The sequence below is a fragment of the Grampus griseus genome (genome assembly GCF_964374135.1).
Source record: "Grampus griseus genome assembly, chromosome: Y".
NCBI lineage: Eukaryota > Metazoa > Chordata > Mammalia > Artiodactyla > Delphinidae > Grampus > Grampus griseus.
This window is the reverse complement of record NC_139016.1, coordinates 2,015,995-2,160,173: the sequence shown is the minus strand read 5'-3', so window position 1 is coordinate 2,160,173 and position 144,179 is coordinate 2,015,995. Positions and strand designations below refer to the sequence as shown.

The window sequence follows — 144,179 nt, the reverse complement described above, 5'->3', positions numbered from 1 at the left end:
AAAGAAGAGCTACCATATGATCCAGCAATCCCACTCCTGGGCATGTATCCAGAGAAAACTCTGATTCGAAAAGATGCATGCACCCCAGTGTTCATAGCAGCATCATTTACAATAGCCAGGACATGGAAGCAACCTAAGCGTCCATCGACAGATGAATGGATAAAGGAGATGTGGTAGAAATACACAATAGGATACTGCTCAGCCCTCAAAAAGAAGGAAATAACGCCATCTGCAGCAGCATGGATGCACTAGAGATGATCATACTAAGTGAAGTCAGTCAGACAAGGAAAGACAAATACCATATGGTATCACTTATATGTGGAATCTAAAATATGACACAAATGAACTTATCTACGAAACAGAAACAGACTCACAAAGAGAACTGACTTGTGATTGCCAAGGGGGAGGGCGTGGGGGAGGGATAGAGTGGGACTTTGGGGTTAGCAGATGCAAACTAGTATATACAGGATGGATAGACAACAAGGTCCTACTGTAGAGCACAGGGAACTGTATTCACTCTCCTGCGATAAACCATATGGAAAGGAATATGATAAAGAATGCATATGTATGTATAAGGGAATCACTTTGCTGTGCAGCAGAAATTAACACGACATTGTAAATCAACTCTACTTCAATAAAAAAGAACGTATTGGATTATGACAAGAGAAAAATGGTAGCTCTGTGTAGTGATGACAGAAGTTAACTACAGTTATTGTGGGGCCATTTCTCAGGCTATACGTACACCAAGTCATTATGCTGGACACCTGAAACCAACATAATGTTACATGTCAATTATACCTCAGTAAAGGGAAAAAAAATATTGGCTGCTCAGAAGTTTGACGGCAACGTCGAAATGAACTGACATCCTAAAAGGAGACATCTCATAGCAAATACATAAATGTGCTTAGCACACAATTGTCCTTCCATTTCATTAGGGCACACTGCACGCTGTTTTCTATATATGTTTTTAGAGATCTGTTTTTAAAATTATTTTTTCTAAGAATGACAAAATCTTTTGATAAACCAGAGTACTTATCTAAAATGATTGGAAACTCCTTAGCCAGTGTCCTTTATTGCCACAAACAAGCCAAATGTGGGTCTTAGTGCTATGAAAGGGACTGATAAATATTGGGAAAACGGATGACAGCTTAATGACAAATAACATCCCAGGTTGCATAACCCGAAGTAGGTTTACTTAGTTAGATGCTGAATTTTTTAAAAACAGAAAATCACCAAGCAGCTCACAGGATCCGAGTCATGGTGTCTCAGTCAGCTGGGGCATGATCACGGATGGTAACATTTAACATTTTCATGACTCTTCATGCAAATGGAGAAATCATTTTTTTTCAGTATTCTTTTCCCATACCTACCAAAAATGATGCCATGTTCTGCAACACCCAGCAAAACAGGATCGGTTTCTGTTAGGCACACAGAACTATTACAAATATATAAAATAGTAATAAATGTTATCATTAAATTTATTTATAAATCTGAATTAAACTACTATCAATTATTTACTAACGGCCAAACATACGAAGTTTTCCTTATTATTATTAAGCAGTGTACCAAACATTAAATTTATTATTATTCAGTATACAAAACATAAGATGATCTATTACCATTGTTATTGTTAAGCAGTGCTTATTATTGGTTCCTCACTAAATGGCAAACATTATAATAAGCTCTTTACGTGAAATATTTTGTGCTGGTTTCACAACAGTCACATGAGTTTGTTACGTAGGCATAGCCAGAAGCCAACTCCAGGGTGGTTGGATCTGAAGGCCAGTTTTCCTAACCTTGACAGTCCGATGAAAACATAAACATTCAAGTTTTAAAATGCTGCTATTTATAACCACAGCCACCTTTGAAGGAGAGGGACGCTCCTTAAATAGAAATCTTGGCGTTCTTCTGGGTCTTAGGAGGGCCTGGATATGTGCCTTGGGGAGAGCAGGATGGATTTTCAGAATCAGTGGAGAAGCAGTTCAGGAAGCCAAAAGCTATTTACAAATGGGATGCTTCAGCTGAGAGGAAAAGTGTGTGCATTTCTCCATTGTAAACTATCTCCACCTTCCCTGGAAGGCAGAAGAAAAGGAGTATTAAATTCAATTTTGGCCTCAAAATACACAAATAAAGAGAAACAGAATAAAAGATGTGTGGGTGGATGGATGGGTGGGTGGATGGATGGTTGGGTAGATGGATGGGTGGATGGATGGATGGGTGGATGGATGGTTGGGTAGATGGATGGGTGGATGGATCGATGGGTGGGTGGATGGTTGGGTAGATGGATGGGTGGATGGATAGATAGATGGGTGGATGGGTGAATGGATGGATAGATGGATGGATGGATGGTTGGGTAGATGGATGGGTGGGTGGATGGATGGGTGGATGGGTAGATGGATGAATGGATAGATGGATTGACGGTGGGTGGATGGATGGATGGATGGTTGGGTAGATGGATGGGTGGATGGACGGAGTGTGTGTGTGTGTGTGTGTGTGTGTGTGTGTAAAACAATGTGAATTTGTAGGAACAAAATTTACAGGAAATCTAAAATTCCCACTCTATTCCCTTATTTCTGTTTCCCTTCCATTCCTCAGCATACATTTGGTTGAATCTCTTTTCATCGAGTCTCGTGTCTAAGTCATAAAACGTAACCAACGGGAAACAGATCAAAACGCAGAGCATTAGCAGGAAGGCCCAGAAGACGAAGCGCACGCATCAGGCCCCAGGGAATCCAGAGCTGAGGCTACACAGGCATCCAGAGGGAATGGGGGGGGGGGTCCCTGCGGGCTGGATGCACCTGCTCCCAGTAGCTGTGCAGAGCCCGGGAGCAGACAGCTGCCTCCTGGGCAGGTCTGGGTGCTCGGCGGGCGGGCATCTGGGCTGTGCCCGGGATGAGCTCGGGGATGCGCCCTCCTGCACGGGGTACCTGCGGGGAAAGTCTGTACCTCCCTGTCTTGCAACCTGCCCTTCCAGGGCGGCGTCCACCACACGGGGACAGAGGCAGTCGCTGGAACACAATTCTTTGAACAGGAAACTGGCGTTTAAGATCATCCACTTGGACTTCCACCCACAGTCCTTAACTCACCCCAAAGAAGGGGAATGTCTAAGCCTGGATGACTCCTCCGTACATCTGGCCGCACTCAGTAAGGCAGGGAGTCGTGGCTACCTTTCTGAGGCTTGGGGCTGTCCCATTTTTGTGCTCATTACCTTGAAGTATTTCGTTCCCCCACCCCTTCTGGGGATATAGGAAAAATGGAGTATGTAGGCCTTGCTCTGTTTTCTCAGTGTCTCCGTCAGCCTCCCAGGCAAAGGCCCCCAGTGACCTTCACTCAAAAGCAAAGGAATAAAATCATCTGATTGTTCCATACGTTCTTAGCCTGTTTATCCCTGAGAAAAAGGAAGTGAGACATGTAGAACCATTGACCACGAGAAGCATGCTAACCACGAATCAGCGTGAAAACCACGTGTATCACAAATTTACAAGCCAAGACCAATTCGTTACGTTTGGCGACAAGATGAGAAGAAAATAAGTGACTTACTAGTTATCTTCATAGAGTCGTGGTAATTTTCTCCCATAGCGTCCATTATTAGTAATAATGAGTGATGTAATATATATTTGAATTTTTCTTCAGGAAGGAAGAAAGGAACTGCTAGGTCCCATGCAATCAGCATGCAATTCTGAGTAAGGCTGTTATGAACTGAACTGTGTCTTCCCGTAACCCCTCTGAGGACATATTTGGAGCCAGGAACTTTAGGGAAGTAATTAAGGTTCAATGAGGGCATCAGGGTGGCACCCTAACCCCACAGGGCTGTGCCCTTGTCAGGAGAGGAAGAGACACCACAGTTCTCTGTCTCTCTCTGTATGTCTCTCTCCCTGTCTGTCTACTGGCATGTGCAGAGAATTGGCAACCTGAGGACACAGGGAGAAGACAGCCGTCCACACGCCAAGGCAAGGGGCCCCGGGAGAAACCAGCCCTGCCCACACCTTGATTTGGGATGTCCAGCCTCCAGGGCTGGGAAACAGTGATTTCTGTTACTGGAGCCCCCAACCAATGGTATTCTGTTATTGCAGCCCTACCTGACAAATACAAAGCACCTCACCTGTTTGCATCTTTAAGACCAACCCCGACCCTTATACCCCTCACACATCATAAGCCCTTAGTAACGTTTTACCGAATTGAGATTTTTTTAAAAATTCCATTCTCTGAAGTGCACGCAAATCATTTGACGAAAAAAAAGGTTTAGAAAAAGTGAGAAAAAGACAAAACTCAGGGACTTCCCTGGGGGCACAGGGGTTAAGAATCCGCCTGCCAATGCGGGGGACACGGGTTCGAGCCATCGTCCGGGAAGATCCCACATGCCGCGGATCAACTAAGCCTGTGCGCCACAACTACTGAGCCCGCGTACCACAACTACTGAAGCCCGTGCTCCACAAGAGAAGCCACCGCAATGAGAAGCCCGCGCACCACAACAAAGAGTAGCCCCCGCTCGCTGCAACTAGAGAAAGCCTGCGCACAGCAACGGAGACCCAACGCAGCCAAAAAAAATTAAATTAATTAAAAAAAAACCAAAAAAGACAAAAACTCCAACCGGAGGTATTCAAGGGGGAATGAACGATTGGGATCACGTATTGGAGTTCTTTGTAGTGTCTGAAGTGTGTGGTGCACTTATTCATGCCAGGGTCGTTGAGCGGTTGAGGTCCCACCCATCACATCCTGTATCAGATTTCATTCCAGAAGTCTCTGAATGCAACACTATTACTCTGCTCTGCCCTCACCTAGTAGGTATCACAATAGGTTATAATCATGCATTCATCTCTCTCCATCCTCACGTGGTGACCTCTCTGAGGACAAGAACGGGGTTTGTCCACACCGACTGTTGACACACTCTTCCTGTAAAGGGCCAGGTGGTAAATATGGGCCGCCACGGCATGGGGGAACATGTACCTTGGTCTGGAAGGGTCTAGAAATGGATGCCCCATGGACGGGTTTCCTCCTGCAGAACAAGAAAACTTTTGTGAGTTGTTGCATGAGCATATCCTACTATCTAAGAAAAATAATTCCGTCTGCCACAGTCAGGGCGTGTGACGGTCCAAACAGAAACCCAGAGGAAGGCTGTGGTGAGCACACAGGTAACAAGCCCCGTGCAGTCCTGGATGGGAGATTGATGAGGGAGATAAGGAGAGAAAGGTTCCAGTTTGAAGGACCTGATAAGTGCACAGTCAACAGGATGTGGTGACAGACCGCATTTGGAAAAAAGAAAAGAAAGGCAGAGATAACGTCCAAATTAGGACTCAGCAGGATTGAACAGAAATGTGTATATATATATTTTTTAATATTGAGAAAGGGAACCACCAGCTTGGGTGATGGGGGCAAAATGTGGTAGCAATGAATTCACTTGTTACTATTTTTACTCTAGAAAATCAATTTTCGACCCTGAGCCTTTACAAGGAAGGAATAAGAATGAACAGATCTTTCAATTATCACTTTAAAATCATGTTCATATTCATATTCAAAGCACATGTACTTGCTTTAATAGTCAAGACGCTCACGTTTCATCAAAACCAGATAAGATGCCTTCTGTTGGTGATTGGTTCAATTGGGGGTTATTTTATAAATACATAAAAAGAATGAGAACGTACACTTCTAAAATGAACAAATAATAATTTTCATTTTAAAGAGGGCAAGATACTTTTAGACTAGCTTTGCATACATGAAGTCTAGTTGACGTCTTTCCTAGAGAAAGATTAAGGTCAACATATTGGAACTATGTCCTGTCATATATGGGATATATTGCTTAGTAAAACGAGAGAGAAGGAGAGAAAAAAAGCTGGTTGTCAACCTATTCTACCACTAATTGCGACTTTGAGGGTTTTTTCCTCCATGCATATTTCTGTATTTCTGGTCTCTTCTGGGTCTTAAATTCTGATTGACGTGCTGCAGTTACAGAATCACCGATAAATTCTCACCACAGAGTGTAAATAAACCAGTCGATAGAATTATTTTCTTTTCCTTTCACGCATGCATGAGTATATAATATCTTGTAGAGTTAAAAAATAATAATATGAATACGCATGTACAATGTAGTATAAAGCAAGACACACATCCCATATGTTATAAGCTTCTTGTCTGTCCCTCCAAAGCCCTCGCGGTTAAAATATCCTGAACGTATGATCCTCATTAATTTGTTCTTGTTTGTTTGGGCCACACCATGCGGTTTGCGAGATCTTAGTTCCCCAACCAGGGATTGAACCCAGGCCCTCAGCAGTGAAAGCACCAAGTCCTGACTGCTGGACAGCCAGGAAATTCCCGCTCGTTATTTTGTTTTATAAGTAGTTTTGTCATGGGTCTCATCTCTAAACTGTAAAGTATGTTGTTTGCCTGTTTTTGATCTTTATATAAATGGCATTGGGTTACACGTCTTCTCCTCCAACATGCCTATTTCCTTCAACACTGTTTCTGAGAATTACGTTGTTGATGTACTTAGCTGTGTTTTATTCATTTTCTTTGCTGTGTATTATTCCACCATCTGAATATCACGTGGTTTACTTACTATATTTTCCCTCTCGATAACCATTTGGAGGGTTCCCGTCTTTTTTTCCTAGTACACGTTTGTAAAAGTCTTGCCAGGGTAAGTAATTTGTGGAATTACTGAGTCATATGCATTTCCTCATCTTTATTTAGTCATGCCACATGGTTTTTCCAAGTAGCCATAGCACATCTACAGGCAGAGTATGCGTGTTCCCATGTTTCCATGTCTGTGCTCAGCTCTTGCTACTATTGTTACCAAACCACAGTTGGGTCCCCTCACCCACGTGAAGTAAAACCAATCTACTGACACGGGATTGTGGTGAAGGAAAGGCACCAAGCAAGGAGTCCGGGCAGTTAGTACTCAGAAGACCCGAACTCCCTGATGGATTTCGGGGGAGGGTTTTTCAAGACAGAGTGAGGGAGGGGGTCTGTGGGTGTGTGGTCAGCTCATGGACCTTCTGATTGGTTGGTGGTGAGGTCATCGGCAGTCCACATCATCAACCTTCTGGTTCCAAGCGGTCTGGGGTCTCCATGCTGGTGGGCAGCATGCAGGTGACTTCTCCCACCTGGTGGAGGTTTCAGTATCTGCAAAACAGCTCACAGGACATGGCTCAGAATATGATCTATAGCCCTTGAGGAGGAACTAAAGGTCCTTGACTTTGTTTAATGGCCAAACTATTCTTATTTTGTCTTGCTTGACTGTTTTCTTTCTGCATCTTCTCACTTCTCTGATTAAATGTAATCTTTGCCTAAGTTTTTCTACAGACAAAAGGCAGGTGGAGGACATGGGGTGGGAGGAGGTGGGGGAGACCTGTCTGGGAAGTCCCCATAGGGTCCCGCTTGGTTACACTATGAGATACCAGTGCTGGTTTTAATTTTATATCCCTGATGACCACTGAGTGAGCTGCTTCCCTTTGTTTAATTTATAACTTAGGTTTCCTTTTCTTTGAAATGCCTGTTGGAGTCTTTCACCCTTTTTTCTATAATCATGTGGTCTTCTCAAGTGGACGTGTAGGAGTTCTTTATGTATTATGAATACTAATCTTCTGTGGATTATGTATAGCAAATAAGTTCCCCCAGTGTGTGTCTTGCCTGGCCGTGAGGCAGGCAAGGAGTCGTGAGGCAAAGAAGTCCTTCGTTTTCATGTCATCGAATGCAGCAGTCTTCTCCTTTCAGAGTTTCTGCCGATTGTCTCTTGGTTAAAAAATTCTTTCTTCCACAAGGTCATCAATATATTTTGCTTGTATTTTCTTCTAAAGCGTGTTAAGGTTTCACCTTTTAAACCTAACTGCTTAATCTTAAAACCTTTGATTTTTTTTTTTTTTTGAAGCATTGTTGATTTACTTGAAACTTTTGATTTTGAAGTATCGCTTGGTCCTTATGGAGAACGAGCGGTCCCAGCGCCATATTGATTACGTCATGGTTTACCCATGGATTTGTCACGCACTACCATGCCTTCCATCGACTGTTTTCAGTCCCAGCACCCAGTTGCCACTGCATTCCTACCATTGCATCCTTAAAGATAACTTGACATCTGCAAGAATCATCTCCCCCTTGTTTTTCTTCTTCACAGTTATTTTAGCAATACTGGCTATCGGTGTATCAGTTTTAAAGTCAGGTAGTCAGGCTTTTGAAAAAAATGTTGCTATAACTATGAGAAAGAGAGAGAGAGAGAGACTGCTTGCATCTTTATGCTACCCAATTTTTCAAACTTTCAACATGGTACATTTCTCAAATTATATTCTTCAGCTATGTCTGTCAACAGGACACTAAATCTGTACAATTTTCTTCATTTGTTCTTGTGTTTCTTTTGGTAGAACAATCCAAAAGACTTTATTTTTTCTTGTTATTATAAATGGGATTTTTTTCATATTATGAAATATTCTTGTTCCAGTGTATTGAAAGGAGACTGACTTTGCTTCACGATTTTATAAGTGGTAATTTGCTAAACTCATTAATTCTATGTTTTATCTAGAAACTTGTTTGTCTTCTTCTGTATACATGTAGAAAATGCCCTCTGCCAATGATATGATCCTCCTTCTTTCCAGTTCTTGTACTTTATTTTTTTCTTGTTCTGGTCTGGTTGTACTGGCTAGAACCTGCAAGACAGTGTTGAATAGAAATGATGTTATCCCTGAATTGTTCCTGATTTTAAGGAGACCACTTTCAAAGTTTCGCTCTTTGGTATTATGTACAATCAGTTGTTTTGTAGAAAGCCTTTATTCAATTAAGGAAGTTTTTATTTATTCCTGTTTTGTTAAATCAAGAATGGATGTTCAGTTTTACCCAAGTTATTTTCTGCATCAGGTGGTATAAGAAGGGCTTGTTTTTACTTCATTTTATTCTTTCCTTTAATCTGTTCACATTTAACGTGCAACATAAAACAAACTCACTTAATGGCTTACCTAGCTTGTTTTGCCAACACTTTGCTTTGAAATTTGCAGTTTTTTTTCACAAAGAGTGAGATTGATCTGTGATTTTCTTTCCCATGCTTTCTTAAGTTTTGGCATAGAAATATTACTGGTTTCATAAAATGCATTGAAGATGTTGCTTGTTTTTCTGTTGTCTGGAGTAGTTTAGATAATACTGGAATTTTCGACTACTTCATAAAACTACCTGAGCCGAGTATTTTCTCAGTGCGAAGCTTTTAGAGTACTGATTCGATTTATTAAACGTCTATAATACTTTTCAGCTCTTACATAGGTAGTTGAGTCAGTTTTGGTAAAAAAAAAAAACCCAAATTCATAGTACAGTGTGAATGCATCTGTTGTGTCCAAGTTCTTAAATGTACGGGGAAAAGCGTTATTAAAAATGTTATCTTCTTGGGCTTCCCTGGTGGCGCAGTGGTTGAGAGTCTGCCTGCCGATGCAGGGGACACGGGTTCGTGCCCCGGTCCGGGAAGATCCCACGTGCCGCGGAGCGGCTGGGCCCGTGAGCCATGGCCGCTGAGCCTGCGCGTCCGGAGCCTGTGCTCCGCAACGGGAGAGGCCACAGCAGTGAGAGGCCCACGTACCGAAAAAAAAAAAAGATATCTTCTTGGATTTTTTTTTGTTGTTGTTATAAACACTGCTGCATCTTAAGTTATATCTGCTTTTTATTCATTGCCACATTCTATTTTCTTTTTATGTTCAATCTTACCAGAATTTTGCTGATTCTACTATTTCTATTTCAGTGTGCTTGTAGCTATATTACAAATTAAAATTTAAATTAAAATAATTGAATGTGTTAAATGTAAATTTTTATTTGGAATTGAGAGATGGGGATTGACATATATACACTAATATGTATAAAATAGATAACCAATAAGAACCTGCTGTATGAAAAATAAAATTAAATTTAAAAAAAAATTTTTTTTTTTTTTGGCCACGTGTCCTGGCTTGCAGGATCTTAGATTCCCGACCACGGATCGAACCTGTGCCCCCTGCCGTGGAAGCACGGGGCGCTAACCCCTGGACTGCCAGGGAATTCCAAATGTAAATTTTTAAATAACACTAATTTTACTAAAATTCAATTTTAACTTAAAATGGATTTTATTTAAAAGTTTTAAATGCTTTTAATTTTGACTACGTGGATCTTCTGTTTCTTTTCTTTCTTTCTTTTTTTATGTAACGAACCCTGCTGTTTCCCTTTTCTTTCTTCCTCTTTCCTTTGTGTGTGTTCAACTGCTGTACTCTTTCTAACCTCCCAGGTCGGACACTGTGCGCTTTTAATCTGGTGCCGTCTCTCCTTTCCTGGCACAAACACTGTACCTTTCAATGTAACCTCTCTGCATCCCACAGCCTCTGAACTGTTGAAGAGAGTACCAAGTAGCCCCAAATGGAACTCGCCAATGTTTTCTCAGGACATGGAGACTGTCTATGTAAATATAAGGGCGCAGTCGCGTTTCAAAGATAAACATTTGCCCCATGTGAAGGTCACTCTGTGCTACCTACTCCTCCGTGAATTTGCAAAGAACGGACACTTTGTTGCGTTTTTAGCAAAGCTCCCTGTCGGGGAGCTGGAAGCAGCTACAAGATTCCCGGAGCCCCTTCGGGGAGACTTTTGTCCTTGCAACAAAAGAAGTAGGCAGATGGATTCCCCGTGCCTTTAGCCTGTGCTCAAAGCATCCGTGACCGCATGACTGGGTGACCCAAAATAGCACAAACGAGACCCGTGTGGGAAAGCACAAAAGGGAATTAGCCTTCGTGCCTGTGTCTTTGCACGTAGATTAGATGATTCGTGGCCGATGCTATATGTGCCCCACCATCTTCTGGGTGGAGGAGATGGGTACTTGCTTTGTGCTGGTTTTGAAGAGGGAGGGTCACGTAGGTGGCCCCTCCCAAGCTCCCTGCATCTTTCCTTTTCTTTAAAAAAATTTTTTTTAATTGAGATATATTTGATGTACCATGTTATGTTTCAGGTGTACAGTATAATGATTCATAATTTTTACAGATTATACTTCATTTATTATTATTATAGAATATTGACTATATTCTCTGTGCTGTACAATATACCCTTTTACCTTATTTATTTTATTTTATTTTTGGCTGTGCCGCGCGGCATGTGGGATCTTAGTTCCCTCACCAGGGATAGAACCTGCGTCCCCTGTAGCGGAAGCACAGAGTCTTAACCACTGGCCCGCCGGGGAAGTCCCAGGGCTTATTTATTTTGTACACAGCAGTTTGTATCTCTTACTCCCCTCCCCCTATCTTGCCCCTCCCCCTATCTTGCCCCTCCCCCTTCCCTCTCCCCACTGGGAAGTTCTCTAGGTCTGTGAGTGCGTTTCTGTTTTTGTTATAGCCACTGCTTTGTTGTATTTTGTAAGTTCGACATGTAAGTGACATCCTACAGTATTTGTGTCTCTCTGGCTTATTTCATTAGGCATCGTACCATCCAGGTCCATCCCTGGTGCTGTATCCCTTGCGCCTTTTCGACGATGCTGAGGGAAGGGTGTCCTCTTACCTGGTGCGCTTCCCCAGGCGGGACGCAGGGGGAGGATTAACTGGCCTGGCTGCGTGTCATCTTTGTCAGCTCCTGAGGTGTCCGTGGGAGCTGACTGCTGCCGCATCACGCAGAATCGTGCCAGGAATCGGGTTTTCTTTTCGTTTAGAACGTGCACCATGTGTTGTATTTTTCATGACCCTTGAACCCAGCCTTACATCCCTAATTGCCACTTGGCCAACACTGGCTGAAGTCTTGCTAACCCTAATATCACATTTACACACGCATACCCAGGCCTGATTCATGACATAGCATATACACGTCCATCTGTACTTTCTTCTCGGGTATTTTCTTTAAGCTTCTTGTCCCTTTTTTAAAACAATTAATATTGTTACCTTTTTTATCTTTTGGCCGCTCTGCACGGCACGTGGGATCTTAATTCCCCCACCAGGGATCAAACCCTCACCCCCTGCCTTGGCAGTGTGGAGTCTTAACCACTGGACCGCCAGGGAAGTCCCTTCTTTTCCCTTTGAGTTCAGTTAAAACAAAAGAAACCATCTGTAAGTGATGAACTGTAAACTGTTCTGACCTGCTGGAAGAGTTTAATTTCAATAAGTACACCAAATATAAATAAAAGTTTAATATTATTTCCCTTTTAAAAAATGCATGGATCGTCATTACTGAGTTTTGAGCACTCCGGTGGGCTCAATTATACCCCCAACCTCCCCCAAAGATACCCTGAAATCCTAACCCCAGTATCTCAGAACGGGACCGTCCTTGGAAATAGGGTCTTGGCAGGTAGAACCAAGTTAACGTCAGGTCCTAGTGGAGTGGGCGGGGCCCCCCTCTTCATAGAGCTGGTGTTTTGATGACAGGATGGTCCAGTGGAGACACAGGGAAAAAAAACATGGGACGATGGACGCAGATCCTCAGGGGCTGCAGGAGGGGAACGGAGAGTGATCGCTTGATGGGTACGAGGTCTCTTTTTGGGGTGAAATGGGGGGTGCACAGCATTGTGCGTGTGCTGACTGCCCCTGAGTTGTATGCTCTATGATTGTTAAAACAGCAAGTGGGAAACCTTGTGGGTGCTATCACAGTCTCTCTCTGTGTCTCTGTGTCTCTCTCTCCCTGTCCCTCTTTCCCCCCTCCACAAATTGTGACAACCAAATGTGTCTCCGGACACGTTGCCAAGTGTCCCCTGGGGGTGGAGGGAAAAGGTCAGCCCCAGGTGAGAATCACTGATCTCAAGTCTAGTAACCACGACAGGGAATTCTGCCCTCTCACCAGCCGCAGTCACCCACCTGTCTGCCTCGTCCATCCTTTCACTGATTTTTCACATCGATTACGTTATAACGGCTGGTTTTTTCTTTTCTCTTCTGTTATTCTTTCCCTACCGCCCGAGCACTGCGTCTTTCAAGCTTCAACTGTTCCCGCACTCGTCTAGTTTCTGCAACATAACTTCTTTTTTTCTATTCGCCCAAAACACACATACAAGGGACCAAAATGCAGCCCCTGCCGTGGGACGGCCGCCTGGGGGCGCTTGCAGTATTCACTCCACTCTCCTTCCGCCACGAAGAGTCTGGAACCCGGCACAAGGCCTCTCGGATTCAGGACAACGACCCCAGGCTTCCTTGCCGCTGGAGGGGCGTAGGATGACGGTTGGGCATAATGAAAGCAAGAAGCCCCCGGGGGCAGCTCCCATGAGCCTCTTCGGAAGAGCTGGGTGTCTGTCACCTTCTTCTCTGACGTCTCCAGCCTCCCTCTGAGAAGCCAGATGCCACCGTCCTGGGCTATCCGGATACAGACCAGCCTGCAAGCGGGCAGAGCACCCCACGGGCGTTGGGCTGCATCCGGGTGGACTTTCTCCTTCCTAGGAAGAGAAAATATCCATCTCTTCTGCATCACTGTGCACTGGGCTTTCTGTTCCCTGCAGAGGAAATGAATCCTACCCAACGTGGTACCCACATGTATTTTACACTTGCTGGCGTTGCTGAGACCGCGTGGCCTGTTCAGGGTCAGGTGGTGAAAAAGCAGGTGACCATGAAGACACCATCAAATCTATGAAGGCAACAGTGGTGACGGGTGGATAATAAATGTCCCTGCTCTTTGGCAAGTCACCTGACGCCCCGGGCTGACCCCCCAGCCCACCCTGCTGCCCTCTCAGACTTTATCTGAACCACGGTGGGTCTCAGCGGGGAGAGCCTCTATACACGTGGCACCATCTGTTTTGAAAGATGCTTGCACGCACTTGCTTGACGTAAGTGGCAGGGTGAGAAATGAAAACATCTGTACACACACGTTCACAGCACTGTTCACAACCACCAGAAGGTGGAGACCACCCAAGTGTCCGTGGATGCTTGGATGGACAGATGGATGGAGGGAAGGAGGGACTGATGGATAAACAGAATGGGATCCACCCATGCGTGGAATATGACTCAGCCATGAAAAGGAGTGAAGCCCTGACACAGGCTATAACGCGGCTGGACCTTGAACACATGATGCTCAGTGAGAGAAGCCAGACGCGGAAGGACACACAGAGTGATTCCATTGATAGGAAACATCCAGAACAGGTAGATCCAGACAGACAGAAAGTGGGTTCGTGTTTACCAGGGAGGGGGTGAGGACTGAATGTTCATGGGGACGGGCTTTCTATTTGGGGTGATGAAAATGTTCTGGAATTAAATACAGGTGCTGGTTGCACAACTCTGTGCATGGACTGAAGGCATCCCATTGTACACCTTGGGTGAATTGAAAGCTATGTGAATAGTATCTCCAAAAGCTGTGAAAACGGAAAAGCACTAGAATTTTCTTCTTCCCATCTGCAGACCGTAGCTAAAATTAAAATGATACAAAATAATAAAATAAAAATAGTGAATTCTGCTGGTTTCACTTATCTCCTTTCTCAGTTTTGTTTGTATTTCAACTGGGACCTTCTGGAAGATGATGGAATCCCAAGGGTCTCCACAAAGAAGGTCATTTCAGGCACCATGCAAGGGCAATCTTTTTTTTTTCCTAGCACCTCAGCCCAATTCAAGCCTGACGCCATCATGAGACATTTGCCCAGCTGGATTAGATCTCCTGGTTTTTACTTATTGCAACACTTCATACTCTAATAACAATTCCACCTGATCATTGGTTGACAAAATGTTTTCACACAGGTTGTTTAAGCCTCAAAACATTTCTGTGAAAGACATCTCACTCCTGATGTTTCCAAGGATTAAACAATGTAAACCCTTGAACTTGGAAAATGTAATTATTTTCCAATTTAGGATTCTCATCCTACAACTTGGCTCACAGCAAATAATATTCATGTAATCATAAAAAAACAAGTTGGGATGACTCTTCACTTCTCTTTGTGACATACACACCTCAGACTTTATTTAATGAAGGGTACCTAGAGTGAAACAAAGCAAAGCCAAAGCCACTTTTCTTTTTCAAAGCACTGCGACAGCACTATAATTACTAATGCAAACACACACACACACACACACACACACACACACACACACTCCTTTCCTTGCAAAGAATGTGCTCCTATTAGCTGGAAAACTCCAGAAGCTCCAGAAGCTCCAGAAGAAGGGTCCCATCCTCCCTAGGGATTCAGGTGGTGAAGCTTGGGCGTCTCTGGGAAGAAGCAGCCTTCTCCTCTTAGCCTGGTGCGTGCTTGGGAATTTCCCAGAAGGCTCGTTCAACACAGCCACACCCCCAGAGCTTTCTGTTCATCCCGTCTGGGAGGGACCCCAGATTCTGCATGTCCAGAAAATCCCCAGATGATGCAGCACTGCTGGTGCAGGCTGGCTTTGAGGACCACTGATTATCGGAAGAGGGAAGTTCTGTGTGGGATTCATCACTGAAAGGAATGTGCAGTCTTTCACCGAGAAACCAAAGCTGAAGCCAGGATATGGAAGCAACCTAAGTGTCCATCGAGAGATGAGTGGATAAAGAAGGTGTGCTACATGTATACAATGGGATATTACTCAGCCATAAAAAGAAACGAAATTGAGTTATTTGTAGTGAGGTGGAAGGACCTAGAGTCTGTCATACAGAGTGAAGTAAGTCAGAAAGAAAAACAAATACCGTATGCTAACACATATGTATGGAATCTTTAAAAAAAAAAAGGTTCTGAAGAACCTAGGGGCAGAACAGGAATAAAGACGCAGACGTAGAGAATGGACTTGAGGACACGGGGAGGGGGAAGGGTAAGCTGGGACGAAGTGAGAGAGTGGCATGGACATATATACACTCCCAAATGTAAAATAGATAGCTAGTGGGAAGCAGCCGCATAGCACAGGGAGATCGGCTCGGTGCTCTGTGACCACCTAGAGGGGTGGGATAGGGAGGGTGGGAGGGAGATGCAAGAGGGAGGGGATATGGGGATATATGTACACATATAGCTGATTCACTTTGTTATACAGCAGAAACTAACACCATTGTAAAGCAATTATACTCCAATAAAGATGTGGAAAAAAAAAAAAGCCAAAGGCAGCATCCTGTAATTTTAGCACTAGGCTGCCCAGGTATTAAGGAAGATGGTAAAAGGCAGAAACAAGAGACTCAGAGACTCGGGGAGTTTGTAGAGTCTCCCACAAAAGTAGATGTGATATTGTGATTTATAAGAAATATGTCTTTGGTCCTCACCCCCCTTTGTGGCATGGAGCTCCCCAAACCTTTGGAATTTCGTGAGGAGAGAGACCAAGGTGTCTTTTGTTATGCTAATGAGGCGACTTTTGTTAACTTGCCTAAGGATGGGGGCCCGGGGAACCAACCCTGTGATTAGAGGTTGGAATTTTCAGTCCCACCCCCCTGATTTCCAGGGAGAGGAGAGGGGCTGGAGGTTGAATCAGTCATCCATGGCCAATGAGTGAATCTGTCGTGCTTAAGTAATGAAGCTTCCCTACAGACCCAGAAGGGTGGAATTCAGAGAGCTTCCAAGTTGGGGAGCGAGGTCAGTTCCACGTGACATGATGCCAGACCCCACACTCCACAGGGACAGAAGCTCCTTTGTTTGGGACCTTTCCGTCTGGCTGTGAATTCGTACCTTTTAATATCCTTTGTCACAAACCGGTAATCTAGAGAATAAACAGGTTTCCTGAATTCTGTGAACCACTCTAGCAAATTAATAGAATCCCACCCAGAATAGGTGGTCGCTCAGAAACACAGGCGTCACCCTGGATTTTGGATTGGCATCTGAAGTGGAGGACGTCTTGCAGGACTTGAGCCCTTCACCTGTGGGGTCCGACCTTTTCTCCAGGTAGATGTGTCAGAATTGAGTTGAACTGTAGGACACCCAACTGGTGTGCAAGCATTGATGCGGGGAACCCTCCCCCCACACACACACACATACACCTTGGAATTGGTACTAGAATCATTTTTATAGCACAGGAACTATTCCTGCACCATTGTATTGGGTTCAAACATGTGACTGGCCAATGCATCAGTAACAGGTGACCAAAGTGTGGGCTCTAAATGAGGCAGCCTCGTCTGTTTAATCTTCTTAGCTCCCATTCTCTGCCAGAAGAGTGGGACACCCCAAGTACCCGCTGACCCTTGGCCTGCACCCCAGCATGAAGACCCATGGGGAAGATAGTCACCCAACCAGAAACTTGGGGTCCAGCCGAGCAGATCCCAAGTCAGTCCCGCTAAGGTTAGTGTTCACGATTTCCAGTTCGTTTGTGTATCGTCCTCATGTCTCTTGAGTCGTGATTCACAACCTGGGGGTTATTTTGCCTCCCCAGGGACACTTGGCAGTGTCTGGAGACATTTTGGCTGTGACAGCTATAGGGGAGGGGATGCTGCTGGCACGTGGTGGGTGGAGACCAGGGACACTGCTCCACAGCCCACAGTGCCCAGCACGCCCCGCATCACAGAGTCACGCAGCCCCAAAAGTCAGTGGCACTGAGGCTAGAAGACAGTGATTTCCCACACAGTAAAATGAGCGTCCTTTGCGGGGAAGTGAACCACGTGCCATTTCTCTGTGCTCACGTCTCGTCTCTTGAGTAACTGCTGTGTTTTAGATCTTCTTGTCCAGAGATAAAATGTTTGTGCAATTTTCTCGATCGCTTGCCAGAGGACAAGGACAACATTTGAATCATAAAACGCCTTTCGAAGGGACCGTACAAAAAAATACTTAAAATTTTAATTCTTAAGGATGTACACTTTAGACTTTTTTTTTTTTTTGGCTTGATTCGTTTGAAGCATTTTATTCCACTCCAATATCCAAACCGTATTTTAGGAAAGGCATTTGGGTTTGCAAATATGTTTTTGTAATACGGATAAGTGCCTCTGGAATAGAGCTCACGATTGTATTTCTCTAGGTAAAAAAACAGAAGATCAGACTTCTTATTAGAATCAGTGGGTGTTTCAGAAGCGATTGAAGGAACACCGCGGTCCCAGAAATCTCGGGAAAACTGGGGATGAAAGCTAAACTCAGCATTAAAACTACAACGTGTTTCAATTCCATCTTAAATCAAGGAAGGAGTATTCATTCTAGCTGCTAATTCTATGCTTAGGAAAACACCCACCTCCCCCATGTCTTCATAAAAGTCTACTTAAATAGTACAGACGTAACGATAGATTGTTTTATATTTTTAAAATCCTTTATTAAAATAATCAACATAACTTATGTCTGCATCTTCTTCCTTTTAAAAACTATGTTTAAACAAAACGTTAAATGAATATAGGCGGCGACATCTCTTTGTTCATAGAAGTTGGGGGTGCTTTTTTCATTTGGTTTTTTTTTTTTTTTTTTTTTTTGGTCCGGGTGTTAAAAGGACCTCCAGGTCAATAAAAGACAGATGAGTGAGATTCCTGACCCCAGATTTTCCCGTCTGAGGCACTGAGATAAGCAATAACGTCTGGAAGAGTGAGGTCTGCTGACGTAAACCCTCTCAACCCCCAGGAACTGCACAGACTCTCCCAGTGATATCTGATTAGACAGACAAGATCAAAATTCCACGGGATGAACACAGTTTCTCCCCTCGAAGCCCAGATTGCTCAATTTAAAACAAACACCCACGAGGAAAAGAATATGGATGTGTCCACAGATGCCTTAGGGGTGATCAGCTCAAACATTTAAAAATACCTAAAATGTCAGCATCAGCGTCTAACTATTTTCTTAAGAGTAATCATTACCTGGCTTCAACCTAATTTTAAGCTGTTCTTTTATACAAAGTAATTTCACCACTGAGGCAAGATTCGTTTGGAAGGAGTTATGTCGGAAAGAGGACTTTTTACATTTGGAAGCTGCAGTTTCCAGAGAAAAGCTGCATTTGGTGATGTTTTCTCAAAGTTGCGTTCTAGTGTTTGCACTAGCCCAGGGACAGTTTAAGGAATTAATGAAATGAGCTGGAGAGAGCTTTAGAAGTATCAAGTTAATGTGTCTTCAGATTCTCTGAGAAAGCTTTGCAAATGCGAATAATTCCCGCATATGCTGTGTTGGGATTACGCTACCCACGTAGGTGCAAACAAAAATAGGTCTAAAAAAAGCTCTTTATGCTTATAGACCTTTACTTAAGAAAAACTTAAAAAAATACAAACGCAACAATTTGTTTGTTTCTTTTGGTCACTGTGATTTCCGCATTGGATTTCTTACTGCACTGTTTTCTATACAAATATCATTTCAGCTTCCCTGAATGGAGTTTCTTTCAAACTGGAGAGTTTCACAAAGCATGTGAAACTTGCTTCCCCCTACGCTGTCATGATAAATTGGTTGAGTAGTATTGTCATGGAACAGATACCAGGAAAGTAGCTAAGTTTGTAGAAGTATTATTTAAGATTAAACGGAGACTGGGCTTCCCTGGTGGTGCAGTGGTTAAGAATCTGCCTTTCAAGGCAGGGGACACAGGTTCGAGCCCTGGTCCGGGAAGATCCCACATGCCGCGGAGCAGCTGAGCTTGTGCGCCACAACTACCGGGCCTGTACTCTAGAGCCCGCGAGCCACAACTACTGAGCCCGTGTGCCGCAACTACTGAAGCCTGCGCGCCTAGAGCCCACGCTCCGCAAAAAGAGAAGCCACCACAATGAGAAACCCATGCACCGCAACGAAGACCCAACACCACCAAAAATAAGAACAAATAAATTAATTAAAAAAAAAGATTAAATGGAGACAAATCAATTTTTGGGGATGTTTTCTTTAAATGAAAATTGTAGCCAAATTTAAAAAGACAGATGTGGGCCTATCTATCTATCTAAGTTGTCTATTATACAATACATGTCTGGTACATAGTTTCTATCTATCTGTCCACCTATCCATCTAGCATCTACCTACCTACCTATCTATCTAAACGTATATATACACACCCACGTACAAAAATTATATCTATCATCTGTGTGGAATAGCAGCTATACATGGTGCTAAGACAGTGATTCTCTACCACAGACAATGCCCTCCTTCTGCAGAGAGGCAATGTCTGCAGACATTTTTGGTTGTCAGCACTGGGGAAAAGGACATGGTCCTGGCATGGGGTGAGCGGAGACCAGGGATGCTACTCCACAGCCCGCAGTGCCCAGGACAGCTCCCCTACAGCAAAGAATTATCTGGTCTAAATACCCACAGTGCCAGGGAAGAAGAACCCTGGGCTATAGATGAGGAACTATTCAGCGGGACCCGTGAAATGTGCACACCAGGGAAGGGTGCCCACGGAGTGATGGACAGAACAACACAAACGCTGTAGAACGATCTGATTAGTGTCATTCTCACCTGACATCTCTGGTCTTTGCACCCGGTGGCGTGCCCTATACATGGAGTTGAACATAACTCCAGGTACCACCTATTCTAGAAGAGAAATAAATTAGAAAGTCCCTAAACAATTTTTAATGCATTTTCCAATAAATTATGTATTTTCTTTTACAGTGTCTTTTTTTTGGGGGGGGTGGATGAGCCAGGGCTTTTGGGGGTTTGTTTTTAAATTGAAATAGAGTTGATATACATATACAATATTATATGTCTCAGGGGTACAACATGGTGATTCACAATTTTTCCAGATTAAACTCCATTATAGGTTATTACAAGATACAATGGCTCTATTCCCTGTGCTGTACAATATACCCTTGTATCTTATTTATTTTATACGTAATACTTTGTGTCTTTTAATCCCCTCCCCCTATCTTGTCCCTCCCCCCTTCCCTCTCCCCACTGGTAACCGCTAGTTTCTTCTCTGTACCTGTGAGTCTGCTTTTTTTGCTATATTCACTAGTTTGGTTTGTTTTTTAGATTCCACATATAAGTGAGATCCTACAGTATCTGTCTTTCTCTGCCTGACTTGTCTTGCTGAGCGTAATATCTTCCGGGTCCATCCACGTTGTTGCAAATGGCAAAAGTTTGTTGTTTTTTTATGGCGGCATAAAAATGTTAAGGAACCTCTCCGGAACCCCTCCAACGTCAGAGCATGAATTGTTTACGCCCCAAGGTTTAGTAAAACACTCAGATGGCTTTTGACTGCAAACTGAAGCAGGAAGTGTTAAGGGTGGGGCCCCGGCTCGGTGGCCAAAGTGGTTTGAGAAGTCAAGAAGATGGTATTAAGAAAAGGGTATTAAAAAAAAAAGGGGGGGGTATCAGTTGAAGATTCTTGCTTCACTGCTCTGCGGCAGCTGATCCGGTGCGTGTCAGAGTGCAGTCACGGTACTTCAAACGAATGACATCACCTTTTCCCACCGTCCCCGTAAAACAAGCACCTTAAAGATGGCGCAGCCCCGGAGGTGACCTGACATCTCCCTTGCACAGGTTCTTATCTTGCCTTTCCCCCAAGAAGTGGAGCCTAAATTCCTCCCCCTTGCATCCGAGATAAACTTACTATGTCTCACATGTCTTAGTTCCCTAGAGCTGCCAAAACAATGCACCACTGATTGGGTGACGCACTGGGGCTGCACCCAATCGCCATGCGACTGGGGCTTAAACATCAGACATGTATCTCTCCCAGTCCTGGAGGTTGGAATCTGAGATCCAGGTGTGGGCAGGGCTGGTCCCTCCCGAGGCCTCTCTCCTGGGCGTGTAGACGGCCATCTCCTCCCTGTGTCCTCACAGGGTTGTCCCTCTCTGCGCGTCTCTGTCTTGATCGCCTCTTCTTATAAGGGATCAGGACCCACCCTAGTGATCTCACTGTACCCTCATCCCGTCTTTAAAGACCCCATGTCCAAACACAGCCCCATCCTGAGGTGCTGGGGGTTGGGACTTCAACATATGGATTTTAAAGGCACGCAGTTCAGTCCATGTCACCACAGAATGGGGGTGGAAGGGGCACTTGTAAGAGGTTAGGAAAGCCCCTGTACCTTCCTCCCATTTCTCCAGGGATGCTCCCAGGGCTGGGAGGAAACCGAAGCCCCATGGACGGGGTCCTGCGGACAGCCCCAGCGCAAGCCAGCTTCAGGTCACCGCTCCTCAGCTCTCGATTTGATGACCGCTGCGTGCTCATTCCAGAATAGCACCCCATCCATCTAAATATGCAACCGACCTCATCCCATTTAATGAAAACCATGAAGAAACCTGCAGATTGGGAAGAGAGAGGGCAGAAGTTGTGCTATTTCATTCGTATTCATTATGCAGGAGGGAGCCAGAAATCCAGTCTGTTTCTGAAATAACTGCATTCACCTCCTTCCGAGATTCCATTTCCCGGCAGCCTTTACTTTACTTTTGACAAGCTGGAGTTGCACCAGGTGTAGCCTTGAGACAGACGGCTCCCTGTGGCCCCACAGAGCTCTGACGCGTAGGCTCTACCTGCAAGCATCCCGGCTCACAAGGCAGGAGCTCAGAAGAACAAACACCCAGCCTGCAACCACAAAAGCCTGCAGCCATCTCACACCTCCGAGTCAGGAAATAATAACACGCGCCTCTTATGAACACTGGCGGCTAGTATGAGGGACGCTGCTTCTGTCCTCTGTGTCTTGTTCTCACTGCTCCTTGCAAAATTCTGGAAAGATCTTTGAGAGCAAGAAAATCGGTAGCAATAGTTCCAAAAGGAGGTCAGAGTTTTGAAGCTGTCATTCTTTTTTCTTTTAATTTAAATTTTTTTATTGAAGTATAGTTGCTGAAGTTACAGGTGTACAATATAGTGATTCACGATTTTTATAGGTTGTACTCCACTTACAGGTATTATAAAATATTGGCTATGTTCCCTGTGCTGTATAATGTGTTCTTGTGGCTTTTTTTTTTTTAACGTCTTTATTGGAGTATAATTGCTTTACAATGGTGTGTTAGTTTCTGCTGTATAACGAAGTGAATCAGCTATACGTATACATATATCCCCATATCCCCTCCCTCTTGCATCTCCCTCCCACCCTCCCTATCCCACCCCTCTAGGTGGTCACAAAGCACCGAGCTGATCTCCCTGTGCTACGCGGCTGCTTCCCACTAGCTATCTATTTTCTTGTAGCTTATTTTATGCCTAATAGTTTGTACCTCTTACTCCCCTCCCCCTATACTGCCCCTCCCCACTTCCCTCTCCCCACTGGTAACCACTAATGCATTCTCTACATCTGTGAGTCTGCTTCTTTTCTGTTATAGTCACTAGTTTCTTATGTTTTTTACATTCCACATATAAGTGATAACATACAGTATTTCTCTTTCTCAGTCTGGCTTATTTCATTTAGTCTGATCATCTCTAGGTCCATCCATGTGGTTACAAATAGAATTATTTTATTCTTTTTTATGGCTGAGTAATATTCCATTATATATATATATATATATATATATATATATATATATATATATATATGGCACATCTTCTTTATCCATTCCTCTGTTTGATGGACATTTAGGTTGCTTCCATGTCCTGGCTATTGTAGATAGTGCTGCTATGAACATTGGGGTGCATGTACCTTTTCCAATTAGTTTTCATCCTTTCTGGGTATATGCCCAGGAGTGGGATTGCTGAATCACATGGTAGCTCTATTTTCAGTTTTTTAAGGAACCTCCATATTGTTCTCCATAGTAGCTGCACCAATTTACAATCCCACCAACAGTGCACGAGGGTTCCCTTTTCTCCACACCCTCGCCAATTGAAGCCATCATCTGTGGCAAGTGCACAGTTTATCTTGGGTGGGCTGGACTGTGGAACATTCTTGCACCATCAGTTTGGGATGTGACACATTGACAGACCCCCCCCCACCGGTACAACCTTGTCATTTTGCAAAGAGGAAGGCAACCTGCCAACTGGCTAAAGGTAGACAGATGTATACATATTTTTAGAGTTTTTCTGTAAAAGGTTTATCCCGTGCCCCTGGGGCAACAAATGGGAGTGTCTACAGAAACAGACCCTCCACAGTACGACCTCCAGTTCATCAAATTCTCAGGGGGATCTAAAATAAGACAAGCTGATGTGTTGGATTCCTGGGGTTACTGTAACAAATTACCCCAAACTGGGGCGACTTAGGGCAACAGAAATGTATCCTGAGTTCTGGAGACCAGAAGTGTGAGAGGAAGGTGTGGGCAGGGCTGGTTAGTTCTGGAGGCTCTGAGGGAGAAGCTGTCCCATACCCTCTCCCAGCTTCTGGTGGTCCTGGGCTTGTAGATGCATGACCCCAACCTCTGCCTCCTTGTAAACAATGCTTTCTCCTCTTGTGTTTCCTTTTCATGTAGGGACATGTGTCCATGCATCACTGGATTTAAGGCTCACCTGGTTCATCCAGGCTGATCTCATTTTGAGATCCTCAGTGACATCCACAAAGACTCTTTTTCCAAATAACATCCCATTGATGGATTGTAAGAGGACATATCATTTTTTTGGGGGGGGGGAGAGAGGGGGGGCCACCATGGAACCCAGTACCTGGTCCATGAAAGACAACCTCTAAGCTTCTTGGCCATTGGCTTTTTAAGAATATGGTGGAATCTCATCATTTTGGCCAAAGATTGTGGAATCCCCTACCAGGAATTCACATTTATCCAGGTACCTTCAGATTCCTTAGTGATCACACAGTAGAAATATTAGACTGATTGACATTTTCAAATCCTAAAATTTAGACCCACAGACTCCAGCCTAAATGACTTCACGGTCTGTATTAAAATGCCCCACAGAAGGCTGGGCCCATTGAGGGATCAATGTTCCCCCAAACTATACAGTTTCATCCATTGAACACTCTGTTGTGAATCTTTTGGAAAATTTTTTTAATTTTTTTTTTTATTGAACTAACTATAGTTGATTTACAATGCTGTGTTAATTTCTGCTATACAGCAAAGCGACTCAGTTATACATATCTATACATTCTTTTTAATATTCTTTTCCATTATGGTTTATCCCAGGATATTGAATATAGTTTCTTCTGGAAATTTGAAACTCTTTGTACTGTCTCTAGACAAGCCCACACCTACTGCCCCCCTTTTAAGAGCTGAAGTGCTGTATCTGATATTCAGTGAACTCCAGTTCTGTGTGCCCACACAGCAGATTAAATTTGTTTCTAAATTGTTCTTAGTTCTGTGTCCCTCAAAGATTTCACACCACAGAACATTCCTATCCCATGAAGGTCTTTTTGTATTTAACCTCAAGCTTATCTGTCACACTTGTATCATCTTTCTGTTTGCCCGAGAGGGCAGCCACGAATTCAGCAAAATTCAAAACAAGTGATACCAAACCCTCGTTTTCTTATAAAGTTCCACTGTTCATTATACAAACACATGGTTGTGTTGTTGTTCTTGGTGGTGGTGACCCCAAATATACCCCATGTATGCGTGATGGATACCACCTGTTGTGCCTTTTATCCTGTGGACAGGTGTTTGATGTTAAGTCCAGGCATGAGGTGTTGGTGGCATCCTTGCTTTCTGGGGATGGGTGGAATCTGCTCTTTCAAGGTTATGGGATGGGATGTTTTAGGGCTCCTTTTGGATATGTCCAGTATCGCCTGTTTCTAGTCAAGTCTGTCCACATTTTCTAAGACTGTTCTGAACAGCACTTCTTTTTTTTCCCTTTACTTATGTACTTTTAAATTGAAGTTTTGTTGATTTACAAGGTTTTGGTTTCAGGTGGACAGCAAAGCGATTCAGTTATATATATATGTGTGTGTCTGTGTGTATATATATATATATATATATATATATATATATATATATATATATATTCTTTTTCAGATTCTTTTCCATTATAGATTATTACAAGATATTGAGTACAGAGCCCTGTGTTGTACAGTAGGTCCTTGTTGTTTATCTATTTTCTATATCTGCTAATCCCAAACTCCTAATTTATCCCTCCCACCCCCTTTTCCCTAATTCGAAAAGATACATGCAGCTGAGTAAATAAAAATAAATTAATTAAAAAAAAAATCTTAGGGAAAAACCTGAACAAACTTTTTGGCCACCCCAATATAACTTATATATACACCATGGAAAACGTATACGTTATACAGATGATACAAATGTATTTATTATGAGTATCGTATTTTAAAATCCATATTCTCATCTAACGCTCCAGGGCTTTATTGTTGCACATGCCTTTTGACACGTGAAGAATTAATTTCCGCGTCAAGAGCGGACCAAGAGGCCGGCTTTATTTACGTTTAAGTCACCCTGCAGTTTTCCGAATAACGTTTACTGGGTGACCCACGTTCTTTGCCCTGTTAAAACGGCATACGCATTCTGGACTCCTGTGAAATGCATTTCTCAATCTCTTTCTTTCCTCTGCAATAGGAAACTATTTTTTTTAAATCCTGGCTTTATCACAAGAAAAGCTAGTTGCCACCTCATTCCCAGTCTTATTTTTCGGGATTTTTAGAGCCCCGCCACCACGCCTCGGAGGGGATGATGCTGTGAGGCTGGCCTGAATCCTCCATTAAGGAAGAATTCCAGCCACAAATGCCTTCCTCCAAGATCAGGGGGTGTGTTTCTACTTCTAGTCACATCCTCCTCACGTCCTTCACGAGTTTTCAACTTCCCTCTTCCTACCGATAAATACTGATGACCAACTACAGCAATCTGTTTCTGCGATAAGAATTAATGTTTTCTTACGTCCCTCCTGGAAGTTAAGATAAACTACAGAACCACAGTTTCTAGGCAAGCCCTAAGATAACTCTCATTCTGTATCTCCTGTGAAATCTTGTGTGTTCTGAGGTCTCTGTCCTTATGAAAAAGAAATTGGCGTACAGCATTAGAAAAATCTTTGTAACGATTCTCCTAATCCAGACACAGCCTTTTGGGACATTTCCCTCCCTTTCTGGGGCGGGGGAGGCATCGTCTTGTTATATAGTGAAGATCAGAGTGTGTTACAAAACTTGGACGGCTGCCTATGATACTTAAAATCTGGTCATAATGCTCCCATTCTGAAGAGTTTGAAAATCCCCTTACGTAAACAGACCAGTATACTTTCCCACATTTCTGGGTGTTGAAAGTATGTCTATTTATTTCTCTATAATAAAAACTGCCTTGAATCATTGGTGTCATTGTCAGATCATGTCACAAAAACAGAATATCACGGACTGGGCGGCTTAAACAGCAGAAATTTATGGTCTCCAGTCCTGGAGGCTGGAATCTGAGATCCAGGTGTCAGCAGGGCTGGTTCCTCCCGAGGCCTCTCTCCTGGGCGTGTAGACGGCCGTCTCCTCCCTGTGTCCTCACAGGGTTGTCCCTCTGTGTGTGTCTGGGTCCTGATCTCCTCTTCTTATAAGGACACCAGTGCTACGGGATCAGGACACACCCTAGTGACCTCATTGTACCCTCATCCCCTCTTTAAAGACCCCATCTCCAAATCCAGCCACATTTTCTGAGGTCCTGGGGGTGGGGACTTCAACTTCTGAATTTGTGTGAGATTGCAGAGCACACTTCATCCCATAATCATGGGTAACTCTGATCATGAGGCTTTTGATATTCTCCAAAATTTAATTCTGAAAAGTACATTTCTAGACATAGAATGACTGCACCAAAACATACGATCATTTCGTAACATTACAACCAAAAGTGTATAAGAATTCCCTCATTAGCATGGAACATTTCACCTGTACCATGTCAGGTGGATTTAAAAACAAAAAGAAAAAAGCCGTCACGTTTGTTCTCAGTCCAGTTTCTTTGATTACTAGCTACTTTAAAGATTTTTTGTTTCCTCCCTGTGTGAAGGACCCGTAGCTATGCCCTTTTTTGGGTTAATTGTCTGTTAATGCCCATTGAACGTATATCAGTTTGCCTCATGTACTTGTCTTAGGCACTTTGCATTCTTGTTGTAAATGTGTTTTTATTTTGTTTATAATTCCATAATGTTCTTACATTTTTAGGCTGTCAGATCTGTTTATCTGTTTACCCCTGTGATTCTGTCTCTGTCAAGTTTAGGAGGTCCTCCTATGACCATCCAGGGATTGGAAAACTGACCCCACTCCACTATCATGTTCTAGTCTTGTTGTTTTATTTTTTTTGGCCATGCCACACGGCTTGGGGGATCTCAGTTCCCTGACCAGGGACTGAACCTGTGTCCCCTGCAGTGGAAGCGCAGACTCCTAACCACTGGAACACCAGGGAAGTCCCTAGTCTCATTGTGTTGTTTGTTTTCCCACTTCTTTATTTAAATTTTTTTATTTATTTAATTTAAAAAATTTAAATGTTTATACAATTTTTAAAGGTTACTTTCCATTTGCAGTTATTATAAAATATTAGCTATATGCCCTGTGTGGTACAATACAACCTTGAACCTGTCTTATACTTTCCCCCTATCTTTAAATCTAGTCCTTCTGAAATGGATTTTAGTTTTCTTTCGTGGTAATGTCTTCGTGGTACTTTTTAGTAGCATACAAGGTGAGAATCTAAAAACCTAAAGACGCTTTTAATCCAAAGTAGATAACAGCTGGTACTAGAATATTATTTATAATGTCTAGAGACATATACGACTTGATCTGGTATAATATTTCTCATGTTCCTTTGTGGTACTTGGAATTCATGGAAAGCTCCAGACACTAGCACATGAGCTAAAAGGACAGCCTGACCCAAGTGACAAGGTCTGGTTTGTGGATTCTAGGATGCAGGTCACCGTGGCTCATGGGGGCCACCCCACTCATTCATTTTCGCAACTTGAGATTTTAGGTAGGGAAAGGAGACTGCGTTAACATATGATGGAACAGAATGATCGATGCCCTTGGTGAAATCTCTCTGAAGTCATCATATTTACTTCCTAATCATCTTTGCTTTCTAACCGTCACTATGATTCCTTGGGTACCATGTGACTTCTAAAGTTCAAGTTCAGAAGTCCAGTTACACAGCAGCCACAGGGGCACCGAACGTTAACTTCCCTTTCGGGTGAAGGATGCGTCTATCCACCATATGTATTCACGTTTCGGGAAGCGTGACCCACCTGTGTTCCTCCAGCATCACAGCTTAGATTTTCCATGAATCTCTTCAGCATCTGACAAGTAAAAACTTTCCTGCAAATCTTCAGTGATGAGTAAGTGCACCATCTTCTAATTACAGGCTGGTCTATCCCAGGCAATGTGTCTATTCTCAACACGGTCCTCTACAGTTTCCTTTGAAATCTCTCAAGAAAAGCCTCCGAGTAAATAGACACGTATAAAAACATTATTCAGGCCTTCCCTGGTGGCGCAGTGGTTGAGAGTCCGCCTGCCGATGCAGGGGACACGGGTTCGTGCCCCGGTCCGGGAGGATCCCACATGCCGCGGAGCGGCTGGGCCCGTGAGGCATGGCCACTGAGTCTGCGCGTCCGGAGCCTGTGCTCCGCAACAAGAGAGGCCACAACAGTGAGAGGCCCGCGTACCACAAAAAACAAAAACAGAAACAAAACAAAACCATTATTCATAGACGCTGGAGCTCCATACATGAATAAGAGCAGTGTGACAGTCAAATGTCCTTGTACTTTTTCAGATTTTTAAACTTCAGTTTGTAGAGAGGGTGGCTTAGGGTTTTGTTTTATGTTAGTGATGGTGGATTGCTTCATTTTACCCAAATGTGCACATATTTAACCATCCAGGATTCTACCTTGGATGAGTTCATTGCTCTCAGTCCGTTTGGAGTTCATGACCTCCCTAACCAGGGCAGTGTGTGTGACATCTCCGTGGTGAAAACTTCATTTCCATCAGCAGGAAGGCCATTGCTAGGTCAAAACTTAGCCACATATGTTGGGTCAAACACTTATTCAACAAGTGAAATTGAAGCTGTTGGAAAAGGGGGTCCGCTTTGCATAAAATATCTCTAGAGAGCCAGGCGCCAAAATACAGCCTTGGGGTGCGTGGGGACGCTTTGTGAGTGGTGGGGATTCAGCTGGGCTCCCACCGGGGCAGGCCTCTGATGACTGTGGGTGTACTGATCGTAATGATAAAATAAGTACCATCATCTGTGACTCATCATGCCAGCAGCGGTCCATCCGTGGAGGCAGAAGTGCCCAGGATTGTAATAGAACGTAGCCAACTAACTAGGTTATCGTGAATTTCTAGCGCATGAAACCAACGCAAACCCACCATAGGGCCGTCTGGACAAGGGAAAAAGAAGCAGCAGAGGGTTGCAAACCTACTAAAAGTGAGCGCTTATAAATGCTTGGATCACTCCTTGCCAGGAAAACATTCACTGGTGCCGAATGAAAGCACAAAACCCCCCTACAGGGCTATGCAGCAGCTCACCTGAGAAATGGGAACAAAATCACTGAGCATGAGACATGACCTAGGCTATTCCTAGTAAACCACGGCTTCACCTGAATGACAGTAAAGTCTGACCACGGAAGTCGGAAACCGTATTCCTGTAACTGGACGCTTCTCTGAATCAGAATATATAATAAAATATATTAGAATGTATATTCCAGAATATATTAGAATGTAGTAATGTCACATAAATAATACCTAATATTATATATAAATTGTAGCGTCTGAAGGCAGCTGAAAACTTCTTTTGGAATATATATATTAGGACATATAATAAAACATGAGAATATATATCTCAGAATAGATTAGAATATGTGGGGTATAAATAGTATCTCATATTATATACATTAAAAACTGTAAAGTCTGTGAGGGCAGCTGAAAACCTCTTGGAATATATATATTAGAACATATAATAAAACATATTAGAATATATATTCAGAATAGAATATATGTGATATAATAATATCTAATATAGATAAAGTCTGTGAGGGCAGCTGAACACTTCTTTTGGAATATATATATTGGAACATAATCAAATAGAATATATACCGTAAAACATATGTATCACGGAATAGATTAGAATATAATATGTGATATTTAATATCTGTTATACACGTATAAATTGTTAAGTCTGTGAAGGCTGGTAAACACTTTAGAATATATATCAGAACACATTGGAATGTAATATAGATATAATAATGTAGAGAGACTGTAAACTTCGGGAAGGCAACGGTGCGCTTTTTATTTTCACTCAGTACACACACGCACACATATCTACCTGTCTACTTATAGACATGCGCATTTCCAAATACATGCAATTCCAAAAGACGTGTCCAGCTGCCCTCACGGACCACCCTTTTTCTCTCTCCCTCATTCAACCCCGCCTACACCTGTTCCGGCGTTGACTTTAGAGCTCATTCTGCGTACGGGGAGCGTTCAGTCCGCTGGGTTACAGAGTTCGGTATTTCCCTGCCCCATCACCACCGAATGCTCATCCCAAAGGCGGTACAAATGCCCCTGTAATGCCTCGCTTGCACGGCTTTTTTTTTTCTTTTTTGCCTTTCAAGAAATATGCTGTGGTTTCTGAAGAATTTTTATGAGCCTTCCAGATGAAAGCGGCTTTGTTCATCAAGGTGTTGTGAAACCCGCCGGGATATTTATAGGAACAGGTAGGTATGCGGTCAAACTCCGGGCGGGCGAGGAAGGGTCAGATCCACTCCGCCACCCAGAGTTTAACTCTGCAAGCGTCTCTGTTACTTTTTCCTCCCCGGCTGCCATTAGAAGGGCAAGGCGTGCCTTTCACTGGGCGTGAAACCCTAGCCTTGACCATCGACCTTAATTAGCCAGCCCGACCGCAGTCACAAGGTCGCGTCCGCGGGGAGCGGGCGCGCGCTCCGCGTGGAGTCGCGCCCTTGCCCGGCGTGGACCGTCCCGGTCGCCCCTCCGCGGGGCACGGCCTGGTGGCCTGAGCGCGGGGGACCAGTCCTTGTCTAAGCAGCCGCTGGGGCGCACGCGGCCCGCTCCTGGAGCGCATTTTTCGCATTCCAGCTCAAGATCTGGCAACCAGCAGAGAGCAGGCGTCTCGCCCGGGGAAAAAGCCACCCACAGTGTGCAGAGGAGGGCAGGGGCGCGGCTGGCAGCCGGGGGCCAGAGCACCACACCCAGAGCCGGTTCTGATTTCCTGTCACCCCCTCCCAGTTGGCCAAGCGAGGCAGGCCCGGCCTGGTCCCCCGTAAAACGCCTTTCTGTAGTTCTGGCCTCTGCGACAGACCGTCCCCACGCCGACTAGAAGACTCAGGGGCAGGACCCTCCCTTTCAAGGGCGGAATCGCTGGAATCCCGCCAAACAATAGGGCAGGCTCGGTGCCTCTCGCTGCTCAAACTGTGGTCCGCGGACCTGCGGCCCGGATAGCCCTGGGGGCTGCTCTGAAAGACCGATTCCAGGCGTTCCTTGCCCGGCCCGCTGTGGTCCAAGGAGCACTTTAACCAGATCCCCGGAAAAACAGTGGCCGCATCCGTCTAGTTACATTTGCATTTCAGATACAGCCCCGACATTTTGGGGGTATAACTATAACCAAAGGTGGCCTGGGACACACTTCCCATTAGGAAAAACCTAACGCTATCGTTGTGTAGTTGTCTGTGACCGTACTGCGTTTCTTTTCCGAAATCGTCCCTGGTGTGTTTACACCAGCTGCCCGTCAAGTTGCATGCGCCGTATTTGGTAGCTGTCTGATTGTTACCTGCCTCAGTATTTTAAGAAATGGTTCTTTTGAAATAATTAAAGATTTATCGGAAGCTGTCAAGAAACGCTCCGGGAGCGCGGCTCCGCGCCTCCCCCATGGTGCGTATCTTACATGACTGCAGTCCAACAAGCCAGCGCTGGGAGCGGCCTTGGTCCCGATGGTTATTCGCCAGACGTGGCGGCCGGCCGCCCGCCGGGACTCGCGGGCACCGCGCGGTCGGCGGAGCGCGCCTCATCCGCATCCAACTCCAGCTTTATTTTTTAACTTTACTTTTCTTTAAGCCACGCCCTCCCGCTCCCCAGCCGGTCCCGCCTTCCCCCAGCCTTCCGGGCTGGGGCGCAGGGGGCGCGGGGACAGGCCTGCGCGTCTCCCGGGGGAGCTCGGCCGAGACCCCATCCCTGGGGCGCCCCGGGGCGCGGAGGCCGCGCGAGCAACCTCGCCCCCCGCCCCCGCCCCCGCCCCCGCCCCCGCCCCAGAATGGCGGGAGAGGCTCCTGGCGCCCGGGCCCTGAGGTCCCAGGGCTGGGGCGCGGAGGGGGCGGGGCGCGGCGGCGCGGGCCACACCCCCAGCCGGGCGGGCTGAGTCCGGGCCGGCGCCCGGGCGGGCGGAGGGAGCGCGCGGCCCCGCCCAGGCCGCTTCCGCCCGGCCCCCCAGCAGCGCGCACGCAGCGCCCGCGCGGCGGCGGCGGGCGCGGGACGAGAGGAATGAACAGGCGGCCGGGCGGCCGCGGCCAGGACCCCGCCTCGCGCCCGCCCGCCCGGGCCGCGTCCCCCGCCCAGGCCACGCCGCGCCCGCCCTCAGAAGCCGCTGGCTACTCCCACCGGCTGCCGCCGCCGCTCCTGCCCTGAGCGCCGCCCCGCGCCCAGCCATTGTCCCCGCCGCGCCGCCTGCTGCGCCCGGCCGCCGACCGGGAGGCGGGGGCCGCGCATGGGTGGGCGCCGCTGATGCCGCCGCCGCCGCCGCCGCCGCCGCCGCCGCGCCGCCCTCCGAGGCTGCGTCCCGGGAAGCCCGGCCCCCCGCGCCCCCCGGCCCGGCCCGGCGCCCCGGACCTGAGCGCGCCCCCATGGAGGCGCCCGGGCTGGCCAAGGCGGCCGCGGCGGACGCCGACGCCCGAGAGAGCTCGGAGGAGACCCCCGACGGCGCGCCCGCGCACTTCCCCGGCCCCGGGGCGCCCTCGCCGGAGCCGCCCGCCTACCGCCCGCAGGACTTCGACACGCTGGCCACCGTGGGTGAGTGCGACGCGCGGGGACCCGGCCCGCTGGGGCGCTCGGCGCCGCCCGGGAAGCCGGCGTCAGACAAAAGGCTTGTGTGCGGTCGCCCGGCCGCCGCCCGGGGAGGGCCCTGCCTGGTCCCGCCTGCTCGGGATCTCCGCGCGGGGCTCCCCGTGCGCCCTGGGTCCGCCGAACGCCCCGAGACTTGGAGGGCTTCCTTCCGGACCCCGAGAGCCTCCCCACCTGCGGGCGCTCTGCCCCGCACCTCCGAAGTCTCCTGTTTTAGACCTTCCCTCCCGTCCCCCAGCAACCTCCCCGGTGTCTGGGCCCCCCCGACGTCACAGAACTTGCTGGGGTCACGTCACATTGAGGGCGGCGGCGGCCGCGGAGGCCCTTGCAGACCTCACCTTGGCCGGGCTCCCCCTCTCCCCCGCGTCAGGATGCTCCCGCCTGGACTTGAGAGCGTATCTGGAACTGGGAGGTCAGGTGTCCCGTGGCGTTTTAGGGGCGCGGGGCGGCGTTGGGGGTGAATTACGCATTTCCTTATCCTGCCGTATTTTCCGTCTGTGTATCCGGAACTGGGCATTTCTTGTATCCGGCACTGGTTTCCTTTTTGTCGTCCTCCTTTGAACCTGACCACTCCTAGGCAGCTGGAAGCGTGAAGTCTCCAGTCCCATGAGTGCCTGGATCCCAAAACGTGTTGGTGTATGGAGCCCGCCCTGAGTGGGTCAGAATATCCCGGCTCCGCGAGGGCGCTGCCTTCAGGCTGTGGGCTCAAGCCAGCCTGTGGCTTCTTAGCAACCCTTTGTTGCTAAGGGAGTTGTCCCAACCTGTCAGGAAAGAATCAGTGGGGAAGGGGGCACATACCGTAAATGACCCTGGAGCAGGGGTACCCAGGTACTTCTTCGGGCCCTTCCCCACCCTCTCTTGGAAGGGAGGAAGCATTGGCCTCAAGGGCATGGCTTGGGGTTTCATATGACCAAGGGGCACAGCCAGAGTGGCATTAAAACCACTCAGAGTGGTCTTGAAACCTTCCCTTTTCCGTCAGTAGCCTTTTGCCCGTATGTAGTTGGCTGTGAGGAAGAGGTGCCCAGGAAGCCTCGTTTGGGACGGAGGGGACAGGAGGCACCCTCCCTCTCTCCTGTTTCTCTCTTCCTCTCCCTCCAAGCCTTCTTGTCCATCTCCTCCTTCATCTTCTTTCTCTCTCTCTGTCCATCTCTCCCTCCCTTTCCTGTTTTTCTCTCTCTCTGTGTGTCTCTCTGTCTCATCTTCTCCATCTTCTCTCTCTCTCCCTTTCTTTTTCTCTGTCTCTCCCTCCCTCCCTCCCTCCCTCTGGGGCGCTCTGCAGGGCTGCTTTAAAAGCTGGCTGTGTTTTGCAGGGTAGGAGACGAGGATAGAAACCTAGACCAGTGCAGTCACACCGGTAGGTGGAAACACAATTCAACAATGGAAAGTTGGTGGAGGACCCGGCGGCCCTTGGCACACAGCGCTGGCAACTGGATCTGTTTTGGGCACTTAAGCAAGTCTATTGTGAAAGGTGCCAGGGCATCAGGCGGGGCGTGGGCTGGTGGGTGGGCTGCGGACGTGGCGTAGCCCGGTGTCTGCAGCTGCCTGGGGGCCCTTTGGGCGCTGCCTAGTGGGCATAGGGTGCCCAGTGAGTCATCTTGTCCTTAAAAATAGAAAGTCACTGGCTCTGGGGACCGAGCAGGGCCGGGTGGGGGGGAAATGAGCTCTCCAGTTGTCTTTCCCTTTCTTAATGAAGAAGATACTTGCTCTTCAAGGATAACTTCCTGTGGGTTCCAAGGGTGTGAAGGGAGAGCCAGGTCACACGTGTTCAGGATGTTGGACCAGCAGGGGCCTGGGACCCAGGGTGTGTGTGTGTGTGTGGCTTTGCAGTTTTGGTGGCTTTTTAAAATCACCTTTTGCCAGAACTTTCTTTAATATTCCAGATTTATCTGCGCATGGTTAATCTAAGAAAGTAAGAATAAGCTTTTAAAAAATCCCAAACCCATCAGAGGTGTTAGAGTTTCCAGTAACGTTAGACCATGAGGTGTCATGGACAAAAGTGAGGGGCTATGTTGGGCTCTTTACCCACAGTTAGAACGCAGTTGGGGCCAGCATGGTGCCTCTTCATCCTAAGCTTCGGGCCCAGGAAACTTAAGTTTCCTTTTGACTGCCCCGGACCCATCCCTAACTGTCCCCCATCGCAAACAGGCACCCCCAGTGGCTCTGAATCGTCTGAGGCCATCTGTATGCATTTCTCCAGCTGAGCAAGGCTGTCTTCCACAACTTGAAACGAACCCACACACAAAACAGAAGACAAAAAAAACATCCTGACAAACCTCTCAGCCTTTCTTAACATAACCACAATCCCCACGCCCTTGGAACCTTCCAGAATGAGTCAGGGTGGAAGGACCGGGCCGGCTGGGCTTGTCCTCCACCCTGAAGTTCTGGCCTCACACAGTTGTGCATTTTCACCTGGTCTGATCTCCGCTCCGGTGTGTGAGCTCTTCTTTTTCTCACCAACAGGTGTTTTTTTCATCCTTTTCTTTTGCCTGTGAGCTGGGCCCCGGGGGAGGCGCCTGTGGGACAGAATTGCTGACTCGCAATCCCCCAAGGACGGTTGTGACGATCAGCGCAGGTGGAACGCAGCAGGTGGGCACAGATGTGCTTCTCCATGATTTAGCAAAACCGGCAGTGGCTGTTCAGATGGCAGGACCCCCCAGGAGGGTTGGCACCAGGACACCGAGACCCAGCTGGAAGCCGACGGCCCAGTTCACGGGGCGGCCATGACACCTTGGAGATAGAATAAGGAGGAAAGTCAGTGACCAGTAAGGTCTCAGATGCTCTTATTCTGTGCTCCTGAATAAACTGTCTATGGGAAGTTGTCCGTGTTCTAGGTTGATTAGCCCTCCACAAATTCAGACAGCTTGGAAGAAAGCTTAGCTTATGTTGGTGAAAAATCTCATGGGCATTTTGGTGGTGTTGTTGTTGGGGGTAGGAGTTTATTAGTTTATTCATTTATTTTGGCTGTGTTGGGTCTTCGTTTCTGTGCGAGGGCTTTCTCTAGTTGCGGCGAGCGGGGGCTGCTCTTCGTCGCGGTGCGCGGGCCTCTCACTATCGCGGCCTCTCTTATTGCGGAGCACAGGCTCCAGACGCGCAGGCTCAGTAGTTGTGGCTCACGGGCCTAGTTGCTCCGCGGCATGTGGGATCCTCCCAGACCAGGGCTCGAACCTGTGTTCCCTGCATTAGCAGGCAGCTTCTCAACCACTGCGTCACCAGGGAAGCCCCAACATGGGCATTTTTTAAAGAGCGTGGAAGGGACCTTGGGTCCTGTCTTGGCCAAACTGATTTCATCGATTGAAAAACAGGCCCAGTTACAGAAGGAGTGGCGTGCAGCCCCGGCCCACCTTCCTGGTCCGGGTGACCGAGCTTGATTTCTCGCTCTGAGCACGAACAGTGGCGCCATTAAAGATAAAGGTTTTGAACTAATGATAGGTGCACGGGGGATTCCAAAACCTGCACCTAGTCCCATGCACCCTGCATGAAGTTTCCCCCGTGATGTCTTCTGTAGGTGTCACACAATATCAAAACCAGGACGCACGCCGTCGTGGGGTCCATCCTGCTAAGAGACCACAGACCTTCATCAGTGCTCCCACCTTTCATGGGAACTCCTTTGAGCTTGTGAGGAGCGGGCATGCGTTTGGTTTTGTGCAGTTTTATCCTGTACATCCGTCTGGGCAGCCACCAGCCCCGAGATCGAGGCACAAAGCTCATTCCCTGACCACAGAAACGCGCTCACGCCTGACACTTGTATTTTTTTACTATCACGTCACACTGTCAGAAAGTTGTATTTTCTTTAGACCGAGGAGACCTTCCGTAGTGAGTAATTAAACCTGCACTGCTGTCTCTTACTTTCATTTTCCTCCCTGCTGATAAGATTGTCTCATGCACCCTTGGTTCCCCAGAACCGGCCCTAATTTTTTTCTCTCCCACCTGGACTCCCAAAGCATCACCGGGAGCAGCACGCCCTGGAGGCGGGTGGAATCCGCAGTGGGGAGATTTCCCACTGCATGTGAATGGCTTCTCCCGGGGCGATGTTGACAGAAGCCTTTAGAAGGGAATGTTGCTTACGGTGTAGTGATAGCCAGAAAATTGTGTTCACCTTTTAATCTGATTTACCTTGAGTGGGCGTGAATGGTAGTTTCAACTTAAGAGCATCAGAGGAACTTCGAAAGTTAGGTAAAATACGAGAAAAGAATGTTTCTTTTTATAAAATTACGGAAAATACTGGAAAAGAATATTTCGTCTTACAGAAGTCCTGCAGGCTGTTCCTCCTCATTTAAAAAAAACTTTTACTTGTTTTTTGGCCACTGCCGGTGGCATGTGGGATGTCAGTTCCCTGACCAGGGATCGAACCCTGGCCGCCTGCAGTGGAAGCGCGGAGTCTTAACCACTGGACCGCCGGGGAAGCCCCTGTTCCTTCTCATTTTTAAAAAATTGTAGTGAAATTCACATAACACAAAAGGAACCATTTCAAAGGGAACCGTGCCGTGGCGCTTTACACGTTCACAAAGTCGCACGACCCTCATCTCTGTGAGGTTCCAGAACATTTTCGTCTGCTGCCCCCGCAGGGCGACCCCAAATCTGTGAGCAGTCACCCCCTATTTCCTCCGGCTGCTGGGAACCCCCATCTGCTCTCTGTCTCCATGGATCTGTCTGTCTCGTGTCGTCTTCATCTTACACACTCTGCTTCCTTACTTCGCATCTCCAAGGGGACGGCGGGGTGGGGGGAGGGGGGGGGACTTCGGGAAGAGAAGCTTAGGAGATACACAGCCAATAGTTCCCTGCTCAGGAGGAGAAAAGGAAAATGCGCCAGAGGATAGAAAGTGTGGGATGGGGGGGCGGTCAGGTGAAGACCAGCCAGGAGGAGAAACGTGCAGGCAGTGAGAGAGGCAGGGGTGAGCCAACGAGTCACAGACACGTGCACACAGAACCTGCTGTCCTGGGTCGGATCGAGTCCCCTTCTCCCCCGAAATTCATGTCCTCTCAGAACCTGGGAACCGGGACCTTGTTTGGAAACAGGGTCTCTGCAGATGTGATGCAGTGAAGGGTCTGAGATGAGGTCCTCCTGGATGAGGGTGGCCCTACATCCAGTGACAGGGTCCTTCTAAGAGACAGAAGAGGAGAGACCCAGACACAGAGGAGAAGCCCCAGGAAGACAGAGGCAGAGACGGGAGGGATGCGGCCACAAGCCCAGGGACGCCTGGAGCCCCCAGAAGCTGGAAGGGGCGGGAAGGACCCTCCCCTGGAGCCTCTGGAGGGGGCGTGGCCCTGGGACACCTTGACCTCAGACATCTGGTCCCCAGGACTGGGGGGGACGGATGCCTCTGGCTTTAAGCTCACAGTTTGTGGGAGCCCCAGGAAACTAATTCACCTGCCAGAGAGGACTGCAGAGTTGATTTCTGTGTGGCCTTACAGCTTGGTCCATAAGGCAGTTTCCTCACATCCTTGGAGGTGGAGGACACCAGGTTACATGTGTTTTCCGAGGGCGTCCTCATCCCACGCAGCATGTGGGTGTGGCTAAAGCAGAGCTCACTGTTTGACAGAGGTCATCGCCCGCGCTGGATGGGGCAGAGTTAGTTCCCATGTGGTCAGGCCAAGCTTCGCCATCTTGAATCCATCCCGACCTTGTTGTCTTGATTGGCCCAGCTGCCATGACAGAAGACCGTCCCCTGGGTGTCTTACCACAATGCAGATGGATTTCTCCCAGCTCTGGAGGCCGCAAGTTCGAGATCAGGGTGCCAGCGTGGTTGGGTTTTGGTGAGAGTTTCTCTCCTGGGTCGCACTGGCTGTCTTCTTGCTGTGTGCTCAGATGGTGGAGAGTGGAAAGCTCTTCTAAGGACACTAATCCCATCCTGGGAACCCCACTCTCATGACCTCATCTCGTCCTAATTACTTCGCAGAGACGCACCTCCGGATACCGTCACATTGGTGGGGAGGGGATAGGGCTTCAGCGTGGGAATTTGGGGGGGCACAGACATCCAGTCCATAACACTGGGTTGACTCCTCCTTACATGTCGCCCTGGCTTCTTTCTCCTGAGCTTCTGCCTTTGGGGTGCAGGTGGCTGTCCGAGCAACAGCCTCACCTTGCCACATCCTGGATTCCTTACAGGAGGACACCTCTCTCCCTGGATCTGGGGACGACCCTCCTTGTCCCGACCTGGCTCATGCATGGGGACGAGGACATGACGCCATGATGCTGGTCTCAGACCTGTTTCCGGGATGGGTCTCTCCACAGTTGGGGACCACCAAGGAGGCCATGTCTGTCACTGCAAGAAAAGGGCAGAAGCACCCCGTGACACAGACACACGCTTCCCCTTTCCGGGGTCACTTGAAGCTTGTGAGCACGGTGTTCTTCTTGAGAAACACGTGTTCAGGATTCTCAGTGCCTCCTTCAGTCTCAGGAGCAACTTCTTGGGGCTTTCCTGGTATTTTCCCCCAAGTTTGTTTATTTTCAAACACCCACATGTCACCACCTTCACACCATTTAAAACGTTTCCCCTTTTCCTCTTTTTTTCGAAAACTACAAATGTTCTTTCTTGCTGGGAAGAACAGTAAAGAACTGAGAAAGGAAGGTTCTTCAGAGAACCTGACTGAGAAAAGAATCGGGGGTAAATCCAAGCTTTGGGGGTTACATGATTGGAAAGCTGTACCACCCCTTGGAGACACTGAGAGGGTTAGCGATGGAGCAGTGTTGGGGGGAAAAGCCCAGGAGTACCGTTCGGGACGTGGTTAGTTCGATCTGCCTGGGAGGCGTCTTTGTCGTTATCTCCATCGTCACCGTCCCCTTCCGCCACCTACTGCCACATCCTGCCACCCTCCACCAGCATCACCTGCATCACTTGTGACCCTCGGGGAACTTTCGTTTAATGGAAACTCACAGAAGGTTGTTTTAACGTGAACAATTCAGTGGCACAGTGCTGTGCAACCACCGCGTCTATCTGGTTCTAAAACATTTTCGTCATCCCCCGAAGGACACGCTCTACCCGTTAGGCAGTCACTCCCCGGCCCCTGGCGAACGCTAACCCATGTCTCTGTGGCTTTGCGTGTGCCGGACGTTTCACGTCAGTGGAATCCTACACTGTCTGGCCTTTCGTGTCCGGCTTCTCACCGAGCTTCACAGTCTTGAGTTTTGTCCTGGTAGCCTGTGTGAGTGCCTCATTCCTTTCTAGGCTGAGTCATGTTTCATTGTGCTGGATGGACCCCATTTTGTTTCTCCTGTTGCATGCATTTGCTTAGAGAAACAATGTACCACAGCCTGGGCGGCTTAAACCATAGACATTTATTTTCACACAGCCCTGGAGGCCAGAATCTGAGATCCAGGCGTGGGCAGGGCTGGGTTCCTCCCGAGGCTCTCTCCTGGGCGTGTAGACGGCTGTCTCCTCCCTGTGTCCTCATGGGGTCGCCTCTCTCTGCGCGTCTGTGTCCTGATCTCCTCTTCTTATAAGGACACCAGTGCTCTGGGATCAGGGCCCACCCTAATGACCTCATTTTACCTAAAGACCCCATCTCCAAATACAGCCGCATCCTGAGGTGCTGGGGGTCAGGACTTCAAGATGAAATCCTTTGGGTGGAGGGACGCAATTCAGCCCATGACACCATGAACCTTTCAACGCATCTTGTGGTACCTCAGCCTCCTTGGCGTTCCCATGATGCACTAGTTGAGCCTCGCCCCAGGTGGACTTGGCTCATTGCATCCAAAGTAGGCACCATAATATCATCACCCTCATCATCACCAGCATCACCTTTTCCGAACACAGGCTCATCTCGTGTTCCAGGACATACGGTAGTGTCTTTGCGTGGATTTGGCGCTAACTCCTCTCAGCACACCTGTCGTGCGTCCACCCCTCCGGTGCTCAGAGCACCTCCTTCTTCTGACCCCGGAGTCAGGGAGCCGGAGAGGGGAGGGGGGCGGGCAGGGCCCGCACAGGGAGCCCAGTGCAAGCTCCACTTCCCGTGGTCTCCTGTTGGGATCTCTCGCGTGGCCTTTCCCACCTTTGGGCTACTGGAACAAATGACCTCAAACTCAGTGGCTTAAAACAACATGCATTGATTAACCTGCAGTTCCAAGGGTTAGGAGTCTGGAAATGGTATTACTGGTTGTTTTTTTTCCTTTCTTTCTTTCTTTTTCGGCCGTGCTGTGCAGCTCGCAGGATCTCAGTTCTCCAGTGCTCTCGGCAGTGAAAGCCCCCAGCCCTAACCACTGGGCCGCCAGGGAATTCCCAGCATGGCTGGGTTAAAAACCAAGGCGTGGGCAAGGCTGTGTGCCTTGGGGAGGCTCCAGGGGAGAATTCTTTCCTGGCCTTTCGCAGCTTCTAGAAGCCGCCCGCATTCCTTTGTTTACGATAATCTTCCTTCGTCATTGAAGACGGCATTGCCGGGTCAAACCCTTCTCGTGCCATTTCTCTCCTGCTTCTCTCGGCTCCTTCTAAGGACCCTGGTGATGTTGCTGGATTCACCCAACTAACCCAGGGGCATCTCGCTATTAAGGCTCTGCTGATTCACCTCTGTGGTTAGCTCCTTGAAACTCAGTTCCCCTCGGCCACGTAAACGAACGCGTCCCCAGGTTCTGGGGATGACGACAAGGACATCTTACTCTGTGTATCGTGCACCGATGCTTCTACTCTTCTGTGTGCGCCTCACCCGAGACGCAGCACCGCTTTGGAGGACGTGACGGGTGGATGGCTGCGCCCAGCCTGGCCTCAGCCCTGGTCTGACGGCCTTGACTTCCACAAACGGAGGGACCGCAGTTAACAATAAAAAGCTCTTCCGTTACTACCTGGGAGGAGAAATGGGAGATCCACTGACCGACAGATGGGGCTGGACATTGGGTGTGTGTGTGCGCGTGCCCGTGCACGCTGGGGAAGGGATTCATGAGTTACCTGAGGCTGTCACATCTTTGCCCTCTTTTGAGGGGCTGGAATGGTGTCACCACTGACTGCCACGTCCCCGGCCAAGCAGCACCAATTCTAGTGTTGCAAGAGAAAGGCCAGTGACGGGACTGCTCCAAGATGAGATGACAAAGCCTCAGACCTTCGAGGAGCTTCTGGCCCCGGGATGGACCTTTAGACACACGGCTGTGACCCGTGCGGAGGCAGGTGTGGTTAGCCACGTGGAATCCCAGAAACCAAGCTTGTGTCCACGCGGGGGCGGGAGGTAACGGCGGCGGCGGGCGGTTTCTTAAGGAGGCTTGAGCGTGTTCATTGACTGGACAACACGGGGACGTTTATTTATCTTTTTTTTTTGAGGAACTTGGCAGGCTCTCCCCCCGCCTCCCCGAGGTTCCCCTTGGAAGAATAATAAAAGCAACACTACGAATGCGTCTAAGCAGCTCCTAATTCCAGCAGCGTCCTGCCCCGCCTGCGTTTCACGGGGAGGACGGATCTGCGATACTGCGCTGGGTTGGGTGCACAGGGTGCTGCATCTCTCGCTACACCCCTACGGCACTCCAGTAAACGTCCGCTTGGCATCTGGGTTGCGTCTCCAAATAAGAGCATATGTTACAAATAGCTCTTCAGTGCCTTTGGAGTTAGCCGTGGAGGACTCCAGTCACGCATCCTGAGTGTCCCCGAGGCTCGTCCCATTGGAACGCCCCGTATCCGCCAAGGCCGCGGATGGAGTGGGCGCGTGTGTTCTACGATGCAGGTCCTTTCCTCCACCGGCACGGGCCGTCCTGCTGCCCTGGGGCGTAGGAACGTGAAGGGGACATTCTCCGTGTGGGTGGCTGTCACCCGTCCTGTGAGTCACCTTGTCCCCATGTAGGAGCTCCCGTCGGACCCCTCTGGGCCGTCCTTCCAGCCTTTATTTCGCGCCAGGTGCTGCCGTGGCCTCCCCAGCGCCTGCTTGGCCCAGTGCCTCCCGCTTAGTCTAGGAGGTCTGTCAAGACTATACTCTGGGCGTCCGAGGTCCCCTCCCACTGGGTGATTCCATGCTTGAAAAAAAGATCCACCTTCGGCCCCTTGCACATCTGTTCACCCCACTTACCATTTGGAAATTCACGCTGGCTTTCCCTCCAGTTACAGGAAAAACAAACCGTCTCCCGGAGTCCCTGCTCAAACGCGGGAGTTCCTGAAAATCGTTGCACCCAGCGCTCCCGCGTCGTGCGCTGCTCTCTATACGCATCCTCTGGACGTGTCCTTTGGACACGGTTTTGATGAGGCGGGCTCATGGAAGGCGTTTGGAGGGCAGCCTCCCCAGGGTTCCTGTAACACAGTTGACAGTGATTTGGGTCGATGATGTCACCCTGCTGCCTCATTATCTCGGCAGCCAGTTCACTGAACAAAGGACCAGACCGGGCAGATCTGAGGGCTGGGTGTGGCGGGCAGGGCTCCGCTGCTCACAGGACGGCCTTTGTAACGCCGAGGGCACCTGGGGTCTGAGGTTGCAGGGGCAGACAGAAGCAGGGCTCGTGTGCCCACACCTGCTTGTGCCTGGGTGTGTGCAGTCTGGGGGGGACGGCTAGCAGGGAGCGAGGAGAGGTGGGTAGTTAGCCAGCTGGTGTTTGCGGACAATTCCAAAAACATTCAGCACAGATTGAAAACTCTCGCTTGGAGGGTTCCCCCCCCGCCCCCCTAAATCGAACGGGCACCCAGAAGGCCAGCTATCTAGAGTTTCCTCTTGTGGAAATTCTGCCTGGGTGCTAGTTTCCATTTATCCTCACACCGTAGGGGAAAAAAACATTTACCCAGAAAAAAACCAAACACCAGTGAGTCAGAGTATTGGCTCCTTGAATACAGTCATTGTTGGCAGGGATTATACTCATGAAGACGTTCATTTCGTTGATCCTCCGAAAGATGAGTTAGCACGTCCTTTTGGTAACAGATTCTGAGGTATCCGTTGTATTGATTTGGGTCAAAGCCGCAGCTTCTCGTTGCCTCGATTATTTTTTCTCTATTGATTTCTTGTTTTCTTTTATTATTATTATTTATTTCACTGCGCTGCATCTTAGTCGTGGCACGGGGCATCTGGTTCCTTGACCAGGGATCAGATCCGTGCCCCCTGCAGTGGAAGCGTGGAGTCTTAACCACTGGACCACCAGGGAAGTCTCTTGTTTTCAAGTTCATTGCTTTCTGCTTGTAAAGTCAGTAAAGACCTAACACAGAGACGCGGGTTAGGTCTTTATTTCTGCTTGCTTTTGGTTTTTGTTACTCTTCTTTGGGTAGGCTTTTTCTTTCTTTCTTTCTTTCTTTTTTGGGTCTTTATTTACTTTTCCTGGTAGTAACATGTTGTATTTTGATTGAGATTCTGGGCTACTCCTCTGAGCCTCCCAGAGGGCCATGGAAGAAAGGGAATCGTGACCCAGGAGAACCGCTAAGCCTGCGTCATCTTTTCCCACCCTCCCAGGGCACCTTGGTCGTTGGGGGAGTCTTGTGTTCTATGCACTGTGGCTGGTGGACCCTCTTGCAGGTCTGTTTCCCTCTCCCAGCTGCTGCTGCTTTCGTGACAGTTCCCCCTCCACGAATGAAAACCCGCAGCTGCTTCCCTGGGGAGAACCAGCCACAGAAATAAGCAGGGAGAACAGCGAGTCGGCGGCCACCTGCTCCAGCCTGTTTCTGAGCGCAGTGCATTTCAGGACAGCCGCTCGGCTTCCTTAAAAGCAAAAGTAAAACGAGGGCGCCGTCAGCTTTAGACGTCAGCTTTACAATCCCCGTCTAGAACTGGGGATGCCATTGGCAAAACCGTCCGTGGGAGGGGTGGGGGGTGGGGGTGTGGACCGGGTGCTTCACCTCCTGGGCTATCGGCGGGAGGTCTTCTACCTTTGTAAAAGGGGAAACCGACTTCTTTCTTTAGTTGTCCAGTGACTTTCCGTGCTGCTGTTTCTCCCTGCATGACTGCATCCACAGGTGTGCACACACCCACGTACACTGGGAGGTTTTTGGCTGAGGGGGTGAGAACCCTTCTGGCTGTTGAAAACACTCCAGTTCTCCGGACGTTGCCAAATACTCGATGAAACCTGAGACCGGCCACTTCTTTGGACGGGAAAAGCCATCTCCTGTTGCCAGGCCCGCTGCCTAGCCTTCCTGTCAAGTCAGCAGGGCAGGTCGTTCCTAGGTAGACAGTCCCGAGTCTGCGCCAGAAGGTGGTTTCTGAATTGTCCCTTCAGAATATTTTTGTTCTGGAAACAGTGCAACCTCGGACGGTCCAGGTTCCAGGCTGCTTCATTGGCGGTCCAGGTTCCAGGCTGCTTCTTTTGCAGTCTAGAAAAGAGTAATGAATCGTGACAAACATCACACAGTGATAGGAAAGTAGAAGGCAGGATTAGTCTAAAATGAGGACGCCAGCCCAGCCCAGGAATCGCTCAGTAGCACAGACAGCAGGAGTCTTACATGTGGATTCCTGAAAGACCACAGATTTGCAGGGGGGCCGTCGAGATGGAGTGAGCAGCTTTTATCAAGGCTCTGGAGGAATTGGAGACATTGTCTTTCTATCGATTTTATTTCTTGCCAGCATTAAACTTGACTTGCCAAGTGGCTGGCATGAAACAGGTCTCTGGCTGTCCTGACTTTGCATGGACTGGCCGTGCCCGGGCTTGTAGAGGAGTGTACTTTGGGTTATGAACGTGTTCTCTGGCTCCAGCTGGGCAAGGCTCAGGCACGGGCATTGGGAGACACTCGTTTCTGTCTTCTTAGTAGATGTTTGGATTCCATGTGCTTTCCCGGGACGTGGTTCGCCTGTGTCGTGCAAAGATGAAGGGTGGACGCTTACCCCAACCTGGGGCCACGGGGGACTTTTAAGATGACTCCTGGGGACCCTTAGGTCGCTCCCTCCCAGACCCCCTGGTCTCCGCCCTTAGTCTTTGGGGAATGAGGGTTATGCTGTGGGCATTGGATATCCTTGACTGGTAGGAAATCCTGGAGGAAGATGGTTGAGGGAAAGTGGGTCTTCGTCACACTTTCAAATGACACCTTTGATCTTGGTGAGAAGGTTGTGGTTTGAAGTAGGAATCATCAGAAAGACTTTGAATGGGAGACAGTTATATCTGATTATGTGTCGTTTGTTCAGGTTTTCAGAATGCCCGTATTTAGTGCCGTGAGCTCTTAAATGATCACAAAATAGATACTAAATGAGACTGAAAAGGGCGGATTGTAATACCTAACAAACTCAACTCAAAATGTGTCTGCTTTGCAGAGCCTAAACTAAAAAGACTGTAAAAATATTTCTTTATCCAGTTTGGAAAATGCTGGCTCTTGCAAAATAGTCTGTTTAAGAGGCAGAATGAAATGCCTCTTGAAAGACCGCATCGGTTACGCGATGGGTTGCTACGGTCGGTCCATAGCTGAGATGCAAGTGGTTCTCAAAGTGGGGTCCTGGGGCCCATGGGAGTTCCTTGTGGGACTCTGAGGTCACTATGACTTTTGTAAGAATACGAAAGCATTATTTGCTTTTTTTTCCTCTCTCCTTCTCGCATGAGTGTTGGGTGGAGTTTCCAGTGGCCGCCTGACCTGGGATCATGGTTGCCTCTTTGACCACCAGTGAAATGCATCCTTGAGGGCTCTTGCGTTTTCTTTATTTTTGTTTTACTTGTTACTATGGCTGCTATGGAGAGGCACCCCCACGCCCCACACCAACAAACACTCCTCAGGGATCTCGATAGATTTCTAGCGCATCCAGAAATCCTGAGATCAGAGAGTCTGAGAGGTGCTGCTTTGAGCGTGGGGGGCTCTGAAGTGGACATTGACGGGCTTGCAGGTGCCCTGGGTCTATGTCTACCACACAGTGTGTGTATCACTCTGTACCCTGGGGCACAGTAGGGACCCCAGAAGATTTGTCCAGCCAGACACTGGAAGAATGGATGTGTTGCTGGCTGTCAGTTACCCTGGCGAGAGTTCAGAGCCTGAGGTCAGTTGGAAGAATGGAAGGGTCACCTCTCAGGGATGTGATCAGCAACAGAGAGAAGAGACGAGGATCGGGGTCGGGGCTTTAGAAGAAGAAAGCTTCTTGTGCTCCGGGAACCCAGCAGTTGCTCAGCTGGGGGATATTTCAGCAGGATCCGTGCTTTCCATTAACCATCATGCGAACGGTCTAAACATTGTAAAGACTATTATGCAACGTTAGTACTGTTTTCTGTTACCAAGAATAAGTCTAGGGCTGAACCCTGACCCTCCCCTATCATAAGGATGATTCTCAGTAGTTTGGGAGCAGCATGGCGGCCTCAGCGCTATCACGCAAATGAGCCAGGCTCCCGAGTAGACTCCGCAGGACCAGTTCAGCAAGTTCGCGTGCCTCGTTCTTGAGTCGTCTGCCTCTCCTGGATTCTCTCATGGCAAACTTCTCCTGTTCTTGGATTCTATAGAGCAGCGCGGTCCAAGAGAACCGGGTGCCGTGAGGACCATGTCCTAGAATCTATGTTGCTATGGTGACCAGCTGAGGTACCAGCTTCTTTTTTTAAAATTTATTTTATTGAAGTATAGTTGGTGTACAGTACTGTGTTCGTTTCAGGTGTACAGCAAAGCAAAGTGATTCGGTGATACATGTGTAACATTCTTTTCCATGATGGTTTGTCACAGGATATTGAATAGAGTTCCCTGTGCTCTACAGCAGGACCTTGTTATCTATCCATCCTATACATAATAGTTTGCATCCGCTAATCCCAAACTCCCACTCCATCCCTCCCCCACCTCCCCTCCCCCTTGGCAACCACAGGTCTGTTTTCTATGTCTGTGAGCCTATTTCTGTTTTGTAAATAAGTTCATCTGTGTTGTATTTTAGATTTCACATATAAGTGGTATCATATGATATTTGTCTTTCTCTTTCTGACTTACCTCACTTAGTATGATAATCTCTAGGTCCATCCATTGTTGCTGCCAATGGCATTATTTCATCATTCTTTTTTATGGCTGAATAGTATTCCATTGTATATATGTACCACATCTTCTGTATCCATTCCCCTGTCGATAGACGTTAGGTGCTTCCGTGTCTCGGCTGTCGTGAATAGTGCTGCTGTGAACATAGGGGTGCATATTGTCTTTCCGGATTACAGTTTCGTCTGGATATATGCCCAGGAGAGGGATTGCTGGGTCATCATCAACTTCCTTATTTGACTCCACCTCACTTCATTGGACTTTAAATAAGCCACATGTGTCTGGTGACTACCTCATTGGACAGCACAGCTTACACACCTAAGAATCTCAGCAGTCGTATAGGTCAACAAAATCAGACGTCAGAATTCCTTCCTTCTGGGGTGCCACGACCTCAGGATCGTTTTTAAGTGATTTCTCAGACACTGTTAGGGATACCAATGGAAACAGCTCTTTAATAAAATTCTCGGCTGTCCCCTGATTCATTACGATACCTGGGATAAATGACACGTCAAAAAGACCTGCTTTCCCTAGTATAAGTGAATGTCCAGAGGCATACGTGTATTTTCCAAAAGTGATTGAATACCAGATGCCATTTCCTAAACATCTCTGGTTGCACGTTCCACACGGACCCCTTATAGCATCTCTTCTGTTTCTATATGAACCATATTCTTGTGGTTACTTGAGGATTTCATAACAAAACACTTTCAGACGGGCAAAACACCTTCACTGATGGGAAGATGGAGTTTGTCAGCAGAAGACAAGCTACATCTTCCTTGAGAAGATGTAGCGAAAGTTACAGTTTTAAATATATTTACACACAGGCATAGTTCACTTTATCGCACTTCGCACATGCCGCGTTTTTTTACAAATTGACGGTGTAGCAGCCCCGCCTCGAGCAAGCCTGTTGGTGCCACTTTTCCAACAGCACTTCCTCCCTTTGTGTCTCTGGGTCACATTGTGGTCGTTCTCGCCATATTTCAAACGTTTTCATTGTGATGATATGTGTCGTGGTATCTGTGACCGGGGAACTTGGATGTTACTGCAACGAGTCCCTGAAGGCTCGGAGGATGGTTTGCAGTTTTTAGCAAGAAGCTATTGTAAAGCGAAGGTCTGTACATTGTTTTTTTAGACAGAATGCTATTGCACACTTAACAGACTACAGGGGAGTCTGTCAACTGGGAAAGATCACTTTTATACGCCCTGGAAAACCAGAAAAATTCCTGTGACTCGATTTATTGCCATATTTGATTTATTGAGTTGGTCTGGAACCCAACTTGTGTCTCTGAGGTCTGCCTGTGTGTGTGTGTGTGTGTGTGTGTGTGTGTGTGTGTGTGTAATTTATTTCCGGCCTCTCTCCATTGTAAATATCATCAGAGACTTTTTTATTAATTAATTTTTATTGGAGTATAGTTGCTTTACAGTGTTGCGTTAGTTTCTGCTGTACAGCGAAGTGAATCGGCTCTACGTATCCATTTATCCCCTTTTTGGGATGTCCTTCCCATTTAGGTCACCCCAGAGCACTGAGTAGAGCTCCCTGTGCTACACAGTAGGTTCTCATTAGTTGTTGATCGTATACATAGTATCAGTAGTGCAGAGACGTCTGATGTCGTGTGGCAACCTGACTGCACACAGATGCCACCTGCTTGCTGGTACGTGCGCACACGCACACGCACACACACACACACACACGCACACCCCTCATAGTCTCCCTCTCCCAAGTTTCCATTAAACTGATAATACAGTTTATTTTCAGGAACACAGGAATAACGTAGGTACAGACAGTCGTCACGAAGGAGCTGCAGGTGTCACGCACAGGTTAGAAGTTGCATCAGACTTTGGGGCAGCCCAGAGCACACGCCAGCGTGTAGGACAGTGTGGACGAAGCAGCATGGGGAGGGCGGGACACGCCAGACCCCAGACGAGCTGTGACAAGAGTGAGCATTGAGTGGGCCTTCCCGGGCGGCCCAGGGGTTAGGACTCGGTGCTCTCACTGCCGAGGGCCCGGGTTCGATCCCTGGTCGCGGAACGGGGATCCCCGCAAGCCACACGGCGGGGCCAAAAAAAAAAAAAAGTAAGGCTTGAGTAAGGAAGCTCAGGGATCCCTGGAGAACTCTACAGCTCCTGTGATGAGCACGGTGCCCAGAAAACCATCAGCGCTGTTGGAACAGTTTATTCAGTAAAGAGACGGAAGGCAGTGGTTGCCCTCTAAGGGTAACGTTCTCCTAATGCTCTCATGCCGAGGGTCCCAGCCTCACTCACACGTGGAAACTTGAGTGGTCATCTGAAGACCCTCATTCTTAACAGGAAACAGCCACCAAACTCGCCTTGTTCAATCGGTTTACACAGTCTGAGACATCAAGATAGCAGAAGACTTGAGATCCCAGAGAAAGCCAATAATTTAGGGAACCTAAGAGAAGGTGAAAACAAGGGAACGTAAGGAATTTTGTTAAAAGTCTCACTTTGAGTCATTTTCAGAGAAGTTTGACAAGATACTGTATCCATCAACAATAATAGGAAGTTCCAATAAGAGAGAAACAAAAGAGTTTCCAACAGGATGGCTGGGTATTACAAAGGAGAATTTTCTAAAGTCCAAAGGGTGATCTGATCCATGCTTGTGACTGTAGTTATCATCCTGGAGCTGGTGGCCAAAGAAAGGCACAGCCGTCACCTGCGCCTTGCTCTTGCGAGCTGCAGGGTGGTCTCCAAGGCAGACCCTGTTGGGTGGGTTTGTCTCTCTCTCCCCGACATCCAGGGGGCCCCTTATATTAATTTCCCGGGGCTCTTGTTACAAATCGTTACAAACCAGGTGACCTACAGAAACAGGAATCCATCCTCCCCCAGTCCTGGAGACCAGACGTGTGAGGTCAAGGTGTCCCAGGGCCGTGGTCCCTCCAGAGGCTCCGGGGGAGGGTCCTTCCTGCCTCTTCCAGCTTCTGGGGGCTCCAGGCGTCCCTGGACTTGTGGCCGCGTCCCTCCCGTCTCTGCCTTCCAGCTTCACAGGGCTTCTCCTCTGTGTCTGTGTCTCTCCTCTTCTGTGTCTTAGAAGGACCCTGTCATTAGATGTAGGGCCACCCTCCTCCAGGAGGACCTCATCTCAGACTCTTCACTTCATCACATCTGCAGAGACCCTGTTTCCAAATAACGTCCCATCCTAAGGTTCTGGGTGGACATGAATCTTTGGGGGCTCGATTGAACCCAGTAAGTACATCCCTGCTCCTCCAGACATCCGCAGGGTCCAACATGGAACTTGTCACCACCCTCCCCAAAACAGAACAACTCAGTGGGCCCTTTGGACACCTGCCAGGGTTTCCTGTCCTTTTTTTTTTTTCTTTCTTTCTTAGAGCATACACTGTATACTTTTAGAGTGAATTATGCATAAAAGTCTGTGCAAACAATAACATATATTACAATAACATTCTCAAAAGATCTTACTATATTTTAGCGTTGTTAAGTTATATAAAATACATCTTCATAAAAGTACAGGCTCTTTTTTCAAGTTTTAAATCACGACCTTCTCAGATGCCTCAGTGCTACCCTGTGGGCATCTCCTCCTTCCCTCTCCCAGCCCATCCCCTCCAGCCTCATGCAGGATCTGTTCTTTCGCTCCACACTAGTCTTTCGTCCTTCCTACTGGCTTCTGCAACCGCAGGGAAATCTCTGAAACAAAACGGAAAGCACGCCGAACTCAGAGGAGCCAGTCACTTCCCCCTGCCCGCCGCGTGAGTTCCTGTAATCCGTTGCCTAAAGAACGCAGTGGAAGGATTTCAGAATCCCCGCCTTCTCTTGCCCTGTTTCCTCCATCCTCACGAATCTCTATTCTCTCTGTGGCCTTTGCTATCCTTAATTTCCTTTTTTTTTTAATTTTTAATTACTTTATTTTAGTTTAGTTTTTTGGCTGCATTGGGTCTTCGTTGCTGCGTGCGGGCTTTCTCTAGTTGCGGCGAGTGGGGGCTACTCTTCGTTGCGGTGCGCGGGTTCTCACTGTGGTGGCTTCTCATGCGGACTGTAGGCGCAAGGGCTTCAGCAGTTGTGGCACGTGGGCTCAGTAGCTGTGGCTCGCGGGCTCTAGAGCGCAGGCTCAGTAGTTGTGCTGCACGGGCTTAGTTGCTCCGTGGCGTGTGGGATCTTCCTGGACCAGGGCTGGAACCCCTGTCCCCTGCGTTGGTAGGCAGATTCTTAGCCTCTGCGCCACCAGGGAAGTCCCACCCGTCCTTAACTTCAGTGAGCCTCTACTTTCCAGTCCGCCCAACCCTCCAATTTCCACTGGAAACTTCCCTTCCTCAAAAACGAACGTCTTTCCCGACCTTCACCCCAAGGTGAGGTCCATCCGTATGTACCTCAGCACACCTGTGTCCTGAAGTCCTGCAGCCTTAGAAGCCCCTGAAACACAGATGAGCGCATCAGAGTCAGGATGGCTGTTGTCATTAACGTTTACTGTCAGCCTTTCCCGCATGATGGTAACAAAACTAAGATATCAGGGACCAGCCTTGTGTGGATTGTGGCTGTTTCTGAATCGTGCAGAGCGTCCAACACACAGCAATATTTCAGTAGTTTTTTTTTTAGTACTTATTTATCTGGTTGCACTGGATCTTAGTTGCGGCTCGTGGGCTCCTTGGTTGCAGCGTGCGAACTCTTAGTTGTGGCATGCACGTGGCATCTAGTTCCCTGACCGGATATCGAACCTGGGCCCCCTGCACTGGGAGTGCGGAGTCTTAAGCACTGCACCACCAGGGAAGTCCCGGACCCCGTTTTTGCTTAGAGAGCTAGGTGGTCTTCACAGCGTGGGCCACAAAAACCATCTGTTGTCAGAGGTGCAGCATTCTCCACATTTCCAGAGGGGCAAGTTGACACTTGACGCAAGAATTGAGCGTGAGCTGAGTTGCGGCACCTTGAAGGCTGTCCGGTATGACAGCTGCTGGCCACGTGAAAGACGATCAAAGCCAGTCGCCCAGCCTCGGGAGCCGCTGTGAGCTTGTGGCCACGGGTTGGACGGCACGGACGTAGACTGTTTCTGTCACCACAGAAAGTTCGACTGGGCTGTCTTGCTCCAAGTTGGTGCTTCTGAACTGGGGGCAATGCTGCCCCCAGTGGACACTTGGCAGAGTCTGGAGACATTATTGATGGTTACACCTGGGGGGATGGAGACCAGGGAAGCTGGGCCCAGCACGCCCCGCATCTGAGATTCATCCAGCCCCAGTGTCAGTAGTGCTGAGGCAGAGAAACTCTGCGTTGACATGAGAGACCCTGTCTGTCTGTCTGTCTGTCTATCAATCATCTATCCATCCACCTATCATTATTATATCTATGCACCATCTATCAAAACTATAAATCTTTCATCTATCCATATCTATCCATCTGTCATCTACCACTCGACCTATTATCTATTTATCCATCTACTGTCTGTCTATATTTCTCTATCATCTATCTACCATCTCTGTATTTCTCTATTATGTATGTATGTATCCATCTATACCTATATCACCCATCCATTTATCATCTGTCTTCTGTATCTTTCTATCCATGTATCCATCCATCCATCCATTTATTACCTTTTTCTATCTAGCTGTCATCTGTCATCACTCTTACTTATCATCTACCACCTACCTATTATCTATCTTCTATCTGTCGTCCATCTGTCATCCATCTGTCTATACCAGTGGTCTTCAACCAAGGGGATTCTGCTCCTCGGGGGGACACTTGACAATGTCTGGAGGCATTTGGGGTGTCACACGTGCGGGGGGGGGTGTCTACTGACATGTGGCGGGTGGAGACCAGGGATCGTGCTCCACAGCCCACAGTGCCCAGCACACGCCCTCCCCCCCAACCCCCGAATTATCTAACCCAGAGTGTCAATTACGCTGAGGGGCATTGTTCGTAACTTTGCGGGGTGCTATGACATCATCACATCCCACCCTGGATGCAGTACCAGGCTGTGACTTTTAACCTGCCCGGATGGTGTTGTCAGAATACAAAGACCAGCCTTTGTGCTCCTGGGTGAAGAGTCACCCAGCGCGGTTCCAGGTCCCTCACATCTGCTCCTGGGGAGCCCAGTGCAGGGCCAGGGATTCCAGGCGTTTCCTTGTGTTACATTCCTTAGCGTTGGGGTTGGTGTGAGGGACTTCCTGTGTTTCTTTTTTCTTGCGTGATTATACACTTCGTATCTTTCTTAAGAGAGAGTGTAGCTTAGTAATTAATCTGTAAATAGAAGAATTGTGTGTCTGAAATATCTGTTCTACAGGAGGGCTCTGTGAAAGGGAATGTGGCTTGACCCAGCAACATTTTGAGAGAACTGATTGTTTTTGTTTTTTTAAAATCTGTCTAGACTAGTGAACTCACAACTCTAACCCCTCCCACCCAGGGCTCAGCTGAATTGTGTCCAGTTTAATCAGCTGATCTTTGAAGGTTCCAAGTTTAAAAAAAAAAAATCCTCAGAGCTTTGTCCAAAGCACACATTTTTGGGGGTAAATTTTGCTTATTAAGAGATAATTCACAAACCGTAAAATTCACCCTTTCAAAGTGTACAGTTCCACAGTTCTAATTTTAATCTGAGTTAGCACACATTCTTTAATAAACACCTTCTAACGGTTTTTTTTTTCGCCTGTAAAACAGAAGTTTGTACTAGTTTGCAGCCGTAATTTCCAAAAGCCAACTTTGAAAAGGAGAACTGTAGGCTTGGGACACATGATGTCATGTATTGTAGTTTATAAGCTTTTCTGATGTTACCTTAAAGGGGGGAAACCTCAAAGAAAAGAACTGGGTTTTACAATGATACATTCTTTCATTATGGTGTAGTAATTATCTTGCAATAATTATATAATGTATGTTTATTGAATTGATCAATTGAACATAGATTTAACTATCATGTACCTGAAACATTTCTACAGCTCACAGATTTAAAAAATGAAAATTATACATGGAAATGCATCCCTGTTTTTGGCCCCCATCTGCCTCCATCACCACATCCCCTAGCCAACTCCAGGTACCCAGCTTAGTATCTTGTATCTTTCTGCAGAAGCCCCTTTCAGGGACTTTCCTGGTGGTGCAGTGGTTGGGAGTCCACCTGCCAGTGCAGGGGGACGCGGGTTCGAGCTCTGGTCCGGGAAGATCCCACATGCCGCGGAGCAACTAAGCCTGTGCGCCGCAACTACTGAGCCTGCGCTCTAGAGCCTGTGAGCCACAACTACTGAGCCCGCAGGCCACAACTACTGAAGCCCGTGTGGCTAGAGCCCGTGCTCCGCAACAAAAGAAGCCCCCTCAGTGAGAAGCCCGCGCATCGCAACAAAGCATAGTCCCCACTCGCCGCAACTAGACAAAGTCCGCGCGCAGCAACGAAGACCCAACGCGGCCATAAATAAATAAATTTATTTATTTTTTTAAAAGAAGTCTTTTCAACATAGAGGAGCACATATCACTATCAAGAGTGGATTGACGTTTTCTTCATATACTGCCTTCTTTCAGCCTCCTTAGAAATTATAGATCCTTTTTTCAATTGGTTTAAACATCTGCAAACTAATTTCACTTGTCTAAACAGTTGAGGAGATAAAACCTTTGCTCCCGTTGGGTGGAGGAGACAAGTGATTCTTGACACCTTGCAGGCGGGGTTCCAGGCAAAGGGGGTGACTGCTGATGACACTTGGGATGCACGGGTGGTGGAAGGGAGTTGGATGGGACCCCCGGATCCCCCCGGGTGGCCAGGTGACGCTGCTGAGGCTGAGGCTGCCTGCCGTGTCCCAGGCTCACCTGCGGGTCCGCTGAATTCTTCCCACGTCTGGGCATGCTAGCGCATTGGGGGTATGTCACCCTCTGTCCAGCCCCCATCTTGCAGAATGGCTGCATCAGAGGCCACGGTACGACGAGGCCGGCAGTGTGTGATCCTCAGGCAGCCTCGGCTCTGAAGCGTGGTCCAGACCCCTCTGTAGCCCCTTGAGGGTCGCTGGGTCGCTCAGAAGTCTCCCAGTTGCAACCCTTAATATTATATACATCCTGTGTTAGCCTCTGTACCTTAACCTACCTCGACCATATAGAAGTGTGAGGAAGAAGAGTGTTCCCTCGAAACCCAACGCAGAGCTCAACCCCCTGGCCCAGCAGGTGACACACAGGGTGTGGGGATTCTGCTCCCGCTGAGGGGACCTGGGTTGAAGCGCCTTTTCCGCCGCATCCTCTTTCCCAGCGCCACAGGGAAGAGATGCCGTGCTTTCTTGGAAGCGCTGCTCCTGTGGCATTTTTACCCACCCCCCCGCACTGGCCTGTCGGCTGTCTTTTCTCCTGCATTTCAGGGCAGGTTGGGTCTCCTCCACCCACACTCTCTGTCCCCTTGGCCATGCCTGTTCTGTTTTGTTAGCATCTGGGATACACCAGTGCAAGGCACACTGAGCATCGTAACTTCAAGAGAGATCGCAGGTTACAGAGAGGTGGAGGGTGCAGGGGATGGGATGGCCGGTAAGGCAGGTCTCTCTTTAGAGATGGTTGGGTCACCTCTTTCTGAGCTCTGGCTCAGCTCCCTTCCTGCCAGGATAAACAGGTATGATTATGCTTTGTATACAAGGGGCGGGTGCAGACTGTTTCAGGATGGGGTGGATACGTACTGAGAACTCTTGCAGTTGGTCTCTTTGTGATCCTGAGATGCTCCCCTGAAAAGCTTTACCTCTAACAAACTTCTGGTTACCAGAGGGGATAGTGGGTCATGGGAGGGAGAGATAAATTAGGAGTTTGGGATGAACAGGTACACACTACTATATATAAAATAGATAAACAACAAGGACCTACTGTAGAGCACAGGGAACTGTACTCAATATCTTGTAATAACGTATAATGGAAAAGAATCTGAAAAAGAATATATATATATATATATATAAAGAACTGAATCACTTGCTGTAAACTGAAACTAACACAACATTGTAAATTACCTATAGTTCCATTAAAAAAAATAGCTTTCTCTGGACTTCCCTGGCGGTCCAGTGGTTAAGAATCCGCCTTCCAGTGCACGGGACGTGGGTTCGATCCTGGTTGGGGAACTAAGATCCCCCATGCCGCGGAGCAACTAAGCCCGTGCGCCACAACTACTGAGCCCTCGCACCACAACTAGAGAGAGGCCCGCACGCCACAGCGAAGGAGCCCGCCGCATGCCGCAACTAAGACCCGACGCAGCCAAAAATAAAATAAGTAAAATAAATATTAAACAAAAAAAGTTTTCTCTGTATCAGACGGCTGTGGGAAGTGAGTTGAAATTAGTTGGCATCCGGATCCCAGGAGTCTTCAGGAGTGAGGTTTCTTGACGTCAGAAGCTGGGTGACGGGTGTATTTAATCCTCTTCCCAGCTCTCTGTGCTTTAAGGTTTGATAGAGTGGTTTGGACTGTCCTAAGGTTGCGTCGGCTGTTACTAAATGAAGATGGAGATTACAGGTAATTGTCAGGTGGACTGTGATGAGGTTTTGTCTCCTCTCTTGGAAATAGGCTTACAAAGCCCGTATCTATCTGTCATCTGTCTCTCCTTCGTCCATCTCTCCATTCTTTCTATCTGTCCACGTATCTGTGTATCCGTTCCTTCCTGTTTTTGACAGGGGTGGGGGGGATACAGTCAGGTTACGAAAAAGAAGGCAGGTGAGCTGGTACAGTCGGTCCTTCTCGACCGATGCCTTTAGCAAAGTGTCTCTGGTCGAACCTGGAATCTATGGATTTCGGACACAGGGCTTCTTGAAGATGGTCTCGTGGGGCATAGGGTCCTCCAGGGTGTACGACAGACGCGATTTTTTACAAGAACTTTTTATGATGAACTAGTTGAAGACGATTCATTCAGCAGTTGAAGACGCAGGAGAAGTTGTAGAATAGCCCACAGAGGGGAGTCCCCCTGAGTCCTCCTCCGGGACCCCCAGTGATAACATCCTCCGTAAACACAGGACGAAGTTAAAACCAAGACCTGGCTTTACAGAATCTCCCGAGTGGGCCTTCTTTGGGTAAGAGTGGAGGCAACTGAAAGACTCTCTGCACGAAATCTGAGCTTTGATTCTGGGTCCCTTGTAAGAAGGTAACACCCGGGAGGCCACCCTGGGATCTTTGGGTAAAGAATGGATTAGAAGGATGAAGCTGATGTCTTTCATTGCTGGATTAGGCCCACAGATGTGAAAGACAGGCCTTGACATCTCAGACCCCCGAATCCATCCCCACAGCCGTGGTACCTCCTGTTCAGAACTGTTTCATCCCCAGCGTGGACCCAGAATGGAAAATGTGTGTGTGTGTTTAAGAATTGTTTGCATATTCAAATAACTGCCCCTCCCTTGCTGTGTGGACGACATCATCCTATTTATTGATTTATTGTTTGAATTTTTTTTTTTTTTTTTTTTGTGGTATGAGGACCTCTCACTGCTGTGGCCTCTCCCGTTGCAGAGCACAGGCTCCGGATGCCCAGGCTCAGCGGCCATGGCTCACGGGCCCAGCCGCCCCGCGGCATGTGGGATCTTCCCGGACCGGGGCACGAACCCGTGTCCCCTGCATCGGCAGGCGGACTTTCAACCACTGCGCCACCAGAAAAGCCCCTATTGTTTGAAATTTTTATGGGAGTACAGTTGATTTACAGTGTGTTAGTTTCAGGTGTACAGCAAAGTGAGTCAGTAATACATATACATAGATCCACTCTTTTTTAGATTCTTTTCCCCCATAGGCCATTACAGAGTATTGAGTAGAGTTCCCTGGGCTCTACAGCAGGTCCTTATTAGTTATCTGTTTTATATACAGTTGTGTATATGTCAATCCCAGTCTCCCAATTTACCCCTCCCCCCAGAGCTCATCCTTTTTAGAGCAGACCCTTCAGAGCATGAACTCAGTCATTTTTAGGGAACCAGTACTATTTCTGAATCTCCGAAACAGGAAGAAAAGAAAAGGTGATTTCTCGTCAGGTTAAAAACTGGTTCAGTTCCCTAATTTTCAACAGAACACAGGAAATACGGTTCTTATGTACAGGACTCCCTTTGCACATTTAACCAGTCTTGGCTAGTTTCCACCTTGGTGGAGTTTCTATCTTAATTCTGCTCCACGGGTTGTTACAATGATCCTGTTATTTCACGTTGTCTTTTCCTTTATTTGTGAAATAAATGTTCTCCTTAAACGTGTCCTCAAAGGATTTGTTTCTACCCCTTTCATCATCAAAGCGTGGATACGTCCTTTCTTGTGGAGTCTTTTTTCCTTAAAGCACAAGACGGAAGCGTGTAAGATAAAGTCACTGCCGATGGTCTCCACGATGTAAAGTCATAAAAAAGCAGTGTGTTTCTTAAAGGTTAAATTTTGTAAGGTATCTAGAAATAGATAGAGGGGTATTGCATATTTCATTTGATTGCTGCAGTCTCAAGGATTAAAAAAACAGTCATTGGGAAGCCAGACTTCTGTGTCATAACGGTAAGCTTAAGTATGTGCATTTTTCGCAGGAGACATTATGCGTATACACTTTTACAAAATCCTTTGTAAGAGGAGGAATCTTCTCACTTCCAGTAATTAAAACATGAAATGAAAATGCAGTTCATAAAAGGGAATGTGGAATTTGGCTGTCTCTCTGGCAAAACTGCCTGTGTCAGAGACTCCAAGAGAAATTCCCTTTTCTGGCGGGGGCGTGTTCCTGGTGAGGACAGCCACGGGGCTTACCCCACCGGAGCAGAAACCCAGCAGTGTTTCCTTTGCCCAGAAAATGTTGCTGTTATTAGCTATCATCCTATTCTGTCTTGAAGCAGACTCCTGGTTTGCGTGCTGCTTTTTTTTTTTTTTTTTTTTTTTTTTTTGTGGTACGCGGGCCTCTCACTGCTGTGGCCTCTCCCGTTGCGGAGCACAGGCTCCGGACGCCCAGGCCCAGCGGCCATGACTCACGGGCCCAGCCGCTCCGCGGCATGTGGGATCTTCCCGGACCGGGGCACGAACCCGTGTCCCCTGCATCGGCAGGCGGACTCTCAACCACTGCGCCACCAGGGAAACCCTGCATGCTTCTTTTGATAAGCTTTTGGAAAGTTCATCACTTTTCCAGAACAGACCGGCTTTTCATTTTATGAATTCTAGAGTTTTCGTTGAGTATCTCCTCATCAACTATCTGGACAAAGACAGTTGAGTGTGGTGTCCTCAGTGCTGGCCCTTAAATTTCCCCGGATTTCCCAAACCACATCAGTGTATCAAAAGACTTGAGCAGATCCCTGTTGGGGTGTTTGAAAAACGTAAATTTTCATTTCCAGACGTGTTCTCAAACGGGAGGAAGATAAGTAAAAATCCTGTTAGGTTCTGTATGCAAAAACATGAACACATAGGATTAGGTGATTAGATAATAAAGATGCTAGAAGAATCGTTGCATTGCTTGGTTGAATTTGTACCCCTGGAGCTGCCGTAACAAATTACCACCAAACTAGGGAGCTTAAAACCATAGGCATTCATCCTCTCTGAATCCTGGACACCAGATGTCTGAAGTCAAGGTGTCCCAGGGCCGCGCTCCCTCCAGAGGCTCCAGGGGAGGGTCCTTCCCGCCTCTTCCAGCTTTTGGGGGCTCCAGGCGTCCCTGGACTTGCGGCCACATCCCTCCCGTCTCTGCCTCTGTCTTCCCGGGGCTTCTCCTCTGTGTCTGGGTCTCTCCTCTTCTGTCTCTTGGAAGGACCCTGTCATTGGATGTAGGGCCACCCTCATCCAGGAGGACCTCATCTCAGTCCCTTCCCTTCATCACCTCTGCAAAGACCCTGTTTCCAAATAAGCTCCCGTTCCCAGGTTCCAGGGTTAGGAATTGAATCTGTCTCTTGTGGGACACAATTCAACCCTCAACTGGTGGGAGGAGGGTTAGAAAAACTGTGTGTAGGTGAGGCAAACAGGACCAGGCCCACTGTGGGTCCCCTCCCAGGACAGAGGTTGCGTAGGGTCCACATGGGCGATGTCGGTTTTCTGGTGTGTTGGTCCATTAGTGGATTTTTTCTGCAGAACGTGGTGTGGGAAAAGGGGGGAGACCAGAGGGGGATGGAGGGTGAAATCAGAGGGAGTGGCCTCCCTATCATTTCTGTCATTACCCCTGTGATCCCCATACCCCGAGATAAAACCCAGAGTGGTTTCCGTTTTCTCCTTTTGTAATTACCTGGCATTCCACGCTACTCCTACGGTCCCCATTCTGTGTGGATTTCCCCCCAAGTGTTTTCAGTTCCAGCAAACTTACAATGACCCACACAAACTTAAATCCTAGTAGCTTTGATTTTCCACATTATGGGTTTTCAAAGACAAAATAGGTGGTCGCTTTTTTTTACCTGGCGTCTGCGGGGCAAAGGCTTTGCCATGGTCCCTGTGTGACCTCCCTCCTGTCGGGACCGTTTGTGGGTTTGGGGCTGAGGAAGACGGCAGGTCAGTCCCTCCTGACCCTGCGAAATGCATTTTCTGTGCTTTCCCACACCTCACTCTGCAGTTCTTTTTTTTTTTCCCCTCTGTTGTGACTTCACAGTAAAGTGATACCTTGTGTTCAAGGTGACCCCTTTATTTATTTTTTAAATTTTTACTGGAGTGTAGTTGAGAAATAGGTTTGTTTGTTTTTTCCGCGTTTTTTTGAGATGTGTTTATGTATAACGCTGTATTAGTTTTGGGTGTGCAACGCAATGACTGGATATTCGTATATATTGCAAACTGATCACCACAGTCTATCTAGTTAACATGCATCACCTCACATAGTTACACATTTTTTTCTCGTGATGAGAACTTTTAAGATCTACTCTCTTCGCGGCTTTCAAGTAAACAATACAGTGTTACTAACTGTAGTCACCATGCCGTACCTGACATTCCCAGGACTTATTTATTTTGTAACTGTAACCTTCTACCTTTTAACCCCCTTCATCCATTCCCCCGATCGCTCACCCCTCACCTCTGGCGACCACCGTCGACTCTGTTTCTATGAGTTTGCCCTTTTTTAGATTCCTCATATATATGAGATCATACAGTGTGCGTTTTTCTCTGTTGGACTTATTTCACTTAGCCTAATGCTCTCGGGGCTCATCCGTGATGTCCCAAGTGGCAGGATTTCCTTCGTTTTTTAATTTTATTGGAGTATAGTTGATTATCACACTAAGTGAAGTAAGTTAGACAAAGATCATACGCTGTCACTCATCTGTGGCATCTAATTAAAAATGATATAAATGAACTTACTTACAAAACAGAAACAGACTCACAGATTTCGAAAACAAACTTATGTTTACCAGAGGGGAAACGTGAGGGGGAGGAATCAGTCAGGAACCTGGGATATATATATCCCAGGTTATATAAAATAGATATATAAAATAGATAATCAACAAGGCTTTCCTTCATTTTTACGCTGAATAATATTCCATTTCGTCTCTTATTGGGCGGAGGTGGGTCATGTAACCATCCTTACCTGCAGCAAAGCTAAAAGGGGGACTTTTCTACTTTCCAACGGGAGATATGGAGAGCTGGGGATGTATATTGGAGAGCCTGCCAACAGCGAGCAGGAAAAGATGTTTGTCCTTTTTCTTTCCACTGCAATAACGACTTCATACCAGCACCATTGAATGTTGGTTTGGTCTTTAGCGCGTTAAAGCCGGTCACCTTAAAAATTACAGCATGCTGGTTTCATCCGCCGTCAACAAGACGGTTTCCCTGTATCATCCTGTAATCTGACTGTGGTGCCGGGGGAGTTCCCCCGTCTCTGCACTGCAGGCACTCTGCTTTGAGTTCTCAGTGTTTACAGCACACACAGCTCAGAGCAAAGCTTAAAAGATGTTGCAGGCAGAAAGGTAAAAAAAAAAAAAAAAATCTGTTGAGTCATAGCTGTGTTGTCTTTCTTTTCATCGTTAGAATTTTAGCGTGTGGCGAGACCGTTGATAACGTGATCTAGTCACCTACCTGTTCTATCAGAGAGATGAAAACAGTATGAGTCCAGACGGGTTCATTTGTTTGCCTTGGGTTCACAGAACAAGTCGAAGGCACAACGTGCACTAGAAGCCATGCCAGTGTCCTTAGTTCCCGTTCCTGCGCCCTTTGCCAAGCGATCTCCTGAAAACCCCTAACCTGTGTCCATTCACTCTCCTCGGGGCCCTTTCCCTACTTGCGTCTCTGTGAACCTGCTTGCGCAGAACGTTGTCAACGCTGCCTCACTGTGACACAATTCTGTGTTTACTTCTGAATCATCTTTTGATGAGGATGGATTTTTAAAACCTGTACTGGGGCTCATCATTGGCTTCTTCTGGCACAGTTTCTTTCCTTCATGTGTGTACATCGCTTTCTACTTGCGCGATAATAAAATATTCACGATTGGGAACTTGCTTTAAAAGCCAAGGTGACGTAGCCATGTCCCTCACCCCAGCTGCGTAAGCCAGTAGAGGCACTTACGTATTTTGCAGCTTGAGAATTTCAATTTGTAGAAGAGGCCCTCCCCCCAAGTGCGTTGCTTAGGTGTAACTTTGTTTTCCTCTCCATGTTCCCATGTGCCGTAAATGGCGTTCCCAACTCTGTGGAAGAGGAGAAGGTGGCTGCGTGGTTGCGTTGAAGGTCTTTTTCGTCTTCGAGCCATCCTTGAATTCCTTTCTTCCTGCTTTCTCATCATGTTGATGGCCATTTTTCCAGCCAGGGAGTCCCAATTCGTTGGCCGTTTTCCACACCTCCTTCCCCTGGGAGAGCCCTTCCTCTGCGTTATTTCTTCAATAAACAGGGGCAGAAAGGACAGCCGTCTTGGGTAAGCTTCCAGAGGCTCACACAGACAGATGTCATTTTTCTGCCCCCAACTTTACCTTTTCTCTGGCCGTAGGTAAAATGCCTTCGGAGCTTTAATCTCAGAGGTGCCCTAAGTGATTGCCGGCCGGGGGGAGGGGTAGCAGCTGGACCCCACCCCACAGTGAGGCTCAGAGGATGAAGAAGGGCTGGTGGGAGACCACAGAGGAGGAGACATTGGGTTGACAGTGTCACAGCCTATGGTACACAAGAGGGTTTGATTGCCTGTTACATTTATACTGTTGATTTCCTTTCATGTTTGCAGTGGTTGCACTTTTTAAATTTTTCTCTCTGTTAGTATCTGCATCACTGGTTCTAACCCTTGGCAAGTGTTCACAGAAACACTGAGTGCGTTTAGCTGGCATTAATGGCTTAAAGGAAGCAGCTTGTGAGGAGGGGTGTGTCACACTTAGCCTTTTTTGTTTTGTTTTGTTTTAACAGGACGGTGGCAATCACCAACACGTGTACTAGAGTTTTGAGTTTGTTAGCCTCTCATACAGTGCTTTGTGGGATAAAGAGGAACCTGGCAGGGATACTCACAAGTTTTCATGGAAAGAGTTATCTTCTGATTTTTTATTTTTTAATCCAATTTTTTAAATTGAAGTAGAGTTAATTCACAATGTTGTGTTAGCTTCAGGCGCACAGCAGAGTGATGCGGTTATATATATGCATATCTATTCATTTTCAGATTCTTTCCTATTATAGGTTATTATAAGGTGTTGAGTAGAGTTTCCTGTGCTCTACAGTAGGTCCTTGTTGTTCACCTGTTTTATATATATAGTAGTGTGTATCTGCTAATCCCAAACTCCTAATTTATCTCTCCCCACCCCCTGCTATCCCCTCCGGTAACCGTAAGTTTATTTTCTATGTCTTGTCTTGATTTAGAAAACCTAAAGAAAAAGACACGTCGAAGGAATGTATTTAGCATCCTTTTCCATTCTGTCTTTCCCTGTGTGTGTGTGTGTGTGCGCGTTTCCTCTGGGACGACTCATTTGCAGAAAGGATGGCCAGTCGCCCCTATTAAAGAACAATTCGGGGGCAAGTGATCGTGTGTGTGTGTCAGTTCAGTTGACCGTTCCAGACAGGTGCCTGTCACCCAGCCCTCGCACCAGGTGTCAGTTCAGTTGACCGTTCCAGACAGGTGCCTGTCACCCAGCCCTCGCACCAGGTGCATCGCCCATTACTGAGCTGTCCGAGCCTCCAGGTTGCCTTGAGGTCGGGGTGCTGGTCTCCCGTCCTGGGGGCCGTGGCTGCTGACACCGCATCTCCCCACTGCAGGTACGGGGACGTTCGGTCGCGTGCAGCTGGTCCGCGAGAAGCAGAGCACACGTTTCTTCGCCCTGAAGGTGATGAGTATCCCGGACGTCATCCGCCTGAAGCAGGAACAGCACGTGCACAACGAGAAATCCGTGCTGAAGGAAGTCAGCCACCCGTTCCTGGTCAAGCTGTGAGTCCCCTTCGCCGGGTCCCCACCCTCCCGCCCCCCAGGTGGATTCTCCTGCGGGAGGTGGGATGGGGTGCGGTCACAGCGGGTCACCCTCTGCTGAGACATCTCAGCTCCCGGTCTCGCGGAGAAAGGCGCCATTCCCACGAGTGCCTGCCAGGGTGGCACGCCTGGCGCTGCCCCCCCTGCACCAGCCGCGTGTCCACAGGGCCACCTGGGGCCCGCCAGAGGCTCTGTCCCCTCCTCCCACCCCCAGCCCCCTGGACAGCCGGTCCAGTCGGTCTTCCTGGGACCTCAGTCACCTGCTCACCTCTGCTCGCTCACATCGTTCCTTGGGTTTCTAGCTGGCCGTTCAGTGGCCCCATGTCGATGCCTCATAGAACCTTCCAGTTGAAGGTGCCCAATGTGGACCAAATGGATCCCTCTTTCTGCCACGCTCTTTGCTGGCAGAGGGTAAGGCCGTTTCCCACTCAGGGGCCTCAGGTGTGGGCGTCCACAGAGGGCTCTCCGTCCCCATCCCCGGGGGCCTGTCCCTTCCGCCGCCTCCCTCACGCCCCTTCGCAGCCCCCGACCCCTCCCAGCCCAGCCTGGTGTGGGCCCCCCTCTGTGGCCTGAGTGCCCAGCTGTTCTTGGCCTCCCAGACTTGCCTCTTTCAAGGCGTTCTTTGCTTTCACTACAGCCGTAGTGATCCCTTCACCCGCACGGCCCTCTGATGACCTGCGTCTCTGCTGACACATCCTCAGGGAATGACCCCAGGGGCTCAGTGGCCTAGAAACGGCTCATCCCGGGCTCTGGCTCTTTTCAGACGCTCTTGCCTCCATCCCAGGAAAGTGACCTGCAGGAGGAGGTGGGAGGTACCATCCATGTTGTCACCGCAGGGCCACCCGCCCCCCCATGGTGCCCCCTTCATCTGCCTCTCCCACCCCCTGCCTCTCCCCCCTCACCCTCACCTGCCTTTCTTCTGTGATACACCTGCCTGTTCACAGAGACAGGCGCCTGCACCCTGCTCTTGGAGCACCTTGCCTGTGCCCCAGTGCAGGGAGATAACACCTGCCGGCTCACAGCCACCGGAGCAACGTCCCCAGGGCCCGAAACAGCGTGTCACTCGGAGCAGGGACGGGCGGCATGTTTGACGGGTGACAGAAGGGAAGCAGCTGACTTCTTGTCTTACTTTCCTTTTATGAAGCCCAGTGGCCGTGTTGGGCCAGTGTGGACGGGTCAGTAGAGTCTCATGCTGTTGAGTCATTAAAATCGAAACAAAAAAAGAACTTAGCCAGTGCAGCAGAGCCACCACGCCTCCCTGTTCAGGTCTGAGTCTCCTCTTCGCTGGGAGGTGGTGGGGAGATGGGTAGAAAATCTCATGCGTGTAGATCTTCTTCTGGAAAGAAGAAAAGCTTCTACTTCTGGTGTCTCTTCGAGAAACTGAAATAGTGATTCTGGATGACAACTTCAGTTGGCTAGGGTGTTCAGGACACGTTCTGTACAGGAGATATGGACGCCTTCATCTGTTGCCAAGTCATTCTCACGTGATTTGGGAGAACGGTCTTGGGCTTTTACCAAATACAGGAAGTCTCAAGCCAGGACCCCAGGGTGTGTCCCCCAGGGTGCTTTGTGGCTGAGTTTTCCCAGGAAGACGGGGCACCTGGCCGCTGGGTTCCGGTTTGCTCTGGAGACCAAGTGGCGTGATGGGTTATGTGTCTGCAGTGAAATTAGGAAAACACGGAAGAGAAGCAGGTGGAATTGATGGTGAAAACGAAAAGTCTGAGACGTTGGTGTCGAGAAGACACAAGTTTGGAGAAGAGGGAAGAAGGCAGCGGGAGGAGTGCTTCCCAGGGCTGTGCGTGGGTGGTGGGCATGCCGCCCGGCGGCTGGCGGGGTTGCTGAGGTCACCTCAACGCATATGTTCTGGGATCAGGCATGTCCCCCTGGAAACATTAGGGTGATGCTATAGGGAACCTTGGGGGACGGCTTCCATTCTGGGAACTCCACCTTGCTGTGGGTTGAATTGTGTGTCGTGTCCCCCCCCACCCCTGCAAAAGATACGTTGATGTCCTGACCCCCAGTACCCGTGAATGTGACCTTATTTGGAAGTTGGGTCTTTGTAGGTGTCATCAAGATGGAGGTCGAGGTCCTATAGGAGTAAGGTGGGTTCTCCATCCGATGTGATGGATGCCCTTGTACCAAGCGGAGAAGACACACAGAGACACACAGAGAGGAGACGGCCACGTGAAGACGGAGGTGGAGATCGGGGGTGATGCGGCCATAAGCCGAGGAGCCCCAGGGGTTGCTGGCAACCACCAGAAGCTGTAGAAGGAGCTAGGACAGATCCTTCCCTGGAGATTCTAGAAGGAACCACCAACACCCTGATCTTGCACTTCTGGCCTCCAGAACTATGACAGGATGCATTTCTGTTGTTTAAGCCACCCAGTTTGTGGTCTTCTGTTACGGCAGCCCCAGCAAAGTACCACACACCCCGTCGTCTCCTGGAGTGGGCACCAGCCTAGGGGGTGCTTTCTAACTACGTCAGAGGAGTCCCCAGGATAGAATCCTTGAGCTTTGGGAAGTTAAAAGGGAGTAGGGAAAAGGAGGACCGTGAAAAACAGAGCTTTAGTCAGACAACTCTGCTTCCTTGACTCCTGGACAGCTAATCAGGCGGTCTCCTCCTCAGGTAGGGTAGACTGCCGAATCCAGAGGGACGCAGACTGTGTATTCCGACGTTCCGTGCTTTTGGATAAGTACCTGAATTGTTTCCATCACAAAGGCTGTAAGCCCTAGTTTCAGTGGGATGCAATTTGACCCCAGGTTATCTAAATCGGGTTTTCTCTAATTTTAAAGAGTGTGATCTCTCTGCACTGTGGTGGCTCTGTAATCTGACAGTCTCTTTGCTACCTTGATATTCCTGTTGCCATACAGCTCACTGGGTGCAGGCACACCTCAGTGTAGTCTTTTTATATGTCAGGTCCAACTGTGCTACGGCCAACAGGCAGGAACGTTTCCTGGTCCTTTAGTCCACAAGGCTGTCCTCTGCATGTCTGTGTCCTGGCCTCGTCTTCCTATAAGGACCCCAGCCCTACGGGATCAGGACCCAGCCTAGTGACCTCATTTCACGTTCATCCCCTTTTTAAAGACCCCATCTCTAAATCCAGCCACATGCTGAGGTCCTGGGGGTTAGGACTTCAGCATAGAGATTTTGGGGTGGACACTACTACTTAGTGACTTGCTAAGTGCAGGTCTTTCAGTGCACAGGGGTCTTATTATAAAGTACTTGTAGCCTTTGGAAGTTTTCTGTGCATTATCACTTGAGGGGCCTGGCGGTGTTTGAAAACTGGGATTGAATTGATCCAGGGTCAGCAGACTCTAGAGGTGCCCCACACGTAATGGGGAGAGCGCTGTATCTGACCAGCCCCGTGAACAGGGGGAGTGGGGTGCCCAGGGCCACTGGATGGGGCACCAGATTTAGTGGGAAGAGACCACGAGGGAAGCAGGTATCGAATCCCCCCAGCTGTGCAGTTTCTCTTGGAAATGAGTTGCTTCTCCCAACATCTGCCTTTCATACCATCCAGAAGTGTTGAGTGAGCCTTACTCATGTTCCCGTGAAGCCACATGGAATACCGATGACCCCGGGTATCACGCCGAACAAAGACTCAAGTTTCAACTTCCACGTGAACGGTTTGGCACGTTCGCCCACGGTGTCATTAGCGTGCGGTATTTGAAGTGCTACTGGCTGCGTTGTTGAAAGTCGGCCAGGACGTTCATTACGTCCACATCAGAGAATACATTCTGTTCTGGGATAAAGCCATCCTGAAGGCCGGTTCAGCCAGCGTAGAGATAATTTCAGAAGAGCTGACAAACTCAGTGTAGAAGGATTGTGTTACAGTCAAGGTGTCCCGGGGAGGAAGGCTTGTGTCCCCCCCCAGACCGGGACCCTGTGTCTGCTCCCTGCCCTTTGTGCATATAGAAATCTATGGCATCTTAGAGTTGGTGGGATCCAGGACAGGCGTTCTCACCTGGGCGCCACTGACATTGGGGACGGGAAATTCTTTGTGGTGGCGGCTCTTCTGTGTAGTAGAGGAGGTCTAGCAGCATCCCTGGTGTCTACCCACTCGATGCCAGGAGCACACTCCCTCCGTGGTGTGATGGCAAAAAATGTCTTTAGACGTTGACAGAAAATGTCCCAGGGAGTGAAATAGTCCTGATTACAGACCACTGCCTAGATAGATAGATAGGTAGGTAGAAAGAAAGAAAGAATGTGTGGATGGATGGATGGAAGGAAGAAAGGAAGACAGGATGAATAGGCAGGTGATATAGAAATAGATAGTGAGATAAATAGATCGATAGGTAGATATTTGGGTAGATGGATGGGTGGGTGGATGGATGGATGGATACACAGATGGTAGACAAATGATTAGATAGGTTGACGGATGGATGGATGGGTTGAATGATGGATGGAAGGTTGGTTGATAACACCTGTGATAGGGGCACACACAGAGACTAGGTGGGTGTGGGTGCATTCTCACTTTCCTGTCCCAGCCCCTGCACGTGGAGTTCCATCATTTCGTCTTGGTGATGAGCCTGTGGACCCAATAACAGTCCCAGTGCTGTGTCGCTCATTGCGCAGTAGAAGACCCAGCTAGCCAGCCATGTTTCATTGGCTTTCCGCTACAGATCTGGGTATGAAAGAACTCAGAGGTCCATCACCCATGGGGCACATCCTTCTCATTATTGGCGAAATGACAGCTTGGATCTCCACATAGAGGAACTTGGGTCTTAGTCTGGAGAGGACGAGCCCATAGCCTAAAGGAAAGGTCTTTCTTCCTGCCCACAGACTTGAGTCTCGTGTGCATCTCCATGGCACATGGACGGGTAGTTAGTAAACCTGTTCCTTGGCTTTTCTGGTAGTTAAGGAGGAAAGAACACCCTGTTCAGACTTCCCTTGACCCCTCTGCACTTGAGTTTCAGAAGCAAAAGTCCAGAAATAGCTCTCCTTCCTCTTTCACCATCGCCTGCAAGGGACGGCTGTGACAGAAGGAACACGGCCACTTCCCAATTCCTTGTTCTGTGCTTTGTCCGAACGTAACGAAATGTCCATTTTGAATTTTGGGGTGTCTGGCAAGGTGGATGCTTGTAAAAGGGAGGTTTGAATTCTCCTGATGGAGGGAAACTGTGACGTTCCCGATGAGGCTCTGGTAGATGCCAGCGTGGTTGGTAAGGACGGAATCGTCAGCCCTTCGGGGCCGGAGATCCTAAGCCGCTGAGGATGCTGCGGCAGAATCTCGCAGAAGGAGAAGGCATTTGGTGGCTGACAGGTGGGGGGAATGCTTGGTGCAGGGGCCACGGGTCAGCCAGGAGGCTGGGACATGGGGAGGGATCTGAGTCCGCCTTGGACGCAAGGCTGGACGTGGGGGGGAGCTCCAGCATCGATGCTGGTGTGTAACTCAGGAGCGGGGGTAGGAGATGGGAACGGGCCCCCAGGGCGCTTCTGGGGAGGTTAGATGGACACACTGTGCGCCCGGGCACCTCGGAGGGTGCGCTTCCCTGTGCGTTCAGCTGGGGACTTGGGTGCGAGGACAGAGCACGAGGTCACCCCGTCCCCGCCTTCCACAGCGGCGTACTGGCCTGGCACACGCCTGGGAAGTTGGACGGGAGAGACAGGGTTCCAGGTGGGGCAGTTTCCAGGGAGCCATCTGGGAAGAGAGAGAGAGCGAACGGTCGTCCTTGGGAAGGCATCAGATGTAGCCACCGAGCGTTGGGACCCCTGGGATCCACAACAAGGGGAGCCTGGGCTGGGGACGGGGAAACAAGTTCAGGTCCCCTCGGCGGTGCGGGCGGGGGGCACTGGTTACCGTGGAGCCGGTTCGGAAACTGGAAGGGATGTTCCAGAACCTCAGATTGCGCCGGGCGATGGGGCTCAAGAAAGGGTGACGTGAGCGGCTTTCTGTTTTCTCCTTTTGAACGGCAGAGTCCAGCTTTACGGCAGCATCTGGAGAAATTGTGACCAACTTTAAAGTTAGGTGTCTCCAGCTAGATGAGGCTGCCTTTTAAGTTAATTAAAATGCCACAAGGGAGGTGCTCACTGCAGACTTTGCAAATAAAAGACAATAATCAAAGGTGGAAAGTGCTTCTTTGAGCTCAGAGCTGACGTCTCTGCCAGTGTGTTCCTACTCATTGTCAATGACGGCCACTTTTTTTTTTTTTTGCTGTTTATGGAATAATTGATTAATATGTTCTCTCCAATGCATTTTTTCAATTTTAATTTTTTAATCGTGGTAAAATGTACCTCACATAAAATTTACCATCTTGACTTTTTTTTAAACATCTTTATTGGAGTATAATTGCTTTAGAGTGGTGTGTTAGTTTCTGCTTTATAACAAAGTGAACCAGCCATACATATACATATATCTCCATATCCCCTCCCTCTTGCATCTCTCCCTCCCACCCTCCCTATCCCACCCCTCTAGGTGGTCACAAAGCACCGAGCTGATCTCCCTGTGCTATGCGGCTGCTTCCCACTAGCTACCTATTTTACATTTGGTACTGTATATATGTCCATGCCACTGTCACTTCGTCCCAGCTTACCCTTCCCCCTCCCCGTGTCCTCAAGTCCATTCTCTACATCTGTGTCTTTATTCCTGTCCTGCCCCTAGGTTCTTCAGAACCTTTTTTTTTTTTTGATTCCATATATATGTGTTAGCATATGGTATTTGTTTTTCTCTTTCTGACTTACTTCACTCTGTATGACAGACTCTAGGTCCATCCACCTCACTACAACTAACTTAACTTCGTTTCTTTTTATGGCCGAGCAATATTGCGTTGTATACATGTGCCACATCTTCTTTATCCATTCGTCTGCCATCTTGACCATTTTTAAGTGTATACTTCAGTGACATTAAGTCCATCCACATCGTGCAGCCATCCCAACCATCATCTCCAGAACCTTTTCATCTTGCAAAGTTGGAACTCATGGTGCCCATGAAACACTGCGTCCCCCTCCCCCTCCCCCAGCCGCACCATCTACTTTCTGATGAGTGTGACAACCCTAGGGACCTCCTCTGAGTGGAATCCCACACTGTGTGTCCTTTGGGGGCTGGCTTCTCTCACCAAGCATCATGTTCTCAAGGCCTGTCCACATTGTAGCCTGTATCACAAGGTCCTTCCTTTTTCGTGGCTGAGTAATATTCCATTGTGTGACTGGAACACATTTGTTTATATCCATCATGCATCCACGGACACTTGGTTTGCCTCCACCTCTTGGCTGTTGTAATGCTGCTGTGAACACAGGTGTACAGGCGTCTCAGTCCCAGCCTCAACTCCTTGAGTGCATTTTCAACATCTCTTTCTCTTTCCTGCCCGTGGAGAGTGCTTAAGCATTTTCTCTTCTCTTCTCTGCTTTTCTTTCTTTTTTATTTTTTTTCCTCGGCTTGCCTCATTCCCTTTTCTTTCTTCCTTTGTCCCTCCATCATCACCAGGTCACCACGTGGACAGTTTGGTATGATGCCTTCTGTCCTTCTCCCCGTGCTTAAAGAGCTCTGTGCGCGCGCGCACACACACATGCAGAGTGTGGCATTCTTACAGCATATTATTTTTTTGCCTCTCACTGTTTTTAACTCTGCTTCGTAGAGATCCCTCCTGGGCATTTTGGGTGGACGCTTTCCAGGAGGCCGGGCAGGGGTGAGGGCGTACAGAAAGGGAGGGAGGTCTCTTAGCTTTTCCTTGGAGAGAAGCTGGGCCATGGGCCGTGCAAGGTAGAGGTGTGAGGACCAGGGAGCGGACGTGGTATAGGGGACGGACGTGTGTGAACGTGTGCACGTGCTCCCAAAACCATGCACTGTAGTCACACTTGCTGCACACTAGACACTCTAGACTCCTAAGCTCAGCTTCTCACTCACACCTGCTCCTTCCAAGCTAGACTCATCCACCCACCTGGCGCCTGGTCCCTTCTGCCCGGATGTCTCTGCAGGCAGTTCAGGGTCCTCATGTTGGAAAGGAATTCTTGACCTTCCTCTTTGCCCCACACCTCCAATCAGTTCCTCCTTTGGACTCCCCCCAAATGGCCCTTCCAGCTCCTGGGTCCCCCCCCACCCCCCCACCCCCCGGGCACTGTTTTTGATTTCCTTTTCTTTGCTGCTGTGTTCACTCTCACCAGGGCTTCTGCCCTTTCCTCTTCCTTTTTTTTAATTCTTTGAACTATAGTTGAATTACAATATTGTGCTCGTTTCATGTGTACAGCAAAGTGATTCCGTTTTATATATTTATATAAAACTTTTTTCCTATTCTTTTCCATTATAGATTATTATAAGCTATTGAGTACAGTTCCCTGTGCTGTACAGTAGGTCCTTGTTGGTTATTTTATATGTAGTGGTGTGTATATGTTAACCCCAAACCCCTACTTTTTAACCCCTCCCCCCGCTTCCCCTTTGGTGACCATAAGTTTATTTTCTGTGTCAGTGAGTCTATTTCTGTTGTGTAAGTAAGTTCGTTTGTATCATATTTTAGATTCCACATCTAAGTGACATCATATGGCATTTGTCTTTCTCTTTCTGGCTTACTTCACTCAGTATGATAATCTCTAGGTCTGTGAGTCTGTTTCTGTTTTGTACGTAGATGCATTTCTGTTACTTTTTAGATTTCACATATGAGTGATACTGTATAACGTTTGTCTTTCTCTGTCTGACTGACCCCACGTAGCATGATCATCTCCAGGTCCATCCATGCCGCTGCAGGCGGCATTGTTTCATTCTTTTTCATGGCTCAGTGGTATTCCACTGTATGTACACGTACCACGTCTTCTTTTTCCAGTCCTCTGCCGATGGACACTTCTGTTGCTTCCATGTCTTGGCTGTAGTGACTACTGCTGCTGTGCACACAGGGGTGCATGGATCTTTTCAAGTTAGAGTTTTCATCTTTTCCAGACCTGCCCTTTCCTCTTGTAAGTCACATCTCCAAAGTCCGTCCACCTTTGTTCATCTGGGTCCCCTCTCTTTCTTCTCAGTCACCTCCCCAGGGCTTATCCACTCTTGATTGGAGACGGGGGCTTCTTTCTGACATGAAAACCCAACTGTCATCCTTTGTTTTCCAGTCCCGTCAATGACTTTCCTTCCTGCCGTCAACAAAATGCAGACTCCCTACGGTGCATCCACAGCTCTAGGGTTTGACTGGTGCCTCAGTTTCCAACTTCCCTGTATGTCTGTCCCCAGCCTCCTTCGACCACAGATACACCTGGGCAACCCTTCCCATCTTGCTGGGACACACACCCCCTTCTGTGTTCGGTGTTTAGAGCTGGTTCCCCTGCTTCCCACAAGGCTCATGACAGGCCAAACGGGAGATGCCCTTTCCAGTGTGTCCAAGATAGGACATTGCCAGGTTTGAAGTGAGTCCTTTGTTGGGTTTTTTTTAAGATTTCTTTTTTTTTTTTTTTGATGTGGACCATTTTTTAAGTCGTTATTGAGTTTGTGACAATATTGCTTCTGCTTTATGTGTTTTGGTGTTTCGGCTGTGAGGCATGTGGGATCTTAGTTTCCCCGACCAGGGCTCGAACCCTCACCCCCTGCACTGGAAGGCGAAGTCTCAACCACTGGACCACCAGGGAAGTCCCCGAAGTGGGTCCTTGTCCAGATGTATCCACTAAACAGAGAAAACCAGTGGGTGGTGAGGTCAATAAAGACGGGCGATCATGAGTTACTGGAGATGCTGCTTGGTGATGCTAACCGTGGGTCCCACGCCTTTTAGATCCACTACATGCGTGCTTTTCTCGTAGCGACGTGATAAACCTTGCTTTTGGCCCTCGAACTTCTATTTTTTTTATAGACTCGGTCCTGCAGTTGATGAGAATGACGGGATGAACAGATTAGCTCCTGCAGTTCATCCCGCTTCTGATTCTCTAAACTCAAGAGTTGAATTCCTCTGTGGTCACGTGGACTGCCTCCTGTCAGCCACAAGCACCAAGCGATGACTGTAACTGTTCTTGGAGTCGTGATGTCAGGAACTGTTTGAATATTCGTTTACTTCCGATCGTTAATAATACCCAACTTTTTACAACTTCTTTCCATACAAGAAACCTCTTAACTGGTGGAGCTTTGAAGCAAAGATGTATCGGAGGAATTTGTTTTCTTCCTTTCGATAATGTATCTGATTTTCGTGATTTGGAGGAGGAAAGTGGCGTCAGGGCCCTCAGGACTTTTGTTTGTTTTATAGCCGTAAGTTCTATTCGTTATGGGGGCCTTTATTTGAAAAGTATTGCTTCTTAAGCAAGCTGATGACGGATCACTTCTGCGTGTGATCTACAAAGGCAAAAATGACTTATCCGCTTAATATACGGTGGCTTTCGTAGGTATGGCGGTTGGTTGAAGGTTTGTTTGATTTCATTAGATATTTGTGGAACGAACATCTTCATCCAGCTTGGTCGGTCGGTATAGTTCTCCCCACTCGATCCCTTGTTTGTGACATTTGAGATTGTGATACGGTGATTTACCCTAGGAAATATTTATTTGGTCTTCTTCTCAGTTCCTGGCACAGAGTTCCTAAAACCCTTGCAATTTCCTAAGTGTCGAGAGCCATAAAGGTGTCTTGGAAAGCCCCCGGGTCACCTGTGGCTGGGGGCTGGTTATAGGGGAACCAACCCTTAGAGGGTTGGAACTGTCAGTCCCACCCTGACCTTGGGAAGCGGAGGGGGGCTGGAGGTTGAGTTCACTTCCCAGTGGCCAGTGAGTTCATCAGACCTACGTAATGAAGCCTCTATAAAACCCCAAGAAGGTAGGGTTCAGAGAGCTTCCGTGTCGGTGAACATGTAGAGATTTGGGGAGAGTGCAGCCTGCCCCCTCCCCAAATCTCACCCTCTGCATTGGTCCCATCTGGCTGTTCCTGAGTTAGCTCCTCTTATAATAAACAGGCGATCTAGCGCGTAAACGTTCCTGACTTCTGTGAGCCGTTCTAGCAGATGAAACCCAAGGAGAGGTCGTGGCAACCTTCCACCTGCAGCCGGTCGGTCAGAAGCACAGGTGGCCCCCTGGACTTGCCGTTGGGGTCTTGTGGGACTGAGCCCTTACCCCATGGGGTCTGATGGTACCTCTGGGTGCATAGTACCAGAACTGAGTTGAATTCTAGGACACCCAGCTGGTATCCGAGAAGGGCTTGACGTGTGAGGAATTGGGAGCCGGATAACAGACACTTCACCCTCAGTTGCTTCCTGTGTCGGTCGACCTACCCGTGGATGAAACTGCAGTTCCCCTGGAGCCCAGGGGACGGAAAGAGAGACTGTGACCCCGGCCTCCTTCCCGAATCACCTGGTGTCCAGCCACGCTATTTTTGGGGACTGACGCACTCCACCTACTTGCTCAACCCTGAAAGTCGTCTCATTCCTCGCTCCTAACCCCATCTGGGTTCTGTCCTCACCTCCCCACGTTGTTCATTATCTGATGCTCCTGAGACTTGAGATGAGTTTGCCTTGGAACCTTGTGATCCATTGTTTGCCGGAGCTGGGAATACGTCAGGGCAGCTTCTTAGCCTGGTAGTGGGTCTGTGGGAGCAGTTACAGAAGTTACGCAAAGAGTGAGTTGCCTAGCAGCTCACTGATGCCCTCCAGGTGCGTGTGTGTGTGTGTGTGCGTGCGTGCGTGCATTGGAGCAGCAGAGAGATAGGCTTATATATATTTCTCCTACCTTTTCAACCCAATTCACAGCTGTAGAAAATGGTCGTGCCCTTGCTTAGATATTATTGACTGTTTCACGTCTTCTTAAGGGCTCAGTTCGGCCCCAAAATCCCAGAATACCAGGCCTTCCCAGATGAGTGCTAACTAGATTGGCCATCCGCCCTGCCCCAGAGAAATTCAGCAAGTCACCAGTTTACGTAGAGGTTCGGTGTACAAGTTCACCAGTCAGGTGTCAGGATCCTACAACAGTGGTCCCGAAGCTTTTTGGCCCCGGGGGCCGGTTTTGTGGAAGACAGTTTTTCCACGGAAGGTGTGTGTCTATGGTGGGCTTCAGGTGGTAATGAGAGCGGTGGGGGGGCGGGGCGGAACGGCGGCTCATCGCCTGCTGTGCGACCCGGTTCCTAACTGGACGCGGACCAGTACCGTGGCCTGGGGGTTGGGGACCCCTGCCCTAGAACACATCTCCCCGTCAGAACCGCAAAGCCCTTGCTGGGTTCTAAGCTCGCCCGCAAAACACAGCGAGGCTGTCATGCGTTTGGGGTACCGTGCGCTTCTATGCAAGCGTCACGGCACGGAACATCCTTGCCATACACGTAGGTATGTGGATCGGAGAAGGAGGGCGGGCGGCCCAAAGATAACGACTCATCTCGATTTTAAATGATGGAAGGAGGATGGGCGTCTGCTCAGACGATTTCTCCAGAAAGCCATGTCGGGGAGGAAGACATTTTCCTTATCCTTCCAGGCTCTTCTGGCTGGTCTGAGAATGAAATGGACGTGAGACAGATGAACAGGAGAAAGTCACACGAAAGTTGAATCCCCTGGACACACGGGAGAGACCCAGGAAAACGGAGTCACTCACAGACATGGTCCAAACCCTCATCTTAAATGCTATCATCTTCAGCTAAAGACAAAAGAGCCTGTTGGGGTAGTGGCTTGGGACTTCAAAGGGGAGGAAGGCCGTCGACATGGAGACGGAAAAGAAAAAGTTGGTAGACAAGTGTTTGCTGAGCCTGCAGAGACAATGGGACACGGAGTGGACCCTGATCTCCAGGCCCTGCTGTTTCCCCACCACGGGTGGCCCATATCACGGGCAGACATCTCTGGTGAGGATAGGGGTCCCAGGAACAGCTCCTCCGTCTAAATTCTTTTAGGCTATTAGCGAGAAGGTCAAAGTTTCTCTTTTGAGTCTTTGATTGTTTTCAAGTCGAAATAATCCGCATGCCAAGAGATACTTTGCGGGGGGGAGCAAAGTTGTGTTCCACTCCAGTAGCAATAGCCACAACCCACAACCCCAAAGCACTCTTCCTGCGTCCTGTGTTCCCTCAAGTTTCAACACTGCAAATCTCGAGCCTTTGAACTGTCAGATGTGAGAAGGGGAACAGGCCAGAGATGCACGGCTATCAGGAACTGGGGGAAAAGCAACGCCTAGACGGGGCTGCCACTGTGCTTCTTACAGACAGGACCCCGGGCCGTCTCTCACTCTGAGAGACAGAAATCAACGGGGAACACCGAGAAAGAATGGCATGTATGGCAACCCTATCGGAGGGTAGCCGTCATCCCCCAACCGCACCCGTCGTGCAAAGAGTCTGCACGTGGAAACGCGCATGTAGAGAAACCCTTTCGTAACGCGTGGCCCATATTGTGCAAAGACATAAAAACCATAGTGCTTAACAAAAAAGCCATTCATTTGAACATCAGAAGAGTATGTTGTCCTTTTTTCTTTTTAAAAGGCTTCGCTTGGGCATAGAAAAGTTTTTCACATCCACAACGGGGGGCGTTTTTCCTCTCTGCAGCCCATCTTTTTTTTTTTTTTTTTTTTTTTCAAATTTGACCGCACGCACCGCAAGGCTTACGGGGATCTTAGTTCCCCAACCAGGAATTGAATCCGTGCCCTCGGCAGTGAAAGCACCAAGTCCTGACCACTGGACCGCCCAGGAGGTCCCCCATCTTTTTGTTTATTGCATAAACTTACACCTTCCTGACCACTGCCACACTCGGTTATTGCTTCGTGATTTTCCTTCCAGCTAGTTTTTGGGTCATTGCAAACTATCTCCTCCAGTGCTTTGTGTATATATCGATACGGTTGATTACAGGCAGATCTCAGAGATAACGGTGGGTTCCGTTCCACAGCACCACAGTAAAGTAAATATCGCCGTAAAGCGAGTCACACGAAGCTTTTGGTTTCCCAGCGCATCTGAAAGTTACGTTTACGCTGGACTGTAGTCTGTTAAGTGTGCAGTACCATTGTGTCTAAAGAAAAGCAGTGTGGGTGCCACAGTGAAAAACACTTTATTGGTTAAAATTGCTCACCAACCTCGGAGCCTTCCGTGACTTGCTTTTTTGCAATAGAAACACCCCAAATCACAGGTCGCCACAATAACGAAAAGGTTTGAAGTATCGCGAGAATTACCAAAAGGGGACCTTATCGCGAGAATTACCAAAAGGGGACCCAGACACACAAAGTGAGCGAATGCTGTGGCAAACATGGTGCCCGTAGAGTTGCTTGCAAAACAGGGTTGTGACAGACCTTCCATTTGTTACAAATGCGGTGTGTGCAAAACACACTGAAACGAGGCGTGCCTGTTTTTTTCTTTATTTTATTGGAACAGCCCCTCCCAGCAGCCAGGACCATCTGGTGCATGGTGCCCTGCGCATCCTCACCCAAGGACGCCGGCTCCTCCGAGCATCCTTTGTTTTCATGGAAGCCCAGAGGGACGCAGCTCTTTGGGACCAGCCTTGGAGGGGAGCACAGTGTCCTGAGCAGAGAAGATGCCCGGCCCGGGGGTTCGGGGATCAGGCACCGCTGGCACAGTAGCCTCGCGTTGCTTCACATCGTCGTCTGTGTGTCCCGATCCTGCGGGGGGACCTTTATATGCTTGTGCGTGAGTCACACGTCTGTGTCCTAATCCGCTCAGAAACAGAGCCCTTACTTCCAAAGAGCGTTTCTCTTTTTTTCTACATCTTTTTTTTTTTTTTTTAACATCTTTATTGGAGTACAGTTGCTTTACAATGGTGTATGAGTTTCTGCTGTATCACGAAGTGAATCAGCCATACGTAGGTACATCTCCTTTACAGGCAAACTTTCCTCTCCATCAGTGCTTATCTCCCCAGGATGTAGCTGTTGCTTTTCCTCTTTGCCGTGACCTCTAAAATTCATTCAGGACTCTGTCTCTTCTCGCATCTAGATTCTTCTCTTCTCCTCAGTTTCTCGCTGCTGCCTTTGCTCCCGTGAACAGAGCCAGTCAGCGCCTTTCTAAAGGTGACGCGTCTCTTCTGACTCTCTGGGGACATCTCCTACCCGTCGTTGCTTAGAAGTCTCTTGCTTTGGGGTTTTGTTAATGGCCACCTTTCCCAGCAGGTGTCTGGGAGGCCATCATGAATGGACTGGAAATTTGCAGTCTTGATGACGACCCTGGGGCCACTGAACCAGGTGTAATCCCTGAGGTGTGCCCACCCCGTGTGAGTCTGCTCAGGCTGTGAGACAAGCGCCCCAGATGGCACGGCTGTAGCAGCAGAGTTATTGGTGCATGTTTGGGGAGGTTGCAAGTCTGAGGTCAGGATGTCGGCCTTGTGGGTGCCCTTTGAGACTGTGGAGACGGCCGTCTCCTCCCTGTGTCCTCCCAGGGTCGTCCCTCTGTGTGTGTCTGTGTCCTGATCTCCTCTTCTTATAGGGCCACCTGTTCTATGGGATCAGGGCCCACCCTAGTGACCTCATTTACCTTCATCCCCTCTTTAAAGACCGTATTTCCTAATCGAATCACCTCCTGAGGTCCTGGGGTGAGGACTTAACATATGAATTTGGGGGTTGGGGACACAGTTCAGCCCATAACAAGCCTTTCACCAGTTTATCGTCAGAAGTTGGTATTTACTCTTGGCCATTCTGAGACCTTTGCACGTCGACAGGATAGCCATCCCTTAGCATTGTGTCTCCCTGTATCCTAACATCTGCGTGCACCTGAATCTTAACGTCTGCCTATACGTGTCCAAACGTGTGTCTGTACACGTAACGTTAACATCATCTGTGCCACATCTTAGCACATCGAATGGGTACCTGTACCCATAACATGGATCTCTGCCAAACCTTAACATGTGTCCACACACATATCTCAACATCTGTTCACCTATACGAGTATCTTAACATCCACCTAGAGATCGATCTTAACGTGTATTTATACACATAACGTGACATCTGTCTATGCCATGTCTTAACATGTATCTGTACCAATAACATCGCTCTCTACCAAATCTTAGCATCGCCGCACACACAAATGTGGGCATCGGTCCATCTGTATGAGTATCTTAACATCTACCTAGGGATGTATCTTTTCTTACAAAATAATCATCTGCTTATGTGTTGGTTTTTCTGTTCTAATACCTATAGACATATCTTAACATCGATCTCTACCAAATCGTTTTTTTTGTTTTGTTTTGTTTTTTTTGCAGTACGCGGGCCTCTCACTGTTGTGGCCTCTCCCGTTGCGGAGCACAGGCTCCGGGCGCACAGGCTCAGCGGCCATGGCTCACGGGCCCAGCCGCTCCACGGCACGTGGGATCTTCCCAGACCGGGGCACGAACCCGTGTCCCCTGCATCGGCAGGTGGACTCCCAACCACTGCGCCACCAGGGAAGCCCTCTACCAAATCTTAACATCTGTCCACACACGTCTTGCATCTGTCCATGTATATGAGTATCCTAACATGGACCTAGAGATTTAAAGATTTAAATGAAGTATAGTTGATTTGCAATGTCGTGTTAATTTCTGCTGCACAGCAGAGTTATTCCCTTATACGTATATATGCATTCTTTATCATATTCTTTTCCATATGGTTTATCGCAGGAGAGTGAATACAGTTCCCTGTGCTCTACAGTAGGACCTTGTTGTTTATCCATTCTCTATATAATAGTTGGCGTCTGCTAACCCCAAGCTCCCAGTCCTTCCCTCCCCCACCCCCTCCGCCTTGGCAACCACCAGTCTGTTCTCTGTGTCTGTGAGTCTGTTTCTGTTGTGTAGATAAGTTCATTTGTGTCTCATTTTAGATTCCACATAGAAGTGACATCATATGGTATTTGTCTTTCTCTGTCTGACTCACTTCACTTCGTATGATCATGTCTTACCGAGAGATATATCTTAACGTGACCTGTTCATGGAACACGACCTCCGTCTAAGCGCCATCCCAGCATCCGTCCGTCCCTGTCCCTTCCTGTCCCTCCGAGGCGCAGCCCTCACTCCCGCTCTGGCCCCGCAGGTTCTGGACGGGGCACGATGCCCGCTTCCTGTACATGCTGATGGAGTTCGTGCCGGGTGGTGAGCTCTTCAGCTACCTGCGCAACCAGGGCCGCTTCCCCAGCTCCACCGGGCTCTTCTACGCCGCGGAGATCGTCTGTGCCATTGAGTACCTGCACTCCAAGGAGATCGTCTACAGGGACCTCAAGCCGGAGAACATCCTGCTGGATAGAGACGGTCACATCAAGCTCACTGACTTCGGGTTCGCCAAGAAACTGGTGGACAAGTACGTGAGCGTTTCCCCCGTTTTCCCATCTTCCCGCCCCCTGCCTCTGGCAGCGTGCTCTGCGTCCTCTGCGCTGTGACGTCCTTTTTCTTTAGATTCCACACAGAAGTGACATCGTATGGTATTTGTCTCTCTCTGTCTGACTCACTTCACTCAGTATGACAATCTCCAGGTCCATGCACGGTGCTGCAGATGGCATGATTTCATTCATTTTGATGGCTGTGTAATATTCCATTGTGTATATATGTGTATATATATATATGTATATATATATACACACCACATCTTTATCCATTCCTCTGTCGATGGACACTTAGGTTGCTTCCATGTCTTGGCTATTGTAAATAGTGCTGCAATGAACATTGGAGTGCATGTATCTTTTCGAATTAGAGTTTTCTCCAGATATATACCCAGGAGTGGGATTGCTGGATCACATGGTAGCTCTATTTTTAGTTTTTTGAGGACCCTCCATCCTGTTCTCCATAGTGGCTGCACCAGTTTACATTCCCACCAACAGTGGACGTGCTTTCCCTTTTCTCCACACCGTCACCAACTCATATTACAGCTTGTCTTTCTTTTTTTATTTTTATTTTTTGTGGTACACAGGCCTCTCACTGCTGTGGCCTCTCCCATTGCGGAGCACAGGCTCTGGACGCGCAGGCTCAGCGACCATGGCTCACGGGCCCAGCCGCTCCGCGGCACGTGGGATCCTCCCGGACTGGGGCACGAACCCGTGTCCCCTGCGTCGGCAGGTGGACTCTCAACCACTGTGCCACCAGGGAAGCCCAGTTATCTATTTTATACATAGTATCAATAGTGTATATATGTCCATCCCAATCTCCCAATTCATCCCACCACCCCTCCTTCCCCCTTGGTATCCATACATTTGTTCTCTACGTCTGTGTCTCTATTTCTGCTTTGCAGGTAAGTTCATCTGTACCATTTTTCTAGGTTCCACATATATGCATTAATATACGATGTTTGTTTTCCTGACTTTCTTCACTCTGTATGAGTCTCTAGGTCCATCCATGTCTCTACAAATGACCCAGTTTCGTTCTAGGCTGCTGTTAAATGCAATCTGATTTTCCCCTATAGAATTTCATCTATTTCATGGCTGAGAATAAAATGGGATGGTTTTACGTAGAAGAGTGTGAGGACTTTATATAGTTTTAAAAATTGGTTTATGGCATTGGTGCTGCCCCCTATTGGTAACGTGTGGTATATAGTCCACCTGCTAGTTTTTTGGGGTTTTTTTAATCATTTTATTTGGAAGCCCTGATTCAAACAAACAACCAATAAAGTGTTTCACAAATGCACTCGGTGATAAGTTTGGCCAACCGTCATCATTTTACAGCTGAGAAATCTGAGGCCCTGAGAGGTAAGGCAGTTTGCGTGTATCCCCACAATTGCCAAGTGGTAGTACCTTACGGCTTCCGGGTTAAATTTGTTTCCCTTACCAAGAGCCTCTGTTCACGGAAGCACCTCAGAGGGGCAGTTAGGAATGAAGAGTGGATATGGGGACCACTTGCCTCTGCTGGACCCCTGTGTCTGCCGCTCTCCAGCTGGAGAGATTGAGTACGTTGTATGTTGTCGTCACCCCGTGTGCCTTGGTTTTGCTCGTCTGTGTAATGAGAATTGTTCCTACCCTGCAGGGTGATTGGTAACAATGGATGGGTCTGCTCGATGCAAAGTATTTCCTAAGAACGGTTCCTCTCATGTAGTAAGCATTGAGTAGACTGTAGGTGCTTCTGACTTTATCATGCCCACCCTCACGTCATCGTCACCACCACCATCGCCACCACTGTCATCACCATCATCATCCCATAGATATCACCTTCATCACCATCACCACCGTCATCATCACCCTCATTATCACCCTCATTATCACCATTATCATCATCACCATCATCACCACTATCATCATCATCACCACCATCTCCATCATCATCATCACCACCATCATCTCCATAATTATCACCTCCATCACCACCATCACCATCACCTTCATTGCTCTGGACTGAACTTGTATTCCTCCAAAATTCATGTCTTGAAGCTCTAACCCCCACTGTGTGGCTGTATTTGGAGATCATGTTGTTAAGAAGTAATTAAGGTCAAATGAGGTCATGACAGTGGGGTCCTAATCCCATAGGATTGGTGACCTTATGAGAAATGTATTTCTCCCAGTTCTGGAAGTCCATGGTCAGGATGCTGGCTGAGTTGGTTCCCGGTGAGGCCTCTTCCTGGCTTGTAGATGGCCTCCTTCTAATACAGTAGAGAGATCTCTCTCTCTTCCTCTTCTTTTAAGTACACGAGTCATTGGATTAGTCCCAGTCTTAACCTGATTACATCTGCAAGACCCTATTTCCAAATACATTCACAGGTACCGGAGTCTAGGACTTTTGGGGGGGAACACAATTCAACTCAGTGGGGATGCCATGGAAGGCAGTGGGGGAGTCGGAACACATGAGCAATTGGACGTCTGTTTCACAGAGCATACTTGGATAACGGTCTCCCACCCCCAGTTGTGGTGGACCTGATAACAGTGAGAAAACTGAGAACGGCGGGTGTCACTTGGCCCTCTCTTCAAGAGCCAGTGAGCAGAAACGATAAGATCAGGGGCATCGATAATTCACAGCCTGGACCGGCACACTCTCCCAGTAACATCCCCCACTGTCTGTCTTGTCGTAACACATTTACTGCAGTCTGGAGCTCTTTCTAGCAATTTGTGACTCTCTACGTCCGAGAAGCATGGGGGCTTTTTGCAGGAAGCTTTTTTAAGTGTAAAGAGAATTCTCTTAAAAGGAGAAGACTGCTTCCACCTTGCACAGTAATCATCTGCTATGCACCTGGGTGTACACATGTCTGTTAGAGTCCCTGCTTTCAGTTCTTTGGGGGCCTTAACCAAGGACTGAGGTTTCTGGGACTTACGGAAGTTCTCTTTAACTTTTTAGGGAACTGCAGTACTGTTTGAAATCTAGGGCTTTAAGGACGTTCACTGCAGTCTGAAGCTCTTTCTAGCAGTTTATGCCTCTCTACATCCAAGAAGCCTGGGGGCTTTTTGGAGAAAGCTTTTCCTTGAATGAGGGGGTCAGGCTACCTGAGTTTACTGAGAAACTAGAAAGTCATACAGCCTTCCACCTGTGCCCCATACCCCAGGATGAAGCCAGGGAGAGACTCACCTTTCCACATGTAAGCGGAGACACCGCACCTAACACAGATACAATTATCTGCACCCACCTGCACCTGGTGAGGACATCAGCTAAGCGCCAGGCTTCCAGCTAGATTCAGGCCACCGTGGATGTGCCCCACCTGGGAATACAGCATTCACGGGCCAGTACCTGGATCTCTCAGCAGAATTAATGAATTTCATGAGCCAGAGCGACGAGGGTTGACTTTGAGTTGACTCAGCTGGGTGTGGCGGGAAGAAAGATGCTCCTAAGCTTAAATCTTGGGGACAAGAAACTCCCAGCTGGACCGCCAGGTGGTTCTGTGCACCCTGACGGGTTGCCACTTGAAAAAGCCCAGCAGGTAGTGTGAGCCCCTTCCCGCTCGACTCCGTGTGGGAAGAACCCACGTCTCCCATCTCCTTTCCTTCCTTGAACTTACGGCCACCTTCTGCACCCAAATTCCTGGCTGGTTACCAGACCATACAATTTCTATCTGCACCAACGTAACGTGACCTTCCATTCCTTCCATAGGATTTGAAAGTGGAATGGTACTTTGTATCACAGGGGGTCCTAGGGAAATGGGAAAGAGTCTGTCATGTGAAAAAAGAATCAGAGATTGGGAATGGAGAGGTGTCATGGAGAAGGGAAGCAGGGACCCAAGAGCACCTTTGGGTGGGTTCCTGGAGAGAGCTGAACACTCCCGCCCAAGACCCCCAACACTCCAGTGGACCTGTGGAGGGCTCGGACCAGATGCACTGCTTACACAGCAGGGTCAGCGTGAGCTCGATGATGGGCAGAGAAACAGAGAGAGTGGACAGACGTATCAGTGAGCAGACACTGTTACTTTCTTTACATGAAACCTGCAAGATAGGGGTTTCTTCTATCAGTGCTTCATCATTGCATCTCTTGTTGGAGGAGTTCTTTGCAAAGGGTATTTTCTCCCTCCTAAGATGCCGTTCCTTTCTCCCTGTCTACAGACAGGTGCCAGACACAACGGCAACACTAGGCAACCCGGGCACACGTGGTCTGGACCTGGGCTGCAGCCCAGAGTTTTTAAGTGGCTGCCCCAGAGACATGCTCGTTGGCAGAAGCGTGCCAGCTGGACGTGGGTCCCACACAGCTCTGTCTGGACTTACTGGTCCCGGATCCTTTCCAAACCCGCCCTTGGTCCAGCTTCTGCCGAGGCTACCTTACCTTGACTCTGGGTATCAGACACCTGTTCCTGGATCTCCCGCCCACGGGGACACCCTCCTTTCTTAGCCTCTTCTGTCTCTGCACTTTATAAAATTTTAATTGTGGCAAAATATAGATAGCATCCAAGATACCACCTTAACCAATTTTAAGCGTAAAATTCAGCGTATGAATTACATTCAGTACGTGGTACAGCCATCCCCACCATCCGTCTCCAGAACTCTTTTCTTCTTGCAGAACTGAAACTCTGTCCCCGTTAAAACATGCCAGCTCCCCTACTGCCTCACCCTCAGCCCCTGGACCCACCATCTACTTTCTGTCTCTATGAATATGACTCCTCTAGGGGCCTCATGTAAGTGGAATCATTAGGTAGTTTTCCTTTTCACTGAGCATAATGTCTTCAGGGTTCTTCCACGTTGTAGCAGGTGTCAGAGTCCCCTTCCTTTTCAAGGCCGAATAATACTCCATAGTCTGGATATATTCCTTTTTGTTTATTCATCCATGAGGGACACTGGGGTTGCTTCTCCCTTTTGGCTGTTGTGAACAGTGCTGTAATGAACACACGTGTGCAGATATCTCTTCAAGACCCTGCTTTCATGTCCCGTGGGTATATGCCCAGGAGTGGGATTGCTGGATCGTAACGGTGATTCTATTTTTAGTTTTTTGAGGCCCCTCCACAGTGGCCGCACCATTTTACATTCCCACCTACAGTGCAGGGGGGCTCCCTTCTCTCCACATCCCGTCACCACTTGTTCTCTGTTTTTTTGATGGTCGCCATCTGCATGGGGTGAAGTGGTCGCCTCTGCACTTTCGACTCTTTCCTCTCGCCGAGCCCAGGGCAAAGTCACAAGGAGAACCTGAAGTTCTTCCTCATGGAAACCCCATCGCATCCCCTTTCTGAGCTGTAGCTCCTTGTCTACGTGACATGATGTCATCTCTCCAAGCCTGAGGGGGCAACTGGGTGGTCAGCCTCTTTAAAGAGATAAACGTGGACATCATTATGACAATTTTCTGGACCTCCAAAGCTGTGTTTCCAAATGTTTTGTTTCCCTGGCCATCATTTAGCTTGTAGCCCGTCACGTAGCACAAGTTATAATACCCAGTGTGGAGTGTGAAAACCCCAGGTGCTTTAGAAGCAGAGGTGAACTGGGTGAGGGCTGATGTGATATGGCCCACAAGGGGTGGGTGTTTGGCTTCTGAGACCGTCATAACAAAGTACCACAAACGAAGGGGCTTAACCCAACAATGTTACAGCCTCACAGTTCTGGGGGCCAGTGTAGGAAATCAAGGTGTTGCCAGGGCAATGTTCCTTGCAAAGGCTCTAGAAAACCATCTGTTCTGTGCCCCTCTCCTAGCTTTTGGTAGCCTCACGTGTTTCTTGGCTTGTAGATAAAGAAGCTAGGAGATGTGTATAAAATGGAATATTATTCGGCCATTAAAAAGAAGGAAATCTTGCCATTTGGGACAACATGGTTGGACCTTGGGGGCGTTAAAGTGAGATAAGTCAGCCACAGAAGGACGCATACTGTGGCATCTCACTTAACGTGTGGAATCTAAAAAAGCTGAATTGGAGATCCCACTCCTGGGCATATATCCAGAAAAGACGAAAACTCTAATTTGAGAAGATACATGTGCCCCTGTGTTACTAGCAGCACTGTTTACAGTAGCCAAGACATGGAAGCAACCTCAGTGTCCATTGACAGATGAATGGGTAAAGAAGATGTGGTACATGTATACAATGGAATATTACTCAGCCATGAAAAAGAATGAAGTAATGCCATTTGCAGCAACATGAGTGGACCTAGAGATTATCGTACTAAGCAAAGTAAGACAGAGAAAGACAGATGTCATATGATATCAGTTATATGTGGAATCTAAATAAATAATACAAATGATCTTATTTACAAAACAGAAACGAACTCACAGACTTAGAAAACAAACTTATGATTACCAAAGGGGAAAGGGTGGGGGAGGGATAAATTAGGAGTTTGGGATTAACAGATACACACTACTGTATAGATAACCAACAAGGACCTACTGTAGAGCACAGGGAACTATATCCAATATCCTATGATAAACCATAATGGAAAAGAATCTGAAAAAAAATGTGTTAAATTGGATCACTTTGCTGTACACCTGAAACAAACACAACATTGTGAATCAACTGTACTTTAATTTTTTAAAAAAACAGCTGAACTCATAGAACCAGAGGGTAGAATGGTGGTTGCCAGGGGCAGGGGATGAGCGGAAGGGGAAATGGGTGAAGGTACAAACTTCCAGTTATATGATAAATATGTTCTGGGGATCTAGCGTATATCATGATGACAAACACACACCAAAAACACAAAACAGGCAGATGACATTGATTGCCTTGGACGTTTACCCAACGTAAGAACGTGGGCTGGAACCAGACGGTTTCCAGATCTTCTTAGTGGTTTAACAGCCTAGCTGTGTCAGTTGCACTTTGGGGAAGAGAAAGTCACCGTTCAGACTTTGGCTGAAGGCGCCGATGGAGCTCATAGCTCATGTGTCACAGCAGTGTTTTCCCCGGCATCTCCTTTGGTTGCCCTTTTTTTTTTTTTTAAGATTTTTTTGATGTGGACCCTTTTTGAAGTCTTCATTGAATTTGTTACAATATTGCTTCCGGTTTATGTTTTGGTTTTTTTGGCCACCAGGCCTGTGGAATCTTAGCTCCCCGACCGGGGATGGAACCTGCACCCCCTGCATAGGAAGGCAAAGAACCACTGGGCCGCCAGGGAAGTCCGTGGTTTCCCTATTTGGATATTAATCACTATCGCTGATCTGTCATATAAAACGTGAACATGACCATAGCGTGTTATTTTCCTATGCTTTGGACACAGGGTTTTGTTTTGTTTTTTTGGGGGTTTTTTTGCGGTACGCGGGCCTCTCACTGCTGTGGCCTCTCCCGTTGCAGAGCACAGGCTCCGGACGCGCAGGCTCAGCAGCCATGGCTCACGGGCCCAGCCGCTCCGTGGCATGTGGGATCTTCCCGGACCGGGGCACGAACCCACGTCCCCTGCATCAGCAGGCAGACTCTCAACCACTGCGCCACCAGGGAAGCCCTACAATTTTTTACTCTTGATGAGAACTTTTAACATCTATTCTCTTAGCAACTTCCAAATGTACAATACAGTATTATTAACTATATAGTCACCACGACATATGTTACAACCCCAGGACCTAATCTTTCAGCTGGAAGTTTGTATTGTTTTTATCTTTTCACGGGTGAATTTTTGTTAGCAAAATCCTCCATACTGAGATATACAAATAAAGAGAAAATTAGGAAAATCATTCTTTATTTTCCATAGGGCATAAAAATTTAGATATTTCAGCAGAAATGTTACAAATTATAAGTTTTAATTAAACATTGGGGCTTTTTAAAGTATAAATAGAATTCTCTTAAAAGGAGAAGAAGACTGCTTCTCCCATCTGTTGTGGGAGCACAAGGAAGGGACGACCCAAATAAAAAACAACCACCCACGCGATCAGAAATCTCCGCTTTCTGCGCTGGGTCCGGCTTGGCTGGTTGGAATCTCTTGCTTTCAGCCAGCTGTCCTCTAGGTGGCGCTAAAAGCTAAATATTTTGGAAGTCTCAACTCCTGGGGAGAAAATCCTTTCCCAAGCTGTCCGCCCCATTTAAACCCCAAACATCCCAGAGCCCCTTAACCTGAGGATTTCCAAAAGCCACCACGGATACTAAAATGACCGCGAACCCACAAAAACACTTCAGGCCTTTTGCAGAGCAGGTGGAAAAGGCACTTAGCTGTCGCTTGGTGTTTCCTCTGGGGGCACAGAACCAGCTCATTTATTCATAAAGCAGACGTCTGGGTTTCTGAGGGTCGTTCCCTTGAGTCAATCCTTGAATCCTTTTTTCCATCATTTTATGGGAAAACAGGGACGGGGGGTTTTGCTTCTGAGCAGCAAAGGTAAGCACCAAGAAGAAGACACAGCCGTGATAACAGGGCCGTTACTCAGATTCTTTCTTGGTTACAGAGTGTTTGCTATAAAGGACAAACGTCAGGGAAGCCGAGGTTACTGTCTTTATCTACCGGGCGAGGGTTTAAGGCATCTTGTTGATCAATTCAGTGACTAACCTTCAGTGCTTCTGAGACGCATGCACTGGCCAAGCACAGCTGAGTTTTGTGGACCCCTTTCTCTGCCCACAGGACGTGGACCCTTTGCGGGACCCCCGAGTACCTGGCCCCCGAAGTCATCCAGAGCAAGGGCCACGGGAGAGCCGTGGACTGGTGGGCGCTCGGCATCCTCATATTCGAGATGCTCTCGGGGTGAGTCGGGTTTCCGTGGAGAAGTCTGCGGCGAGTCCCTGCCCCCCTCGCTGGCCCTGGGGTGCCCAGCCCGCCCCCAGGATGGGGCACCGGGGGTCGGGGGCAGCTTCTCGGGGTCGGGTCGCACGGCAGTTTCCCGCTGCTGGTGACGGTGATATGAACGGACTGTCCGGCTTGATTTCCAAAGAGCAAAAGCGGAGGCTTGAAGGACCAGCAGGGCACGGCTGTCGAGGTCTTCTGTCCTGTCTGTAAGTGTCCCTGTCTCCCAAGAAAATGCTGTTCATCTCCCGCACGGACGCTCTGGAGTGATTCCCGGAGCTGGGTAACGTACGTGTCGGATCACGCAACTGAGGACGTTATGAACGGAGAGTGTGCCGGAAGGGAAAGAGGGTGTTCTTCCCTGGAATCCCAAACGTGCCTCGGGGGAGGTTAGGAGTCACGCTGCCCCTCGTCCAGATAGCCGAGAGCCGGACTGTTTCTCAAGGGGTCGGCATGATTAAATAGTGAAGTGTGTGGCTTCTGCGTGAGACGTGCAGGGTGGACACAGAAAGCAGGCATCCCCCTCGTAGAAACTGTGGACCTGGGGATTCTTCCCCGTCCTGTGAACGCGAGGCTCTTCTGTCTGACGTGCAGCCTTCCGTCCACACTCCCGCCCCTTCCCTGTGTCCTGCCTTCATTGGCGGCTGTGCTTTTTGCTGGTAAGTTTTGCAGACACTGAGTTTGCTCTGGTTTTAATAAAACCCGGAGCCTGTTCCATGCCTGTGTGATTCCCTGCAGGGCTGGTCCACAGCTTTCAGTTGGAAAGAAAGATGGAAAGAGGCCTTCTCCTGCATTGAGTGTGTGAGCAACCAGGGGGCAATCTCTGCAAACCTGTCCGTATTCATCTATCAGTCGTCCATCTCTTCATCGTCTACCTATGATCTGTCTGTCGTTTATATCTAGTTACCGTCTGTGTATCTGTCATCTGTATCTATCTGTCGTCTTTGTATATCTTCTCTGTTGTATCTGTTGTCAGCTCTGGTATCTATTTACATAATGTACCTATCTGCCCACTCTTGTCACCTGTTTATCATCATATTTACCTATCATCTAGTTTATCATTTTTATCCATCATCTGTCTACCTATTTGTCTGTCTTACTATCTGTACCTATTTATCTCTAACTGTATATCTGCTATCTATCATCTGTATGTCATCTATTCTATGTATCTATCATCTGTCATCTACCTATTCTATCATCTACCTGTATCGATCTCTAACTCTCTATTTATTTTTATCTACCTATCGTCTATTTATATCTATCTCTAACTGTATATCTATTAATTTTTAGCTATCTGCCTTTCTATCAATCATAGATCAATATCTGTCAATCATAGATCAATATCTGTCAATCATAGATCAACATCTATCAATCATAGATCAATATCTGTCAATCATAGATCAACATCTATCAATCATAGATCAATATCTATCAATCTATCAAATCTTTTCAGTTTTCCATTGCTCTTTAGTCAGACACCTCTAGCAAATCACATAGACCCAAGTTTCTTCATATGCACCCTAGCCCAGGAAGTCCTCATCAAAGCAGCACGCTGAAATAAATGGCATGTACGGTCGATCCACCAAGAAGGTATAGAAACTGTACATCTTTCTGCACCTGTACTTGATCAGCTTCGACGCTCAAGCCAGCAACATACCTTCCCTCCTGTGCATTGCTGACCACGAGAGGGCAGCCTTGTCCGAGGAGAATTGAATCCCGGCGCCCAGTCATGTTGAGCAGAATGGGGTCCACGTGTCCTCTGTTTTGTCTTTATTGTTCGGTTGGACTCTAATAGTACAGAACACAGTAATGCGGAATATCATTAGGAGAGGCAAGGTTGGAATATAATACACTGTTAGAACACAGTGTGGATAGACCATAATAGAAAATTATTAAAATAGAGTAGGATAGGGTAGAATTAGAATATAATATTAGGAAATACTAGAATTATTATGAGGGTTATTATATAAACATAATTATTAGAATTCTAATAATTTAATATGCTATTTTAATAGTAACTAAGATACTATTAGGATATAATATATTAAAATAATATTCTCATTACTATTGGCATGTAGTATATTAGAATATTAGAAAATAGAAAATATTCTGTTCCAGTAGAAGGTTAGCCATACGGTAGTTCTAGTATTCTCAGAGAATATTAGGAATTCAGTAGAAAATAGTGTAATTAGAATCTATTACTAGGTCCTATTATTAGAATAATTGGAGGTTAATAATTCAAACCCTCTCCTAACCCAGAACCCCGTAAGCTGAACTTTGCGTTTCATAAGAGGGAACTGTTAGTTCACAGTCGGCATATTTTTGTTTTCCACATTTCAGTTAGAGTCAGGCTTGTCTGGGTGGTATTTCCAGAGACACCCGTCCTTGCCCACACCGCACGCCTGGCTGCCCCGGGGCTGCCCCTGAAGTCTGGCCAGCCTCTGCTCTCGCCTGGACCCGTCCCGAGTGTCCTCATGTCTCCTCCAGCTGCCCCTGCCCGTGGCACGTTCCCCTGGCAGCCACCGAAGGGGTCCCTCACCGACACCCGCCAGGCCACGTCCTTCTCCCTAGCAGCCCTCGAGGGGACAGACCCGGAGCTCCTCGTTATAGGAGGCTCTGAGTCGGTCTGTAGAAGATCTGCCCACCTTAGACGGAGGCCTGGCCCCTCTCCTGGGATCGCGGGCCTTCCTGCTGCGCCTCCAGCCCCCGATGCGGCACTGCTGTCCCTCTCTCTGCCAGCCGCCTGAGGGCATCCCCCCGGCCGGTCCCTTCGCTTCCAGTCCTCACGATTCAGGCTCACCTGTAACCTGCCCTCAGAGCCCTCCTCCGCTGCTTCCAGCCACGCTCCGCCCTAGCACCCCTTTCTGTTCTCTCTGGAGCGCTCAGTGGATCTGAAACCATCTGGTTCCGTGTGTTCGTTGCCCACGAGATCACTGGATGGTGCAAGCTGCTCTTCTCACCCCCTTGAACCCAGACGCCTTTGGTGGCCAGTGGGAGGGAGTTCTCATACAGATGGCGGAGGTGGCCTTTTCTTCCAAGTTCCCGTCTCCCGCGTGCCTGTTGGATTTCCATCTTCTGTTTTGGCACCTTTAGCAAGATCAGGCTAGACTCTGCCTTGTCTGTTTGCTTATTGCTTTCATTGGTGGGTGAAATGTTTCATGAAGTACAAGAAGTACATTTGCTGGGTACAACCAGCCCCGTGATTAGGTATGAGAGCATGTCCTAACTGGGATTTTATTTTCATCGAGTAAGAAATGTTTCGGTTGGATTGAAAACAGGTGGACCATTCATGGGCTTTTCCAGGAGCGCCCAACTCAGCCCTGATGTCTTCCATCATCTGTTCCTTTCATGTCCACCCATGTGGAGAGTTTCAGTCGCATGCCTGTTTTTCAGGAAGATGGAACTAGTCTGCATTTGGAGTTGCCTCCATGTAGAACATTAGCTGCGGTGCAGTGGTTCTCAAAACATTTCAGCCGCAGGACCCTAAAAGTTTTCAGTAACCATCTGTCCTAAAAGTGACTCCCTTCCTAAAAGTTATGAAAACGCCCCTAAACGTTAGTATCGACCCCGAAGAGCTCTCACGGATGCAGGTTCTATCTGTCAACGTTTACCACATTTGGAAGTTAAACTGAGGTTGTATATATAAGTATATAAGTTTATACGTAAAAGCATAAGGTGATAGACTAATGATGAACATAAATCAAATTTTTAATGAAAACAATAACTATTTCCTAGTATTAAAAATAGTTAGAGAAAACAGTGACGTTGTACACATGTTCACTATTTTATGTCCAGCTTCATTGCGGGCCACTGCGTCCTTCCCTTGTCTCACACTCTGTCTGGTGTGATTCGTTGTTTTGGTTGAGGTATGTGACGAAAATGCAGCCATATTCAGATTTATAGTCAGAAAAAGGGTGTCACAGATCTCCTGAAAAGGCCTCGAGGAACCCGAGGGTTCCCTGGGACCCCACTTTGAGAATCACGGCTGCCATGCCAAAGATAGGGTGCCCCGGGGCTCTCTCTCACGCTCCAGTCTGCCCGGGTGTTTCCTGGCCCAGTACTTTGTTCTTGCCCCTTTTTCTGAGGATCTCAGGTATTTGTCTTATAGGAACGTATGAGGCCGAGGACCTTGGAGGGAGAAGTCAAAATAGGGCGATACTATAGCAGGCCATCTCTCACTTCTCTCTCCAGAAACTCTTCTTTTCCTTGAAGCCATTTCCAAAGTACCTGCCTTCCAAGGTACTTTCCCTGTTACAATGGGCTCATAGTGTGGGACCATCATTTTGTTTTTGTTTTCTGGCCACATCCTGTGGCATGCAGAACTTCCCGGACCGGGGATCAAACCCCCCGTGCCCCCTGCAGTGAAAGCACGGAGTCTTTTTTTTTTTTTTTTTTGAGATAAATTTGTGTATTTGTTTGTTTATTTGTGGCTGCGTTGGGTCTTCGTTGCTGTGCGCGGGCTTTCTCTAGTTGCGGCTAGCGGGGGCTACTCTTGGTTGTGGTGCGCGGGCTTCTCGTTGCGGTGGCTTCTCTTGTTGGGAGCACGGCCTGTAGGTTTGCAGGCTCAGTACTTGTGACTCACGGGCTCTAGAGCGCAGGCTCAGCAGTTGTGGCGCACGGGCTTCGTGGCTCCGCGGCATGAGGGATCTTCCCGGACCAGGGCTCGAACCCGTGTCCCCTGCATTGGCAGGTGGATTCTTAACCACTGCGCCACCAGGGAAGTCCAAAGCATGGATTCTTAAGCACTGGACCACTGGGGCCGTCCCAGGAGCATCATTTTGTAACGGGTCTCTGGGGTCTGATGAGAAACGCAAGGTCACAACAATGGCGCCTGTTTCTGGACAATCCATTTTTTTTACTGGGAGATTTAGGTAGGTCGACGGTATCTATACAAAGAATCCAGATAGATGATGGAGAAAATGGCAAAATTGGCATGAATTTTTCAGACGAAAGTCTCGAGCCTGCCTTCACGGGGATGGGCAGCTTGTCCTTCTGACTACATCTCACCATGGACAACGCAAGGTGCACATAACGCCCACTTCTGTATGACAAGCACCCGTTTATTAAGAATTGGAAGGATTCTGTTGGATTAAAGGCAGAGCCTTGAGGGCACTTTCTCTGGCCGCTTTGCACACGCCGAGTTCTCCGATACGCCCTCTCCGTGCTTTTTCCTTCAGGCAAGATGTGTTAGTGCTCTCCCTTATTATTGTTTTTTCCGCTCGCTAAACTACTGCTAACATGCCTTTCCCATGATAGTGTCGTGTAATGCCAGCTCCCCCAGAGTACTGCGTGCCACATTCTCCACGCACGTGGGTAGGTATGTATGACACATTTTCTCCCTGAGGACCTCATCTCAGACCCTTCACTTCATCCCATCTGCAAAAACTCTGTTTCCGTATAAGGTCCCATTTAGGTAGTCGGGGTGAGGACACGGGTGTAACTCTGGAGGCCACCATTCCACCCGTGATACACTGTTTCTCTAAAAAGGCATGAGGAGTTGATTTGGAATCAGCACGAGAATTATTGGTGATCATTGAGATTTGCCATCAATCAGACCATCATTTGAAACCTCCCCTTCTTATTTCCACTGCTTATTCTACTGAATTAGAAGACCTCCTTCTAAAGAAACTAAATAGAGGTTTTGCTTTCGAGTAGGTCTTTGCCTTGAACACTCTGAGGAAGTATCAGAAGTATACCTCATGCCCAGGGACGTGTGGCTATCTGGTATGCATTTAGTGGTTTACTTCTAGAGTTTCTTGGATTTTTCGTGGTCCGCACAGTTGGAAGTATATTTCTTCTTTAGCTTATGTCACGTTGTGTTGTTTTTCTATTTCCAGATGTTAGAAAGGATAGGTCTGTTAGTTTCTCTAACTAGACTATAGTCTTTAATTGTGGTAACACTGCTGCAGAGGATACATACGTGTATGGCATGCGTGTACCAGTACAACTTTATTGACCAAAAGAGGCTGTGGGCCATCATTGGCCAACCCCTAGTGTAGATCTTTGTGCCTAAAATCGCAAACTGGAAACCAGCCCTGCTGTCACTCACCTCCCAAAGTAGGATGGAGGTGAATTCATCGACCGTGGAGATCTACATATTGGCTTCTGTAAAGTTATGAAGTACTTGAGCCAAAAAAAATAGGATCCAGTGTAACCTCTCCTCTTACATTTGGCCTGTGTACACTTATTGAGCACCTACTGTATGCTCCACACTCCCGTACGCAGGAGGGATACAAAGAGGTCCACTCATGGTCCAGTTGGGGAGACATTTTTAATGGCACTCTAGTGACCTCAGAGTTGGTCAGATGGCCTCACGGTCATTGCCTTTTCTTTGCCGGCCCATCCTCTGTCCTCGGGCTGCAGTGCTTCACGCTTGGCCTCTCGCAACCATGTCTTCGAAGCTGGTCTCGAGCCATCCATGGACTCCAGGATGCGAGGAAAGAGCGGCCGTGAAATAAATTCTGTTCTGCCCGGGTCAGGCGGAAAGAGTCCTCCTTACCCAGCAGGGATGTTTTCCACACTTGCTCGGCACTAAAAATAGATGTTTATGTTTCTAACAGGTTTCCTCCGTTTTTTGATGACAATGCATTTGGCATTTACCAAAAAATTCTTGCAGGCAAGATCGATTTCCCCAGGCATTTGGACTTCAGTGTCAAGTAAGTAAACCGTTCCCTCCTCGTCGGGTGTGTTTGTTTTTAAAGCATCTAAGAAACCCCAGTTATGGCATCTGCCGAGCGGGGTACCATCCTGTGTTATTCTCTGTGCTGGGCTGAAGCCGTCTTGACCGGTCCTTTTTTCCACCAAAAGGGAAGAGGTTTTCATGACTCTGCTGGGATGAGACTTCACCTTTTAACGATTCTCAGCCCTATTTTATATCATTTAAAATAAATGACACTTACAATTAGCGAATAAAGGCGTTTGTTATCATATTTAATACGAGAGCCGTTTTGTTATTTGACAAGGAGGGTGTCCTTCCTCCCAGCTAGTGTTGCGGTTGGCACAAGCGTTGATGGCTTTAGCAGAGTTTATCTTTTCTCTCCTGCTTAAATTATTTTCTTTCTTAAAGTCCTTTCTCCTGCTAGAATGTTGAGTTACGCCCTCGTTGTTTCAAGAACTGTCGCATTGCTTCATTGTTAAACTTTGGGTGTGCATTTTTGTGTCAGTGGGAGGAAAAGCTAAATTTTTTAAAAGATAAGAACGCTTTAGGTTTTCCAACGATTTTTCCAACGACCTTGCTCTGTGTGTCAGCTTTTAGCCATTGGCACCGTTGTGAGTCCTAATTTCTAGCCGTTTTACTGTATTTCCCAGATACGTTGATAGGTGCTTCCAACCTCTTCTGATCCCCAAATGGGGTTTAATTGTGTTTAGTTGAGAACTACACTTTTCTCTCTTGTTTTGCTACGTATTTTTAAAGGAACCTGTTAAGTTCAGGGAAAACTTCTTTCATGACAGTGATCAGCTGTGATCCTGGGGCCACTGGCTGCATCTAGTTTTGTTTCACCTTAAACAGCGATGTTCAGTATGGACCAAGGATGGTGTTCTTCTTGGTTCGTGTGGCTGCAGCTTGTGTCGTGTTTGACCCGCCAGCTAGGTTTCAAAAGATTTTAGCAAGAAAAGGAGGCTCCAGTTAGACGTAAATTATCCGAAAGGGAGACTTCTGAGTCCTGAATGGGCCGACAGTAAGGTGACAAGGGGAATGCATACAGCACTCAAAAGTCTATTGCTCTAGAAAGAAATGAAGAAATATGGTCTAGGATTTCTCTCCCAGGCTCCAGATCCCATCAGTGTTGATGCGAGGAGTTGATTTGGAATCAGCACGAGAATTATTTTTGATCATTTAGATTTGCCAGTTATTTTTGATCATTGAGATTTGCCATCCATTCGAAACAATGTTTCGAATGGATGGCAAAACACTTTACAAATTGAGTTATAGGGGAGGGGTGGGGAGGGATGAGGAAGGATCGGGGGAGGGTATTAAGAGAAGACAAAATAAAGAGAAAAAAGTAAAGTTGAGTTATAAATATATCAACGATTGACCGATGATATGATCAGAGTAGCGCCTACTCACACCCATGGGCGCTGCTACTTGACGGCCCCTGTAGACTCCCTGGAATTCTCCTGGTACACCTGCGGCTTGTAAACACCCGCTGCATGTTGGCGGGACCCGCCCGTGATGGGTGTGACGTCACTGCTGCCGTGGGTGCACGTGCTCCAAGCAAGATAAAGATGAACTACCTCCTGTGTCCTCATAGCCTGCTGCTTTCTTTGGTAAACTTGTGACGGTCTCAGGCAACACAGATCATCAGACTGGATCCCCTTCCTCTTTCAAGGAAGGACTTAAATTCTTCCAGGAGGTGTTTCCCCAGGAGAAGGGAAGATCCATAAATCTTAGGTCATTTATTTGCTTATGTTAATGTATGTATTTGTAATGGTTAAAATAGTAAATTTTATTTCTGTTTTACCCCCATTTTTTTATCCATTCTGTTTTATTGAAGCGTAGTTGCTTCACAGTATTGTGTTAGTTTCAGGTGTACAGCAGTGATTAGGTTATACATATACACATATATGTACATATATATGTATATATATAATATATGTACATATACACATATATGTACATATATATGTATATATATATTATATATATGTATATTATATATACATATAAATTCTTTTTCAGATTCTTTCCCATTATAGGTTATTACAAGATATTGAATATAATTCCCTATGCTATATAGTAGGTCCTTGTTGTTTATTTTATATACAGGAGTGTGTATCTGCTAATCCCAAACTCCTAATTTATCTCCCCCCACCCCCTTTCCCAATAAGTCTGTTTTCTGTGTCTGTGAGTCTGTTTCTGTTTCACAGATAAGTTCACTTGTATCTTTTTTTTTTTTTTCTGGCCATGAGCGCAGCATGTAGGATCTTAGTTCCCCGACCAGGGATTGAACCCATGCCCCCTGCATTGGAAGTGCGGAGCCCTGACCACTGGAAGGGAAGTCCCTGTATCATTTTTTAGATGCCACATACAAGTGACATCATATGATATTTGTCTTTCTCTTCTGACTGACGTCACTTAGTATGATCCCCTCCAGGTCCATCCACGTTACTGCAAACGGCACAGTTTCATTCTCTTTTACACTCACGTTCGTATATAGAGTACGTTTCCAACATTTCGTGAACAAGAAGATGTTATAGAAAGAGAACAGACCTAAACGTAATCTCCGTCCGGTCTGCTGCCAACTCCCCGTCTTTTTCTCCTAGTTTACTTTCAAGAGAGAAGCAGCAGAGGCTGTTCTGGAATCCTTGGTTAGGGTGAGGGTGAGGGCGAGGGCGAGGGCTCACGTGCGCAGCTCCAGGCGCTTCCTCTCACGTCCCCAGTGAGGGGCTCACCAAGGGCAGGAACCTGGGACCCTTTGCTGCCCTTGGTGATGGCAGACCATAGTTGAGTAAAGCTTTACTTCTTCACGTTTGAGCCTAGATCTTCATGAGCTGGCTGAGAAGCAGAGCCCGAGGGAGTGATTTCCTACCCAAGAGACTGTCACCAGGTGGCCCTGAGGGTAGAATTTTGACTGAAGTTGTTCAGGTCCTTGGTGGGTTCCTGCAACCTCAGCGCTGGACCGTGTCAGCGTGTTGGCCTGGGCACATGTCTCTTTGGATGAAGTTTCGGGTTTCCTTGCAGGAATATGTTTCATGGAAAAGGAAGTAGAAGCTTGGGGGCTTGGTGCCGACTGGGTAGAACTCATATTTATTTACAAGTGTTTCTCTGTGTCTGAAAGTGTCGAGGAGAAGCCAGCTGGCACCCGGGGAGTCAGCAGGATTCAGAGTTTCAGCCTCGGTGAATGAAGGGCCTGCCAGTGGACTCACAGGCATTCCAGGATGGAGGTGCCCACCTGCCGCGTCTTGGATGCCTGCAGAGTTCCTGTGTGGCGCTGCCATATCGGGTGGCCCATTTTCCTTTGCACCTTTTGCCTGCAGGATCGAGCTGTTTCGCAAAGATCTGATTTTATATATTAAATAAATCTTTGATTTTCTTGTAATCCTGGGAATGGCAGCTTTAAGGATATGCACTCATAGGGCTAAGGGTGCTGTAAATAATAGGGAAGAAGAAGAAAAAAACACATGGGTTTGGGGATGTTTTGGGAGTGTGGTGTTTGGTGACCTTGTGTTTTTTAGTGTGTTCCTTTGGTATGTCAAAATAATGAAGGGGAGACTCACTAAGTATGGGAAAGGTACCTTCATTTCTCAGTGCTCTGTATCCCTGTGCCTTGCACAAGAGTACATTTCCTCTGTTTTCGATGGACACATCAACATCCTAGCCTTAAGGCTACATGCTAGCCTTAGGTGAGCCAGTGTTCTTGGGTTTTCTCTTTGAGATGGATTTGGGAGAACGTCTAGAAGGACTCCCGTGCTACTTAAGGTACACAGTGTGGGGAAACTGTGTTACAGTTATACCTTAACAGAGTTGGATCAGTAGGAACCTGGGGGATTTCACAGTGCAGATGTGAGGAGCCCTGGGTCCCCGGTCCCTCATTTATCACCTGACGCAGCTGAGCCTCCTTAGCGGGTCCCACAGCGCCCAGGGCGTAGCTGGAGCCTGCGTTTGTGCTGCTTACCCCGGGGCATCGTTGGATTCAGGAAAGCTGAGATGCTTAAAGCTGAGTCGGGGGTGTTTGATTGTCCTGGAAAACATCCTCATATGCTTGAAGTCCTTGGATATTAACGTATACACAACATGGTCAGCGTATTAGATACTTAAACACACACATTATACTTTTTATTTCCTTAACTGTTACTCTGAGAGCTAGCCCATCTTCTGGAAGTCTTGAAAACCATCTCCAGTTTCCCATCATAATTGACCATCCTGCTGTATTCTGGTACTGCCTGCAATTTATTTATTTATTTTTAAACAAGATTATTTATTATTTAATTTATTTTTGGCTGTGTCGGGTCTTAGTTGCGTCACGCGGGATCTTTTGTTGAAGTGCGCGGGCTCTTCGTTGCAGCGTGCAGGCTTCTCTCTAGTTGTGGCGTGCGGATTTCCTCTTCTCTAGTTGTGGCGTGCAGGCTCCAGGGCGCGTGGGCTCTGTCGTTGTAGCGCGCAGGTTCCAAAGGGCGTAGGCTCTCTAGTTGAGGCGTGTGAGCTCAGTAGTTGCGGCATGCAGGCTTAGTTGCTCCGCGGCCTGTGGGATCTTAGTTCCCTGACCAGGGATCAAACCCGTGTCCCCTGCACTGGAAGGGGGATTCTTTACCACTGGACCACCAGGGAAGTCCCCCGTCTGCTATCTAGAGGGAGGATCTCAGTGAACCGGCACACACGAAAGGGATCCAATAAGTTTACGTGCTTACGGGAAGGCAAGGATGGCCAGACAAGAATCTCACAGATAAACAGACTCACAGGGCAAAGCGAGAGCATCGATTTTGGTGAAAGCGCATGTCGTGTAGTCGGCGGGGATGGCCGGACTCGTATGTCTGAAATGAAGCCTCCCCATCCCCAGGGCAGGCACATTTTCTCTGGCTCCGGGGCTGTTCTTCTCTACGATGATCTAATCAACCTCTTCCCCTTAGCTAGGTCCCTTTCGCAGCTCTGCGCCGCAGAAAGTATTGAGGAACAGATCATGGTTAGAAAGAAGCGTTAGAAAGCGTTCAGCCAGTGTGAACCGCTGCGCCCGTTGTCCACATTGTACGGTGTGGATTTTAGTACTGTTGACCTGCTGTGTTTGCCTGGGTCCGTATCAACACGTCTGTGTTTTTGTCTCCGTCTCCCAAACAGAGACCTCATTAAGAAATTGCTTGTTGTCGACAGAACCAGGAGATTGGGAAACATGAAGGTGAGTGTTTCCGTCCGTACGTGTGAAGTGGTATTCGTTATAAGTGCCTGTCATTTGACTTCACACCCTTCAGCAAAGGCAGAACATTCGTATTCAGTCATTGGTCAGATTCCAAATCTGGGTTTCTGGGGCCTGCAGAATCAAACTGGGTCTACACCCCATCTCCTTGTCTCTCCAAAGGAGCTAGTGACTCAGCAGTGATCTGTAGGTTACGAATCATGACGTTATTTACTTTTGTATTTTTAAACAACGTTGTTGAGGTATAATTCACATACCATCCAGTTTCCCCGTTTTAAAGTGGACGGTCCGATGGCTTGTAATGTATTTGCAAAATTGGGCGACCATCACCACAGTTTTAAAGAACCTGCTCATCCTTTCCAAAAGAAACCCATATCCTGTATCCTGTGTCTGTCACCTCTCTATCCTTCTATCCCTCCTGGTGGTAGGCAACCACTGGGCTACTTTCTGTCTCTATAGATTGTCTTATTCTGAGCTCTCATGAAAATGGAATCATACACAACATGACCTTTTGTGTCTGCTTCTCTCACTGAGCATCGTGTGTTCAGGGTCCATCCACGTGGTAGCCTGGGTCAGAGCTTTTCTCCTTGTCCTGGCTGAGTCCTCTTCTACTGTGTGGATGGACCCCGTGCTGTGTATCCGTCCATCCGTCCGTGGACACTTGGGCTGTTGCCACTTTTTGGCTGTTATGAATAGTGCTGCTATAAACATGCATGTGCAGGTTGGTGTGTGAATTCATCGTCATTTTAGAAGCTGTACACCATGTGTGCTTTTGTCAAACTTTTCATCTGGAGGGAGACACGTGGAAGGAACTGACTTGTATAAACTGTGATATTGTGTATGCCTGTCTTGGTTCTGTTTTGGCACTGCTGAATTTGAGACAAACCAGGGACATCTTCTTAGCTGTTTCTAGCTCTGGACGTCTGTGGATAAACTTAGACGCGGACCAGTGCATTGACCCTGTCAGTTGCAGTCTTGAGGGACAAAGGAGACCTGTGTGTGAGACTTGAACCCCGCAGGTCTCGTGGGGCCCTCTGTTTATGTGGGTGTGTTCATTTCCTGGGGCGGCTGTAACAAAGGACCACAAACGGTGAGCTTAAAGCCACAGGAATCCATCCTCCCCCATCCTGGAGACCAGACGTCTGAGGTCCAGATGTCCCAGAGCCGTGCTCCCTCCAGGGGCTCCAGCGGAGGGTCCTTCCTGCCTCTTCCAGCTTCTGGGGGCTCCAGGCGTCCCTGGGCTTGTGGCCGCCTCCCTCCTGTCTCTGCCTCTGTCTTCCCGGGGCTTCTCCTCTGTGTCTGTGTCTCTCCTCTTCTGTGTCTTGTAAGGACACTGTCATTGCATTTAGGGTCCACCCCAATGGCTTCATCTTGACTTGTTTACATCTACAGAAACCTTGTTTCCAAATAAAGTTACATTCACAGGTGCTGAGAATTAGGGCCTCAACATGTCCTTTCGTGGGGAGCACAGCTCAATACATAACGAGTTAAATCGGTTGGCTAGTTAAGGCTCCTCATGGAGATTGGCTCGTGTTGAGGTCCTTAAGGGAGGGGAATAAACGCTGAGTGGTTGGATATCACTGGTGAAAGGAACAGATCTGTGAAACGGGATGGTTGTTCATCCAGTAACGGGCTGTGTTTCTCCTCCTGGCGCTCCTTCATTTGCAGTGTTTCTCTTTTTATTTCCCAAACAGACCATTGTGTTTAACTCCTTCATCCTCTGTGGACACTGCTCTGTCCTCCACACTTGGGAAGTTTCTAGCACTTACTTTCTCCTTCACTTCTTTGTCTATTTGTTGTATTTATCTATCATCTATGTCTGTCTATATGTCTGTCATATTCCATCATCTATCTACCTATATATCCGTCATCTATCAATCATCTATCTAGATATCTCATCCATCTATCTCTCCATTATCTATCAATTTATCTATCATCTATCTGCCTATGTATCTATCACCTATCATCTGTTATCTTCCATCATCTATCATATGTCTGTTGTCTATTGAACACCTATCTACCTAACTTTCATCTATCATCTATAAATGTATCTATCTAAATAGCTCATCATCTGTCCTCTACCGTCATCTACATCTATCTCTCTGTCATCTATCTAGATACCATAAAACCTTAGTATCCATACTGAGTTTGAACTTTTAGGGAGTAAACCTTCAGTCCCATTTACCTTCTCTCAGCATCCCTCAAGGTAACACTCATAAGATGTCATTATTTGACTTACATATGGATGGAAAGAAATAGGAAAAGAAAAAGAGTTTTCAAAATAATAGGACTAGAAAAAAACTAGAAAACATTGACACCCCATCTCCTACCTTTTGGAGATATGGTTACAGAGAATTTTCTTTTTTGAGGATAAATCATTTAAAACTTTAAAAAATATGAACTGATACACGTTTTAAAAAGTTAACTTCAGATGCACTGGCTCCTGTGTCACAGACATCACATGTTTCTGTCTTATAACTTCATGCATTTAATTGATTAAAAAGTTGCTACAAGTGTCGTAAAAAAGGAGAAGAAGGGTGCAGCTGAAGGCTGAGAACTTGGAAGGGATTTTCAGAGGTCCTGGTACTGGTGGTGCCTCCCGTCCAGCTATTGACACCACAGCTGAGGATGAACTAGACAGACCTTAGTACACATTGGTTTTTGTGTTTTGTTTTTTTAAAATTTTTGGGGGGGTAGAGTTGATTTACAGTGTTGTGTTAGTTTCAGTTGTACGGCAAAGTGAGCGCATATGCATGTATCCACTCTTTTTTAGGTTCTATTCCCATGTAGGTTATGACGGAGCATAGGGTAGCATTCCCTGTGCTGTACACATTGTTAATTGAGAGGCAACGTTGGGTAGTTGTTAAAGTCTCTGAAGTTTGACATGCTCAGTTTGAGTTATAGACTTACTCGCTGGGCAGTACAGAGCAAATGACATCATTTAATGAATCTCAGTTTATACATTCCTAAAATGAGCGTCATTTCACCTGAGGAAATTGTCAAGATGAAAACAGGTGTCAAACTCAGACCTGACCGCGCGTCAGTCTAATTTTGTGTCAAGAGGCTGAATCATAATTATACTTCGGTCTTTGGTCCAGAGCGGCATACACGTGAACCTCGTGCCCGGATTTCTTTCTACGACAAAGGAAAGCAAATGAAACTCAAATGCCTTCATCTGTAGTTTTCCCTAATAGCTCACACTCTGGGCACAGTGACTGCAAACGTAGCAAACTCTTGTTTTTCTCCGTAGGGCATCACGTAGAGGTTCTCTTGGAATATTTTCTTTCCTATCCTGTCTACCTTCTGTTCACTGATGATGCATGTTTCTTTTGCAGAATGGAGCAGAGGATGTGAAACGGCATCGGTGGTTCCGGACCATGGACTGGGAGACTGTCCCAGAAAGGAAACTGAAGGTACAACATATTTAAATGGGCAGTTCGTCCCTGGGCAGCCTGGAGCTCTCCTGAGCTCTCATTCACTTAGGATGGACACATAATGAATTGATTCGGTACAGGCAACCATCCCAAATCATTAACAAGCCAAGTTCCCTATTGAGGGGGGAGCTCAGCTAAAGAGTCACCTAATGGGGGCTTCAGACCCCACTTTTGCAGTTGGGTTTTTGGAGAACTGGCTCCATCCGTCCCTGGCTCTGAGACGATGATGAATCTCATCTGTTCCCTTTCTAAGGGGGAATAACACAGGTAGGACGCATGTCTCATACTTATGGACGGATATGGCACAGTGATGGTGGTAGCTTAGATGGAAAGTATTCTGAGGCCCATCTTTGAATTTAATATGTGATTGACGGGTATCCTCAACAGCAATGTTTTCAACGTTGCACTTGGGCGCCAGTGGAGAGACTTAAAAAATGCTAATGCCTCGCCCCCAGCCCAGACTCTAGGGGTGGAACCGATATTCATTTTGTTCAAGGTTTTAACTTTTATGTATTTTATTCTATTACACTGACTTACAAAATTGCCTAAGTAACATATTCGCATTGTTCAAAAACCAAATCAATATTAATAGGTATACATGGCCAGGCTGTCCCCTCCCAGCTGGCTATAGGTAACCACTTTTATTAGATTCTTCTGTGTATCCTTTAAAAGTTTCTTTAGGTTAATGTAAACCCAGGTGGATACACATATTCTTATTTTCTCCCTTTTTTAAAAAATGTATTTGTTTTTATTTATTTATTTGGCTGTGTCGGGTCTTTAGTTGTGGCACGCAGGCTCTCTAGTTGTGGTGCGAGGGCTCCAGAGCACTTGGGCTCAGTAGTTGTGGCACACGGGCTCTCTAGTTGTGGCACGCAGGCTCTAGAGCACACGGGCTTAGTTGCCCCGTGGCACGTGGGATCTTAGTTCCCTGACCAGGGCTCGAACCCATGTCCCCTGCATTGGAAGGCAGATGCTTAGCCACTGGACCACCGGGGAAGTCCTTCTTCCTTTTTTAAAAACAGAAAACCTACAGTTATACATGCACTATTCTAATTTTGCTTTTTTCATTTAACGATACAACCTCGAGATCTTCCCATATGCCTGAATAGCTTTCTCATTCTTTTTAAACCGCATGGAACTCCTTTACATGTCTCTACCATCGTTTACTTAACCAGACCTCAACTGACAGACCCTTAATGCCGATTCCAGTCTCCTAAAAGGAATAATTGCGTACATTTCTTTTGTGTTGAAGATGACTTTCCAGAAGTGAGATCCTTGGGTCAGAGGGTAAATGCGTTTGAAATCTAGGTACTTTTGCAGCATACGTCCCTGTAGAAATGGCATCCTTTTGTGCTCCCAGGGGACTCGTTCTGAAAAATGCCTCTTTTCCCCCAGCTCAAGAGTGGTGAGTTATACAACTTTTGCAGTTTTGCCTAACTGATGGTTAAAAAGAGGTATCTCTGTGTAACTTTATTTTTATAGCTTTTTCAAAGCTCATCAAGTGATTCCAAATATGCCACCCGGATAGAGATACTCCCCTGGAGCCATTGACTGGGCTAGAAGGTTTCTGAAAGCCAGAATCATGCACCTTCTGTCCACGTGGTGCCTGGTTTATAGAAATAGCTCATTTATTGAATGCAGTGAGAAAGAATGAAGGAAAAGTCACCATTAAACTTACTCTGTGACTTTTAAAATCTTTGTAAATCCTCAACCTCTTTCATGGAGCCAACCCAAGATCTATTCACGTGTGGCTTGGCCCATTTGGGGATGGGAGTTGTCTGCTGTGCGTATACAGCGTGAACCTCACTAATTAGACTTTCTGGCACGGAACTTCTGAGTCAGATGAGGAACGTGGCACCTTCACCTGAAGTTCCTTGATGTTTCTGAGATGCTGACCACTCCATGCTCTTTGCACTTTGATACACTCACCGAAATATACAAGTGACAAGAGGGTTTTCTTTTCTTTTTTTTTTTTTACATGAATAATTTTTAATTTACTTGACTCATTTCTGTGTCCACATAGCGGTTAAAATGTTCCCCCTGGGATCCACGTATGAGCACATGCTCTGTCAGGATTCTCCAGCTGCATCTGCTTTGCTGTGGTCTGTTAGGAAGCACGGAGCTTTGGGACAGGGACAAATCTAGGTCCTCATCCTGGACTTGACTTGAGGATTCTAGCATCATGAGCCTCAAGTGTCTTGTGAAACATCCAGGTTAGGATCCATCCTGCAGAGGAAGGGAGAGAGGGGTGGTGCTCACCACGTGTGTTAAAGGCTCTGGACAAAGCATAACAGTTTCATAGGATTAGAGAAAACTAGTTGGTGTCTGTGTGTGTGACAGAATCTTGGAGTTGGATGTATGCAGGAATCAGCAAAGTACAACCTGTGGGCCAAATCTGGCCCCTTGCTTGTTTTTATAAATAAAGTTTTATTGGCACATAGCCACATCCATTTGTTTAAAGATTGTCGATGGCTGCTTTCCCACTGCAATGGCAGCACTGAGTAGTCGCAACAGAAGTTGTATGGCCTGAAAAACAAAATGTTTTACTAACTGGCCCTTTATGGGAAAAGTTCGCTGACCCTCTTCTCAATCCCAGTGCCTTCATTTTTATCAATGCAGGATTGTGGTATGGCCTCTTGAGATAATAAAACCCAAGTCTGGAGCTCTTTCCATCTTTCTGGAATTTTCCAAAGTATGGCTACAGGACCAGCTACATCAGAAAGTCCCCGGCCTGGGAATCTCAATTTAACAAGCAGTCCAGGTGGTCCTCAATTCTAGAATTTAAGAAGCAAGTGCTGGGTACCTTCCTTCTTCCCTAAATTCTTCAAACTGTGTAAGCATTCATCAATCTGATAGTTGACACCTCACTTGCAATATCTTTAATTCCAAGCTTTTCCTGTTCATAAACAAAGAAAAGCAACTCTGTTGTTTTCCAGTTCTTTTTACATTTTCACAGAAAGCTGTAGACATAGAGGGATGTATGGGTAGACCTCGGAGATACTGTAAGCTTGGTTCCAGAGTACCACAATAAAGTGAGTCACACTAATTTTTTGGTTTCGCAGCACATATAAAAGTTATGTATAGGGAATTCCCTGGTGGTCCAGTGGTTAGGACTGTGTGCTTTCACTACCAAGGGTGAGGGTTCGACCCCTGGTCCGGGAGCTAAGATTCCCGCAACCCAAGGCGTGGCCAAAAATTAAAAAAAAAAAAAAGAAAAATTAAGTTATGTACAATATATACTATCCTGTAATCTATTAAGCATACAGTCACACTATGTCTAAAAATAAGTGTCCGTACCTTAATTCCAAAGTACAAAAGAAAACAAAACAAACACAATTTCAGTAGTAACATCAAAGATCCCTGGTCACAGATCAACATAACAGATATAATCATAGTGGAAAAGTTTGAACTGTGAGAATTGTCAAAATGTGACACAGACCCGAAGGGGGCCAGTGTGGTTGGAAAAAGGATCCCAGTAGACTTGCTCAGGGTAGGGTTGCTGCAAAGCTTCCATTTGTAAAAAACACAGTCTGTGCAAAGTGCAGTAATGTGCCCTGAGCGTAATAACATCCTGGCGCGCGCTGTTCCTCTGTAACACGGTGTTGGGTCTTGTTGATCCCCCAGCCTCCCATCGTGCCCAAAGTGTGCAGCGAGGGCGACACCTCCAACTTCGAAGCTTATCCCGAGAACGACTGGAACATGGCCCCTCCGGTGTCACAGAAAGATCTGGAAGTCTTCAAGAATTTCTGAGCATGGGCTCCCCACCTGGAAGGTATATCTTTTTTTTTTTTTTAAATACCAAGGAATCTCATTTCATGCCTTAATTTTATCAGTTGAATTCTGTTTCTTTCTTTCTTTCTTTTTTTTTAACATATATATGTAGCTATTCTTTTTCAAATTCTTTTCCCATTTAGGTTGTTACATAACACTGTGCCCAGTTCCCTGTGCTCTACAGAAGGTCCTCGTTGGTTGAACTTATTTACAAAACAGAAACAGACTCATAGACTCAGAGAACGAACTTATGGTTACGAGGCGGGGAGGGTCGGGGGGGAGTGGGGAGGGATACATTGGGAGTTCGGGATTGATACGTCCACACTGCTGTATTTAAAATGGGTAAACGACAAGGTGTATCTTTATTTTTAGTAGTTAAAAATCAGCGAGGGGGCTTCCCTGGTGGCGCAGCGGTTGAGAGTCCGCCTGCCGATGCAGGGGACACGGGTTCGTGCCCCGGTCCGGGAAGATCCCACATGCCGCGGAGCGGCTGGGCCCGTGAGCCATGGCCGCTGAGCCTGCGCATCCGGAGCCTGTGCCCCGCAACGGGAGAGGCCACAGCAGTGAGAGGCCCGCGTACCGCAAAAAAAAAAAAAAAAAAAATCAACGAGGTTGACAGAACCTCATGTGCAGGAGGTCTTGCATAGACCGAGTGGGGCTTCTCTCCCCGCTTCGGGCACGAGCGATGGAGCAGAACCAGCCCTAGTCCCTTCCAGGGCAGCAGAAGAAACAGCCGGTGTGTGTGGGCCGCACGGCCAGAGCAGCAGCCTCACCACCAGGATCTCACTCCCCGGACCGACCTGCCGGGGCAGGGTCTGTACCAACACATACGGCTCCCAGGAGACCGGTGCGCCTGCACATTGGAGAAGCATGGCTCTTGTGGCCGCTTCCTGGAATCCCCGAGGTCCAGACCACAGTACTTCCCAAGGATTTTCAGAAGGGCTCTTGGGTCTCTTTTTGTTAGAAAGGAATCACCTGAGAACACCTTGTGGGAAATTTGCTAAAGTCAGTTTGAGATTGAAAAGAAATGACTTTGAGCCCCTTATTTCCACGAACCTTTGAAGGTCTATATGACTGTCTGACTTTGAAGGTCTAGTTTATTTAGTTAGTTATTGAGTTAGTTTAATTGCCTTTTATTTTTCTCTCTGGTATCTAGGGGTTGGTTTTTATTTTCTTTTTTATTTTTTATTGAAGTATAGTTGATTTGCAATATTGTGTTAGTTTCAGGGGTAGCAAAGTGATTCCATTGTATATATGTATAGATTTTTTTTCAGATTGTTTTCCATTGTAGGTTTTTGCAATCTACTGAGTATAGTTCCCTGTGCTGTACAGTAGGTCCTTGTTGCTTGTCTATGTTATACCTAGTAATGTGAATCTGTTCACCCCGAACTCCTAATATATTCCCTCCCCGTTTTTCCCCATCGGTAACCATAAGTTTGTTTTCTGTGTCTGTGAGTCTGTTTCCGTTTTGTAAAGAAGTTCATTTGTATCATTTTTTTTTTCCAGATTTATAGTGGAGTTATTTTTAATGTACTTTGGCCAATGGCAGGGGCCGTATTTGATGACATTCTTGGTGACCCTTTGGAAGTCAGGAGACCATTTCATGATCTCATTGCTTCCTGTTCATGCAACCAGCTTGCATTGTGCTCTTCTAAAAGCCAGACACTTTCATATTTGAATCTCTCTCAGTCATCTTACTGGCTGGTATTGTCCGCTGAGCGATCAGGTGTGATGATGCTATGCGAAAAGATATTCTTTCATGAAGCGAAATCTCATCCCACAGGTGAGACCCGAGTTCAGCTTCGTTACAGGATTCGGAGCTCTGTTCTGCAGCTGTGGGACTTACTCGTGCCTCTGTGTGTGGACTCCTGCTTCTCAGCAGGTGGAGATGGATGTTAAGACAGCTGGCAGCGGACCTCTCGGCTCTCTGTGCCTTGTAGTTCTCTTCATCATAAAATGTTTTTTTCTGGTTGTATAATCCTACAGCAAAGCACATTGAAACTAGGATCTGTTTTTGTTTTGTTTTGTTTTTTTTGCGGTACGCGGGCCTCTCACTGTTGTGGCCTCTCCCGCTGCGGAGCACAGGCTCCGGACGCGCAGGCTCAGCGGCCATGGCTCACGGGCCCAGCCGCTCCGCGGCATGTGGGATCTTCCCGGACCGGGGCACGAACCCATGTCCCCTGCATCGGCAGGCGGACTCTCAACCGCTGTGCCACCAGGGAAGCCCTAGGATCTGTTTTTGCTTGAGTGATGAATCTCCCTTCTCATCGTGGGTGAGGAGAGGCTAGTTCTGTGCATGTCAACACTGTAGAACATTAAAAACCCACCTTTCAAATATTGTTCCATGTCTCTTATTAGGCATCTTCTCTCCTTAGAATTCAGGCTTGTGCGTCTTTGCAGTAAGAATTCCAAAGGAAAGTTGGGTTTCTTTCGTGCTATTATTGTTGCTGTTGTTCTTAGGATGACAAACTCTACCCAGGTGTTTAAAAACTAACAAAATCCTTTGTCTGATTTCATGCCAGAAACAGGGTGATTTGAGCCTGCCTGGGACAGATGGCTGCCCCCAGGCGGACCTGAAGAAGCATCTTCTTACTGGGATAAGGACTTTTCCACATTTATCTGCACCCGGATGTGTATGAAGAGATGGCAGAGCCGCTGACAGTTGTGGACCTAGAATTATTTAAGCAACTGGAAATCGACTGCACAGTAGGACGTTTTGAAAAATTGTTTGGTTGTAGATTTTATCTTTTTAGGCTTGTGTTCCTACTGGGATATCCTGGGGTTTTTTTTCTCATCGACTTTACAAGTTTGAGCTGAACTTGTTCAGATACAACCACAAATTGCGTGTGTGTGCCTGTGCGTGTGTCTGTGTGTGTATAAAAAGGACGGTGCGCCTGGATCAGGGAAATTGTGCAGTGAAGTAAATGTTCCTACTTTCCAGAGCCTATGGTGTTGTATGTTTCCGGTTTTTTTTCAAGCATCTATTCTCTTGGGGACAAATTTTGAAAGTATGATATGTGCATTTTTTACCATCTTATGTGCATTTTATGGTTATATGTGAAGAAAGTATCATACGACGGTCTATATCCAATATCTTCAACACTTTGTGTCTGGTAGCCTTGGGTCATGAATCCAGGACGACAGGGAAGGAGATGTGGCTTTGGACTTTAGTGCAAGGCTAGCCATTGGCCATGACTGTTATTCAAGGAATTTTCTCTATTGCATTAAAAAATCTCATACTCTGTAGGGGGATGGCTATCTATTAATATTCCAGGTTAAATCCGTGGACCAAACGGCATCTCCCAAAGCAAACTCGTAGCTTTCTGTATTGGCTCAATGAAGTTATGCAAATGTTTTCTTTTCCCTTTGGTTTTAGGAAAAGTAAGAAACAAAACGGGTACGATGGAAGTGTTTGAACCTCCCTCGTTTCTGCTTAGTTTTGCTTCTTCTTGTCAATGTTCAGTCCATCTGGTGTCATAGACCTGGTTGGCTTGTGCAGCATAACCGTTGGGTGAGATTCGTTTCTCTTTGGACGTGATGGTGAGGGTCCCCTGAGGAGTGCTCTGCTGTGCCTTCCCCTTAGCACTGATCTTGAAAGCCACGTGCTGAGTGGGTCGCCATGAGTGTGTTGCTGTGTAAATAGGGGTCTTCCCAGAAGCAGTGCCTGGGCGGAGGGCCTTGGTGTCTGTCTGGTCCCTCGTGCGTTTCCTCCTCTCCTCTCTGCTTCTGCTTTCTGATTCCAAACTTTGCTGTGAAAATCTAATGGCGCCGCCCATACTCTGTTGGCTGTGAGTCAGCTGAAAACACAGCATTGCTCAAACCTGTTATCCGATCTTAGGGCCCAACCACGGCCTTCTCCGTGGAGGTCTGTGTGTTTAAGAAGTAGGTTCCAGAGCCTTCAGTGGCGGCAGGGATGCACCCGATAGATCTCCGAGATCGCCTCTCCTGCATCCTCCCTTTTCCTGCCAAGAAAGGTCCAGCTCCTTGGGCAGCCGGCATGGGGCAGAGTATGCCCCACAGGTGTGTTGGTGTCAAGCGTTGGGCGCCCCCTGAGCTCTCAGCCCCCTCCCCGGCCTCTGCAGCTCATGTGTTCTTGGGTTACCGGGCAGGTTCTTTGCCATCAACACTGTTTTTCCTGGGCTGGGCCAGGAAGGCTTTTCTTCCTATAGCCCCTTCCTACCTCTATCTCTTCTGCAGGCACATCTGGGGGTGTGGAGAGCTGCCATTTGCAAAAAAATCATACATCTTTTTTACCGCAGCAAAAAATGTCCAAGGAGATGCAGTCACCTCTCACATTTGGCCAGTTTCCACTCACGAATCCAAAGACGAGGGCTGTGTGTGTTTGAAGGTGACATGAAGGCAGCTTACACCTATAAGAGCTTTAAATTGAAGACACTAAATCACCCCCTTCTCATAAATGACCTCGTCTTCAAAAACCAACTCCATAGGTGAGAGTGAGTCCAAAATTTAGTAAAAGAAACCCGTTACAATGAGTAGCTCAATAAAAATTTATTTTCCGAGGGTGCGCTTGGATAAATGTTCCCACAGAACTGTGTTTTCAGTCTGTACTTTTCGGGCGCCGTGCTCTTTGGATGAAGCCATGGGCCAACAGGGGCTAAAATTTTACCATGTAATTTCTGCACTGTTTCATCGTTGAACGTCAGAAGGATAAATGAGCAAAGCAAACCTGCACGGAGGTGTAGACACACGAGGAAAAACATGTCCTGTGTCTTCTGACTATAAAGATAAACAATTAGGGCTTCCCTGGTGGCGCAGTGGTTGAGAGTCCGCCTGCCGATGCAGGGGACGCGGGTTCGTGCCCCGGTCTGGGAAGATCCCACGTGCCGCGGAGCGGCTGGGCCCGTGAGCCATGGCCGCTGAGCCTGCGCATCGGAGCCTGTGCTCCGCAGCGGGAGAGGCCGCAGCAGTGAGAGGCCCGCGTGCCGCAAAAAAAAAAAAAAAATTATTATTTGGAGGTTTATGCTTAAAAAAATACAAAATAAATGAAACACCTTTCTTGAACACAATGCAAAATTGTACACACACACGATCCCTATGCGTGTTTTTTTGGGTTCGCGCTTCCTGTCCAGGATTTAATTTATGAGATGAAAAGAGTCCAAGAATGCATGAACACACACTGCCTTAATTTTGAACAAATATGCAGGGAAGACAAAAGTTCAAATGCATTGATGACTTGGTTCTTTAAAAACGTTGTCATTGACCGTCAGCCACGCAAAACATTGAAAGTGAAGAGGAATTCCAAGAGTACCACATGGTGTTTGTCTCACCTTCCAGACCCTCGGGCCCATTTAATTACACAAAGCGTTACCTGCCGGTGACCAGGGCATAAATTACATGGTCTGACGTAATGCAAAGATGGGTGTGATCAAAGTGAGTCTTAAGCACATGGCATGCTCCCCGTGTATAACCGAAAAATTGTTCCCTCCCTGGAGGCCTTCTGCCGCGTTCACATATCGGATCAAAAATAATCAGGGTGCAAAGTTTTGGAGAAAATTCACATCCATCAGCACAACATTCAGAGCCGGAAAAGGACAGATTGATTTTTGTTTTCTGCAATTTTGACAAGTTGGTAAATGACAATGCTATTTAAAAAGTCTTTAGGACACACATGTATTGCAAGAGGTGGATTGAGGCGGGTCTTGTTTTCCTAAGGGGATTGTCGCCAGCCTGCTTTGATAGGCATCTGTAAAGCTGAGAAGGAGATGAAATCACAGCTGACCATACGGCATAATGTTCATGGTCACAGAAGTTGGAATCCCCCTCAGCAGAAATGTATCGTGTGCCAGCAATGGAAAAATCGTGATTTATGCTCTCCACATGTCAAAATACGCAAAAGAAACTCCAGTCACCAGGTAACAGGTGTCCACGTCACACCATCACGATGCTTTAAGGCAGCTGCACCATCAGCTGTTTATAAAGGTCTCGTGCAGTGTTTTGTTTCCTTCTGTCCGTCTGTATGTCGGGACTCCCCTGCTGCCAGCCACAGCGTCACCAGTAGCGCTGAGCAGTTGGGTGATGTGACACACATTTGCCCTGTCTACGTACAACCTAAGTTGCCTCTCAGTTCGGAACCACTTGAACTGTGAAATACAGCTCCATCCTGTTCCCGCGAGACCCCGACGCACCGCCCCGTAGGCACCGAGGGCCGCCCACCCAGGTGAACGCTGCAGGCTGCAGCAGGTCCCATCAGAACATCAAATTCCTCACGTTAGCTGCAGGTGCAGGAAAGATTGGATTTTTTTTTCCCAGCCCTTTGATTTTGCATCGCGAAATTTACACCATCACAGGAGCCCTTGATGGCTCCCAATTAAGATTTGAAGGGACACATGCCTGCATTATTCTTTCTCCAGGGGTCCGTCTCCCTGGCGTGTATTTTACACCTGTTGGGCACATCCTACGCACTGTATGTACCCTCTAGCCCTGTTTCTGACTAATTAGTTCCACTTCCCTGGATGTTGTTGAGTTACCAAAAACAAAGAGAAAAACACATGCACAGTTGTCTTAATGTGTTTGAGTAGTTGTGTGTGTGTGTGTGTGTGTCTGTCTGTCTTGTTGGAGGTGGAATGGGGGGGGATGCTTTCACCAAGCATAATGTTTTCATATCAAGCTTGTTTTTGCAGACCCTGTGGGGTTGCATCCAAGGAGCAGTGCTTCATAATCAAAAGGAAATACTCTGTATCGGTTTCCTCTAAATTATTGTGTCTTAAGATGTCCTGTTGATCTTCCATGGTGGACTTTTGTTATTTAAGTACAAGTCATTACACGTTTGTTTTTGCAACGGGGATGTGAAGCCTTTCTGCTCGCAGGCCGTCTTTCCTGGTTCCCTGAGATGCTTTTCCAGCTCTGCAGGGCCGTCAGAGCTTCCTTCTTTCTTGCGGGATGAAGTTCCTGGGCCAGCGTGGCACGTCCCCAGTGAGTCACACTGGGAGCCCCGCCGGGTCATCCCAGCTTCTCATGTGGATTAAAAAACCCTGTCAATTCCTTGCACAATGAAAATCACTGTGATTTGTATATATACCCTAGGAAAATTTTACTGCTGTCTAATTTATGGAATAATACTATTGATTCCAGGTTTGTTTAATAAAACTTTGTATCTTTTAAGGTAAAGTCTGTCTCCGGTCTGGTTCTTTGCTCACAGGGAAAGCTGTAGGTTTTCTGCTTTCATCGAGCCTAGGTGTCGGAAGTCTTTCTTTTTAATTTTTTATATTTTACTGAGATATAATTGACCAAAAAATTTTGTTTGTTTCAGGTTTACAGCATAACGATGCTATATATGTATACGTAGCAGAAAAACACCCCAGTATATCTATTTAACATCCGTCCCCTTACATAGTTATAACATGTTTTTCTTGTGCTGAGAACTTTCAAATTCTCCCTTAAAACAAGTTTCAAACATATGATACAGTATTATTGTATTTTCTTCTGCAGAGGGCCAGATGGTTAATATTTTTGGCACTGCAGGACAAGCTGTGTGCAAAAGCAGCCCTAGACTGTATGTAAATGAAGGGGCATGGCTGTGTTCCAATAAAGTTTTATTTATAAAGAGAGGCTGGGGGGCTGGATTTGGCCATGCTTTGCCAACCTCTCGTCTAGTACCCGAGGGTGTCTTTGCCAGTCGCCTTTGCGGTTTGTTCAAAATGTACCTCCATCGTTGTCATCAAAAACTGAACTATTTTAAAATTTCATTCTCATCCGTCACGTAGCTTGGCGCCCGGCTTTCCACGCTACCTCTGCAGTTTGCTGAAACATGCGCCCTTCCTCACTGTAAGTCAACCCGTGTGTGATTTATAGCATTCACGTCACTGCTACAGCCAGGTAACAAGCATCACACCAAAACGAGGGTCCCGTACGAGCCTGTTTATTACTTGGTGGCCACCCTTGTCCACCTCTGCTCATGGAATTCCTTTGGGAACGTCTCCACAGACAGGCACGGCAACTCAGGGTCTGGCTGCAAACCTTCTGGGAGTGACGGTCTAGAATTTCTATAGAGTAGGTGCTTAGGGGGTGACATTCTGGTTTGGGAGAGAGAGAGAGAGTGAGTGTGTGTGCGTACGTGCGTGTACGTGTGTGTGTGGTGTACGTGAGTGTGTACATGCACTGCACATCCATGCATATTTCGGGAGAAAATGAGAAAGGGTTTTTGAGGGACTGCTGGAGATGGTCCACGGAGTCTGTGTTGCGAAGCAGCTAAGTTCTTCTGTCTCCTCTGCCGTTTTGGTTGCCCTCATTGGCTTCTTTTCTTTTCTTTCTCCTTTTTTTTCCGTAACCATACTCTGTTCATGGAAGTCTGGAAGCCAGTCTCATTTTGCGTTCTTGTTAAAGAATCCAACAACCTTGTCTCAAGAAGTTAAGGAAGAACAGGTGTGGTCTCAGTCCAGGCTGCCTCAGGTATTGCCTGCAGAAAAAAAATCTTTCTTCTGTTTTTGGAGCTCCCCTCCATACAGGACAGTAAGATACCTGCTTTACAGGGTTTGTTTTTTAAATTATTATTGTAATATAGTTGGCATATAACATTCTGATAGGTGTTCCACGTGTTGGTTGATACATTTATGTATTGCAGTATGATTGCCCTTGTAGCGATAGCTGTCATCTCTATCAGGTTACCTAATTATCATTTCTGTGTGTGTGTATGTGGTGGGGATAATTAAGCACTAGTCTCTTAGTAAGGGTGACGTTTATTATACAATATTATTGTCTGTAGTCACCGTGCTCTGCATTAAATCTCCAGGACTTATTTACCTACTAGTTGCAACTTTATACCCTGATCAACATCTCTCCTATTACCCCTCCACCCCGCAGCCCCAGTAACCACCTTTTAACTCTGTTTCTATGAATGTGACTTTCTTAGATTCTGCAGATAAGTGATATCATACCCTATTTGTCTTTCTCTGTCTGGCTTATTTCACTAAGCATAATACCCTCTCGGCCCATCTGTGTTGTCAAGAATGGCAGGATTTCCTCTTTGATGGCCAAGTAATATTCCGTCGTATGTATCTGTACGCCACATCTCCTTTATTCATTCCTCTGTTGACAGACACTGAGGTGGTTTCCGTGTCTCGACTGTCGTGAATAATGATGCTGTGAATCTGGGGGTGCAGATACCTCTTCAAAATGCAAATCAGAACCACAGTGAGATACGACCTCACACCTGTCAGAATGGCTATTATCAAAAAGATAACAAACAACAAATGCCAGAGAGAGTGTGGAGAAGAGAGAACCCTCCTACACTGTGGGTGGGATATAAACTGGTGCAGCCACTATGGAAAGCCACATGGAGGTGAGGTTCCTCAGAAAGTAAAAGTAGAATTACCAAATGATCCAGCAATCCCACTCCTGGGCGTGGCTACCATTTAACATTTAAAAATAGGAGATATCCGCCCCCTCCTTTAAAGGTAACAAAATTGAGGCCGAGAAAAACTAAGTGATTCACCACAGTCTCCTAGTTAATAAATCATGGAGCTGAGATTCAAACTCCACCTGACTCCAGCTCATTCCAGTGCACCACATGACATCTCAGTAATAAAAATATTAGGACCGTCATTGAAGAAAGAAAGAACCAGGTTCTCTATATTTGGAGGAAAACATTGGTTGCCGGGCAAACTGTCAAATGCTGAAGACCTCCGGTCAGTGGATTGATAAGAGCATTGACAATTGCATGCTTTGCTTTGTCTTAAGGCAGGAAACCATGATCTACTTGAACCCTTTTGAAAGTCAGAGTTATTAACAGGCAAATTACCTTCCAGAAATGCAGGCGAGAGACTCTTTTGTAGACCTGTGAAGCTACGAGCACAGATAAACTTTTATTTTTAAATGGTGGTTAAAAAGTGCATCACGGGAGATCTACCCTCAATAAAATTTTAAGTGCAAAGTGCAGTATCGTCAAGTATAGATGTTACTGGACGCACGTTCGTGTGCCCGACGTACAGTGAGGCGGAACAAACCGGAACGTCGGAGTTTGCGGCAGAGAAAGGTTTATTGCAGGGCTTGCCAGGAGACCGTGCTCAGAAAATCCCATACTCCCTGAAGGGTTTCAGCAAAGCGTTTTTAAAGGCAAGGGGAGGGCGGGCTGGGGTTGTGGCACCTTCTGGATGCTGGAATTCTTTGCTCTTGCATCTGTCCATGTAGGTCAGGTCACCGCGTTCACGTAAGCCTCCAACAAGACACATGTTATTCTCTGTTCTGCAACCTTTTATCTCTATATGAACCGAAAAGTGTTTTACCGGTAAAGGTCAGAGCCCGGAGCATGTGCCGTTATGTATATTTCAGGCCACAGGCAACATTCTTTTACAAAAGGTGCAGAGCCAGCATCACTGAGCACAGGCGACAGAGCACAGAGGTCGAAGGAACAGGTAACTGGTTTCCCCTGTTACGTAGGCACCGTCAAGTCCAGCAGCTCCCTAGGCTGTATTGCTCTCACGTAACCGAACTCTATCCCCGTTGAACAGTGAGTGACTGCCTCCCACCGCTCCTCTGTCCCCACTGCCCTTGGCCCCTGGCAGCCGCCTTTGGGGCTGGGTCTCGAATTTCACCCGAAATGTTTCCAGTTCTCAAGAACATCCTGGAGAATAGACTGGCTTTGGTATCTGGTTAGAAAGGTCTGGCTTGGAGCCCGCTGCACAGTCAGCTTTTATAGTCCCCCGGGGAGGGCGATGTCTCGGAAAGCCACTGGCTGAACAATGCTTCTTTCTCATGAATCAGAATTTGTGTGCAGGCTGTTTAAAACCAGTGCCTTAGAGAAAGCGAAAAATAAAAAATCCACAAAAGGCAGAGTTTTTAAAGGGACGTCCTTCCAGTAAGTGGGAAAGAACAAAGGTTAATTTGGCCCACGGAGGTCGGAATTTGGGCAGTTCTTATCCACTGTGCTTATTTTTGTCAGGGTGGAGAAGCACGACCCAATGCCTAAAAGGCAAAGGGGGAGGATTGGCCTTGTGCAGAGTACATTCTAATACCCGAGAACTCTCCATTTCCCGGTGGCCAGATGGTTATTTATTTTCTTAAACTGATATCCTTTTATTAAAAAAAAATTTATGATTTATTTTTGGCTGCGTTGGGTCTTCGTTGCTGCGCGCGGGCTTCTCATTGTGGTGGCTTCTCGTTGCAGAGCACGGGCTTCAGTAGCTGTGGCTCGTGAGCTCAGTAGTTGTGGCTCGCGGGCTCTAGAGCACAGGCTCAGTAGCTGTGGCGCACGGGCTTAGTGGCTCCGCGGCATGTGGGATCTTCCCCGACCAGGGCTCGCACCCGTGTCCCCTGCATTGGCAGGCGGATGCTTAACCACTGCACCACCAGGAAGTCCCTGGCCGGATGTTTAGATCCTTGGCTTTTTCTTGAGAATCTGTTGTCTTTTCCTTCCTAAGGGAGGGAGCCCCCGTGACCTATTCGGGGGAATTTATGCCACTTTCAGAATGTCATCTTAAAGAATTGGGCTTTAGCAGAGATCCCCTAATTCGTGCTTTTCAAGCCTTTACTGTGGTCATGGTGGGAAACCTATTTGGCATGTTTAGCAGAACCATCCAGAAATGAAACCACATTTCAGGCTTGGGTCTTTTGTGGGAAGCCCATAGGTGACTGCTCTGAATCCCGCTTTTTTTTTCCTCACATGAACTCCAAGCTCTGTGTTGCTGATTTCACGAGGGACCGAATACTAGGGAGGGGTTAGAAGAAAAGCTGCGGCTCTCTTTCCCATCATGTCTGTGAACTTAGAAGTTGATCCTCTTTTCTACCCCTTCATTTCCGTTGTTCACCACGGCGCACACTAGCCTTCTGGTTCATCGGTGCAGTTTACAGCATGCTTACCGGTGCTGTGTCCTCATCTGTGCGGTTTACGGCGTGCTTACTGGTGCTCTGTCCTCATCTGTGCGGTTTACAGCATGCTTACCGGTGCTCTGTCCTCATCTGTGCGGTTTACAGCGTGCTTACCGGTGCTCTGTCCTCATCTGTGCGGTTTACAGCGTGCTTACCGGTGCTCTGTCCTCATCTGTGCGATTTACAGCGTGCTTACCGGTGCTCTGTCCTCATCTGTGCGGTTTACAGCATGCTTACCAGTGCTCTGTCTTTCTGGACTCATATTTTCTTTTCTCCAGCCCTTATTCCCAGTCCCTGCACACTTGTACTTTGACAGAACGTTGGTCCAGTGTGTTCTTTTATTTTTTAGTTAGTTAGTTTGTTTGTTTTACAACTGTTGGGTCGAAATTGCCATGGACATGGCCTGTGGCCAGCACTTTTTTACAGTCTGCTCTGGGATGCCGGTCGGATGGATTTTCCTTCCTAACGGTGGTGGAAGGTCTTTGTCAGCTCTGGGCAGCTGGCGATGGGGCAGCCACCAGCCTCTCCCCCAGATGTCTCCAGCTCTCATTGAAGATCTGTTACCGGCCAGGGTTCCTGGCCTCCTTAATCGATAGAAATTGATCAGAGGCCAGACAAGAAATTCAGGCAAAGCTTTACTGGGGTCCCTGCTGCAGCAGGGGGGGAGCGAGAACAAATAACAGGTGCCCTTGCCCCGCTCCCCGAGTGGGGGGCAGCTGGATCCTTCTACGGGGTGAGGGTAGGGGTGGGTCCAGGGGTCGGGCTGGAGGGGAGGCTTAGGGAGTCTGCCCACCCCTTTGGTGGTGTGAGTGCAGGGGGCATGCGCAGTGCCCTGCTTTGGTGGTGTGAGTGCAGGGGGCGTGCGCAGTGCCCTGCTTTTGCTCCAGACTCTTCAAAAGTGGCAGTTGCGTTTTTTGGTCTCTTTGTGTCTTTTGTCCAGAATTTGCCCCAACTGCACATGCACGCAGTTATTTTTAGTCCCATACAGTGTGTTTATATTTTGTTGCTGGAAGAGAGGTGTGTCCAGGTTCAAGCACTGTGGCACTGCAGCCAAGGGTCCCGGGTCCCAGCCAGTCTCAGATCTGCATAGACGTCTGGGCTTCTGGATGGCTGGGAGGGTTCTCTTTTCCAAAAGGGGAAGAGATGCTGGTGGGATTCCGCGTGCCTTACTCTCAGCTCTCTCAAAGCTGGCTCCAGAATTCAGCGTGTCCTCGTCAGGTGTGGAAGACCCCGACATGTGTAACCATTTTCCTATGTGTCCATCCCCCAGTTTTCACTTTATTTCCTTGTTCTCATTTGGTTCTTACCTTTGACATTTTCTACTGGTCTTCACTGAAAATCGGCTTCATTTTCTGCCCTTGTAAAAATATTCTTTCAGTCATGACAGATAATCCTCTTTCTAAGCTCCCGATAGATGTACTGTTTCTACCCAGGCAAGATAAATTTGATAACCCCCTTTAAAAAGATTTTCACCACTTTTCGAGGCGTCTGTTTAACCCCTCAAATGGGTAATGTTGCATATGTAAAGCAATTATTTAAAACAGTTTTGGAATTGTAGTATTTAGATCGTGCAATATTTCATTAAGAGTATAAATGTAATAAAGAAGGGTGTGCTGATCTCTCAGGGGAGAGGTGTGCTCTCCACACTCGATGGGGTACAGGACGCCGCACATCAGAGTCCTCCAGCCCCAAATGTCAGTAGCACTGAAGTTCAGAGACCCTGGACCTTAGCATAAGACTGTCCATCCACCTATCTATCTATATCTGTCTGTCTGTCTATGTCTGTCTGTCCATCATTTACACCATTTCTTTAAAGACTTTGCTCAGCTGTCTTATCATAAAGGGGTCCCTCCTGCATCGTATTTAAAATTTCAACTCATTTCTCCTGCCCCTATCACCAGCCCCTTCCTTCATTTATTTTTCTCCATAGCACTGAGCACTTTCTAATGGGTCATGTCCACTTTTCTTACTTATCTTTACTGTCTGTCTCTCCCCATTATAATGCAAACTCCATGGAGGAAGGGAAGTTGGTCTCTGGTTTTGTTCAGGGTTGTATGTCTGGTGCCTGGAACAGTTCTCAGGACATGCAAGGACACCCTCATGTAAAACTCTGTTATGTGTAGTTTCTCTGCCACTAAGTGTAGAGAAACTTACTGCACTTTCCTGTGCAATGAGGAGATGGTCTCCTACTGTAGGCAAGGTGCCCTTATGTAATTTATGTATTGAATTGCTGGAAAGAAGAGAATTTTTTTGCATTTTGTACAGCGCAAACCATACTTTATATAAAATAGCGTGCATGTATATACACATGAGGTTGCATCTTTGTGTGTGTGTGTGTTGTGGGGCAGGGGTCCCCATCCCCTGGGCCATGGACCGGTACTGGTCCGTGTCTTGTTAGGAAACGGGCCGCACAGCAGGAGGTGAGCGGCGGGCGAGTGAGGGAAGCTCCACCTGTATTTGCAGCCGCTCCCGTCGCTCGCATTACCGCCTGAGCTCCCCCTCCTGTCAGATCAGCGGCGGCATTAGATTCTCACGGGAGCGCGAGCCCCACTGTGAACTGCGCATGCGAGGCATCTAGGTTGCGCGCTCCTTGTGAGAATCTAATGCCTGGTGATCTGAGGTGGAGCTGAGGCGGTGATGCTAGCGCTGGGGAGCGGCTGCAAATACACATTATCATTAGCAGAGAGGTTTGATGGCGCAGAGACCATCATAAATCAGTTGCTTGCAGACTCATATCAAAACCCTATCAGTGAGTGGCAAGTGACAGTTAAGCTGCGTCTTACGGAGTAGACTGGACATAAGCCCTCACGTCGGGTGTCACTGTCTCCCATCACCCCCCAGATGGGACCGTCTATTTGCAGGAAAACGAGCTCAGTGCTCCCACTGATTCTGCATTATGGTGAGTTGTATCATTATTTCATTATATATTACAACGCAATAATAATAGAAGTAAAGTGCACAATAAACGTAATGTACTGGAATCATCCTGAAACCGTCGCCCCCCACCCCCGACCCCTGGTCCACGGAGAAATTGTCTTCCACGAAACCGGTCCCTGGTGCCAAAAAGGTTGGGGACCGCTGGTGTGGGATGTGTATCTGGTGTGTGTATATCTGAGGTCCGTGTGTGTGTGTGTGTGTGTGTGTGTGTGTGTGTGTGTGTAGCAGTCGTTCCTAGAAAAGGATCTAGAAACAAAATGCTGGATCCAAAGGATTTGCTCAATTAAATTATGATCAGATACTGCCCGTTGCAACCCAGAAACACTTTTATCAATTTACACCCATCAACAGAGAATAGAAGTTTCTCATAGCCTTGTCCACAGCAAGTGGACAGGCCAGCTTTTATAGTGTTTGGTACCTGGATTGGTTTAAAGAAGTCATATCTCAGTATTTTCAGTCCACATTTATGAGTGAGGTTTTGCACATAGCCACATGTTTTGGACTTTCACATTTCTTTTTTTCTGAATTGCCTGTCCTTTGCTTAATTTTTAGCAAATCATTATAAATCACCCTGCACCATTTCTTCAACCTCTGAACTCAGCAAATAATCCCATTGAAAGGGGTTTTCTTATTATTTTAGGCTGGTAAGGCCACATGAAACTTGTAATCATTTTATGAGCGCCCACTGTATACTTTGTTTTACCATTGGTGTGTAGTGTTTGCGTATACATTAGCAGATGTAGATCTACAATGTTTCTCTAACATCTGAAAGTAAATTAACAGGGTTTTTTTGTTTTGTTGGGGTTTTTTTGCGGTACACGGGCCTCTCACTGCTGTGGCCTCTCCCATTGCAGAGCACAGGCTCCGGACGCGCAGGCCATGGGTCACGGGCCCAGTCGCTCCACGGCATGTGGGATCGTCCCGGACCGGGGCGCGAACCCGTGTCCCCTGCATCGGCAGGCGGACTCTCAACCACTGCGCCACCAGGGAAGCCCTGCGTGAACATTTTTTTTTTTTTTTTTTTTTTGCGGTACGCGGGCCTCTCACTGCTGTGGCCTCTCCCGTTGCGGAGCACAGGCTCTGGACGCGCAGGCTCAGCGGCCATGGCTCGCGGGCCCAGCTGCTCCACAGCACATGGGATCTTCCTGGACCGGGGCACGAACCCACGTCCCCTGCCTCGGCAGGCGGACTCTCAACCGCTGCGCCACGAGGGAAGCCCTAACGGGTTTTGAAGCCTGTGATTGTTCTTCTGGCCAGTTGTTCTGAACATTAGGGGGTTGCAGCCTATTCTGCTTCTGCATTGAGAATATTCCTATTCTCAAATTTACTCTGCTTTCTGTTTAACCGAAAGCTGCCAGTGGAAGGCAGTTGTCTCCTAAATTTGCACCTAGGCTCCTGGGTCTTTTAGTTTGCTCTAAGCACCATGTAGTAGCTCAGAATATACCTTTCTGGATTTTCACTCCACATCTGTTTTCCCGTCAATCCCCACCATCATTGGTATCCTGATCACACTTAGAAAACCGTTTAGTGGCTTTGCCAGGCGTGATGAATCCCATATATAGCCTGCTGCTCTAATCCCTTGAGACCAAGAACACAGAACTCAGCTGTCGGCGTGTTACCGAACTCGGGTCTCGCTGCTCGCCACTCCAAAGCCAATACTCGAGAGGCAGGCATTGGTAGCCTGGATGGTGGCAACTGCGGGGAGAAGGTGGACTCATGTCTAACAGCCACCTCTCCCCTGCTGATCAGTGGACAGGAGCTTTCAAAGGGGAGTTTCAGGCTTCCCTGGGGCGCAGTGGTTGAGAGTCCGCCTGCCGACGCAGGGGACGCGGGTTTGTGCCCCGGTCCGGGAAGATCCCACATGCCGCGGGGCGGCTGGGCCCGTGAGCCGTGGCCGCTGAGCCTGCGCATCGGAGCCTGTGCTCTGCAATGGGAGAGGCCAGAACAGTGAGAGGCCCGCATACCGCAAAAAAAAAAAAAAAAAAAAAAGAGGGGAGTGTCAAGGCGGAGGGACGGGGCTACGTGCAGAAACAGCACAGTCAGCTGTGATCGTCATCTTGAAATTGGTCATGGGATGGTCTGATCTGTACCCTCTTGATTGTTTTCCGTACGGTTGGTCTTCACTTCCAAGGTCAGTTGGTTCCCATTTCCTTGAGGCCAGTTCTCAGAATGGTGGCAGCTTATGTCATGGCTACAGCCTGGTCACCGTGCAGTGCACTTCTTCCACCTGGCGGGGTCTTCAGTATCTGCAAAGCAGCTCACAGGACGTGGCTCAGAATACGATCGATACTCCCTGAGGAGGGACTAAGCGTCCTTGACTTTGTGTAATGGCTCCACTGTTATTATTTGGTTTTGTTTGACTGCTTTCCTTTGCTTCTGCATTTTCTCACTTCTCTGATTAAAGTTATTCTCTGGCTAAAGTTTTTCTACAGAAAAGAGGCAGGTGGAGGACATTGGGTGGGGAGTGTCTGTCCTGAGAAGGCCACATAGGGTCTTGCTCCGTGTCAGTGCTGCAGAGGCTTAGAAGGTCTTAGGTGGTGGTGTGCTTTGTAAACCGGTTCTCCCGGGGGAAATAAGGCCCTGACGCGTAGCTTCTGCCGATGTCCATGGTGTCAGTACTTAATCCCGCCGTGACTGATTTCAAGCTGCCGACAGTGGAAGAGCTGGCTCACAGAGTTCTTCAGAATTTAAGTCCCCTTCTCAGAGCTGGAAGAAGCCAGCTCTTACTGTCCGGGTGGTGGCAACTGGGGGGGAAGGTGGACTTCCCAGAGCTGGAAGAAGCCAGCTCTTACTGTCTCCGGCAAAAGTGCTCCAAGAAGGAGGCGTCCTGGATTGGCTTAGAGTCTCTGGAGGGAAGAGGAACCTCCATCCACACTTGTCTTCCTCTGCTTGTCCTCCTGGTGGGTCTAGGAGCTCCTGAGGCCCCACATAGGGTCTGCCTGCTCCCCCCATGGAAGAGATGTCCCACCTGCTGGTCGACAGAGCCAGTCTGCACCTTCCCCCCGCCCCCCCCGGTGCAGGAGCCCCAGGGCTGGGGCAGAAATGTGGCTTTCCCACCCTTTCTTTCTCTTTCTACCTCTAGGATTTTAATTTGAACCATGAACACACAAATGGGAAATAGAAAAACGCCTCACTCTTCGTCTCTCCTCCTCCAAACTTCCTGCTTACCTACATGTTAAATTCTGATACAGCTTGGCAAATTGGCCTTCAGAAAATATTCTTCCTGTTTCTACTCAATCATTTAAAAAAAATACTTTTCTTCAGATCTTTACTGCCGCGTACTTTGAAGTTACTTTTAAGGGTTTTTTTGCTAGCTACATAGGTAAAATCTATTTCACCTTGATATGCATCTAAAAATTTTTGTTTGTTTGTTTTTTTGTTTTTTTGCAGTACGCGGGCCTCTCACCATTGTGGCCCCTCCTATTGCGGAGCACAGGCTCCAGTCGCGCAGGCTCAGTAGCCATGGCTCACGGGCCCAGCCACTCCGCGGCATGTGGGATCTTCCCGGACCGGGGCACGAACCCGTGTCCCTTGCATCGGCAGGCGGACTCTCAACCACTGCGCCACCAGGGAAGCCCTAAAAATGTTTTTTGTTGGGTGAACTCTTTGGTTTTCTTTTTTCAATTTTTATTTTTTATACCATTTTTAATGGTTACACCCATTTACAGTTATTACAAAATCTTGGCTGTATTCCCTGTGCTGTACCATACATCCTTGTGGCTCATTTATTTTATACCTACTAGTTTGTACTTCTTAATCCCCTCCTTCTATCTTGACCCTCCCCACTTCCCTCTCCCTGCTGGGAACCACTAGTTTGTTCTCTATATCTGCGAGTCTGTTTCTTTTTTGTTATATTCACTAGTTTCTTGTATTTTTTTAGATTCCACGTGTAAGGGGTGTCATACAGAATTTCCCTTTATCTGACTTATCTCCCCAAGCACAGTGCCCTCCAAGTCAGTGCTGTGCAGTTTTAAATGAACCAAGTTGACCATCTGTTATATGTTACTTTCTTCATGTTGCTTTGAAATGGGTGAGATAACTTATACCATCTGCCCCTTCCATCGGTTATCTTTTCCTAATAATTTATATATGCAAAACATACGATAAAGTGGGAATTCCATGTGGTTTGAGTTTTCTTGCCATGGGCGTACATAACTTATGTTAGAGAATGGCAACACACATTTCTGTGTGCTGGAATTACCAGATAGTTTGGGTTCTTTGAGTCTTTTGTATTAAAGTACTAAGGAATAAACTAACAACCAAAGCAAGAAAAAAGTGGCCTGAGACAGAATCATAAAATTAGGGCGAGATTTGAAGATAAACCAGAGTACAGCAATGTACAGAATGAGCTTCAGGAGTTTAAAAAAAAAAAAAAGCTGTGGAAGGCCTGTGTTTTGGGTCAAGGGAAGATTTCTAAGGTACACTGGTATGTGGAAAAGTGAATTCAGAATTCGCTCAGGCGAATCCGTTGTGTTTCGTTTGGGGGGTGAAAATGATGCATCTCGGGAAACTACACGTTTTTCAGCATGTTCCTATGTTTATGGACCCAGATCCATAGAAAAGGTCTAGAAAGATACACATCAAACAGATGACAGCTGAGGGACATGGAGGGAGATTGTAAAGAACAACTTTGGATTTATTCCCTTTTATTCCTCCATGGTTTGAGTTTTGAAACCAAGCCCCGAATTACATATGACTGGCAGAATTGAAACGACCGTAGCGTTCGAAGTGCCCGAGGTTTCACATCTGTTTTTATCTGGTGGCTCCCTTTGTCTTGGCGTGTCGGATTCCAACGTGCAGCTCTGCCCGTGCGCGGCCATCTGGGTAGGTAGCTTTCTTGGGAGCACATTTCGATGAAGCCTCTCTTCGCCTTGAAACACCTCCCCTGCCTTTTGCCCCTCCCTTATCACCGTCATGCCAGGCGGTCTCCAGTTGGGTGGAGGGATCTTGCAGACTTTTTACAGGAAGATATCACACCTGCTCTTTAGCTGTGTGGCCCCCCCCCCCGGTGCTGTGAACCCCTTGTGCGTTCTAAAAATATCTTGTGCGTTCACGTTGATGGTTTGTTTGTTTGAAGTCAGCAGAGTTAGATGGAATACCTACTTTTTTTTACGGCCCTGTCTTCGTCACTGGGCAAGAGGCACACGTGTTAAGCATTATAATCATGCAGGCGCAGGGGAATTATTGAGGAAAAGGATAAATTACAATCCTTAAACATAGGCATAGGACTCCTCTTAAATCAGAATCATTGGAAAATGACTGTTATTAAACATCTCAGTCCAAATAATTACAGATTCCGAGCAACAGTATAAAGTTTATAACATTTTGCTCTATAACCAGCTCATTACAGATGATCAGGGGTGATTCCATCCTGATTTTGGCTCATGAAAGGCAGAATGCTTATTATTATGATTATTATTATCGGTTTTTATGATATCTTTTTTTTATAGGGCTATCAGATCTGAGGTCTGTTCATTATTTCATAAATGCCTCGTGCCAGAGCGTTGTAGGATCTATTTTGGGGTTATAATGTGGTGTCTGTGGCATCTGACAAGCTCATGTTTTAATTTATTTCAGAAACTTCTGGGACTTGAAGGCAATGTGTATTTGTAAAACACATTTTGATTCCATCCTAAGTATGCACTCATGTGTTTAAAAGATGTGTTCTTTTCACAGTGGTTGGGCCAGCCAACAGAGATTTGAGTTAAGAATTGACATGGGTTTGGGCTGGAGCGGATCCTAAATTCCATCCTTCCTGCAAATGAGGGGAACACACTGTTCAGGTGTCAAAAACCAAAAAACGTGAGATCACACTGTGAGCTACTCTTTCTGGAGAAATGGGCTGAAATGTAAGACTCTCAGTATTTAATTGGGCCACAGCGTCTCTCGTTAGGGAAGTAGATAGTAAAGCCTTAATTTTTAAGCCGAACCCAGCTGAGCAATTTAACGGTTAATAGACAATGAACACAACTTCAAAAGAGTATTTACCAGCGAAAGCAATAGGCAAACCCTTCCACGATTGCATTTCTCATCTCTCATTAGGTAAAAGACCTTCCTAACTGAAATTCTCTTCTGCCCTATTCATTGAAAAACAATGGATACCAGAGAATAAAGACCAAACATCAATCACAGAGACCAGAACCATAATTATTAAAACAACAAAACACCGTACTATATGTGTAGTTCACAGACAGGGCTGGTCCGAAGAGGTCTCTGTAGTAAATTTTTAAAGTATTAGCCATGACCAGGAATGGACACTCCCAGGCTGCTAGGACGACTTGTAAATAAGGAATTTCAGCATCACCAGTACATCCTATAATTATTTATAATGGCGGCGGAATGTTGGTATTTCCGGTGCCTTTGGGGATCCGTAAAAGACAAGAGTCATATTTCTTCCATTAGCGATTTATGGTCACTAATGCCACGCAGGGCACGCACGTACCCACCGCCTTGCCCGTGCTGTTATCCGAGAATGTAAAGCAGGAACCAAAGCCTCATTTCTCCTGTTTTATTCGGAAACGTGCCGCTTCCTCATCGGATCCGGTTCTAGAAAGCTCGCCCTTCGAATGCCAGAACCAATTTTCACCATTCTGGGGTGAGAACCTTATTAGGTGTATCGCTTCCATTTCATTGATCCGCCACAGACGGAAACAAAGTAATTTAACGTGTCCGGACCGAAGGAGAGAAGTCAGAACCCACGAAGTAGCTCTGTTTTCTCTTGTCCCATGTCAGGCTGGCTTCGGGCCACTTTCATGCCTCCAATACGCCTCCGCTGTGAGTGGGTAGCCACGGCCTCCGAGCTCAGGGGGGGCGGGCAAGGCATTTTCTAAATTCCTTATTCTTGCGTCACAGCCCCCTGCCCCAACCAGGAACCTCGGGTAGGGACTGTTACCCGACTGGCGTTTATGTCTAGCTTAGGTCGCCAAGCTTGCTGCAGTCCCCAGCCTCAGCAGTGCCCACACTCCCAGCAGGGTTCTTTTCGCCTGTTTGCAGCATCCCCGGTAACCAGCGCCCGCTCTGGAAAGGGCACAAACCTTTATCCAGTCGCAGAGAATGAAGGTGACGCCCCCAAGGCGTGAGGATGGGACCCGGTCGGCTGTTAACCTTGGGTCTGAGTCCAGCACCAGTTTCTCTTTCCGCGGTAGAACAACTCGATGTTCTGAGCCTGCTGTTGTCTGGGACCCGCGTAGACAAGCTTGCGAAAAGGTTGCTGGTGGATTGAGGGGCGGGGGGCGGAGCCGTGGACATCTTGGGAAGGAAGGTATCAGGAATGCAGGGCAGGATTTCCGTACGCATCGGGACAGCCCGTGGACGGCCTCAAAAGATTTATTGTTGCCCATCGTCTCCTGTCTCAGGGACTTTAAACGGCTGCAGTTTGTACTCCACGCTCAGATGGTCATTGGTTTAGTTACAGGTGATTGGCGTGAACGTTCAAAGCTGCGGGTGACCCCCCCCATCCACGCCCCGAGCAAATTATCGCTGCTAGAAAGTAAAAGATAGTTCATGCAGCATCCTGGCTGACTTTTGGAAGGACCAGGATTAACTATTTCCTCAAGACCAAAATGGTATTATTATAGTACCATCTGCTATGCACATCCCACCGCCCCCAGAAAGGGCTTATAAAGGCAGGGTAGCCCAATAAAATACAGGAAGCCCAGTTACATTTGAAGTTGGGGTAAATGCTGAATGATTTTTTAAAGCATGAGCATGTCCCCAATTAACGTACGTACTTAAAAAAACTATCCATTATTTGCCCCAGCTTCCAATGTAGCTGGTGAATAGACGAGTGGTAACTGTTAAGTGTGTCCAACGCAGTATCTGGGACATCCTTATACTTGCAGGCGTCCTGTAATTTGGTTTGCTAAAGCAGCAGCCGTCCATAAAGGGCACTGTTGCAAATTGTTTGTGACAGAGGGATAATCATCTAGCGATCCCCAGATGCTTTCACTCAGAAAGAAGTCTAAATAGGGTCGACTTAAAGAAAACAAACCTTAACAAATAAGAGAACAAGGCTCTCCTTCACGAAAGGGAGAGGCTTGGCAAAAAAAGAAACCATCGTCTGAAATAGCTTGAAGAATGACACCGTCCGTCAGTCCGCCCAGGATGCCGTCGTGGTTCTTTGCTAAGAACGTCATCCTCTTCTTCGGGTTGGCATTCATCCCGGTTGGCAACGCTGTGAGCCTTGGAGAGAAAAAATATTTTGGGCTTCAGTTTGTGCCCGAACTGACCGCCTACCCATGAGAAGCCCTAAGTGAAATCAACGTTATGCAAAATAACTCCCAGATGATACATCTGGGCGATTGTAACAGTTTCATAACTATTCCTATCAACTTAGATTCTCCCATCTCCCCTTGCCATTGCAGTGGCTTTAAATGTTATTTCGTGTGGAAAAATAAACACGACATTCTTCTTCCTGCTGCCTTTAAGGCTTTATAATAATAAGTAAACAGTTACTTCCTGGCCGCCTAATATTTATACAGGTGGAGCTTGTTTCTCTGGGCAGAGGAAAACATTTTGAAAGAATGCATGCAGCGGCTTTCTGTCTTCTGTGACATTTTATTTTCATGAAACAATGACCTAGAAAGCAAAAGTCCACATGTAATCCAAGGGCTTTAACGTTTTTCCTTGAAAGCAGAAGCTAGCGCGGTGGCTACCAACACAGTGGATACGCACTAGGCACTGGCTCCTGATTCACGTAGGACACCTGGGTGAAGTGTGCTTTGCAGACAAAATCGTTACAACGGATTAAAATGTGTGTATCCACGGGACTTCGGGGACAGCCAGATTTTCCTCGAGATTCTAGAAGAGAGAGAAGGCAAGCCATAGTACGTGTCTTCCCACTGTCGCATGCTTTCCTGCTCTTAAAAAAAGATGGCAAGGAGATGAATATTGGTGTGACGTATTCAGGGTCCAGCTGGCGGGATGATGGTGGTTCACAGACTTCCAAAAGTCATCGGATGGACAGACGAAGTGTCAGGTGAATGGGCTAAGGGGGCATTTGGGTCACCACTGAGAGAACTTGCCTTTATGGGTTCGGGACATTGGAACCTTGCGTCCAGGGCACGGCTCCGTGTTCATACAAAGTCCTCCCAGCTGACCATCACCTGTGGCGGTTTTGTGTAGACACGGATGCACTGAAATACCACGTCGGGGACTATAGCGGATTGCGTGGCTCTTAGAGAGCTCCCCTCCCGCAGGGACACCTGGAGCTCATGGCGGGAACACACACACGTGGTTTTAATTGATGGAAAGGAAGCTTGAACCAGTGGCAATGGGATCCGTCCTCCTTTTGGTTACCTTAGATTCTTGCTATTTCAGGACCAGAGGACACCGGGTTTTCGAGGATTTATATTACGGTACTTCATTTGCAGGGGGAGCCGTGAGCCCAGAAAAGAAGCACGTTTTTAGGAAGCCAAGGAGGAAAGACAGAGAAAGATGGACAGAAGCCATGAGTCCCACAGAGGAGCAGGTGGGGAGGTTGCCCCGCCCTAGTTTAGTGAACCCCACCTTTTCCTTTTCGTTCCTTTTCTGGTCTGAGGCGATGCCATCATGACCATCGGTACCCAACATACATGCCACAGAAAACCTCTATTGCGGGAGGAAGGTAATAATAATATTACGTCTCTACCCTTTCTGGAAATACGTTGTGTAAGAGAGATGGCGCAGCATAGGTTCATATATGGGTGGAAGAGATGGTATAGTTTTAAAATGATTGAAAAAACGAATGAAAGGTTTAATTACAATGTTAGCAACCTGCGTATATTGTATGTTTCATCGTGTGTGTGTGTGGGGGGGTGATGCCACAGTACAGAATAGTATGAAACGCTCGCCTGTGTGAGACGACCACCCCTGGGGGCCAGCAGGATACTGAGTTTCTGTAGCTGCCCTTGTGAAGAGCGTCTGGCCAGACGTTAGATGCTCACTAAGTACGTGGACATCTCATGACCCAGCCCTATCCGTTGTAGGTGTAAATCCCAGAGGAATTCTTACAGAAGTGTGTAAGGTGACGCATCGCGGGTATTTCCTGTGGTTTAGGGCATTCCAGGCTGTCCTAGGTGGTCATCACCCCGTGAAGCTCGTAAAACACGGTAGACGCATGCTACAGACAGATACACCTTACCATAGTTGGAGTTTCAGCTACAGGATGAGGTCTTAAAAGCATTTTTTTTTAAACATCTTTATTGGAGTATAATTGCTTTACAATGGTGTGTTAGTTTCTGCTGTATAACAAAGTGAATCGGCTATACGTATACATATGTTCCCATATCCCCTCCCTCTTGCATCTCCCTCCCTCCCACCCTCCCTATCCCACCCCTCTAGGTGGTCACAAAGCACCGAGCTGATCTCCCTGTGCTATGCGGCTGCTTCCCACTAGCTATCTATTTTACATTTGGGAGTGTATATATGTCCATGCCACTCTCTCACTTCGTCCCAGCTTACCCTTCCCCCTCCCCGTGTCCTCAAGTCCATTCTCTACGTCTGCGTCTTTATTCCTGTCCTGCTTCTAGGTTCTTGAGAACCTTTTTTTTTTTTAGATTCCATATTTATGTGTTAGCATAATAGCATTCTGCTATTTTTAAGTTGATTCCACACTGTGCCCAAGATAAGGCAAGGCTTAATCATTGTTCGTCTCTTGAACTTATCTACAAAACAGAAATAGAGTCACAGACGTAGAAAACAAACTTATGGTTACTGTGGGTAAGGGCGGGGGAGGGATAAACGGGGAGATTGGGACTGACACACACACACTACTATATATAGAATAGATAACTAATAAGGACCTACTGTACAGCACAGGGAACTCTACTCAATACTCTGTAATGGCCTATATGGGAAAAGAATCTTTAAAAAAAAGTGGATATATATGTATAACTGATTCACTTTGCTGTACCGCAGAAACTAACAGCATTGTAAATCAACTGTACTGCAATAAAAAATTTCATAAAAAGAAAAAAATAATTATTTGTCTCTAAATTTGGCTTAGAAAAGACTAATTTTCTTGTTAACAGCAGGCAAACAAAAACCCAGCCAGATATTCCACTTCATCCTTGCACTCGAGAAAATGCAGCACGTTCTTGATGAGATCCTTCTGGGCGAAAAGTTGCTGATGTGAACAAAAGCAAGGGGGGCAGGGGAGGGTGGATTACCTCAAGTAAGACATTTGCTAAAGAAAGAGTAAAATCAAAAGTCTTTTTTTTTTTTTTGAAAGAGTATTCTTTTCTCAAAATTGATCCCATGTTAATGTAATTTTTCGTGTCCGACGGGGCGACGTGTGTGGGCTGGGACCTGAAACATAAAGACTGGGTCCCTAAACTTGAGAAAATGAGCTGCAGGGAGGGAGCCCGAGGAAAATGATGACACCCGGGGAAATGCCGTTGATGCCTTTAACCGCAAACAGCTGTCCTTTGCAGACCACTGGGCGGTGGTCATCAGTTTGCAAATGTTAGGTGTGGTTGGTCCAGAAAAAAGCCATCGTGCTGACTTCATTATAAACTATTCTTGGGAAAAGGCAAAGGCCAAATGGAGCTAGAAAGACCCAGTATCTGACACGGATTGCAGACATCTCTCCGACTTCGCTTTGTGGTGTTTGCAGCGATTGTATCGATATTTTCCAAAGGACGGCTTGAGTCCCACCATCTGTTTCCCCATCAGCTGCAACATCCGGGCGTGAATCCCACAGGCATCTTCGTCTGATGCTCAAGGGGGCTCCACGTTGCACAGAAAACCCGAGTTGATCCTCGTCTCTGGAAAATGTGGATCCCCTTCTGCAGAGAGAAACACGCGTGGCTAGACAGCATCCCCTAAAAGATCTCAAGGGGCAGATTGCACAAGGATCCGATAACCCCCTTATCGGTCATGCTGGAGATATTCACAGCGCATTTCTCACTGCTTTCGAGAGGGTAACATTTGCTGAAGACTTTGACATATTAAAAATGTATTTAAGGGGCTTCCCTGGTGGCGCAGTGGTTGAGAGTCTGCCTGCCGATGCAGGGGACGCGGGTGCGTGCCCCGGTCCGGGAAGATCCCACATGCCGCGGAGCGACTGGGCCCGTGAGCCATGGCCGCTGCGCCTGTGCGTCCGGAGCCTGTGCTCCGCAACGGGAGAGGCCGCAACAGTGAGAGGCCCGCGTACCGCAGGAAAAAATAAATGTATTTAAGAAGCTGATATAAATTGCGCTTTGCCTCGTCTCTAGAGTGTGTGCGTTTGGGACTGACTGTCACACAATCTGCACCAACAGATGTGTAGGGTATGGGTTTCAAAAAGGAGAACGGACTCGAACAGGGTTGTATGTGGGCGTCAGATTTCCTTGGAATATTATTGTTTTCCTTGCACATCATCTCTCGCGTGATAGCACAAGGTTAATATATGATGTATTAAACCCCTCAGCTGGAATGCTTGAGATATGACCCTCTGAGTCTCATCCCCCGAGGCCGGTGGAAACCAGAAGTCCGGCTCAGCCACAGGGAGCACACACGGCCCTTTCCTTAGCCCACAGAGCACGCCACGCCCGACACAGGAAGGGCAGCCTGCATTTTCTGCTATGGGTCCATCAACTCCTCGAGCCATAGGGCTGGAGGGCCATTCAGCCAACGTGTGGCCAAGAATCTTGCAAGGTTCTCTAGCAACTTTCACTAAAATCAGCGTGGGCGTGAGCTGTGAATCCCTCATTGGAGATTGGCTTTGCCCTAAAAGCATAACATCGAATATAGTTGCATCACTTTATAGGATCAGAAAGAATCTCCAGCTGAGGAGTCTCTCCCTTAATTCTGTGCAGGAACATAGGCATGAACGCTCCCATGCTTTGAACATCAGGCATCATAATGGTGATGTGGACCTAAAACTTCCTCTGGGGACTTGGATGTGCTGTAACCTCCTTCCCCCTTCACGTGACATCTCATGCATCAAGGACGATCCCGTTAACGGTCAAAACACAAGACAAAAAAAACCCACCTGCAGTACGTTAACATCTGGAGTGGAATTAAAATTAAAATACTTTTTTTTAAACATCTTTATTGGAGTATAATTGCTTTACAGTGGTGTGTTAGTTTCTGCTTTATAACAAAGTGAATCAGCTATACGTATACATATGTTCCCACATATTCAGTGTGAGAAACAGTGGAAAGAGTTTCATCTCTCAGAAGTTCACATGATCAAGACAAGGTTTCCGTCCAGATGCGTCAATCGCTTCTGGTTTCAACAGAATCGAGTATGTACCTCTTAGTTTCAGTGACAAAGCCTTCGAAAATGGGTCCCTTCCTACACGTAGTATTAGTATTATCATTATTATTGACTTATTTTTTCTTTTAAAATTATTTTTAAATTTTTTATTATTTTTCAGTGGAAGTATAGTTGGTGTACAATGTAGTGATTCACAATTTTTAAAGGTTATACTTCACTTGTAGTTATTAGAAAACATTGGCTATATCTCCTGTGCTGTACAATGTATCCTTGTGGCTTACGTATTTTATACATAGTAGTTTGTATCTCTTAATCCCCTTCCCCTATCTTGCCCCTCCCCCCTTCCCTCTCCCCACTGGTAACCACTAATTTGTTCTCTATCTGTGAGTCTGCTTCTTTTTTGTTATATTCACTAGTTTGTTTTATTTTTTAGATTCTGTCTGACTTATTTCACTTAGCATAATGCCTTCCAAATCCATGCATGTTGCTGTAAATGTCATTATTTCATTCTTTGTTTATGGTTGAGTACTATTCCATTGTATATATACACCACATCTTTATCCATTCATCATTATTGACTTATTATTCCAGTAACCAGCCCTCCATGACACTTGAATTCGATGTTTTTGCTTTTCTCTACACATGCTTCATTCCTTGCTTTGTTCCCATGAGTTTCCTCAGAGTACTGATTCTCCGTGTCTTGTGTGCAAATAAAATCTATTTTTCAACACCGGGTACAAATGGGTCTTCCTCCATAGACCCATCTTGGGTTCCTAGGAAGCTCTCTCCTTTTCCCGTCATGCGTGGTTTATATAGCTTGTACCCAGGTATCACCTGCCAACTTCTAGTACCTTATTTCCCAGTGGACTGTGAATCCCAAAGGTACCTGAGTATTGGGACAAACATTCCACCAGCTGAAGCCATTGAAGACATAACTCATCCCTAAGAACAGTCATTCTTCTGGACACGTGGGGTCCAGATGCAGCACCTTGAACTTCCATTTTTAAAACTTGCTTTCATGGCAGAGATGAACGTTCAGATGGTTGAAACGTAGGGGGAGCCTGTTTGTCACCAACAGTGTGGGTTCAACCATGTAGAGAGGCGATTTGATCCATTACGTGTCCCGCCCAAGCCATGAGAACGGCAGAGCGGCCGCTGGATTCCTCCTCTGCCCTGTTGGGGCCCTTTCCCTGACAGCCCCAGACAAGCCTCCTATCAAGAAGAACCACTCTCTGTATTGACAAAACATACAATACCCCTTCTCCTTTCTCTTTCAAGAGCTTTCTGGCTTTTGTGTTAGATTTAGTTGTGGGATTTTTCTCCTTTTTTTGTGGCATCATGAATCTCAGGGTCCAGAAAAAGTGGACTAAAATCTAGACCGGACTCTGTGTGCATCTTCTGTATCTTGAGCAAAATCGAATTCTTCACGGGAAACCACGCTGCCTACGTCTTCAGGACCGTCGTGAATTGAATAGAGTTGGCGCGACGAGCTGTCACATCTTAATGGAAAAACCACAAGACGTAATCGACTACCTTTGGGTTTTCCTGCCTCCTTTTTGCAGGACATTTGATCTAGTGTTGTATCAATGAGTTCTTAAAATACATGCGTTCAGGTCACCGTGACGAAAATGCATGCTTCCAGCTCATTCATCCCAGACTCCTCAAGAGGGCGACTTTACCTGTTCCCCCTCTGCTCCCCGTTTACCAGCCACTTCTGTCATCTATGAACCGTGTTTCCAAATATGCAGTGTTGTCATCTCCTGTCTGGACAAACCCCTCCACCTGTCTCACCCCTTGCCCTCCTTCCGCTCTTGTCTTCTTCCACCAAGCCTCCCAGTGCATGGCTGGAAGCCTCCCTTGGGTTTCTTTAGCAAGTCTCATCTGTCTGATAAAACCTTTCCCCGGAACGCTACACTGCTCTCCCGTTCTGTATCACACCCAGTCATGTGCGGATATATCCTAGGAGCTGTTCTCAGCCGGTACTGGGGAACTGGGGTCGAGAGCTCATGCCAACTTCCCTGCACCGTGGCCAACTCCAGGATACCCATGTGACGTCATGGAACAGGGAGCTGGGGACAGATGGGCACCCTTGGTTCTCCCAGCTCTAACCCGAATCCCTGCCCCTGCCCTGCCTGCCAATCAGTAACACAGCTCACGGTCTGGTGGTTTGTTCCGTTCCTTTGCTTTTGTGGTGGGTGCGGTGATGGTTTTCCCCACCGAACTTGTCTACCTCCTTTTGTCCCCAGAACCTGTGAATATATCTGGTTATGTGGCCAGATAAAGGCTGCTGATGGGATGAAGGTTGTTCATTAACTGGCCCTTAAAATAGGAAGATGATCATGGGTCATGCCGGTGGGCTCGGCGGAACCACTTCCTAAAAGGGCAAGAGGGAGACAGGAGACCAGAGTGAGTCTAGGTGAGAACGGCTCAACCCCCCACTGCTGCCTCTGAGGACAGAGGAAGGGGCCCCAAAGCAAGCAGCCAGCAGCCTCCAGGAGCTGGAAAAGACAAGGGAACAGATGGACCCCTGGATCCCCCAGAAGGAATGCAACCCTCCCCGCACCTTGATTTTAGCGCCGTGACATCTGTCCCAGACCTCTGACCTCTGCAGTTGCAGAATAATAATTCTGTGTTGCTTAAACTCACAAAGTTTGGGGTCATTTCTCACAGCAGCTCTGAGAAACTAATATCGCTTCTGGTCTTAGTGAGTGTGGGCCACTTACTTAAATTCCCTGAGCACCAGTTTGCTCAATATAACAAATCCTGGACTTGCTTGTAATGCTGTGAATCAGCAGCTGGGTCTGGGCTCCCCCGGGACGTCCTTGTGTGGGTCGGACTGGGGTCAGTTTTGGAGCTGCCATCCTCTGGATGGTCTGGATGGGAATGGATGGTCTAGAGTAGATGCGCCCATACGCCTATTGGGTGATTCCATCCGTCAGCCAGACAAGGGGCTCCAGCTTGGATCATCCATCGTTGGTTAAAACTGCCGGGTGACTGTGGCCATGTGACACACCCTAGACAAGACCAAGAGAGAGGCAACCCAGTTGAGCCCAGTCTAAACGGCCAACCCCTAGAAACGTGAGCAAGGAAAATGGTGGGTCATCTTTGGTGACAAAGTATTGGGGTTGGTTGTTACCCGGTGATCTCATAAGGGTCCTTAACGAACAAGCAGCTAGTGTCATGGAAGCCTGGGAGCTCTCATGCCTTCTGTTTATAATGAATTCCAAGATGGAGGAGAAGCCACCCTTGGATCTCGTGGGGTTGGAAATGCCACAAGGGTCAAGGGGAGATTTTGGGCAGGCAGAAGCTCGTTTTAGTTGCTGTACATTCACGGGTGGGCACATCCCTCCAGAGTGGCTCAGTTGCAAAGCTGGACCAAGGTCAGCTTGGGTTTCTGAAGGGAATTCCCTTAGAATAGGGGAAGTTGGACAGAGGGGAAAGAAAGTATTTGTTTTAGACAAGATTTTGTTTATTACTTGGAATTTGTAAAATGACTTTGCTGCCTAATCCAAGGTGGTGACCCAGCCAATTTCCCCTGCATTAGGCTTTCCAACCAAGCACTGAAAATGTACCTGGTTAAGATTCCACCTTATGTAAAGAACAAAGTCGCGACGTTTTGGCTTTCGTTGGGAGTTGGGTGTCTGAACCGTAATTAAAGCTTTTTAAATGTTCCTCTTGGTTAATTGATATTTTTTCATTGATCTTCTCATTTTTATCCTTCATCTTCTTAACACTGAAATGCTTATGTAATCTCGGGGAGAATCAATCTGTTTCTAATTTATTTTATATTAACTCACTGAATATTTTTTCTCTGTACAGAAAGTCTTCTGAGAGCATTTAATGTACTATTTTGATCTTTCTCCACTAAAAGCATGAAGCCATATTTTTTTTTCTAAGGGTACAAATCTGGAAGAAATTTAAATTATGATCAAAACAGCAAACTCATGAAGTTTTAGAATGGTTTCTAAACTTGGAGAAAAGAATTTCTGGAGTCTCTTTTATTTTAGGAGAAAGTCAGATTTGAACTCCCTGGCGTTGCACGAAATGTACACGCTTTTTTTCCTCAAAAATCTGCATATGATTCCCTGTTACAAGAGGCATTGATTTTTCCTACCAATCCTGTGTAACCTCATTAAAACATTCAAAAATATGTAAATAATCTCAATGATAATTTTCAGGGGTTTTTTTTCCCCCAGACGTTAGGAGATACTTAAAAGATATATAGGATTTAAATCTCGTGATGATTTTTCAGGAAAATTGGATCATGTTTCTTCCAGTGAGAAAGTAGGAATTGAACAAAATAAGGAAAAACAGAGATGTGAAAATGAAATTTACATCCAGTTCTTTACACATATGTCAGTGGGGGAGACCTGCGGAATCAGGGACACAAATTGTCCCCCCGCCACCACTAGCAAATATCAGAAAAGTCCCCCAAAGCACCCTGATACGTGCACATGTGTGCCGTGAAGCCTTCTAACAAAGCACACTTAAATTCCTTCGCCCTGAAATAGAACCAGATGCACTGGATTCGTGGTGGGGGAAGGTCTGGCTGAAAAAACACTGCAGGACTTATATTTTATTGCACATTATGCTCAAGGGACTTTTAGGAGTGGACTGCCTAAAAGCCACTTTCTGGAACTGGAAGTACACTCCCTGTGTATTGTGGATTCGATCATAGGAGTTAAAAATTAGCACCGTCGTTTATGACTCCTTCAGTGGCAGTTGTAGAAAGAACTAAGCAGTGAGAGCATTTACTTGGACGTTTACGGCGTGGTCATTGTTGACAACGTCGGGCCCGGTATGGGGAAAACAAGTTGAGGAAAACCCGTGTGCCTCTGGGGTGCTTTCCAGGGGCTTGGGAGGGATGGACAGACGACCGCCAACCAGAGTGGACAGGATAAGGGATGGAGCCAGAGGTGCTGGGGGGACAGGGAGGGAGCAGGGGCTCTGCAAAGCCAGGCTGGCCAGGGTGCAGGGGTGGGAGGCTGAGGTGGGCAGAGCGAGTGGGGGAGACGTCCCAGGCATGCCCCCAGCAGGGCTGGGTGCAGGAGTGAATCAAAAGGGAATCAGACGCATCACTAAGTCCTCCAAGAGCCGTTTCGGCAATTACCAAGCCACCCATGTCACCCCCCAAAAATGTTGCATTTTAAGTACTTGTACGTTTTACAAATTATCTATCTATCTATCTATCTACCTATCTATAAGTATATATAATTTAAAAATAAATAGATAAGGATAAATAGAATAGATAGATCATAATATATCATATGAAAGAGAGTAGCTAGGTTAGATAAATTGTAGATAGGTAGATAGACATGGATATATAGCAGATTGGTGACAGGTATGAGCTAGGTAGCAAGCTGTCTCGTTACCTAGATAATAGAAACAAGTAGATAGATGCATAATATAGATAGATAGATAGATAGATAGATAGATAGATAGATAGATAGATAGATGATAGATGATTTTAACAGCTCTCAAAGATTTTGGTGAATGCTTGACCATTTTTACTGTTCGTGAAGTGTACGGCAACTCCTATCACGTCGGATGATTTAAGATAAAGAAGCCCAGTAGCTGTTCCTTGACCGGTTTTATTTTATTTTCCTAAAAGCTCTCTAAGGGATGTCTGATTATCTGTGTCCCAGCTGTCAGCTGCTACCAAGGAGTGAGCTGGGGCGGACCGTCCCTCTGCCCCAGGAAAGACAGACAGTCAGGTGAATGAGCACCCAGCCCAGCCTGCAGCTCTGCTTCCCGGGGGTGAGGGCTACCCTAGGAACATGTTTTTGGTAAGCCAGTAAAACAGATCGTTTCTAGGAATCGATCCTCTGATGAACTGGCTTTTGGAGCATTGACCTGAGG

The 144,179-nt window shown here is 47.4% G+C and overlaps 1 protein-coding gene across 1 annotated transcript; it reads left to right on the top strand.

Annotated features, from left to right (window-relative positions):
• Positions 1-33,299: 33,299 nt before the first annotated feature.
• LOC309817728 (cAMP-dependent protein kinase catalytic subunit PRKX) lies at positions 33,300-113,626 on the top strand (the record flags this gene model as incomplete). Its single annotated transcript, XM_082646999.1, has 9 exons — positions 33,300-33,465; positions 65,304-65,472; positions 82,359-82,622; positions 91,168-91,287; positions 97,887-97,982; positions 103,100-103,157; positions 106,511-106,588; positions 110,234-110,381; positions 112,903-113,626. 8 exons carry the CDS (start codon positions 33,300-33,302, stop codon positions 110,357-110,359), a joined length of 1,077 nt encoding a protein of 358 aa, XP_082503125.1. The 3' UTR covers positions 110,360-110,381; positions 112,903-113,626.
• Between the last annotated feature and the right edge of the window lie 30,553 nt (positions 113,627-144,179).